Source organism: Taudactylus pleione, unplaced genomic scaffold (genome assembly GCF_031769625.1).
Source record: "Taudactylus pleione unplaced genomic scaffold, aTauple2 ptg000969l, whole genome shotgun sequence".
Taxonomy (NCBI): Eukaryota; Metazoa; Chordata; class Amphibia; order Anura; family Myobatrachidae; genus Taudactylus; species Taudactylus pleione.
The window spans coordinates 3202137-3327803 of NW_028285370.1; the positions used below are offsets into that span (position 1 = coordinate 3202137).

Here is a 125667-nt window from a genome sequence, read left to right on the forward strand (position 1 = left end):
AGCCAAATGTTTGTTATTGAGAAATTCAGAAAAAAAATGTACTGTAGTAAAGTGCAGTCAATTGTGCTGACCTGTCATCCTTAGGCGTAGTTATGTGGTGGTGGACAGGTTTGCGCTTCTGTTTGTCCACATACTGTATATACATTACATTGGTCCTGATTCCGCAAGGAACGCACGGATGCAGACGCACGCAATCGATCGATGGTTTTGCTCTACGCATGCGTATGCATCACAGTGCACGTGCGCGAACCGGTCTGCGATGGATAATGCGTACGCAGTGAGTCCGCTGCCCCAGGGACAAGTGATTGACAGGAAGTGCCGTTTGTGGGTGATGGCGGGGGTGTGGTCGGCATGCCTGTGCGTTTGGACGGCGTTTCAGGGACGTGCATAATTAAGCCCTTGCGGCGGACGCAGCCTGAGGTCTAGTTGCACACAGGAAGGCTCGCTATGTCTGCGGGAGGGTCGGGTCAACCACTATTGTGCGTTTGGGTCCGATGGTTCTCAATGTTACTGATGTTTCTGCTTTCTTGCCTGGTATAGAGGACAAACGTAAAGGGAAGTGGGTGGTATTATGTAGTGCTCGGCGTCTGCTTATTCTGCTGCGAGTACCGTGCGTACGCATTCATTAGCATATTCTCACAGCGGCCGAGTGCGTGCGTCTGTATCCGTGCATTCCTTGCTGAATCAGGCTCATTGACCATAAATAATTTGATTTGATTCTGGACCACCAGCCTGACGCACCCCTGCAAGTGTTCCGAGGTACCCCAGGCAGTTTGGAAACCACTATCTTAGGGCCTGATTCATTACGGATCACAACTAAGAATGCAATAGCCATTACGCACGCAGTTCAACTGCGATAGTATGCTAATTCATTACGATTGCAATGCCCCGCAGAACTACACAAGGACGCCCAGTTTACCTTACACACATCCGTAATGTTTAGAAAGACTGCGAAAACATAGGTATAATTGAGTAACATCGCAGCCTCATGCACACTTGCACAAGTTCAGACCTTACTCAGAAATTGATAACTTCATAGCACGCTATAAGGCCTCAGGCTGCGCAGGGCATTGCAGTGGCTAATTTCTGCATGCCCCTGTAACGGCATTGACACGCACTGGCGCCTGCGTTTCCCTAACCACCACCCCGTCACCACCTACAAACGACACATCCTGTCAATCACTCTACGATGGGTCTGCGTAGCTGCTGCAATCGCAGTCCCGATCGCAGTGGCTGCTTCACGTACACGCACTGAGATGCATCAGCCGATTGCGTGCGTATTAGCAACTGCATTACTTGTTGTATCAGGCCCTTAGTCCTTTTGCCACCTCTGTGCTGGCAGACCATACAAAGTGCCCTTTGTGCCACCAGGGTGTACCCAGTACCACCTAGTGTTCGGAATTACAAGGTCAAATACTGGGATGATGCAACTACAGTATACTATTTTAAATAAAAATTACAAAGCCTCGATATCTCATACCCCTTTTACACCGGAGCTAAAACCCGGGTTTTTGAAGGGTTAACCCGGGCAGCTCCCTGGTGTAAAAGGGGAGAGAGTTGGATCGCCGGGTCGAGTGACCCGGCAATCCAACCCAGGTTACTAGCAGGGTTTAACACGGGCGTAGCCCGTGAAACCCTGCTATGAGAACAGCGCACTCCGGGTCACGATGACCTGGAGTGCGCTGCTAGCCGGCCGATTGGTCCGGCTTCAGTGGCTCTTGGAGATGACGTCATCTCCAAGCGGCCACTTTCACTCCGCATAAGCCGGGTCTATGCAGACCCGACTGCGGTGTGAGCGGCGCTGACTCGGGAATATCCCGAGTCGGCGCCGGCAAAATTCCGGGTCTGTTCCGGATAGGAACTTTGTTCCAACTCCGGGTCAGACCCGGAATTTAGGTGGAAAAGGGGTATAAATAGGCGCCATATATAGCAGTTCAGCAGGAGTACTGACTTTATACCCCTTTCAGACAGAAAACCAAATTACTGGGTCAAACATTTCTATGGTAATTTGCTGACCCAGGAATTTACAATGGTCAGAGATCCAGGAATTTTTACCTGGGTTGACCCTTTCAGACAGAAGAAATACCTGTGTTAATCAGCAAATGACCAGGTTGAAATGTTTAACCCATTAATTTGGTCTTCTGTCTGAATGGGGGTTCAAGGCTGGGACATGCAAAACGACCCGGCACTCAAATGTCGGGTAAAAGCTGGCTTTTTGGGGGAAATTCTGTCTGAAAGTGGTATAATTCATCCTGCCTGAAGTAGAAGGTAGAACGGGGACAGGCTGCCGGGCTACGTCTTTTAAACCCAATCTGTTTCCCACCATGGTGTGACCTTGGTGGGACTGAACACACACCGATTCCTTGCTGGATTGGGTACTAGCTTAATCAAGGACATTGAACCTCACCCTATAAACACAAAGAGCAATCATTGGGCTGACCATAAAAGATAATTCACTTAAGTCAATGGGCAAAATTTACTAAGCGGCCGGTTCTAAACCCAGACGGTTTGGTGGCAGTTTGACAGCGGGTTCTATTCTGTTCTAAACCCTGGGGATTTGGTGGAGGCTTTGCAGTGGTTTCTAAATGACAGCCGTGTTCTATTCTATTCTAAAATGTGTTTTGCAGCTGTTTTGCAGCGGTTTTGGCCTTAGTAAATCTGCAGATGTCAAAACCGCCACCAAACCGCCAAGGTTTAGAACCCGCCACTTAGTACATTTTGCCCAATGTCTCATACCAGAATTAACCCATGAGTGTCTTTCGGCCAAATGTGGATCAATAGTTGAATAGCACTTCTCACTTATCATGGCTGAGTAATAGCAGAGGAAGCACAAGATTGGATTCTCTGAAGGGACTGGGTGTTCTGATAAGTGCAGGTGAAGGCCTTGAGGACTCACCTGGTGACATTTACGAATATTAAAAAAAACACCAAATTTTACAATGCATACAACCAATACAATAATACAGGTCATTTAATAATGTATGGCATGAGAGGGGGTGACAGGAGGGCTTAACTATCATTTCTCAGTAGGTCTCACAGGAGGAGCTTATAAGCTATTGGTTAGTACAGTATGTGACTATTCAAGCTGTTGGACCCAAGTTCTGTTTTTAGTTAAACATTTGCTGTAACCTTGAAACATGGACTATTTAACACAGTTTGAGCCAAAACGTTGGGTGTTTGCTTTGTGCAGAGAAGCCCTCAGTTCTGTCTATCTGAGGATGAGGGGTGAAGTTATTTTTTTCTAGTAAATTTGAACATATTTCACTCAGGAGCTGATTCATCAACATTCTTAAAATTCTCGTTAACTCTCATTACGTTTTGCAGCATATCATGAAAATAAGAATTCTATAAGAGCCTGTCCTGACGAAGAATAAAGGGTAAAGACATAGATATCACTTTACAGCTGGGTTCGGTCCAAGCTTATGCGTGGACATTGGGATGCGCATATGAGGGTAAAGGCTGCGTAGGAAGGACCGGGCGATCCTGCTGTGGGGAAAATATAGCCTATAAACTACAGTACAATAGCTAACACCATCTTAGGATCATGCCAAGGTAAACTAAGCTTTTTGGAGCTTGGTGCGGTCAGGTGGACATTAGCCTGACTGCCATTAGGGGATTAGTGGTCAGCTGACCAGGATCAACATGAAATGACGCCGGAGCTCCAGGCCCCTAAATTATAACCATGCTTGGAGCCCGTCAACCGCACACTCTCCTGAGAGCCTCCAGGCCGGGACCCCTGCCTGGACAGAGGAGCACGGCGCCGGCACTGAGGGTGAGGACGATTCCTGACAGGTGTGTGCTTTAAGTTTTGTACACACTAGGCCAACAGGCCGACCTATCTGTCGATTGGTAAGTGTATACACTTACCAATCATCCGCCCGATGTGTCGGGTCTGACATCACAACTGAGTGGGCATTTAAATTTGCCTGCTCAGTTAAGTTGTCACTCACCGCCGGGTCCCTGCAGCATGTGTATTGGCGATTGACAAGTCGTCCGTACACACTAGCAGATGAAACGATATATCTGCAAGATATATCGGCCATCTGTTGTGCTGCACAGCAGATCGCATATGTCCGTGAATGACGTCATTCACACAGACATATCCATTGTACACACCTGGTGATGTATTATAGATATATATCGCCTGTTCAATGGAATGAGCGATATATCTATCTGTGCCTACCCTACTTAAAATCCAGGGAGAGACTGAAAGTTTTTCTATGCGACCATAATAGTCAGGAACTTGGGGTTAGAACCCTGCATTCTCTTTTGTCAATCTGATAACTGACTACTATGTACAACTGTACAGTAACATACCTTCAGTGACCTCAGTGATTCTGCTGCAGTACAAAGTGTTATGTACCATGGCAAACAAACGTCTCATTGCTTCATAAGCAGATACTTGTGTAATTGCGTCCTGGTGATACACACTATTTGCAAACACTATGCCCCAGTAGTGTTTGAGGACAAGGATTAAGCTCCATATAATAAGAAGGGAAGGTGTATAGTAGTGTCGCCGGCATGTGGTGAGAACAGCTGCATGTCAAAAAGCACAGCTGTAGAGGCCACAGACCCTCATTCAGAGGCGGTCGCAAGAAGCAAGTGCTTTTCAAGTGCGGCCTCCTGGTCGCTAGCTAAGCTGTGGGTTACCACCCACAGCTTTAGCGACTGACCAGGGTGATGGTCACGATGGTCAAGACCATCGCGACTAGCGGGGCTTTCGACGAGACCCTAAGGTTGGGTCTCGGCAACCGCAAGCCCCAGGGAGCTTCCTGCTCTGATCGAGCAGGAAGCTCCCCACTGACATCACTGCTGATGTCAGTGTGGCCACCCACAAAACGGCAGGCGTTCCATTGGGAATGTCTCCGTTTGTGTAGCCACTCCCCCACCCCGCCTACAAAACGGGGCGAGCTGTCGATCACCATCGTCAGCCGCCCCTTTTGTAGTGAGCTCCGGAGCAAGAGAATTTCTCTTTCGCTCCGGGGCTTGCGCGTGCGCAGGGCCTAAACATCGACCCGGTTGCGATCGCTCAGCGCTTTCGACCGGGTCTGAATGAGGTCCTTAGTCACATGGGGAAACTGCACCTGCCGTAAGGCTGTCCAGAAGTGTCAATGGTGCACTTGATGGCACGCTGATGGCTGGGTCTAAAGAATCACCGGCAGTATTACTGTGTACAGAGACGCTGAAAGTGGACGTCTCAGTGCTTTGCGCATTCAGAGGCAGCCATCTATACCAGGGGAGGCTGATGCTACCACGACTCAGGGAACAGAAGCCAGAGCAGACGCAGCAGCTTCCACCTCTGAGTCAGGCTGTAAATGTGGAATTGTGATGTGTGTAATAGCAGCGGCCCTGGTCTCCTCCCTTGATAAAGACATAACAAAAATATAAAGTTGTAAATAGAGGAGTTGTCTGAAGTGATAACAGGGACTCAGAGGAGGCCTCGTTCATTCTGAGATAGGAGGTGTTAGGTCCTTATTTGTGAGGACACGAGTTTCACATAGTGTGAGTGAATCCGCACAGTGCATAGGATGAGAATATGGTGCAGCGTCAGCAACTTGCGGAGGACAATAATATGTCTCAGTGCAGGAGACAAGGACATCTTATTATGTGACCAGTCAGGCAGGCAGCTTGCTCATTAATTCCTCTGTGTTGTAACAAGAACCAAAGTCTTGTTGACAAAAGTCTGGCACAAAGCCTGAGCACACAGGGGCCCAGCCAGCAAACACATCTCTAACAAACATTTTCCTCTGTACTGTGTGCCTGATTCAGATGGGGACACGATGGCGATATTTACGCAGTTGATATCGCATGTGCCAAGCTACCTTAGCGATGCCAATCTCAGCGAGGATTTCTCCGCTGACAGGAAGCGTCTCCCCTCTGTTCCCTGGTGGCACTTATAAGTGCTTCTTCAAATGTTAAGCTTACTTATAAGTGCCACCGAGGAAGAGAGGGGAGACGCCTCACATTAGCAGCAGCACACAGCAGCGGGCAGAACACACAAGACGGAGCTGGAGGACAGAGGCGGAGGGGAGACCCGGAGGACGCAGCCAGAGGACGGAGCAGGAGGGGAGACCCGGAGGACGCAGCCGGAGGAGGGAGCAGGAGGGGAAACTCGAAGGACACAGCCGGAGGGGAGACCCAGAGGACGCAGCCGGAGGACATTGCTGGAGGGGAGACCCATAGGATGCAGCCAGAGGGGAGACGAGAGGACGGAGCCGGAGGGGAATATTCTCCCTTTCCTACACAAGCTGCCGTGTGTGGAAGTGTGGGAGTGTGGAAATTAACGCAGACGGACTTAACCAGGAGATATCAGTGATATCTCCAGCGTTAATAAGCGTGTTAATGAATACTAAATAAAATGGTCATTAAGGAAAATGTCCTTAAAACCGTTAGTTTGGACTGGAGTTGATGAATAGTCCCCTGAAACTACTGCTTTCACCATATATAATGCCATGGTTGCCTACTGTCCCGGAACCTCCCGTAAATCGTGTGGTGCTCTCGGCCCCCCGCAAGAGAAGGCAACTCTACCAGGTTTGCCGTTGCTTCATCGCACCTGCACCCGGTCGCACCCACTTAATGAGCGAAAGTGGGCTGATGTCACGTTTCGTGCTGAAATTCATCATCGTAGCCCCACCCCCTGCCTTGCAATGTCAGTAATATCGGCATTGAAAAACGGGGGACAGGGCCACGATCACGTGATTGCGCCACCACACCCGCTGCACCACCCACTTAAGCCCCCCTCGCTCCCTGCCGCACCAACCTGGCTGCCCCCTCCCGGAGGGTGCAGCGAGAAAGTCAGTAAGTAAGTATGTATAAGGCTTCTTCCTAGTTTTGCAGCCAACAATGGCTACTGCTGGGTTTTGCTGGGGGCTCTTGTTACCACACGGTTGTGCTTGTATGCTAATGCCACTCACGGTGATGATAGCAGACACAACACAAAGGAATATGAAGCATTTCTTCTTTTTGATAATAATGATAGTAATTGGTTCTGCGATTATGAATATTATATGAAGAGAGGATAAAACAGCTCCTGGTCTGGCATTAAATTCCACCATCAGTCTATTTATTTAATGGGAAGGTAATTAACAAACCAAACACCGTTACTGTGCTTTATTCTTCCTTTCACTAACACCTCCCTAACAGGACACCAGACATCGCACATACTGCCAAGCTCCTGTTCAGCAAACCGGCAACATGTCCAAGATTTAGGGCCTGATTCAGATTTGGGAACAGATTTGATGCTGGTTACACATGAAGCGATTCATTGCACGATATATCGTACTGACAATACTTTCCGTGCAGCACAGCAGATGGGACGATGCAATGAATGACGCCATGCAGCATGGAATGACAGATAGCGTTGTCCTCCACTGCATCGTGCAGTGTGTACGGCTGGCGCAATGTATGAGCTCCATCGCGTTGTCCCGTCGCTGGGTACACTGGGCCTGATTTAGAGCCGGACGTTAGTTGCGCTCGCTCGTTCAGAAAAAGGGGCCGGCTATTTAAATAGAGCGCTCGCTCTTTGCGGTTTGTTGACGTCTCTATGTCTGAGCGAGTGAACGAAACATGCGCTCGCTATTTTGTAAAGACGCCCCCTGGCCGCTCGCATCCTACGTCATCTCCGCTATTTATTAGATTAATCGAGTACATCGAAAGGCGTCTGAACTGCTCGCAGTGCTTGTGGTTGGATTTTCCTACCGCAATCATGCGAACAGTTCAGGCTAAAAGACAACCAAGTGACGTGGTCGATGACGCTGCTTTGTTAATTATGCACACCCTTAAAACGCCCGTTTTGACCTTTTGGCACGCCTGCGTTCGGATCTCCACTCCCCGTTTTCAAGCACCTTCCCCTGTTACCACCCACAAACGCCTCACACTGTCACTCAAATTAGCAGGCACTCGCTATTTGGCGAGCGCTCGATTTCCGATCGCACTGACTGGTTGGCGCATGCGCATTATGACCCATACACATGCGCAGTTGCGCGAGCATCGCTCGGAGTGAACGAGCGGTCGCTTACGAGCGGTTCTGATTCAGGCCCACTGTACACACATCGTGTAGTGTGTACCCAGCATAAGAAAGAGCAAGTAACTGTGCATCTTGGTAAAACTATGCTGCTGCACAATGTGCAGAGAGATTTAGGGGCCTATTTATCTTAACTAACAATTCTCTGGAGGTAATTAGGTTTAGAACTCGCATGGAGTTCTACCTAATTACCGGAGGAATTCATCATTTCTCCTCTCCATAGGTATCTATTCCGAAAAGGTAATGTCTAAATCCCCTTCACGGAGAGGACCCTGACGTCATCAGCCAGTGTCCAGTGTCATTCCCTGCCATCCAAGTGGGCATAGAGGGGAAATATAACCATGTGGAGAGCGTAGCGAGCCACCTTGCCTGAAGAGTGGCGAGCGCAGCGAGCCCGCGAGGGGACAACAAACTTGTTTAAGTGGGGACAAAGTACTTCTTTAGCTGGCTGTCATGGGCAGAAACTGCACTTCCGCCCTCACTCACGTCACTTCCAGGTCCCTAGCACGAAGGGGAAATACAGCCAACCATTCCAAAAAGCTGTCATTTTTGCGATGACAGCTTTTCAGGAAATACATACAGAAGTCTCTTCAACATATCAGTGGTCTGTATATTATACATGGATAAGCCTAATTTCTGGAGGAAATAGCAGTTTTCTCTGGAATGTCTACCGCTGCATTATGTTCAATTAATGAAAGAGCTAACTCAGGGCCTTATTCAGGTTGGATCGCAAGGCCGCGTTCACTTGCAGCCGGTCGATGTTTGTGCTCTGTGCATGTGCGAACCGGCCACTGCGATCGGGAAGCGATCGCAGCGAGTACGCACTCCCATAGCATAGTGATTGACATGATGTGACCGTTTGGGGATCAACAGTGTCATACAGCGTCATGAAGGGCCCTACTGGCGAATGCAGTGGTAGGGCCCCATGCTTAAGAGCTTTGGTCAGCCACAAGAGGGGGTGTGACCTTCCACCACACAGGCATAGCTAACTAGTAGAGAGTGCATGGTCTCTGCCCCTTTATTATATACTGCAATGGTGTAACTAGGGGGGGTGGGGGCGAGAGCCCTGGGCACCGTCGGGCCGTAGGTGCGGGAGGACGTAGCCAGCCGCAGTCCAGGTCCATTTCAGTTAGTGTAGTGCGGACTGTAGTGAGTGCAGTCAGGTGCTGGGCAGGGTTAAAAAAAGGGTGTGGCATAATCACTGAAGGCATAGCCACGTCCCCTTATGCAAAAATAGTAATACTAAAGATAGTGCCCCTCCAGCAAGCCCGGGCCCGTGTAATTAGTACCCGCTCTCCCCCCCTCTCGGCACCCCCGAGTGCGGTCCGCACTACACAGTGAAACAAACACACTGGCGCCAGTAGTACACTGGTACTACCTGGCGGTGGTGTGTTTGTTTTAGCAGCCATTGAGAGTCAGACAGACTTTCATTGGCTGCTGCACCCACAGCCGCAGCCGGGCTGGAGCTCACTCATGAGCTCCACCTTCCGGCTCCGCAGTGGGTCATGACGTCTCTTCCATAGTGCTGAGCGGGCCGGCCGGACGGTGGAGCGGACGTTGGTGGGCAGAGGAGTGGGGTTTCAGGTAAGTTTTTATTTTTTTTATTTTGTTGTTGTTGTCTGTGTCTGTGTATATGTAAATGGCACTACACAATGGGGACCACTGCTGGGGGCACTGTATAAGGAGCACTACTGGGGGCACTGCATAATGGGGACCAATACTGGGGGCACTGCATAATGGGGACCACTACAGGGGGCACTGCATAGGGGGGACCACTACTGAGGGTACTGTATAAGGGGAACTACTGGGGGCACTGCATAAGGGGACCACTACTGGGAGCACTGCATAGGGGGGGCACTACTGGGGGCACTGCATAAGGGGGACCACTACTGAGGGCACTGTATAAGGGGCACTACTGGGGGCACTGCATAAGGGGTACTACTGGTGGCACTGCTTAGGGGGGCTACTACTGGGGGCACTGCATAGGGGGACCACTACTTGAGGCACTGTATAAGGGGCATTACTGGGGGCACTGTATAAGGGGCACCACTTGGGGCACTGCATAAGGGGTACTACTGGTGGCACTGCTTAGGGGGGCCACTACTGGGAGCACTGCATAGGGGGGACCACTACTGGGAGCACTGCATAGGGGGACCACTACTGGAGGCACTGTATAAGGGGCATTACTGGGGGCACTGTATAAGGGGCACCACTGGGGGCACTGCATAATGGGGACCACTACTGGGGCACTGTATAAGGGGCACTACTGGGGGGCACTGCATAAGGGGAACCACCACTGGGGGCACTGCATAGGAAGGACCACTACTGGGGCCACTTTATAAGGGGCACTACTGGGGGCACTGTATAAGAGTAACTACTGGGCCAGTGTATAAGGGTGCACTATTGGAGGCACTGCATAAGGGGGATCACTACTGGGGGCACTGTATAAGGAGCACTACTGGGGGCACTGTATAAGTGGCACTACTGGGGGCATTGTATAAGGGGCACTACTGGTGGCACTATATAAGGGTGCACTTCTGGGGCTCTACTACATGGGGCACTGCATAAGAGGCACTGCTACAGTGGGCATTGCAAGTGGGGCACTACTACTGGGGGCATTAAGGTGCATATGGAATGGAAAGGAATATTCCCAGAGTGACCAGAAATGGTGGTGTGTCATGTTGTTTCCAGTTGCCACGCCCCTTGTGGCATGTGACCACGCCAACTTTTTCAGCGTGCACATTGGGGGAAGGGGGGGCTCCATATTTCATCTTGCCCTCGGCTCCAAATACCCTAGTTACGCCACTGATATACTGATAGGCATACTTATAGAGAGAAAGACCTGCGCAATAGGAATTAACACATAAAAGAATATCTCATATAGATGATTTAATAAGTAACAATTCTAAAAAGTATACTGTTAGAATACCCAAACATTGAGGATAAATACTGTGGCTAAAATGTATCTAGTTGTGAACAACCACAGAAGTGATACACATACAATCAGGAATAATCTATTCCGTAGGACTTTGCAGAAAAAAAAAAAACAAGAAATGTCCAGTATTAGGGGTACATTTACTTAGGTTCGATTTTGCATTTTGAGTGATTTGGCATTCGATTTGCAATCGATTTGTATTCGATTTGCATTTGGGTAAAGGCCAAATTGAATGTAAAATCGAATTTCAAATTGAATTTTAGTCAAATCGATCTCAAATCGAACCTCGGGAAAACATTGGTACTTTTACATAGACTAACACACAAATCCATTATTTACTATCATTTGATTTGAAATCGAACATGAAATTGAACTTCAAATCCCCAAATGAATAGACCTGCTTCATGCTTTCAATTTCAGCATGAGCAGGTCGAATTAACACAGATACATGCAGACATCAGTGAGATTTCTGCATGTATCTGACTGTAACAAGCAAACAAATAGTCAAATGTTAAAAAAAATTATGTGAGATACCCCCCCAAAACACAACAAGCCCCGGACTTTTGAAAGCCAGTCCTGGTTGTTTAAGTACAGGAAAAAACTTGCGTTGGGTTCCACTGTACTTAATACAACCAGCACTGGGCACTGGGTTCTGGGAACCAGTCCTGGTTCTGGACTTACAGAGAAAAAATCGTGTAGGGTTCCACTGTGTTGCAGAACCAGCCCTGGACTCTTTCTAGTAGGGGGCTGATGCCACAGCAAGGGGAGCCCTATCACCGGGCCCCCCAGTCGCAGCATCAGTCCTGACCACTAGTCAGCCCTGGCTAGGGATCCCTTGGGAGTTGGGGACCCCCCAATAAAGGGGTCCCCCTCTCTAGGGCACCCCTAGCCTAGGCTGATAGCCCGGGGCTATCCCCGCCACCCCTGGGCGGTGGGTGGCGAGTTGATAGTGTAAATGTAGTGTAAAAATAGAAGAATAAAAACATTGTCCTTACAGTATAACTGCAGGTCCCAGCAAGTCTCCCCCACATGCTGGTACTAGGAGAACCACAAGTACCACCATTCGGGGCATTAAGGACCCACTGGTACCTGTAGTTCACCTGTAATGAAATGTTGACTTAAACACACACACTGACAGACGATGCAGGGGGGAGACAATGGTATGGCTGAGATGACACAGGGGGGGAGGTGATGGTGTGCTGAGAGATGACACAGAGGGGGAGGTGATGGTGTGCTGAGAGATGACACAGGGGGGGAGGTGATGGTGTGCTGAGAGACAACTCAGGGGGGAGGTGATGGTGTGCTGAGAGATGACACAGGGAGGAGGCGATGGTGTGGCTGAGAGATGATGCAGGGAGGAGGTGATGGTGTGGCTGGGAACCGACCCAGGGGTGGAGGCAATGATGTGCTGAGAGACGATGCAGGGGGAGGTATTGGTATGGCTGAGAGACGACACAGGGGGGAGGTGATGGTGTGCAGAGTGATAACGCAGAGGAGGAGGCGATGGTGTGCTGAGAGATGACACAGGGGGAGGCAATGGTGTGCTGAGAGATGACACAGGGGGAGGCAATGGTGTGCTAAGAGACAATGCAGGGGGAGGTGATGGTGTGCTGAGAGACGACACAGGGAGGCGGCGATGGTGTGGCTGAGAGACGATGGAGGGAGGAGGTGATGTGTGCTGAGAGACGACACAGAGGGGGAGGCGATGGTGTGCTGAGAGATGATGCAGGGGGAGGTAATGGTATGGCTGAGAGACGACACAGGGGGGGAGGTGATGGTGTGCAGAGAGATGATGCAGGGGCGAGTGGTGGTGTGCTGAGTGACAAAGTAGGGGGGAGGTAATGGTGTGCTGAGTGATGACGCAGGGGAGGAGGTGATGGTGTGCTGAGAGATGACACGGGGGGAGATTGTGTGGCTGAGAGACGCAGGGGGGAAGGAAGTTACACAGGGAACGAGTCTGGTTGAACAGCTGTTGTATGATGATGACCGCCGTCTTCCCAGGGAGGATACATTGCTCACATTATGAGAAACTACTGTATAGGTAAGGTGCATATAGAATGGAAAGAAATGTTCCCAGAGTGATGAGAAATGGGTGGCATGTCATTTTGGCACCCCCCATTTTCAATGGCCATACTACTTTGTTATGTGACCATGCACGGTACTCGCAAATATATTTTACTATGTGTGTGTGTGTGTAGGGGGCGCTGTTCTTAAACGTACCCTGGGCTCCAAAGAGGCGTGTAGAATGGCTAAACCCATCTAAAATCCTTGCTAGGGCACTCAGACTGCAGGACTTTTTGCACATTTCTGCTTACCACCTGAGGAGGGTTGAGCATAAATGCCGGTGCCGACAGCTGTTCGCTCCCGAACGGACCAACAATTTAAATTCTCCAACATGCGCCCAGCACTGACAGTCACCGGCACTAACAATTGATTGCCCCCAATGATAACTACATTAGGTGAAATACATTCCATTGTAAAAATCATTTAACTATCTAAGTTCTTACCACTGGGATATCTTATTTGTAGGTTTGGGAATGAATGAAGAGCTACAATACCATTCCAATCACTGTATACAAGCAACTGTGATCATCATGTTAAAGCCTACAGCTAACAAAAGGAGGGGACAGGGTTGTGTCCTGACCACTCACTTTGATTGTCAGGTATGGCAAATCTTGGTGCTCTTATACAGGACCGGCGCTACCACTAGGCAAACTTAGGCAGCTGCCTAAGAGCGCCAGCCACTGCAGGGTGCCGCTGGATTAATGTGTATTGTGGACCGCACATAAGTGCAGTCCGCACTACACTACTAGTAACAAACACACAGCCACTGGCGCCGGCAGCTGTGTGTTTGTTTTAGCAACTGAAGAGAATCAGACAGACTCTCATCAGCTGCTGCGTTCACTCATGAGCTCTATTTTCCAGCTCCCGCAGCATATATATATGCTACATACAAAAGCAGCCAGCAGTTCCATACATGGGGAAAAAAATTGTACTTTGCCCCCTTGCAGTACATCATGGTTTGTCCACTTGCAGATTTTGGCCCTGATTCAGAGCCGGACGCTCTGACAGAGCGCTCGCTCTGAATCAGGGCCGTCCCTCTTAGTTTTTAGAATGGCCTCCTGGCCGTTCGTATAGCTGTGGGTGACCACCCACAGCTATAGCGAGCGTCCAAAAAGATGGTCGCGAGGCTCAAGACCATCGCGACCATCTGGCTTGCGACGATACCCTTGTGGTAGGGTCTCGTTGCCGCAAGCCCTGGAGTGCTTCCGGCTCTATCAGTGCCGAGAGCACTCCCACTGACATCACTTGTGAAGTCAGTGAGGCCGGCCCCAGATGGTAGGCGTTCCCATGGGAATGCCTCTGTCTGGGCAGCCACGCCCCGGCACGCCCACCAAAGGGGGCGTGCTGTCACTCACCATTGACAGCACGCCCCCTTTGTAGCGAGACCCGGAGCGACGGCTTGGCCGTCGTTATCCGGGTCTCGCACATGCGCACAACGGAGCCGGCTCCCTCGTGCGCATGCGCACTGGGCCAACATCGACCCGCTTGCGAGCGCTCAGCGGATCTGAATTAGGCCCTTTAACCTTTCATCCCAATTTTCTTCTAACATGTCATTCCTTTTTATTCTGTTTGGTAATGTGGTCTCTGACTTTCTCACTTCTAGATTAGGGTGACCAACTCGGTGGCGTATTCAATTAGCTTTAATATCGTGGGTGCGATAATATCGCCGATTTTTCAGCGATATTATCACATCGACATTAATTTATCGCCGATTTTTCATGTCAAAATGGAAAAAAGTCTTCTCCATTTTAAAAAAGGGGTAAAATGTGCAAAATCCCTATTTTTGTGTAGAAATGTAGGGATTTCTTACAGAACCCTTGGACAGCTCCCATAATGATACTTTAGCGGAAAATAAAATTCATAAATTGCGTACTTTGTCGAAAAACGACCGCTAAAATTTTGGTCAATTTTTTTTTTCCCCGTGAAAAATGCATTTACTGTATTGGGTCTGGTATTTTGGAGGGACGTAAAGATGCGCCAAGTGTTTTAAACATCGCACATGGCTGGCACAGGTGTTTCTTTAGCGGTTTTAAAAAACCACCTGCGCCAGCCACATGCGATGTTTAAAACACTTGGCGCATTCTTATGGCCCTTTGAAATACCAGACCCAATATATTAAACGCATTTTTTATGGGAGAAAAATTATTTTGACCAAAATTCACCGCCCGCTTTTCGCCAAAGTACGCAACTTATGATTTTTTTCCCCGCTAAAGTATCATTAGGGGGGCTGTCCAAAGGGCTCTGTAAGAAATCCTCACATTTTTACCCAAAAATAGGGATTTTGTACATTTTTTCACCTGCCCTAGGCTGGAGAAAAGTTTTCGTCGTTGGCGAAATCGTCCGCAGAATGGCTGATCGCGGCCGATCGGATGGATGATTCGCAACGAATGTGAGAACGGCAGATTTTGCCTCTATTTGAATATGGCCCTCTAGCTATTTCACCACTATCTAAACAGGAGAAGGCCGGCACATTGTAATTGACCCTACTCGATCCTTCCACCAGGGGTCATACACCTGTGAGATACTAGACGAGGATAATGACATAATAGCTTAGACGTTTTATTTTCTGAAAAGTAATAAAAAGAGCAAATACTTCTAAAAGTTACATAACTGTTTAGAAAGTTTGTCAATAATCCTCTTCCAAACTTGCAGATAAAATGTACAAAATGTACAGCTATTTTGATATATGGCAAAAAGTACATTACAGTGAAAGAATGAATTTGCTGCAATAAAATGAAATTACCTACAGTAGCTTCACCTTATATTTTAACAAAATTAGTATTTATCATGGATTTCAACCACGTGTTGTAAGAATCAACAGATTTTACTCAACTCGATCCAGAGGGTGCTGCTTTAATGCAATTTTAATACTTTTGATTTAGAGCAAACTGTGTGCCAGCGAGGCAGCTGGGCATCATCATTCTGTAATAATGATAGGCCTATTTTTATGTGGAGGCCTGAAACTGTAGTCCCATCCGCCCCAAAGGTAAGTTGTTTTTTCTAATTACTGTGTTTTAAGAGCAAAAAAAAAAGTGACACGTTCTTAAATTAGGTCTTTCTCACTTGCCTATTATGGAAGTAAAACAAAAATGTAATTAACATTCCAGATCTAAACCTGCTCGTTGTATAAGTGATTGCTTTTTTAAAATAGTAAAAGATCAGACATATTAAACATCTCTGGGGCGAGATGCACTAACATCTCGTCATACTTACCGCCGGACACCACCTCCCTGCTGATCACATATGCACTTCCGATAAGATCTGTCCTTTGCGATCTGCCCTGCGCCATGGACTTCCGGGTTTATAACCCGGGAGTCCATCTGCGCCTGTGCAGTGTGACGCGGCAGCCGCGGGGCATGCTGGGAGGGATCCGATTGGATCCCTCATAGCAGTGCGATGCGGTAGTAGCCCATATTCTTGTATAGGGTAATGCCAGCAAAAGCTGGCGTTACCCTCCGCATCAGAGCCCGGCAACCAGCTGATTGATACATACGGAAAATGCGGTAAACAGGGGTTTTACCGCATTTTCATTTTAGTGCATCCCGCCCCTGATCATTTCAACAAGACTAAGTCATCCAATGAGCTAGTAGTAGAAAGAAATGCCTACCGTATGTGTAATAGACTAGTTCTATGTTTCCAATACATCATTAGTATTTCAGGAGTGTTTCAGAGCCAGTGAAATAATGAACTACATTAACTAATCTTTTGAGTGAACTAGATCATAATTAACTACTCACCAGAATGAACTAGATTTCCCATCACTATTCCACTACTCATGATGACAATTTTGTCAACAATCCTAATGTTGACATTGAACACGTCACCCGTCGATATTTACAATGTCAACACTCATAATGTTGCCCATGTGTTTTTAGTCCAAGGCTGGGTAGACACCTGAGCGATTTTACAAACAATGTGACAGTCCTTCCAATTTCACTAACAATGATACAATCCCAGAATACACAATTTTGAGCTTACACACTCCACAATAATTGTTGTAATCACACAATTACAGTGTCCCAGGACCGTTAGCACTTAATCCGTTCACATGACATCTGAAAAGGATTGATTGTCCAACATATTGTGTGGTTGTGTGTACAGTACACACTACTATTGTTACACAATACTGTGCAGCACATCATCTTCCCATCTGATGTGCAGCACATCCGATGGGACGATGCAACCAGAGGAGTGTTTACACTAGAGATGAACGGTTCGGATTCTGTGGAATCCGAACCGCTCCAAACATTGGGGATCCGAGTCCACCCGAACGCTGTTCAGGGCCGAATGGCGGCCGCCTGATGTCGTATTCTTGCTAGAGAATCCGACATCAGGGCTCCTGTTGTGTAGGGCAGACCGCTATGATAGCGGTCTGCCCTACACAGAACAAACACACAGCCACCAGCGGCAGCTGTGTGTTTGTTACAGCAGCCAATGAGAGTCACACAGACTCTCATTGGCTGCTGCACGGAGGGAGCCGGCTGGAGCTCATTCATGAGCTCCGTCTTCCGGCTCCCTCCTCGGCGCGTGGATGCAGAGCAGACGGCGCGGGAGCGGGGATACAGGTAAGTTTTTGAATTTTTTTATGTGTGTAAGGGCCGGGGCGTAAGGGCCGGGGGCGCTACTGGGGGGCACAGCTACTGGGGGGCACAACTACTGGAGGGGTCTGCTACTTGGGGGGGGCATACTACTGGGGGGCCATTCTACTGGGGGGCCTGCTACCAGGGGGGCATACTACTGGGGGGCCTGCTACTGGGGGGGCATACTACTGGGGGGCATTCTACTGGGGGGGCCTGCTACTGGGGGGCATAATACTGGGGGCCATAATACTGGGGGGCCTGCTACTGGGGGAGCATACTACTGGGGGGCCTGCTACTGGGGGGGTCTGCTACTTGGGGGGGCATACTACTGGGGGGGCCTGCTAATGGGGGGCCTCTACTGGCGGCCATACTCCTGGGAGGGCCATACTACTGGGGGAGCCATACTACTGGGAGGGCCTGCTACTGGGGAGCATACTACTGGGGGGGCATACTACTGTGGGCATTGTGTAAAAGGGGCACTACTGTGTGTCGTAACATAAATAAAAGACACTACTTTATGGTGTAATGTGAATCAGGGGCACTATGGGCTCTATTTACTACAATCCGCATATTGAATGCAGATTGTAGTGTGATATTACCGAGTGAATTCGCATTGCGAATTCAGGCAATATCACAGGGATTTACTACAAATCCCTTACAGGGACAGAGCTTGCGATAAAGCTCTGTCCCTGCAAATCCCCTTCGGAGCCTTATCACAGTATTTTCGCAAAAAATACCGTGATTAAGTGCCCGCGCATGCACCAACTGGTCGCCGCTGCTACCCACCCTGGCGCGAAGCCCCGCCCCCTGGGTGATAAACCCTGCCCCCGTGATCACGGACCCCCCCCGCGACCACCCTCCCTTAATTACACTTACCTGCATGTTCCGGGCCTCCGGTGATGTTCTCCAGGTGATCCCCATACTGCACTGAGGCCCGATCACCTGATGACCGGGCAGCAGTGCACTATGGGAGACCAGCTGACGGGAGGGGAGTCATCACCGGAGGCCCGATTACCAGTCCCTGGAGTCAGGTAAGTACATTTTTTTTTTTACAATTTTTTTTCTTTTTTTTACAGTAATCAGCTTGCGGTCTGTTTAGACCACACAGCTGATTACTGGGACTGACTCCCGGCTCTGCTCTCCCCGTTAGAGCAGGGCAGGAGGCCGGTAATCTGGGGAGACCCTGGATAACGCCACCTCCAGGTTATTATCACAGGGCTTTCTCCGATATTTTTTCACATTTTATTTTTCAGTAACTCTAGTCGGATCACATTTCCCATTACAGTTATGGGAAATGCGATCTGCTTTACTAAAAATAAGTGATACTTAGGGGTTGGAGTAGAATTTCACGAATTCTACTCCAATTGCCCTGTAAAAACTATAGGTGATACGAAAATAATGTGAAAAGGGTGTGAAAACACCCTTTTTCACTTTATTTTAGTCAAAATAATGTTAATAAATAGAGCCCCATGTGTGGTGTAATGTGAATAAGATTGGGCACTGTGACTCCTTGGGCCGTAGCCTACTTTGTAAACAAGTACTCTGGGTGGGTGCACTTCTTTTCATTTCTGCCACTGCTGTGTGGCAATGTGTTATAGATGTGCTTTATACTGTGGTGTCTGTGTCGTTGTGCCGCTGCTCTGTTGCTTAGTAACCAGTCAGCTCACTGCAACCTTTGGCCAATAATGTTGAAAACAATATTATAAGCTGTGATATGGTCTAAATTGACTGGAAATTAATGTTATTGAGGTTGATAATACTCTAGGAAGAAAAAAAAGACCAATTTATGTGATTTTAGCTTTTTTTTGTCAATTTTTGTAAAAAAATCCAAATCCAAATCCAAAGCCAGTCACCGCAGTTTGGCAAATCCAAATCCAAATCCAAAGCCGGACGGCGAATTAGAACCAAATCCAAATCCGGCAAAAATGGTCCGGTGCACATCCCTAGTTTACACTATTGAGTGCATGTACTGGATTGGATGATTGTCCAATATATCGTGTAGGGTGTGCTCAGCTTAATGCTGTCACAAGCCGCCGCACTGCCAATGCTATGCAAAGAGAACACAGGGCCAGCATTCGCTGAAATTCCGCCTCCCTCCTGTCCATCATTCTGGGTTCGATCTAGATTGGCTCCTGCGTCCATGTCCTTCTGGTGTGAACGCTGCTCCGATGCCAGTGATAGCGTTTCACGTGTTTCCGGTTCTGGCATTGTCTCCTGTGTCCAGTCGAGTATTCAGTCCTCCTGCTACCTTGCGGCACGGTTTGCTTACCATCTGCCGTTTGTGCCATCCAGGCGGCACAGGTCATACTCCTGCCTCCTCAGTACACAAGCCAGTGTACTCAGGCTTGTGTCAACCTGGCGGCACAGGCCGCAATCCAGCATCCTCGGTGCACAAGCCAGCGTACTCGCGCTTGTGTCAACCCAGCGGCAGAAGCCGCAATCCAGCGTCTTCGGTACACAAGCCAGTGTACACGCACTTGTGTCAACCCGGCCGCACAGGTCGCACTACAGCACCGGCGGCTTGTGTCAACTCGGCAACACTAGTCGCAATCCAGCATACTTCCTGCAGTCATCTGCTACAACAGCCAGCCAAGGCACTTCCAGCCCCCAAGGCTGCTACCAGCCCAAAGGCCGCATCTTATCTTCAGGCCCACAGCCCACAGCCAGCCCAGGCACTTCCAGCCCTCAAGGCTGCTACTGGTCCAAAGGCCGCATCTCACCCCACTGGTCTAGGCTTCACCTATTCTAAACATCTCAGCCAGGGCCAGATTAAGGGGGGGTGACACGGGCAGTTGTCCCTGGGCCCCCACACACAGAGGGGCCCACACACAGGGTCGAGCGACACCTGTTCCCAGATAGAGGCTCTGGAGCCGCACTGATCGACAGACTGCATGCAGCAGCACAGTCAATGCTGCTGCATCAGCTGTCTAATGGAGAGAGAGCCAGCTTTACCGTGATTAATACCTCTGGTCCATGCCGATGCCTAAGATGGGCGCATTGGGGGCAGAGCCAATATGGCAAGCCCCGCCCCCATATCCCTGCGTATCGCACCATTAATCCCGGAGGTTGGAGCCTAACGAATTGAGAAGGTGCCGGCTAGGTCCTTTTGCAACCTGCTGCTTCAAGTGTAAGTGTACTGTTCTAGTGTGTATGTATGTACAGTATGTATGTATGTGATACTGTGCATATGTGTTGGTGTGCATACTGTGTATGTATGTGTTGATGTGTATATATGTGTTAGTGTGTGTATACTGTTTATGTGTATGTGTATGTGTGAGTGGTGTCTTTGTGTGGGGTTTTCGGGAGGGGGTTGGGCTCAGCTCCGTGTGGCTTGAAGGGGGCCCCCACAGCTAATTTGCCCTGGGGCCCCCACAAGCCTTAATCCAGCCCTGATCTCAGCGGTTTACACTGCTACACGGCCGCCTCAAGGGAAGATTGTACCATACTTGCTACTCTCCCGGGACTGTCGGGAGCCTCCCGAAAATCGTGTGCCACTCCCGACACCCCACAAGAGGAGGCAAGTCTCCCGCATTGTCCGCCACCCCCCGCAACCGCATGAAAAAGTGGGCGGTTTGGGTGGTGATGACGCGATTCGCGCTAAATCGTAACCCTGCCCCCTGCTTTGTAATGCCGGTGATATCGGCATTATAAAGCGGGGGCAGGGCCACGATGACACGCCCCCACTCCGCCCATTATAGCCGCCTGCACCCTCCCTGCTGGACTGACCTGGCAGCCCCCTCCCGGAAGGGGCTGCCAGAAAGTCGGCATGTATGGATTATACCAGCCCTCAAGGCGGTTGCTGGACAATACCTTACAGAGTCCTACCCCAGGCTTAACATATGCTAACCCTAATAGTAACCCTAATGGGAATTTTGACATTATGACAATGTCAACATTTTGCAGGTGTCAACATTAATAACGACATGTTAACCATGTCCATTACCAATGTTGACCCCCTGCTGTTCGACATTGTGAATGTCTATATTTTGATGGGCAACTTTATGACTGCATACCTTTAAATGTGTCTACTATCTACGTACCCACCAATCCTTTCCTCTATATTGCATTGCCCTTCCTCTCTCCACTTTTTGCATCCCTAAACCTTGAAAAAGATTCAATAATATAATGTTAATATTATAAAATATACATTTGTTTATAGTTTATTTGTAATAAAATGCAAAGTTTCAAAAGAAAAAGAAAGTCACGTGAGTGTGTGTCTATTTGTATATGTATATATATATATAATTATATATATATAAATATATATATATATATACACATGTTCCCAGTGCGGCACTCCTATCTCATACAGATCCATATAATAACCCCACTGGGACTGGGTATATCTTCATGACTGAAGATATACCCAGTCCCAGTGGGGTTATTATATGGATCTGTATGAGACAGGAGTGCCGCTCTTGGAACATGTGTATTTGTTACTTACTATGACTGGCACCCTATGAAGCTGCAGTAAGTGTGGAGTGACAGCCTTTGAGGACAGTATTTATAATATATATAATATATATATGTGTGTGTGTAGTGATACACAAGTGATCCGGGACTGACTGTGTGAAAAACCACAAATCCTTGCTCCGGAGCCCTCCTTACAGGGAACAGCATCCCCACCATATATAACTCACAGAGGCGGCACTCAGAGAACTTCCAAAAGGTGCAAAAAAATGACAGTAATTTAATGCAGATACATCAACATTTCGGGACTACACGTCCCTTCCTCAGGTTGCAAAATACAGACTTTTTTTGCACTTTTTGGAAGTTCTCTGAGTGCCGCCTCTGTGAGTTATATATGCGTATATATATTTATATATATGTGTGTGTGTGTCATATACAGTATATTAGATATATATATATTACTGTATATATATCCAATTATATATATATAAAAAGATATTATATATATATATATGTATATATATGTATAGATATGTATATATTATATACAGTATATATAATGCATATATATATTATACATTTTGCCACAGTACAGCCACGCTCCCAACATGCTGTAGCCATACTCCCTCCGAGGGGGCTCTGGGAAATGACTGTACTGGGGTCCAAGATTTCTCTTGGGAGCCCTGTATACAGTATAACACGATAGTACTAAAAAGGGGCTCATATGGATATGACTGCTGCCCCATACTGTTAATGGTAGTATCCCATGCTGCCTGGTTTGTTTACCTACCTATCACCCCATACATAACCTCACTGCACTTGTCATTCACTGCCAGTGCAAGATCCCCGCCAGGCTACCGCTTCCACGCACCCGGCCTATCAGCGCCAGTAATATGCGCTGTATACAAGCGCTGGCCAGGCTCTATTCTCCCCTATAGTATTTCCTCTATGCCACCTCCACAATTTCACCAGAGGTGCTTGGTATTGGTGGTAGTGAGGGGGGTGTGGGGGGAGGCACCGTGATGAAGATTTGCCTAGGGTGCCGATATTCCTTGCACCGGCCCTGGAGACAGGATTCAAAATCTAATAAAACAGAAATCCTATTTTCTGTATTAGAACAGGAGGAGCACTTCCAGCATATTTGGTTTTGTATATATAGTTGATTGTTTTGTTCCACAGACCTTTTTGTTTTCTTTAAAAATGGAGTCTGCTTCTGATACTGTTTGCATATTTATGCTTGCAGCCAGTGCAAATGAATCCAGAAACCAATGGCTGGAGGAGCACTGTAATTAAAGTGTATATCCAAACAGAGATCAGTATCTGAGACCTCGGATCCCCAGGCCACGTCTTTACCGCGAAAGACACGTGCTGGATGGGATTCCAGAGGATCAGGTGGTAAAGTTTTACCGCCTTTCCTCTTCGGCAATATATACATTATACCAGTTAATAAAGGATAATTTGGAACCCCTAGCGCCGACCAACAGAGCAGTTCCAGGTCTATGCAAATTGCTGGTTGTTCTTCATTTTTTGGCCTCAGGGACTTTTCAGCCAACTTTGGCCATTGTTGCTGGCTTTTCTCAGCCAACTTCAGCCATTGTTGCTGGCTTTTCTCAGCCAACTTCGGCCATTGTTGCTGGCTTTTCTCAGCCAACTTCGGCCATTGTTGCTGGCTTTTCTCAGCCAACTTGAGTTCTGGCTCAAGTCCGTAAAGCAATAATGAAGCACTCTAGGAAATGTATAAAATTTCCACAGAGTGAGGCCGAGTGGCGCTCAGTAAAAACAGACTTCTATGCTGTAGCGCAAATGCCAAATGTGCTTGGTGCAACTGATTGCACCCACATTGCGCTAACAGCACCGCATCAAATGGAAGAGTATTTTCGTAATCGTAAAATCTTCCATTCAATCAACGCTCAAATGGTCTGTGATGCAAAGCACAGAATCATGAATGTGAATGCAATTTACCCTGGCTCTACTCACGATTCCTTTATTTTGCAGTCTGCAATCAGCCGAAAGTTTGAGGAGGTGTCTTATCCAAAAGGTTGGTTGCTGGGTACGTTCTTTTTTTGTTATTTTTTGTTTGTTTTATATTTTGAAATATATTCATTTGTGTTGTAGGTGATGCTGGATATGGGAATTAGACATGGCTTTTGGCTCCTCTAGACAAACTTTCAGGTTCTGCTGAACGAAGGTGCCAAAAGCACACACGAAGAACATAATAGCTATAGAAAGAACATTTGGTCTTCTAAAGAGCCGTTTTCGGTGCCTAGACCATTCAGGCGGTGTGCTTCTCTATTCTCCAGCTAAAGTTTGCAATATGGTTATTGCATGCAATATTTTACATAATATCTGTATTGCAAACAGGCTGGAAGTAGATGTAGATCCGGAGATATCTTTGGCTCTGAATCTTTCATCTTTAGAACCTGAAATAATTGATTTGGGGAACCAAACCAGTCAGGATGTCATTCGTGGATTCTTTGCCTGCGAGTTTTAAAGAATAAGTTATCCATTATTAGTTGTTTAAAATTATGTCTAACATGATTGTAATTACAGTTTTTTGTTTTTTTTAGAACATCACAGACCCAAGTTCCTCAAAGTTTTACAAGTTAAAGTTGTCTGGAATTTCAAGAGATCTAATCAATTTACAGTTGACTTCAGTTAAAAGTTGCTTGTTTTTTTTTTTTCTAAAAGAATAATTTTTATAACCTGTCAAGACACCCAGGAGACCCTGATGCGTCTGGCATGCAGCGGGGCTATGGGCCTGAGGAAACCAAGAACCCAGGTAAGAACTGGCTGCCTGCGAACCACAATTCCCATGTCTGTCCTTTCCCAAAGTCCAGTTCCACTGTCCAGCCACGTTTCTTTGCCGTAGCTGAGTGCATTGCTAGTCAAGGCCCTGTCAGAGGGTAAGGGAAGTGGGACAGTATTGCTTACCTTTAATCAATTTCTTGTTTGCTTTTTTATTTCAGCATGGGACTGTGGGCCTGGATTTCCCTTCCTGACCAAGCAGCAGCAGCCTGTGTCTCGTGCGGAGCTGACTGGAGTGCACAGGTGAGTGTTGTTTTTTATTTTAACCCTCTGCCTGTGTTTGCTGAGGATTCAGTTTTACAGGTTGTAAAGAAATCCACTGTCGTTTGCCAACTCACAAACCCAGGTAGTGCAGTGGAGAACCCCCCCTGTCGCCTGTCAAGACCGCCCTAGAGAACCCTGTGGATGGATGCATCTTGCTTGCAGCGGGGCTATGTGTCTGAGGAAACCAAGAACCCATGTAAGAACTGGCTGCCTGTGAACCCCAATTCCCATGCCTGTCCTTTCCCAAAGTCTAGTTCCACTGTCCAACCACGTCTCTTTGTCGCTGCTGAGCGCATTGTTAGTCAAGGCCCCATTAGAGGGGAATGGAAAGTGGGACAGTAGTGCTTACCTTTAATCTATTTCTTGTTTGCTCTTTTATTTCAGCATGGGACTGGGGGCCTGGATTTCCCTTCCCGACCAAGCAGCAGCTGCCTGTGTCTCGTGCGGAGCTGACTGGAGCGAAGAGGTGAGTGTTGTTTGTTTTTTATTTTACCCCTTTGCCTGTGTTTCCTGAGGTTTCAGTTTTACAGGTTTTAAAGAAATCCATTGTCGTTTGCAAACTCACAAACCCAGATAATGCAGCGGAGAACCCCCCCCGCTGCCGGTCAAGACCGCCCCAGGGGACCCTGTGGATGGATGCGTCTGGCTTGCAGTGGGGCTATGGGCCTGAGGAAACCAAGAACCCAGGTAAGAACTGGCTGCCTATGAACCCCAATTCCCATGCCTGTCCTTTCCCAAAGTCCAATTCCACTGTCCAGCCACGTCTCTTTGTCGCAGCTGAGCACATTGTTAGCCAAGGTCCCATTAGAGGGGAGAGGAAAGTGGGATAGTAGTGCTTACCTTTCATCTATTTCTTGTTTGCTTTTCTTTTTTTTTTAATCCAATAATTTTTATTGAGCTTTTAAAATATGTAATAAATTTACATTATACAACAATATAAACAGTACATAAAGCAAAAATATATATATATTGTGTGTGGTTTCACTTCTTATCTAAATAGCATGTGTACGGTATATCATTCATCACATGCATGTCAAACAACAAATAAGGTATTTGGCTACATATATACATGGTAAAGACAGTTTGCACAGCATTATACAAATATAATTATTATTGTTATTTAAATATAGAAGCTTGGGACAAGATAGTAAACAGGCTGGGTGCCATCAACCTTGAACGACTATATGGAGAATCGAGCCATCTTTCCCAAGTATCATAATACTTCCGCAACGAGCCTCTAGCGGTATAAACATAATTTTCATGTGCAGCAACCTCCCTAACCAAAGATAACCAGGTTTCCATATTTGGCCCAGTGATTGCCATCCAATCTCTTGCTATGCAGACTGTGGCAAGCGTACAGGGCCGTCCCTAGCCAAAATATTTTGGTAAGCGAGTATATTTTTTGGTGCCCCCCTATGCAGTGCCCCTTTTACAGTGCCCCCAGTAGTAAACCCCTTATATAGTGCCCCCAGTAGTAGCCCCCCACATGCAGTGCCCCCAGTAGTGGTACCCCCTATGCAGTGCCACTTATATAGTGCTCCCAGTAGTAGTCCTCCCATGCAGTGCCCCCAAAAGCGGTACCCCTTATGCAGTGCCCTTTAAACTGTGGTCCCAGTTGAAGTTCCCTCCTATGCAGTACCCCCAGTATTACCCTGTATATAGTGCCCCTAGTAGTAGTCCCCCATCTTTTAGTGCCCCTAGTAGTAATCCCCCCTTGTAGTAGTCCCCCCATTGTTGTGCCCCCAGTGGAGGTTCCCCACCATGCAGTGCCCACAGTAATAGCCCCCATTGTAGTGCCCCCACTAGTAATCCCCTTTGTAGTAGTCCCCCCTTGTAGTGCCTCCAGTAGTAGTCCCCCTTTGTAGTGCCCCCAGTAGTAGTCCCCCCAGTAGTAGCCCCCTTGTAGTGCCCCCAGTAGTAGCCCCCTTGTAGTGCCCCCAGTAGTAGCCCCCCTTGTAGTGCCCCCAGTAGTAGTCCCCTCTTGTAGTGCCCCAAGTAGTAGCCCCCCCTTGTAGTGCCCCCAGTAGTAGTCCCCTCTTGTAGTGCCCCTAATAGTAGCCCCCACTTGTAGTGCCCCCAGTAGTAGTGCCCCTTTGTAGCACCCCCTTGTAGTGCCCCTAGTAGTAGCCCCCCTTGTATTGTCCCCACTAGTAATCCCCCTTGTAGTAGTGCCCCCTTGTAGTGCCCCCTTGTAGTGCCTCCAGTAGTAGTCCCCCTTGGTAGTGCCCCCAGTAGTAGTCCCCCTTGTAATGACCCTAGTAGTAGCCACCCTTGTAGTGCCCCCAGTAGTAGTCCCCACCAGAAGAGACACACATAATTTAAAAAAAACAAAAAAAAAAACCCCTCTCCTGCTCCTGGTCCCGCTGCCGCTATCAACTCCTCCATCCATCGGGCCGGGCCGCTTTGCATCATGGGAGAGACGTCAGACTCTCATTGGATGCTAATCACAGCAAACACACAGCTGCCGGCGCCGACGGCTGTGTGTTTGGCACTGTGTAGAGCTCCGTCCGGTCAGCACTACACACATGGTGCAGCTGTGTCACAGAGACAGAGGACCTCATTCAGAGCCGGTCGCACAGAGCGTGCGGTCGGTCTGAATGAGGGAAGGACGTCTTGAATTTTCAAGACGTCCTCCTTTGCGGTGGTAAGGCTGTGGGTTAACACCCACAGCCTTACAACCGCCTAAGGTGATGGTCGCGATGGTCAAGACCATCGCGACCATAGGGGCTTACGATGAGACCCTAGGGTAGGGTCTCCCTTGTCGTAAGCCCCGGAGAGCTTTCGGCTCTGTCTGAGCCAGGAGGTTCTCCACTGACATCACTAGTGATGTCAGTGGGGCTGCCCCCAAACGGTAGGCGTTCCCATGGGAATGCCCCCGTTTGGGCTGCCACCCCCCCGGCCCACCTTCCAAACGGAGCGAGCTGTCAATCGACATCGACAGCTCGCCCCCTTTGGATCGAGACCCGCTACGACCGGCGCTGTCGGTCGTAGCGGGTCTCAAGCATGCGCACGACGGCGCCGGCGTGCGCATGCTCTGTGGGGGGCCATCGACCCAGTCCGAGCGCATCGGCGCTAACGACCGGGTCTGAATGACCCCCAGAGTCTGCCCGCGGCCTGCATGGTACGCAGCTGAGGCGCCCTCCACTATGTGGTGCCCTACTCAGCTGCATACCATGCGTAATGGTAGAACTGGCCCTGCCTCTCACACCAATGCCACTGTGTGCCCTGTGCATAGACTGTTACGTAGCCTCTCCTATTCACCCACCACTCACACCAATGTCACTGTGTGCCCTGTGCACAGACTGCTATATAACCTCTCCTATTCACCCACCACTCACACCAATGTCACTGTGTGTCCTGTGCTCAGACTGCTATGTAACCTCTCCTATTCACCCACCACTCACACCAATGTCACTGTGTGCCCTGTGCACAGACTGCTATGTAACCTATCCTATTCACCCACCACTCACACCAATGTCACTGTGTGCCCTGTGCTCAGACTGCTATGTAACCTATCCTATTCACCCACCACTCACACCAATGTCACTGTGTGCCCTGTGCTCAGACTGCTATGTAGCCTATCCTATTCACCCACCACTCACACCAATGTCACTGTGTGCCCTGTGCACAGACTGTATATGTAGCCTATTCTATTCACCCACCACTCACACCAATGTCACTGTGTGTCCTGTGCACAGACTGCTATGTAACCTATCCTTTTCACCCACCACTCACACCAATGTCACTATGTTCCTGTGCACAGACTGCTATGTAACCTATCCTATTCACCCACCACTCACACCAATGTCACTGTGTGCCCTGTGCACAGACTGCTATGTAACCTATCCTATTCACCCACCACTCACACCAATGTCACTGTGTGCCCTGTGCACAGACTGCTATGTAACCTATCCTATTCACCCACCACTCACACCAATGTCACTGTGTGCCCTGTGCACAGACTGCTATGTAACCTATCCTATTCACCCACCACTCACATCATTGTCACTGTGTGTCCTGTGCACAGACTGCTATGTAGCCTATCCTATTCACCCACCACTCACACCAATGTCACTGTGTGCCCTGTGCACAGACTGCTATGTAGCCTATCCTATTCACCCACCACTCACACCAATGTCACTGTGTGTCCTGTGCATAGACTGCTATGTAGCCTATCCTACTCAATCACCACTCACACCTATGTCACTGTGTGCCCTGTGCACAGACTGCTATGTAGCCTATTCTATTCACCCACCACTCACACCAATGTCACTGTGTGTCCTGTGCATAGACTGCTATGTAGCCTATCCTATTCACCCACCACTCACACCAATGTCACTGTGTGCCCTGTGCACAGACTGTATATGTAGCCTATCCTATTCACCCACCACTCGCACCAATGTCACTGTGTGACCGCAGGCATAAAGCACCTCTCCCCCCACTCCTTACCAGCCGCGCGCTTGGTATCACACTTCTTTCTTACAATGAATATGTCAAATAATTTTGCTTTTTTTATTGCTCAACTTTATCTTGACGGATGAAGATAAAACAAAGTGCAGGTTATTTCTAGGAATTTACACTACAAAATGATGAACTTCAGGAAAATCAGTTCAGTAGTTTTTGTGCCAACTTGGAACATACAGACACAACATTCTTATATTAGTAAAGATACAATTTCTCCAAGTGACAGTAATCACCCACGATTAATTGCCATCAAAATTCCTTGTGGCACAGAGAAAGGCTATTCATTTAAATAGCTTTCTTCCTGCAGCGAAAAATCGTGATTCAGGCGTGGAAACCGACCGAATCTGCGTAAACTGGGGGATGAATGGGTTTTTAACCGATTTTGTGTTTTTTTACGCAGACTTTACCACGCAGCTCCATGAGCTATGAGGTTCAGTTGGACTATGTGGACTCGCTATTTGATTACCTCTGGCATGGCAATTAGCAGTGGGGTAAACTCTGCGCCAAATTGTATACCCCCTTACAGCTTTGCAACAAACATACAAACAATTAGTGTATTACTCTCAATTTTACAGATATCAGATAAACATGTAAATAATCATTTGAGCTTTAAGTTTTGTGTAGCTCATAAGTTTAGCATCTGGGAGTATAATGAAGCATTTCAGACTTTATTGTATTTAATGTTGACCTATCTAACAGTATTCCTTGTGGCTGTAGATGGACCCAATAGAGAAAATACAATTAAGTCACAGAAAAGTATCAACATTCTCAACACCAGGCTGAACAGCTGTAAAGGAGACCTGACTGCTGGGAAACATATGTGCAAGGAAGATTATTAGAGCCAATTGAACTATTTGGGCCTATAAAGGGTTAATCCCTTTATCTACCTATTAATGCCAATGGGTGCCCAGTTTTGGTGGGAAAATGGTGTAGGGTGTCGCCATGGATCTGAGGCATCTAAAGGTTGGAAATCACCTCCCTGGAGCCTAGGGTGCAGGGCAACAAATTTATGAAGAAACGTTGTACTCTGCCCACCAAACAGGCCAGCAACAGTGCAGAGCCTTAGCGGGTAAATACTCATGGGTGCTTCACAGCCCTTCACGGGCATGCACAACATTTTGGCTTGGGCCTTTTGCCCAATATGTGGATGCATTGAAGGGGAAGTTAGGCCTAGAGCAAGAGCCCTCCATTGGCCAGGACATCAGGACTTCTTCAGCTTCACCCACAGTCTCCTGGCCTCTTCAAGCCAATGGTGTTGTCTTTGATTGTTGCACTCGATGGTTCCTCTTTGCTTGATCTTGACAGCTCTTCTCTCTTCTTCCTGACATCATCTCCCTTGCCATCTGCCTTTTCTCCTGTTCAGCACTTCTTCTTTTCTTCAGGAGGTCCATGCGGCTGACAGACTGACTTTGCTCTTCTCACTATGGCTGATAAGCTTTTGTGAGGGGGGCAGGGAGTTTGACAAAGTGATCCGTGACTGGCTTTGCCAGGGCACACTAAATTTTAAAGCCGTCACCATCATCTTACCGGACCTGATTCCCTCAATGCCAGCGATCATCTCAGTGACCACTTCTTCCAGGATGGGTCCAGCGATGACTCTCTCCTGGTCTCCAGCTGTGATGAGCCTCCCTGGGTCGGCCAGATCTCCACAGAACGTCACAGTGGCCGCTATTATAGAGAAATTAAGTTCTCCCATAGTGTTCTGTATGTATCTTAGAAATTGGGCAAATGACTGCATACTTGGTGTAAAAAATGCACACATGCCCACAAAAAAAAAAATAAGTGACCGCCAATGTCCATATGTAGATTTGATATTTGCACCTCCTTACGCTTGAAGTGCAAAAGTCCAATTAAACACAATCATCCGATGTATTCAAAAATATTAAATTAGAATCTGCTCCCTGAAATTGCAAATATCTAATAGATAATACAAATAGATAGCAGCAGCCACAACATTAAATTAAGAGTATCAGTGTAAGGGATCATGGAAGACACACTTAGCCAATCGGAAGTGTCTGCTGATTGTCATCATTATCATCAAGGCATATATAGCAGCAGGGGTCGATAACTGGCAATATATACATATATATATTTTATATACAGTATATTAGAGGTGTGTGCCGACTCCCGCATTTTGGTTTTGGATCCATCTTTGTGTTTTGGTTTTGTAAAACCACCCTCGCGTGTTTTGGTTTGGATTTTGGATTTTGGATCTGTAATTTAAGAAAAAAATAATTAAAAACACAGCTAAAATGACGTAATTTTCCCCTATTAGCATGCACTCCAAAACCCAAGTTTGGTTTTAAAATCCGAGCTACAAAATGTGGGAAGATCCGAACCGGGACTTGGTACCCCTAAATTCGGTTGTTGTCGGTTCTCTGGGAACTGGACCTGCACATCTCTAATACATATATATATATTGCACGCCTCCTTCCTCCTCCTTTGCATCTCCGAAAGCATAAGGACGCGTCAGTGCAAAATCCAACCGACATATGCCCAGTACAAAAAAAATGCAACATGTTCAAAAAATAAAACACACTTACGTCAGTATCGTGGGCATTTGCTTCATTTTCTAATAAAATAATTAAGTTAATTAATATATTTATGTTTATTAGACAGATAAAAGTAAACCTTAAAGGAATTGTGTATGTAACAAATAATATATATATCTGTTTGTGTGTGTAACCTAGGACCCCACACAGGTCACGTTATGCAGGTCACCCAGCAGGTACACAGGTGTAGTCATTACTCATTGTCGCATTTTAAAAGATCCACAGGTGGATATAATTATTTCACTTGTGATTTTGAGGAGACCTGGAAAACATGCACTGTTTGGGGTCCTGAGAACCGGGGGCCTGATTCAGACCCGGACGCTATTTGCAGACGGTCATTCCAAAAAAGGGGCCGGATATTTAAATTGAGCGCTCGCTCTTTGCGGTTTGTTGACGCCTCTATGTCTAAGCGAGCGAACAAAAAATGCGCTCGCTATTTTGTAAAGACGCCCCTTTGCCGTTCGCATCACACGTCATCTCCTGTATTTATTAGATTAATCGGATACATCGAAAGGCATCTGAACTGCTCGCAGTGCTTGTGGTAGGTTTTTCTTACCGCAATCACTGCAAGCAGTTCAGGCTAAAAGACAATCAAGTGACGTGGTCGATGACGCTCCTTTACTAATTATGCACTCCCATTAAACTCCCTTTTGACCGTTAGGCACGCCTGCGTTCTGATCTCCACTCCCCCGTTTTCAAGCACCTTCCCCTGTTACCACCCACAAATGGTACATTCTGTCAATCACATTAGCAGCCCCTCACTGTTTTGCAAGCGCACGATTTCCGACCGCAATGACTGGTTTGCACATGCGCATTACAATCCATACGCATGCGCAGTTGTGCGAACATCGCTCAGAGCGAAGGAGCGGCTCTGAATCAGGCCCCGAGTTTGAGAAAGTGGGTAACAGACCAGTGGTTCTCAAACTCGGTCCTCAGGACCCCACACAGGTCACGTTTTGCAGGTCACCTAGCAGGTGCACAGGTGTAGTCATTACTCATTGACACATTTTAAAAGATCCACAGGTGGAGATAATTATTTCACTATTGATTTTGAGGAGACCTGGAAAACATGCACTGTTTGGGGTCCTGAGGACCGAGTTTGAGAAAGTGAGCAATAGACAATTGGTGGGTAAATACGGTCTTAAAATAACTCCAAACTCTTTTGTCAGGAGCGTTTATCAGTAATTAAAACGTGACTGAAGAAATCATGAACATCCTCAGAATAACAAAATACTTGATAAGAATTCCATATTTGATTGCCTTTGTTATAGGAATAAACTACCCCATTACAGTCCAGGTTTTAAGCATATCCATGCTTGCGCATAGGCGACTTAATTAGTACCTCAGTCAATTTGGACTCGTCATTTGGACTTGTAGATATCCTTAAAGCTTGGACTGTAGTGGCGGATTTTGGGAAACTCTGATATATGGTTTATTATTATTATATGTTATCTTCTTTGTAGCTGTAACCCCCACAGCTTTGCTTAGACCAGGGGTAGGTGACATGTGCTGTGGAACTACACATCCCAGCATGCCCTGCCACAGTTTTGCTGTTAAGCCCAGGGCATACTAAAACTTTGGCAAGGCATGCTGGGATGTCTGGTTCCACTGCAGCTGGAGTGCCACACGTCGCCTACCCCTGCAAACACATTCCATCGTTTCATAGGTACTGAGGCTGAATTGCGCATACTCTCCAACCTTGTATACATTGTGTAGGTCAGAGGTTCCCAAACTCTGCCATTACATTGCAGGTTTTAAGGATATCCATGCTTGAGCCCAGATGGTTAAATCAAATTGACTGAGGTACAAATTAAGTTACCTGTGCTCCAGCATGGTTATCCTTAACACATACTTGCCTACCCTCCCGATTTGGTTGGGAGCCTCCCAAAAATCAGGTACCGTTCCTGGCCTCCCAGGAAGGCAGGCAAGCCTCCTGCAAGCTGCTGAACCCTCCTGCCACCCCCCTGCGATTACATGAAAATCTCCGGGGGGGCCTGTGATGCGATTCACTCCAAATCATGTCATTTTGGCCCCTCCCCCTGCTTCACAATGCTGGGATTATCGGCATTGTGTAGCGGGGGCAAAATGACGTGAGCACATGGCCACGCCCATGCCAACAGCCCGCGACTCCCCCCGATTTTGCTGATCTGGCTGCCCCCTCCCGGAAGGGGCAGCCAGAATGTCGGCATCTCTGCCTTAAAACCTGGACTGTAATGGCGGATATTGGGAACCTTTAGTGTAAAGGTGCGTACACACTGGGCGATTAAAGTGGACGACAGAATGATAACGATATCATTATCGTTCAGTCGTCCACTTTATCGTCCATTTTTAACACCAAAACGATGAACGATAACGACGATGCGCATTCCTGCGGGTCGTTCGTCATTATCGTTCATTGAGTAAACATGCAGGCCAACCTAACAATGTCGTCAGGTTGCTGCATGTTGGGGAATGGGGGAAAAAGCCCGGCGCTGAACGATATCGTTAATGATAAAAAAACAAACAATGCATAAATTTAGTGTGGCCATTTAGGAATCTAAATTGGGTACAATACTAAACATAAAAGGGGATAAACACACATTTCGGCAAAGAGCAAAACGACAGTGCGCAGACTACCACAATTTGGGCCCCAAATTAAAAAAAAAAATCTAACGGTAAATCACCACCAATTTAATAACAGAAAATAACCAGCCAAAAATGCGCTAATTAGTACGCAATTACAAGATAGAAAATAAGCAGATAAAAATGCGCTAATTAGTTCGCAATTACAATACAGAAAATAACCAGATAAAAATGCGCTAATTAGTACGCAATTACAAGACAGAAAATAACCAGATAAAAATGCGCTAATTAGTACGCAATTACAAGACAGAAAATAACCAGATAAAAATGCGCTAATTAGTACGCAATTACAAGACAGAAAATAACCAGATAAAAATGCGCTAATTAGTTCGCAATTACAATACAGAAAATAACCAGATAAAAATGCGCTAATTAGTTCATTCATTTAGGAATCACAAAACCAAAGGTTAAAACTGTAAGGTGAAACAAAGTTGCGTTAAACTAAACAGGAACATTTAATAAACAAGTGAAAAAACAAACTTACCAATAGAGGATATATAAGTCACCGTATAAAAAGGTCGTTGGGGCAGAGCCAAAAGAAACCTACCAAAGGAGAATTGGAAAAATTAGCGAACAAAATTTATCAAAAAGAAGGATACACAAAATGAACAAAAGGAAGACGGCCAAAAACTTACCAAAAAATTACACGACAAATAAAACAAACACACCAAAAAAAGCGAACGGAAAGAAAATCTCCAAAAATACACACAGAAACAAACGCTAATCACCGCCAAATACAATTCCCGCCAACAATCCACTCCGACCAACGTAACCTCCTACAACCAACACCCGCCACCTCGACTCGAGACGCCCAAAGCCATAGTGTTTATTTTCCCGCGCAAATTAAGGAGGGATCATAGGAACGCACAATCAATGATGCTGACGAAAAATAAGGACGCATGTATAAATACGTCACGACCCAAAAAAAACGTTCTGGTGTATTTCTTGTTTGGATGTAAGAAATGGCTACAGACCAGGGAAACAATGGCCAAGAGTCGGCCGGTAAGTTTTTCAGGCATTTCCAAACAAGGATTATTTGGGAACATAATATAGTGAAAGTTTGCAAGCTTAAATTTCTCAACGTTTAAACAAATAGGTGAGGAGGATGACATGGAAGAGGCTGCTGGGCCCAGTATTCCGGGCAAAGCAGGGAAAAAGAAAAGGCAGCCACAATTCACAAGAAAGGAGATGGAGGTTTTGGTTCAGAAGTGTGTGGACATCCTGCCACGGGCAGACAGGAATATGGGTGCAAGCCAGAAGTGGAGAATGTGGGAGGAGATAGCCAGTGCTGTCAATAGGGTGGGTGATTATGTCCGTCTAGCCCGGGATGTCAAACGGCGGTAAGTAAAAACTTGACCCCCCTAAAACCCAAAACAAAAGAAAATGCAGGAATAATGGTTACTTTTTCACCCACAGATGGCAAGACTTCAAATATCGCCTGAAACAAAAAATGGCGGACAGGGCTAGGCATGCAAGGGGGACAGGTGGGGGTCCCACCCCTGTGTCATTGGAGTTGAATAATTTGGAAGAGCTGGCACAGGGGTGTATGCAGGCTGTGGAGGTGTTTGGCGTGTCCAACATGGATACGGACATACCAGACTTTGCGGCTCCTCATGTTGTCCCAAGTAAATATTGTGATGTAACCAACTCTGAAATGCTATTGTGCCAATATGTAGATTCTAATGTGACTCTTTTCTCATTTTTATCACAGAGACACAGGCGGATGAGTCTGCTCCAGAGGGGAGCCTTGGCCGCAGAATTTCTGCTGGCTCTGCAGGGGAGGAACCAGTACATCCGGCTGAGGACCCTGCAGAAGCCAGTCCAGGGCAATCCCCCTCGCAGGCAGTGGCACTCCTCACAGAACTCAATTTTAAATCGGATTTCCATACGGAAATTCTGCAGAGGATGGATGCCAGTCTGCTACGGATAGCTGAGGCCCTGGAGCAAAATGCTGCGGCCAACGTGACCATTGGTCAGGCCCTGGTGGAAAATACCAGGGCCAACATCCGCATCGCCAATGCCCTGGAGCAGCTCGTTCGCCAGCACATGGTGGAGCCGACCTCCCTTCCTGCCGGAACATCAGGATCCTCCACCTCTGGCACAACATCAGCCAATCCTCCAAATGTGCCTAGCCCTGTGCCTAGTCCAAAGCCCACCACAACTGCCTCTGGACAGGCCAGCCCGATGACATCCCGGACCCGGTCTGGCGCCCACCCTCCCCCAGCCAAACGGGGGAAAAAACGTTGACAGCACTGGCTACTTTTCCCACACTCCTTCTGTGCTTGCCCCATATTCCTTTCTGGCCAAAACTTCCCTCTCCTTTCTTGTGAATTGTTTTTAATTTTTTGTTTTAAGTTTCCATACCTTTTATGTTTGGCCCAATTATAATTTTTATTGGAATAACACTGGCCAAAAAGTTTGGGCCAAAAATGGTCCAGAAAATGTTTTTATTTTCAAATAAATTTTTGAAAAATGTTCTACATTGTATTCTGACATTATTTTATAAATGGTTTAGAGTTAATCCTGGCCCACAAGGCAAAAAACGACCTCCCAAAAAAAAAAAAAAATGTAATAAAAAGGGCTCTTTAAGGAACACTTTAAAAATTACATAACGATGCAAATTCTCCTGACCAAAGCAAAATGGTAAAATACACACAAACATGATGACATTATTGTTACAATCGGACAAAAACAAAATTTAAACCAAAAAAAACATAACTACAAATGTACGCTAATTGGTTGTGTAATCCAGAAATTAGCAGCTATGATTTCCACCTGCGTACGGTTTTGTGCTAACCAAAAAATCTCTTTTCAAAACACATTACAAGCTGGTTTTCAATTCAAAGTTGATTGTTTTTCTGACAAGCCGTGATTAATCGAAGAAACATCGTGGAGGCCTGGGACGGAGGACAAGGACATTGCCAATGTGGTCGAGTAATCCAGACCCCAAGCTGTGCAAGCAGTTTGAACGGAAAGAAGATCATCCAGCGACGTATGACTTTTTACGAACACATTTGACGTTCGCACCAGATAATGTATGTACGCCCCAAAAACGCCTCGCCACGCCTGCGTTTTTCCATCTCCACCCCCGTCAACGCCCCAAAACGGTCTGTTCTGTCAATCACATTGGACATTTCACTTCCTGTTGGCAATTTGACGAACGAGACAAAAAAAGCTTGCAATATGCCGTACGCACATGCGCAGTGTTACACCAACGCATGCGCGGTTTCTCAACATTGGAACGCAACGAGCGTAATTCTTCTCTATTGCTGCTACACTCACAGCAACAGATTTTATTTTTCTTTACATTTATTTATATTCTTTTCCCCTATTCCATTGAGATGATTTTATACAATTTCCAATCTCTTTATAAGGCTGTAACCTATATGTGTGTGTTATAGTTCATGTGACTTCTCATAGTTGTCACTACAGGTATTGCTGGGAAATGAATTATGCAAATGACACATATCTCTATTCCCACTTGTTTGGCTTCATTCACAGGTTTTTATATGCTCAAGTGCATGTCTGAGGGAATTTCCTTCATAAAACAGCACTGCACCTCGTGATTTCATTAGCAACAGTCAGTGTGATTAGTAATGTCACCACACATTGTATATAATCATCTCAATGGAATAGGGGAAAAGAATATAAATAAATGTAAATAAAAATAAAATCTGTTGCTATGAGTGTAGCAGCAATAGAGAAGAATTACACTGCACATATGCTGTAACATTTATTGGACAAAAATAGTAGTAATAAACCTCAATATTTATACCAACAGGTACAATATGTGAGGTAATAACAAATAATTATAGGACCATATTTTGAAGAATTGTTATTTCCACTTCTCTATTGAATAACATCCCTGATACGCCATGGTATATAACATACTATACATATATTAACTGAAGCACTTAGTGCATCACCTGTATGGCATTTAGTGGATCAGGAGCGTATGCCCCCTTTTTAAATACACTCATTTACATTACACACACCAAATTCTTTTTAAACATACTGTATTTTCGCTTTTTAGTGCCACGCTATTATGTATACAAATTAATAAAACTTATGTTTTATGTATTGTTTAGTGCACCTCTATGGATATTTACCCCCTTTTTTTCTTCCCCTACTTGATGTGATAGAAATGCTAGCGGGCAGCGGCTGGCATGTGAGAACCTCTGTTTTGCAGGTGGTGACATGTGAAGGCCATGTGTAGGGCATAGGGCTCGCTGGAAGGGCGAGGGTTACATTGGAGTGTTGTGTGTAGGGCACAGGGCACACTGGAAAGCTGTGGGTGTGGTGTGGGGCACTCTGAAGACCATGGGGAACACTGGCGTTCTGTTCATGGAGCAGATAGAAACAAACTTCAGCTTCCCATCAGAAGCACATTTCCCTTCTAGCCCTAATGGAGCAGCAGCAGCAGCACTGAGGAGAGGTCAGGGGGCGCGGCGTATATCAGCATAGCTAACCTGTGTCACCTAACTCTACAGTGCGGATTCTGTACTACTACAGAGCAAACAAGCGTCTGCTCCAGGCCCAGGGTGCAGCCTTTTAGGGCGTACAAGAGATGCAGCCACGTCATTGCTGCACCTTGCCAATTTAATAAAAAAAAGATTGGACCACTGATCTGGCTCCAGTTTTCCCATGGGACCCTCTCCCCTCTTACTAATTTCCTGCGACACCCCTCTCCCTGCTGAGCCAACCTGTCTGCCACCTCGGAAGTCAGCAAATTTGGTACACAGGCTTATTGCAGAGTATGATGTGAATGTGCATTAATAGAGTACATGGGGCTACACTAACAGGGGTATTCAATATGGGTGCGATAACATCGTTTTTGCGTTAATATCGCAATTATGACGTCATTATCGCAGGTTTTACTTTTACACTGTATTCAATATCAAAGACTTATCGCAGTTTTGAGAAGTCTTTGATAAAAAACGGTGATAACTTTTCACCATTGAATAGGTGTGGAAAAAAGGGCAGAATTGGGGTTTAGGGGCGCAGGCTTAAAAAAAATAGCCTGCACCCCTGAGATTGACATTTAAAAAAGAACTGTGTCAAAAAAAGTAAAAAAAAACAAATAGGGACACCCCAAAAAATTAATTTCAAAATTGGGGTGCAAAAAAAAAAAATGGGAAAAAATAGTTAAACAATAGGGAAATAGGTTCAGGGCTATTCTGCAAGTATGCGGCAGGTGTTTTGAAGAATAGATTTATAGCGGCAGGTGCACAAATGCAGAATTTTTAAAAACTTACTTTAGGGACATCAAAATATGCTAGTACCCATTTTCATGTACCCCAAATTTGAAATAACCTAAGTGCTCTTCTGCATCACTTCTTCAATGTCGGGAAAAAACACCTGCTGCAGCTATTTAAATCCCCGACTTTCAATTAAAGGCTAAAACGGGGGTACCCATAGTGTTCCTCCATGTTTTTACAACTTTAGGGGGGTCTTACAATTATTTTAACGAAAAATTTGTAACTTTACGCAAATTCAACTTCGGAGTTTCCTGTTTTCGTTAATTTTATATTGAATACGGGGATAAGCGGGAGCGCGCACCAGACTTAACGCAGAAAAAAACTCCGATATGAAACGTTAACTTCGGCAGTGAAGTTAACATTTCATATTGAATACCCCTCTAAGTGGTAATAACTTCAGAAAGAAAACTAAGTTCATGAACTTGCCCTGATTTATCTTTGCTTATTATTACAAGGAGCTCACTATTGCCCCAGAATGACTCTCTTTGGTGTGAGAGAACTAGTGATCCGGGCAGCAGGTACAGTACATGTGCGCAGAGAAATATGGGGCCCAGTACAGAGGAATTAGGCTGTGTTTCTGGCCACAGCAGGCTCCCAGGCAGTCTGGCCCCCTTAGTGTTGTACCCCCCATAACTCTCTGATGGAGCCCCTGCATGTGCATGATGGAGACCCTGTGTCAGATATCTGACCTGCCATGGTTATGCAAATCAGTGATGTCACAGTGGCCAGTGATGTCATAACACAGGACAGCCAGTGAGGCTCACCCTCAGCAGACTTGCATTATAGTTACAGAATCCTAGCAAGGTGTATTGTTTTTATTATAAAGCACATTTTCTCTAATTCTACTACTGGAGAAGCATCTGAGAGGCTGTAACTCTAAATGTGAGGCTTCATGGCCTCGTCTAGGTAAGTGACTGTCTGTGTTGTGTTTTTAAAAATAGGGATTTCCTTGTTACAAATGTAATATTTATGATCAGATTTACAATTATGTGGAGCACCAATTATAGCTAATTTATATCACTAAGTACATCAATACTGTCACTAATTACACAAACATTGATAGCATCCAAAATTGATTAACTTATAATTGTGCTTCAAATTCTTTGAAACAGAAGCTGAGATACTTTAATGTTTCACTGTTTGTTTTTGTTGGGATTGTTATTATTATTATTATTATTATTATTATTTTTTTAATAGTTTGTTTTTTTATTGAACCACCATAGAAAATTACAATTACTAAATTTGCTTAAAAAAATAGAATATCACATCAATCCATTACACAACAGCATATAATAATATTGTTTTTATTTTTATTTTCATATGAAACCACTTGAATTCTTTTAATAGTACTAAACAAGCGTTCTCATCCTCTACACCAGGCCTGGACAACCTGTGGCTCCCCAGCTGTTGTGAAACTACAAGTCCCAGCATGCCCTGCCACAGTTTCGCTATTAGGGAATGCTAAAACTGTAGCAGGGCATGCTGGGACTTGTAGTTTCATAACAGCCGGAGAGCCGCAGGTTGGCTCTACACAAACTTCTTTAATGTAGTTGTCTCTAAGATAAGTCTGGAAACACAACCAGCCCTCATCCTCCTCATTATAAACCGTCCAATCCGCTTATAAAGCTAAATTCAAAATGATCCAAGGAAACAATTGTTATGTTTTGTTATTGTCATGTTGGAATATTAGGATTAGGAACAATTTTATGCTGTATCAAAATTCTGTTCTTAGGGGCCAATGTAATAGTCTTCATTCTAGCACTCTGCACCTGTCACAGCCCGTGTCGTTCCTCTTTCCTGCCTGGGGTGTCGCTCTCTGCTCTGGTGCTTCTAGCACCGTCAGCTGATGCAACACACTGCTGATACACAGACCAGAGTGTGCTAGAATGAAGACTAATGTAATCTGAGCTGCAGAAGTATATATGCCTTATTACTACAAACCCATTACCAATATCACTGTAATAATGTAAATAGATAATAACTACCATTACTGTATATATTAGCATTAACATGCTCAAGACGCATTCAGCTGATTGGACTCTGCTGCCGCCCGTTATGGGGCATATTTTTAAAGTGAAGGAGCTCATACTGTACTTTGGTCACATTACACCGCCCCCTTACCATAAGGGGAAGTAATCCTAACATGTGTCTCTGACGACACGGCTGTGCGCTGACAGCAGACGGAATGGGGTGACGCTGTGCGCTGACTGCAGGTGGCATGGGGTGATGCTGTGCGCTGACTGCAGGCGGCATGGGGTGACGCTGTGCGCTGACTGCAGGTGGCATGGGGTGAAGCTGTGCCCTGACTGCAGGTGGCATGGGGTGATGCTGTGTGCTGACTGCAGGTGGCATGGGGTGATGTTGTGCGCTGACTGCAAGCGGCATGGGGTGACGCTGTGCGCTGACTGCAGGCGGCATGGGGTTATGCTTGTCACTTAGTGACTCCTCTCAGAGGCAGAGTCACTCGGTTGGCATTGGGTGCAGCTACAGGGCCGCGGGCAGGGGAGGGACTTGTTTCCCCTTCATATTTAACTAACTGAACTCAGTACCGCCGCATTCCAGCTCACTTTAACCCCTGCTTATCTGGTCCCATAAAAATAGCTACACTGTCCACAAAGGTAAGTTTATACAGCAGCAGCACCTTGAGATCCACAGAACATATTATATATGACATATACATAAAGGAGGATTATTATTTGCACTTATAATTTACAATTTTGTTTTTGCATCTCTATCTTTAGTAAGAGAAAGCGGAAGACTAATAAAGATTCGGCATCAAGCTCATCGCTAGAAGCCGATCCAGGTAAGACAGGAGCCAGAAGTCTTTATTAACCTTCAGTAATATACCTGTAATTATGACATAGAGTAAAGCTGGGTACACACCTGGTCGAGCATCGCTCTCTCTACCCTCTGTCTCACAACTACATTCCCTCACCTATCTTGCATGTACTTGTTCTGGTTTAATGTGTGATTTGTGTTTTGTATGAAGAACACACCATACATAACGTCTTGCCTTGCTTCCACAGCATGCATTTTCTGTGGTCGTGCAGAAAATGACGTGCCCAAGTATGGAGAGCTGCTGCATAACGCCAAGGAGAAGCTGACTGTCCACCACTACTGCCTGGTAAGTATGGAAAGTAATGATGGATGAGCATCAGTTATAGCAGCTGAAAGCAGCCTGTTACACAGTAAGGTGCACATTTATCACTATATGCTATATTTATGCAAATGTGATAATCATTTTGTCCTATGGGCCTGATTCAGCTTGGAACGCGTCTGCGGATGCACACGCACCCTGCCGATGTTTGCGTTCTGCGCATGCGTATGCATCACAGTGTGCGAACCGGCCGCTGCGATCGCGAGGGGCAGTGGTCGAAGGAACGCAGACATGCCAGTGCGTTTGAATGCCATTACAGCGGCATGCATAATTAAGCCCCTGCGACGGCACACGCAGCCTGAGCTCTAGGTACTGACAGGAAGTTTAGCAATTTCTGAGTCAGGTCATCTCTACCACAACTGTGCGTCTGGGTCCGATGTTACTCTATGTTACCGATGCTTTCGCAGACTACCAAGGTATTGCGGAAGTGGGCAGCTTACTGAAGTGGTGGGTGTGTGAGTATACTGCTGCGATCGCAATGCATTCATAGCATATTTTCCCAGCGGCCGGGTGCGTGCGATTACAGACTTGCGATCCGTCCTGAATCAGGCCCTATATTCACAAGGTGATAATGTAAATGTTTACTCAAATGTCTCAATCTCCTCTACACGGGAGGCCAATGCCGATAAGAGCCCAGTCACGGTAAGCCTTTGAAGCAGAGAGATGGCTTGTGAGTGTTTTGGGCAGGGATGTAAAGAGATGGGCCCCGGGAGAGGGGTGTGTCCTAATTGTGGGAGGCATGGCTATGCCCCCTTAGGTTAAAAATACCCCTTTTTGTGAGCCCCTCAGCCTAGCATAAAGCCACGGGGTTGGGGGGCGCGATAAGTGTGATAGCTCCCCCCCACATAAAGGCAACAAATTATTCTACCAAATGAAACCATACATTTTCTGTTAATTAAAATGGTGTAAAAATTTAAAAAAACATATTTTGTTTCATTTTTAACTTTAGGCATTAAATATTATTGGAGCCCTCCCCTAAGGATATGTAGTTATCAGCACAGTTTCATTAACATGCTAAGTGCATAAAACATGATAAAACTATATTGGAGCATATGTTAGAGATACAAGTCTTCCTAATTGTTATAGATAATGCAGCAGTGGTGACAGCCATAAGTACATCTCCCCTCTCTCCTATCCAGTTACTATCCAGCGGTGTGCTGCAGAGGGGCAGTGACAGGCAAGGCTTCTATGGCTTCCTGTACCCAGATGTGCGGAAGGCAGCCAGCCGGGCGGCAGAGCAGGTGAGGAGCCGATCATGCTGATACTTTCTCATGTCATGTGAAGTCACCGGAGAACTGAATGACACATATTGGGCCTAATTGGGAGTTTATTCTATTCCCTGATAATCCACAAAGAATAAAATAAACAGCTTTGTGATGCCGCAGTGAGAACGGCTCCGCCTGGAGCTGCGGTGCAGAATGACTGTGGTACTGACGTGACCAGAAAGGTCAAAAGCCACTCAGCCAATCAGAGGTGTTTTCCCAAGGTGGCCGACAGATTCTGGGGAGTTGTATTTATATAAAATGTTTTGGTGTATGGACCTAATTCAGAGGTGAATGCATTGCAGGTGTTGGCGCAGTTGGCCACTGTGCTTTTTTTACTGTTCATGTGTCCTGATGGTTTACCGACTGTGGTTGTAGTGAGTATTTGGATGCAGAGCATGCAATGGGTGCTTGTGGAAAGAAACAGAGTGATGCCGCCTGTCAGCGGTAATGCAGATCTTTTTGCTTCCTCGAGCCAGTGTGCTGCTAAATGCACATGTGTGATCCAGCTTGCCGGTTCCTGCATGCACAGAGGACTGGAAGCTCAGACATATGCACTTGCACTTCACTAAAATAAAAAAAAGAAAGAAAAAAAGATTAACGTGCCATAGGTCTCTCTGTTGGACGGCCGATCAGCCGCAGCAGCTATGATTGGAAGCCTTAGAGGAGCTATTTTCTATCTCTCCCAGAAAAGTGGTTAGCAGAGGACCTGGCTATACTTGAGTGTTATATACAGTGACTGTTCTATTATTAGGAAGTAAAGGAGTCTAGAACAAAGGTTATTTATAGTGGGGGACCTATTTACACTCATTGTTCGTGTTTTTCTCAGTATTGTCATTTGTTAATCATGTTTTGCAGCCCTGCACAGTGTGCAAGAGGACGGGCGCCTCCATACGCTGCAGCGGGAAGGGCTGCACTGAGACAGTGCACTTCCCCTGTGGCCAGGAAAAGGAATTTATATTCCAGTACTTCAAGGAGTTTCCGTGAGTAATCCATTTGCTTCTAGGTATATAGAACCCGATTCAGACCCGCTTGCTAGATGCGTTTGCACGCAGCTGGCATATGCAAATCCGGGAAGGCAGGCGATCGTACGGCAAGGCATTAGCACACCCACTATGTCTTGGCATGCGATCGCGCTGTGTATGTATGTTCCGTTACAGTGGGGGTTTTTGTTTGAACTTCTCACTATTTATTCTGTAATATTTATTTCCCTGCAGATCATTTTGCCCAAGGCATCGGCCAGTTCAGAAGGCTGCGGCACAGGACGGAGTAAGTGCATGTACCATCTGCCTGGAGGAGCTGACCCCTGCCCCTGCATATGATGTGATTAAGAGCCCCTGCTGCAAAAACACCTGGTTCCACAGGACTTGTCTACAGGTGAGCTATGGCTTTACTATTTACTCCTCACTATCGGAGTCACCGGGAGGAGGCCAACCAGGAGAGAGCCGAGGAATGACGGCCAATGGAGTGGAGGGTTTGAAGCTGATTCCGGTGTCCGCTCTCTGTATATGAAGGATTATGGTGAATGCGGCCTGACAGTAGGCTGGTCGGCTTGTCCTCGCTCGTCAGCTCTTGTGCAGGACGTTTGCTTTATGACTGTACATATATATATATATTTGGTATTTCATCTGAACTTCTTACATTACAGATGCAGGCATTAAATGCAGGGAAGTATTTCTTGAAGTGCCCCATATGCCAGAACATGGAGAGTTTCCAGCAGGAGATGCTGCAAATGGGAATTTACATTCCCCACAGGTATATGTAACAATTGTCTTTATCTAGAACATAGAATCCAGCTCCATCACAGAGGCATTTTAAGACTGGAGGGGGCCCATGTGAGGATTTCTGTGAGCCCCCTCCCCCTGAAAAAAAAATGACACTGGCGCATGCACAGAACATCACCAACAATCTGGAATTTACCCATAATCCCCTGTGCCTACGCAGTAATCTGGTGTTATATCGTACATATGATGCAGCTGCCATGTTTCTGGGGATCACTTCTGGAACATGGTGCTGGCTGCATTTTTTGAAAGCTATCAACGGAATAATGACGTGAACAGCATCAGTGGCGGTGTGCATTCCCCCACACCAATTACAGAGACGAAACTCGTGCCGACATTAACTGTGCATTTGTGTAGCTTAAACAAGGAAACGAAAGCTTGCATCCCGCTATTTTACCTTGTGTTTCGTACTTATGAAAAGCTATAAGCAAAATGTGTCCTATGATAATTTACAGAGATTTATCAGTTCTTTAGTAAGCAAATTGCCAAATCCAGCCATAAGACTATGGGCACTTGGCTATGGGTCTATGGCCCTGATTCAGAGCCGGACACTCTGACAAAGCACTCGCTCTGAATCAGGGCCGTCCTTCTGAATTTTTAGAGCGGCCTCCCGGCCGCTCGTATTGCTGTGGGTGACCACCCACAGCTATAGCGAGTGGCCAGGAAGATGGTCACGATGCTCAAGACCATCGCGACCATCGGCCTTGCGACGAGACCCTTGTGGTAGGGTCTCATTGCCGCAAGCCCTGGAGTGCTTTTAGCTCTATCAGAGCTGAAAGCACTCCCACTGACATCACTTGTGATGTCAGTGGGGCCGGCCCCAGATGGTAGGCGTTCCGATGGGAATGCCTCCGTCTGGCCAGTCACGCCCCCGGCACGCCCACCAAACGGGGCGTGCTGTCACTCACCATCAACAGCATGCCCCCTTTGTAGCGAGACCCATAGTGACGGCTTGCCGGACTGGACTGCTGGACTAGATGAAACAGACAGAAGAAAGCGTTGTAATGTCACATTGATTAATTACATCAGCGATATTACCTCACATTAACCTTTCAGAGATGCATCCTGGGAACTGGAGAACAACGCCTTTGGAGAACTACTGCAGGTCCACCAACAGTGCGACGCGGATCCCTGCCGCTGCAACCATGGAAGAACTCACAGTGAGAGCGGCAGGTAAAACTTTTCGCATTTTATTTCTTAAAGGCTGCCAGTGTGCTATGGCCCAGCAGCAGCCCCTGGGAAGGTTCCCCTGCTCATTCCGCATGATTAATGCGGCCTAGACTCTGATAAATAGGACCCTACGTTTATTAGCTAAGGATCTACTGGGTGTATGCGTAATATATGTGACGATGTATTTAATAAGAGGTTGATATCTTTCACATTTACTGTGTGCTTACTAAGAGGCCGACACCAAGAACCTGGCTACTATAATCATTTTCTGTTATTATATATGTTATGGGATGGGTACAGGATGCGCCGGGATACTGAACGTATCCCATATCTTATATGTGTTGTGAATCTAATATGTATTCAATAAATTGTAATATTGGAATCTTTATCAGAGAGTTCCCAGTACCTTAGGTTTTCTTGACAGTGCTGCCCACTTTGTTATTGGTTTCACCCCACACTTACCTGCTCCTCCGTCTCTTTCTTCTTCCTCTGCCCTATAATTCTGTTCTTCTCTTTATCGTGCTTCACTGTGCTGGTTGGGCGGCTCGGAGGCTTCTCTTCCTGGCTGCTCTTCTATTCGGCACCAAAGACACATTATGATATCCAATGCCCATAATATAAAAGAATGAGGGGAGCAGGGAGGCGTTATATCCATTGTGCCGGGTGGCGTATGAACCATTGTGCTGGGTGGCGTATCAACCATTGTGTGGGTGACATATCAGCTGTTACAGTGTCGTAGCCACTGGCACTGTAACATAGCATTTCGCATACAGATACACCCGCTGTCACACACAGAATATAGGCATGCCGCATATCATTTTAATCAGCAGAAGTTGCTTGTGCGTCCTACTCCCATCACCGTTTGATTAAGATGCATTTGAAGGTAAAAAATTTGCTGAAATGTATACATTCTTATAAGCTGCCAAATTGTTTAATCCTCTCTAGAATACAATAAAACATTTAGTATCTTAGGGCCTATTTCTTCCTGTAGCGAAATGCTCCATCGCTGAGATTTATATCTCCAGCTGTAGATTTATCCTCTGTGTCTCTTCTTTCAGTGAATGGTGTATAATTCGGTGTCACTGCTGTGGGTCAGCAGGAACCCACCTCGCCTGCTCAGCCCTAAGATCTGCTGAGAGCGCATGGACCTGTGCAGAGTGTGCCTCCATTCTGGAGAAGCCGGAGGATGTTGTTGGTAAGTACTTTCCCCTGTCATTTGTCACCTATTACTAGGTAGTACAGTATCTAACATCATAACTTATATTTCACTTACGTGGTAGAATGAGACATTAGTGAAAACTATCATTAAGTTACCAATCTTGGGTTATTGCCACTGTAGTGTAATCGATGTGTGGCCCTTTTCATGTTACAGTAGCCTTTGCCAACCTGCGACTTGTAGGACACAGAGTATGTCCATCCACATAAACATATCGCTAACAATGTTGGATCTCTTTCTGATTGCAGAGTCATTGGCAGAGGAATCTGTGGTAATACCATCAACGAGCAGAGCAAATCCTCCACCTGCAGTAACACCAGGAGAGACCTGCGCCCGGACGAGGGGGCATCTTTCAGTAACATCAAGAGAGACTTGCGCCCGGGTGAGGGGTTACAAAATAATAACATCCAGGAGGACCAGAAAATCACCATTGTAGGGTGCTAAACCCAGAACCTGGGGGCCCAGGTGGAGACAAGATGCCTCATGATCTGCTCCCTACCTGTCGTACACATCCTGCAGGAACAGAGAACTGTGTGGATCCATGCAGTGTCTCTCACTCTTGTCCCCATATTCACATCAGTGGAATTAGAGCAATTAAATATCTTTTGCTTTCCAAACCAAGTAAAGAGAAAATTCTTCTTTTATATCATATTTTAGCAGGGGATTACAAATCAGTAATATTGATATTAGGCATGCCTAAGGCTTCAATCCAAAGGCACCATTCACATGGCTTCAGTGCATAACGGTGTGTTTCGTTCTGATCGAAGTGAATGGTTATACCACGTAACCAACTGAGTGAGTACAAATGAACACACTTTAGTTATAAGCAACAAACATACAAAGTATACAGTATACTTGTGTCTATGTGTTCAGATGACACCGGTGATTCATTATCTTCAACATAAGATGTAGTTCATGTTAATCTGGGGAGCCCTCATTTCACAATGCTCAGGTCTTTCAATTTACATTGCAGACACTCTACTGCAGTCTCAGGTCCATGCACGAGCCAAAGAGCCTTTGTCTAGGTCTTGTTTTATATACCATAGTCTGGGTGTTTGGCTTTCCAGATATTAAGCCCATATTAGTTACATACTGGGTATCAAGCACTGATTGGTACAACATAGCATGTACCATTCTTATCTCTTGCACATGCTCAGTAAGCACTAAGATATACTCAGGACAAAGAAATACAGTTATGGCGTGTCCTAGAATGTCTGGAGTTACACTATCTCAAAGCCCCTCTTTGTCTAAAGAATATGGACATCACTTTCAGTAACCCATAATGCTTAGCATCTCTACACATCTTAAAATGGTTATTCTATTGCAATGTGGCTAACTTTCTACAACTAACACCATATAAGGTCTTAAGGGCTTATTATACATTTCTGCTAATGACAGGTACAAGTATAGGCCCCCCAATATATGTCTTGTCTGACCCCAAAGGTGAATCTGACCAGTCTAGGCATAGACTAGAACTACATGAATACAAACTGTTTTCAAACCTCAATGGGGCCTAGCACAGTTGTGTATTACAACTTATATACCTATGTAGAAATTAATTATTTAACCCACTGGTTACACTTCAATCCTGCTATTTATCCTGTACTTTTGTGCCTATCAATTACATATTCAAATGAGTTCTAATTAAAGACTGTTGCTTTTAATCAGACATTATAAATATAAGTGGTTGGCACGGTTCCTGGCATCCTCCCATCAGCTATGGGTTGGTTGATGGATCCCTGCAGTGTTCTGGAAATCAATACATCAGTGAACGTTATTAAAGGGGGATGGTGTTAATCTGTGCTGCTGCCACCTTTATGTGGACTTTCTCCAAGTTATCTGAGAGCGCAATCACTGGTGACAGATGGACCTTAATATCTCTAGCCTGCGATCTTCATATAGCAAGGTGGACAGTATATTTTAGCACAGTCCTCTATGATCCGCCATCTCAGGAAGCATCTGTGAGCCTATAGATTACACTCGGCACAAAATAAGAAACAACATGTTATATAACGCGACCTCTTGGTATTCTGACATCTTCGATAAGTTAGACACATATATATTCCTATAATCGTGCATTTTCTATATGCAAGCTTTTATTAATTTTACACTTGTTACTTATTATTTCTAGTTCAGATATATTTATAATATATATAATTATTGCTGATCAATATGTTATCACTTATAAACATTGCAAGGTTAATAGCTCAATTAACTTCACACTAATATCTTTATTCTTAATATAAGGGAAGATTATAGTCCTTCTGTAACAGTGGAAAACTGCTATTTTCATTGGAGTTTGACAAGGAGAGACATGCAGTGAGGTATTGATAGATTATCCTCCCCTCTGACAATCAGAAACTGCCTTAAGCATGGGGGGGCTCTGCCACAGACAATAATACTGCACTGAAAAAAAACAGGGTCACGCCCTTCTCAGTGAGATATGTGATAGCTCTGATGATCAGGCGACCTATCCAGAGGGTTCTGCCAGTGCCATAATGCTCCTGTGCCATCTATACCCAGCATCTACTTCACCTACCACTTGCTAATGAGAGTTGAGCTGCTATTTTCATTGGAGTATGACAGGGAGAGGTGAGGCAGCAACAAAGTCAGCCTCCCCTCTGACTATCAGAAACTGCCTGGAGCACAGGGCAGGCCATACCACAGGCTAAAATACTGCACCGAAAAAGGTGGGTGGCAGCTTAGTTCTGCAGTAAACCGTTGGTGAGTCAGCAGAATTTGTAGAATCAAATGGAGACAGAACAAGCACCTGATAGTGTAGCGGAAAAGCTAATTTCACATTAGAATGGGCATAATTCCAAATGATATTGTATTGGTAATAACATGTATATTTCCCTCTTGTACAGTTGTATGTAACAATCCTTTGTATAGTGTTATTCTAGAGTCTGTGTACTCTAATCAGCATGAGGTCTGGTGTGTGGAAAGGTGACAAAACCCCTCTTGACTAGTCCCCTTTGAAGCTGGGCAAGCGAGGATGTAAGAAGGACTGTCTTCCTAATACAGTCATTAAGAGCCCTGTGTTCTGTTTGGGGACAGTGATCAAAAGAATGGATGGACCAGGGAGACATTCGGTCTCCAGAGGTGTGAATCTCCTCACCTAGCCACTGGGTATGTTTGTTCCCCAAACTTCAAATATAGCTGAGTGTGTAATTAAAGAACCCCTACTCAGGTGGCCAGGAAACCCTGAGCTTCAGAGAGCTAAACAATCCACTCTGAGCTGAAAAGGGTAAAATCATCCCCACGGAGGGGGTGAGGGGGTGCCTGGAAAAAGCAGGCCTAAATATGTGTCAACCCTGACCCATTGGCTCATCCTACATGAGGCTATAGAAGGATACAGATGATCCCGAGTTTGTCACTGGGAAGGCCTCGTCCCAGAACCACTTAATCGGCCGTGACCTGAATGGTTTGTTTCCCCATTTATTATTTTATTTTCTGGAAAGTGTGAGTAACTGTGTGATTTTTTTAAACAATATTATATTCTTTGTAAACTTTTGTACATAAGCTTTGAAGACATTCTTCAATTAAACATTAATTCTAGTTCTGGATCTTTGTTTTTATGACCCAAGTCCTCATATGACTCATGTTACCTATTTTTCTAAGTATTGATAAATGTGTGTGCAGGTAAGAGCATAAGCTTACTTTATGCTTTAACATTATATTCTTCTGCTGGTGGCAGTTACCAGGTTTAGTTAACCACACATGCTGAGGGTAACCTGTAAAAGTCACGGGCGTCGATTCTCAGATTGGTGTATCTGGAGGGTCGGCCCGCAGGACCGTGACAGATAATGTAATATTATGGTTGAAAGTAATTTGATAATATGCGTACCAAATGTACACTTGTTCAAAAGCGTAACTGCAGGAGTTTAAATTTGCAGGTTTGGTACTCCTCCCAGAAGAGAATACTTCACTTTTGAGAAGCTTCATATATCAATAAAAGATATCTCCACAGCATATATGTACGTTTCAAAAGTGAGAACAATACATACAGCATACAAGCTATATCATACAGAATAAAATAGCTTATCTGTGAATGAAGATGTGAGGGCATGGATGCCATCCAATAGGATATCTCTTTTTGAGAAGCAAAAATTCAGAAGATGAGGCAAACAAGGGGGTAGATCCTAAAAACAAAGATATATTCAGTTTGTCATCCCACTATTTATCACAATCTGAAGTATCAATATTCAGTAAATGATTGATGTTTGCCCTCACACAGAAACACAATACATTTAAAATGTTTATCGATTTGAACACATTTGATGGGAAATTGACACTTACAAGGCATTTTGCAAAGAAGGAAATGGCCATAATAACTAATTATAACAACTTCTCTAAATTAGGATACTCAGGCACTGGCCTCGTCACTCCGAGAAAAGGGGGCTGATGCCCTAACGTGTGAACCATGGCAATCGTGCAGCAGCTTAGGGGGCACTTGATCTGAACATTCATAGTTTGTAACATGGACGTGTGAAGATCTCGCTTCATAGGAGTTGTATATAAACCCAATGAATTGGGTCCATAGTATCCTATACAAGTTTGACAAAAATATTAAATTTTTCTAGCAGTTTCTTTTGTTTACATAAAAAATAACATGTATAGGATGTTTGTCTCCAGCTGTTCAGTTCTACATCACATTGTTCAGTATGGTAATAAATGTAATTCATTAAAGTAAGATAATCTTGCTCTACTCAGTTCTTCCAAAAAAAAAACCATACATCCTTGCTCTAATTATTTCTTAAAAAAGAGCACTGTAATATGTTCTGTCCTGGCCTTGCTATTGATCTCCCAGATAACAAGGTCAGTGATAGATGTATTAGCATGCTTCCTGCTGGACATTTGCACAGTGGTCTGTGTTTACCTACTAAAGTATGGCAGTAATATAAAAATGTATAGAATACATGTGTATTTGTTTTTAAATATAAGGTGTGGCTTTGTGGAATTGCATTATCCACAAAAAGGAGATTTATGTTCTTACCTGTTAAATCCTTTTCTTTGACTCCATAGGGGGTACAGGGATCACTCTAGCTATAGCCTAGATAGAGGAGAACCTGGTCACCAAATAGTTAACATTTATTTCCCAGCAGCCCAGGCTCCCTTTCCTTTGTACCCCGACCCCAGCCACCAGCAGCCAGTTAAGTTAGCAAGCCATGGCAAGGAGCGAGGAGAAGGAAGACAGGCAGACACTCTGATTCACACACATAGGCAAGGTAAACAGAACCGATACTCAGGCAAGAAGATCCACGTATCACTCCTGCTGTGGCCACACTGGAGCCATAAGGATCACTGTGTCTCCCTCCAGCGTTAACCTGCGAAAGACCTGCGGGATCTTTGAGATTGGAGGAAAGATGTATATTAGCAGAAACATCCATGGTACCTATAGAGTGTAGTCCACCAGGAGAGCTGCTGGCTTCCTGGTGTGGGAACTGCATCACTGCAACTGATGATTGTGTTGTGATGCCATCATATCTATGTCTGGTAGGTCCCAACGGTGGACTAGTAGAGTCTTGATGTAGAGCCTACTCACCCAAGTGATAATCCTGGAGGTTTAGGGAGTCCGCATCCCAATTCTGGACTCCGGGGAGGAAGGCTGCTGACAGTGCAGATGGATACCGCTCTGCTCAGCGGAGAATGCAGTTGACTCCATCATGGCTTTGCAACTGCGAGTGCCACCCTGGTGGTTTATATAGGTGACATTGGTTGACCGGATAACCCAGGAGGAGTGACTGCATCTGGCAAAACGCACTGTATACTGTGTGGAGCTCCAGGACATTGATGGACAGTGCTTTCCTGAGTCGTCCATAGACCCTGGAAGGTCTGAAAACACATCATCATCCCCCACCCCCCTGAAGACCTGCGTCGGAGTAGAGTAGGACCCAGTCTGGGATCTGAAAAAGATGGTCCCTGTCCATGTGTGGGACTGGTGGAGCCACTATAGGAGAGAGTGACAACTGTCCCAAGGGAGAATGAGCGTCTGCACCCTGAGGTGCAAAAGGGACTTGTTCCACCATGCTAGAATTTCCAACTAAAGAGGACAGGAGAGGAACTAGACATATGCCACTATGTTGAAGATGGAGACCAAAGAACCCAAGATCTGCATGCAGCTGTGGAGCCACACCTGATGGTGGCTCAGGAATTCGCAAATCCTGGACTGCAGAGCTAAAATGTTATCTGCAGGATGGAAGACCTGTTGAACCCTGGAATTGAGAAAAGAGCCTAAGTGTAGCATCTACTGAGAAGGTGTCAGAATGGATTTCCTCCAATTGACTATCCACCTGAGTGACTGCAGTTCTTCCACTATTTACAAAGTCTCACTGTCCCAAAAATGACAGAGAAATTACACTCCTCAGTTTTGAGTGGCAGCTCCAAAAGTCTCCAGAAAAGGACTATTGCTCCATAGGTCCAAATAGAAAGACTGTTCAGCAATTGTGACACATCAGCGCTATCTAGTGTATAGAGTCCAAAAGACCTCCTGTGTTTTGTTCCAATTTTAAGTTTCTTTCATTTAAGGCTCCAGAATTGTTTTTTTCACATCCATAAAAGTAAACAAAGAATTAAAGTGCATTAGTTATGTACCAAAAAAATCTCTCTTTTTACATACATTAACTGCCACCTCTGTAGGGGTAAATTTAATATTAGTTTGTATTAGAATTTTTTGTGCCCCTCATACACAATATAGATTATACCAATGTAAAAAAAACACAGCAAAGTAAACAAAGTGCCAGTGTTATGTCACACCCCCTACAAATATCTGAAAAACCACTATGCATGGTACGGTCAGATCCAGGGGAGTGGGAGCGATCAGTACGATTCCTTCCCCACACACCTTGCAGGCAGAGAGAGCCTCCAAAGCCCAGCACACAGCAGCTGGGCTGGGGAGAGAGGCTACTGCCGAAAACAGTTAAGCAGTGTTATGGGGGAACCAGACCTCCAATAAGCCCAGGCCTGGGTAATTAATAACCCCCTCTCTCTGCGCCCCTGGAAACATTCTCTTCTGACTAAACAGCTGCTGTAATGTCTATACACAGATTGCAGGTCTACATAGTGCAGCAGAATATTTTAGTCGGAAAGGGAAAACAGGAAAATGTGTCTCCCTTTCTACGTTGGAGTTATTTCTGCACATTTGCTCCAATTTATTTGGTTTAAAGTAGGGGTGTGCATCGGCACACAGCACTACACAGCACTACACAGCAATACAGCCAACCAGCCCCTATGAACAGGACAACAGCCAGCCCCTATATAGACAACAGTAGCCAGCCAACCCCTATGTATATGGACAACAGTAGCCAGCCAGCCAGTGTCAGCAACAGCTCCCAGCTCCCTCCTCTTCACAGTAGCCAGCCAGCCCAGTATTGTAATGTATATATAAGTACTACTAAGTTTATTTTTTATTATCACAACAGTACAGTAACCAACAGCTCCCAGCTCCATCCCTCACCATTCTTTACATTAGGTCTGGATATTGATAAAACTAGAAACAAAACTATAACAAGAACAAATCATAGTATACAGTACATCCTCACAAGCCTTTGTCTGGCTTAAGGCCTAGCAACATATATCAATTCATAACTTCAAATTACTCCAACTCCCCCTATATAACGATCTTGCAGTGTGAGGCGAATCCAAATTTTCTTTTCTGCCGCCTTTACTGCCATTGGAGTAGTTAGGAGAACTTGATAAGGACCTTGTATCTGGGTCCTAGGACTTTTCCTTAGATGCTTCTTTATCATGACCCAATCACCTGGTTGCAGTTTCTAGGTGCTGCAATTGAATTGGGATCTAGAACATAAGAGAACACCTGGTGGTGGACTTTCGTTAGTTTTTATTATATATGCATCACATATTGAATCAAGTTACTATGCTCATATTGTAACACTTGTAGGAAGTCACATCTTGTTCTAACAGTTTTACCAAATAGTATTCCATAAGTTCTCATCCTACGTTTCACACTGGGAAAGTTCTTGACTAACAATCATATTAAAAATAAACATTCTAACAAACTTATCATAGTTCAATTTGACTGTATAATTCAGTCTTTTACACTCTCATTGCTTTGGGTCCTATTTATTCTCAGATTCTCTAAGATACATTCTAAAAATGTCTTTAATAAAATGTGTACCTTTGTCACTCTCTATTACCTCAAGTACTTCACATGTATGAATTACTTCTGTCATTTATTTTCCTTTTACCTATTGTTCATATTGTTTCTATTGTGTTTCTATTGTATTTGCTACCATTCAAAACCATAGTCAATTTGACAACAGGTCTGAGCACAGAACATACCCAACACTTAACCAACTATATAAAATCAATCTTTAGTTTCTGGAAGGAATAACATTTGTGAGGTACTCCTTTCTTTCTTCTTCTGGGCTGTGCAACGATTAGGGGTAGGCTTATGCAGCCCAACTGAAGTCTGGGGCTATCCAGTGCTTCTTGGCTATTTTTACCATAGCATCTCTTATGAGTGCTTCCATGAAGTATTTGGGCTCAGACTGAGAATAGTGCACGTGGCAGACAGAGGTGGTGCTCAACCATCCATCCATCACCCGAAGTCGTGCAAGTCTTTCCAAGTCATACTTCTGAGGAACCTGTAACTGCAACTTTTAACAAATCAGATTCAATGTTTCTGCTGTTTCTGGTCGCCAATATCAAAATATCAGGTAGGAATATTACTGTAGCCTGTTTGGCCTACTTGGTTTGCTGGAGCAGTTCCTCTTCTGGTGTATGTTCTCTGATATGTGCTTTTGACCTTACTTAAAACTAAATTTGTCGGCATTTGAAAAGTAGCAAACAAAAAATCTAATACAAACTATGTATAATCTATCTATAATTACAATAACATAACTTATCAAAAAAGATTTCATTAATTCAAAACAATCATTATCATTAAAGAAAGATAAAAAATAAAAAAAGTAATCATAATTTTCATCTTCCTGTGTCTCACTAGTCCCCTGTGGTTGCTAGCTGAACTACATATAGTATTTGCATTAGGGATGTGCAGACTGAGAACAGCTCAGATCCTCCCAATTTGCATATGCTGTGCTGCTGGATCTTCTCTCATATGCCAGCATCATCCCCCACAGTACATCTCCCTCCTCTTGAATACATGAGAAACAAAGTGATATCTGGATTCAATCTTAACTAACTGCTGTAATGTAGCAGAGTTAACACAAGAACTAAGTTACAGTACTTTTAAATTCCTGCTGTCTATCACCTTTTAAGTTTAATACAATATACAATAAGACCTAAAAATCCTCTCAATTGTTTAAATATCTTTAGTACAGGCACTTTTTGTACGACTTTTTCCCTCCCCCGACCTTGGGGTCCAGACATAACCTTTTGGTTAGGTTGGGTTGGAGCTTTGAACCCAAAAAATTGTTTCTGTTTATCTTACTTAATCCTAATCTTTAATATTGATCTGAGTATCTTAACCAAATCAGTTAGAAGCATACAAAAAAAAACATCCTGGCATGTTTTAAGTAGTGTCAGTGTAATTCTAGTTACATTCCTGTAAACAAAATAAAGTTTCAACATCCTGACTTTTCCAAGGGTGAAAGTACCTATTAATCCATCAATCCCTTGATCTGTGTCTATTTTAACAGTTTCACATGATATTATACAACTGAGGATAATTTCTCTTCTATAACGGGTATATTACCACATTCCCTTACACTCCAGAACTTGGAACATCTGGAGTGGATTATTGGATTTTTTTTCTTTTCATTTAAAGCTTACTTGACCTGCGCAACTGTATTGGCAATATGCATTCCTATGGCTGCCTCTGATTAATTAAGTCCAGTCATATCTAAACAACAGCCCCTATTCTACCTATATTCTTAGATTTGTAAAATTATGTTCTTGTTGGTCGTCTAAAACCATTAACATTTTAATTTGTAAGCATGCATCATTCAACAGTTTAAAGAAATCATGAACTGATAAAACATTTTGTTAGGGAAATTTTACATCACTTTTACTATTATTAATCCCTTCTGCAGCAATCAAATATAATTACTGTTTATTTTAGAATTATAATATGTCTCTGCATTCTTTTGATCTCACAAGTTACAGAAACAATATCCATTTTCCTAGAAAATAACAAATAAAGTATTTTGTTAATAATGCATTCAACATCAATCCTTTTTCCAATCTTGCAATGCACATTTTTTTATTTATGGGCGTCCCCATGAAAAAATGGCAACTCACTCGCACTATCACATTAACCCTTTCAATTCCTGCACAACTTCTCCACAATTCCCTTAGTACACCTTCACTACGCACAATCATTCACACACGTCACATCTGATCAACACAATTGTTCCAACCAACTCTACTTTCTCAAGTTCACTCAACTCTCTTTTATCACATACACATGCATATGGGCCCATCTCATTCACAAGCAAACATTCAGTTACAGCACGGCAGCCATTTTCTGTGACATCCTGCATTCCATTGTCATCAGCAAAGCACCTCTATCACAGCACACCTTCACAATACAAATTAAATATACATTTTGAGAAGAAAAGAAAAACAAAACAAACAAAACACTAGTTATATAAAACGCAACATTCCTCTTCAGTGATAATTAAGTAAGTGGGCATCTGGGGGTCATTTCTATATTCTTATTCATGTTTATTACATTTCTCAATCAGACCTTTCAGTGTGTCATCTAGGTTATATTTAATAAACCTCTGCTTCTGCTTCTCATTTTGTGAGGTTTAAACCAGTCAGTATCTGGGGTGTCAGCCTTTTTAAACATTCATCAAATATCCTGCTTTATGATTCCCATAAAGCTTTGCTAGAACATTCCTTTGTCTAGCTTAGTCAAAGTCCCTTATGACTAAAATCAGACCTAATGGTCCCCCCTCTTATTAGAGGTTACTATTCTCGTGCACAAGAATAATATCATCAAATGTTTATCTATAGGCACATCCACACACTGACTTTTCCTGCTTCAGTTATTAACACTATTGACTGGATGTAACTTTCCTCCTATTTCTGAACACACTGTCTGACAGGGTCTCTCTCCCTTTCTGTTCCTTCAGACACTAATAATTGAAAACTAATTTCTGTAAATGTATCCGATCCTTGTACCCATCTGGTGTACCTTTCTAAATCTAATGGAATTTCATGGCATTATTCTATTTCATAAACAAATTACTGTGTAGGGCTCTCTTCTAAAGTTAAATCAGTGGCTAAATCAAAGTTACTCTAAAAACACAATTAGGACAGGTTTGGTACATAACAGACAGACAAACAAGACTTTAAACATTTACCTATCATTCACTGAACATATAACAGATTATAACATGTTTAAACTTTAAATAACAACACCTTTAGGGTGACCAATAATTACCCAAGGATTGATTCCAGCAGGACAGACCATCAACTGCAATGGGGACAGATACCAGGAGGGCACAACTTTTCTGTTTACTCACCCGGAAAATTGTCCTGGCAACTCTGTCCCCAGAGCACGATCTCACATCTGCCCTGTGGTCAACACTGCTGGGCATCTCGGTGGAAATCTCCATGTTGTCAATTCTCCTCACTAGCTATGGCCAGCGAATTAGTTCTTTATTGGTCACCCTCAGAGTCTTGTTTGCTAAAGGCTACATATGTTCATGTGTGTAAGGAAGGAGACACGGACACGAACGTGTATATGTAACCACAAGCATCTCCATCTCTCCTCTGCTTTATTCAACAGACAGTCTCCTTTATAGATTCCGTCTAACACATGGTATTCATTATCTGCAGTGAGACTATAGCTCTGTTTAAACATTGGAATCGCACACCTTACCATATATGTACATATGCTTTTCTGTGCACTTATAACAGGGTCTGTACAATGAATTAACTCCATCCTGTCCTGTGCACCCACCCTTCATGCATGCATGGCATACAAAATGGATTCTTATTCCAAAATGGCTTCTACAATAAATATATATATATATATATACAGACTGGGACAGTTCCCGCTGGGCCGGCACATGATCATGTCCGGCAATCCCCTCAGTGGCTTACACTGTCAGCCCAACCCTCTCCCCCTTCCGGGCTGGGCTGCGCAGTGCACTACAGAGACAGCTCCCCCACCCCGATCAGGCTGTGCACTCCCTCAGTGGCTTATTACAGTACACAAACAGTCCACCTCCCAGGCCGAGCCACGCCGCGCACTACACATACAACCTCCCCCCTGGCCGGGCCATGCACTCCCTCAGTGGCTTATTACAGTACACAAACAGTCCACCTCCCGGGCCGAGCCACGCCGCGCTGCCCACTACACATACAACCTTCCCCCTGGCCAGGCCGTGCACTCACCTCAGTGGCTTATTACAGTACACAAACAGTCCACCTCCCGGGCCGAGCCACGCCGCGCTGCCCACTACACATACAACCTTCCCCCTGGCCAGGCCGTGCACTCCCTCAGTGGCTTATTACAGTACACAAACAGTCCACCTCCCGGGCCGAGCCACGGCACGCTGCGCACTACACATACAACCTTCCCCCTGGCCGGGCCGTGCACTCACCTCAGTGGCTTGCCCAGCTTTACACAGACAGCCTCTGCCGGGCCGGGAAATAACATCCGCGATCAGAGCTCTGCTCAGCTCCGATCAGGCTGCATTGGGAGCATCTACGCATGCAGAGAATCTCTTTGTGTAGTCTGTGTAGGGGCAAACAGAGGACTGGGAGAGAGACTGTCTGGAGCCTGCATGAGATCTGGAGCCTGCATGAGAAGAGAATGACGTGGGCTGCACGGAGAGAAACAGCTACAGTAATGTGCAGAGGTAAGGAGCTCAGACGGAATCGGAATGTAATAACGCCGGCCGCATGGCCGGCAGTTCGATTCCTGGCAGCGTCAGGCCGACAGTGGAACAGATCCCGGCAGTGGCAGCCCGACAGCGCTCGAATTCCCGATCGTCCCCAGGTAAGTATGAACTAACCTAACCACCCCCCTAACCCTAACCCTCCCTTAGGGGTGCCTAACCCTAACCTCCCCCCAAGTGCCTAACCCTAATGCCTCCCAGGGCCTGATTAACCATGGGGCGGATGGAGCTGCAGCTCCAGGCCCCACATTAAAATAGGCCAACAGACAGCCACTGCTATACTACTTTAGACAGGAGTTTTTTCCCCTGCTACAGCATGACAGCAGGCCACGGCAGCCTGAGGCCCCGCCCACTCTACCACAGCAGGCAGTCAATCCCCCTCCCCAGCGTCCCGCCACTGAAACATTGGGCACTCATGATGCTTCTATAACCTTCCTTGGCTGGCTGGCTGTACTGCGGAGCTGCTGCATAGTGAGTGACTCAGTGGCCAGCGCAGCTCCAACTGACCAGACGTCATATAGATGTCGCCCCATCCGGACTCCGCGCAAAAATAGCTAAGTGGCCCAAGCTCTGTATGCACTGTGAAAGCAGCTCAGCCAGGTGACTTATTGTGCTGCTGAGTGAGTTGTCTGTAACTCTTTAAGTGCTGGGTTCAGTGTGCCATGCTGGCTGCTGCTGATGGGGTGCTGTGTGCCATGCTGGCTGCTGCTGATGGCATGCTAGCTGCTGCTGATGGGGTGCTGTATGCCATGCTGGCTGCTGCTGATGGCATGCTGTGTGCCATGCTGACTGCTGCTAATGGCATGCTGTGTGCCATGCTGGCAGCTGCTGCTGATGGCATGCTGTGTGCCATGCTGGCTGCTGCTGGGGTGATGTGTGCCATGCTGGCTGCTGCTGATGGGGTGCTGTGTGCCATGCTGACTGCTGCTGATGGGTGCTGTGTGCCATGCTGGCAGCTGCTGCTGATGGCATGCTGTGTGCCATGCTGGCTGCTGCTGCTGATGGCATGCTGTGTGCCATGCTGGCTGCTGCTGATGGGGTGCTGTGTGCCATACTGACTGCTGCTGCTGATGGCATGCTGTGTGCCATGCTGGCTGCTGCTGATGGGGTTCAGTGTGCCATGCTGGCTGCTGCTGATGGGCTGCTGTGTGCCATGCTGGCTGCTGGTGATGGGGTGCTGTTTGCCATGCTGGCTGCTGATGATGGGGTGCTGTGTGCCATGCTGGTTGCTGCTGATGGGGTGCTGTGTGCCATGCTGGCTGCTGCTGATGGGCTGCTGTGTGCCATGCTGGCTGCTGCTGATGGCATGCTGTGTGCCATGCTGGCTGCTGCTGATGGGGTGCTGTGTGCCATACTGGCTGCAGGCTTCAGTCTGAGCATAAAACTGCCTATGTGAAAGGTACTGCAATAACAGAGATCATACACTGTATATACTGTAGTTATTGTATGGGGCATGGGATATTTTCATCTGGTGATCTGCAAAGCTAGTGCAATCTCATGTGTAGTCAGGGATATCTGATGAACCTTCATTATTGCCAAACTGATACATGAAGAAAGATCATATCCTGGCACAGCAGCTGAATGCCATGTTATTTCAGAGGCTAGGTTGAAATTGGATTTCTAGTGCTTTAACAACCCCCCACCCAATGTAACCTGGAAATATTGTATACAACTTAAGCTATTTCCACTTTTGTCCAAATCCCCTTTATGCAGTTGTCATATGTGTACTTGTTTGAGACCATACCATGGATCATGCAATGCTGATATTTAATTGAGCGGTAATCTGCGTGTGCGTCTTGAGTTCCACTGCGCATGTATTAAGTTTAAGTTTTGCTGGCAGTGAGCATATATTCGCAAAGTTATTGACAAGCAGGGACTGTTTGAGTGGTGGCTTAAATGCAGGCATGACAGGACCACTTTCAGGGTGTTTCTTAGCCTGCGACTGTGATCCCATATGTACTAAAAATGGCTCCGGCATTTCAGCCATTCTGTCCGACCATAGGGTTAGTCAGAATGCTGATTTATCCACTGCTCTGTGATCAATGCTGCATCTTTGTACACAGTTACTTGGATTTACGCTGGTGAGAGACTCAATACAAATCCAGGAGGCTGCGAAATTAGCATATTTTCACACAGACTCTGCATAAGAATTTGCAGCTGTGGTGAGATTAGCGAGTGTACATCTTTGAATAAGATCCTATGGGCCTGATTCAGACCTGCTCGCGAGCGCTCGCAAGCAGGTCAATGTTGCCCAAGTGCGCATGCGCACGTCAGAGGCGGCTCCATTGTGTGCAAGCGCGAGAGCCGAATAACGATGGGTCTTGCCCAAAGGGGGCATGCTGTCAATGGTGATTGACAGCATGCCCCCTTGGTGGGCGTGGCTGCCCAGACGGAGGCGTTCCCATGGGAACACCTACCGTCTGGAGCCAGCCCCACTGACATCACTAGTGATGTCAGTGGGAGTGCTTTTGGCTCTGATAGAGCCAAAAGCACTCCAGAGGCTTGCAGCAGTGAGACCCTACCGCAGGGGTCTCATCACAAGCCTGATGGTCGCGATGGTCTTGATCATCGCGACCATCATTTTGGCCGCTCGCCAAAAGGGCCTATGGCCAGTAGGCCGCTCTTAAAAAGATAAGGATGGCCCTGATTCAGAGCGAGCGCTCTGTCAGAGCGTCCGGCTCTGAATCAGGGCCTATGTGTGTAATATGTCAAAAAAAGAAGAAATCCTGTCTTTGTAATTTGGTTTAACCCCAGCTGTAGTTTCCAATTCAGGGCCGGCTCCAGGGGTCTGAGCACCCTGTGCTGGCCCGGTACGCTGCGCTCATGGCACACCTCCAAATAACATCAGGCTGGGGGTAAAGCCCAGCCTTCCGTCACTGGCTGGGCTTCCCCCAGCCCTCTCACGTAAGTGAATGGATGCCGTGTGCATGCGAGCTATATTCATTCACACTCCGGGTGTCCAGCACCACCGCACAGCTGCGGCGGTGGGGGTCCCCAACCCCCCGATTTGACCACCCGCGGGCCACTTCGGCCATGGGTGGAACAGTGGGACAGTACTGTCCTGCTGAAATCGGGATGTTGGGGAGGAGTGCGCACTGGTTGAACACCCCTAGAGCCGGCCCTGTTCCAAATACCATATAAATAACAATAATATGTGGATTCATGAATCAATCCGGAAAACCTGAACTTGCTCCTAACTCTACTTTCTCTCCAACACGGTTCAAATGCAGTAAAACAATGTGAAACCACTGTTAGGCTGTTGATTTTACTGCCTTGACACGCTGGACATAATGAAGTATACCATTATTTGAACTTTTTTTCAAATATCATGACTTAAGCACCTTTTTTGATATTTACTAATTGGTGCTGTGTCACTCCGGCATTTGAGTCCGTGTTTATCTGGATTTTTATATTTTTGAGTAAGTTCCCTCTATGAATTAAAGCTGTTTGTATGGGTGAATCTCCTTATGTTACTATGTATATTAGCTATGCCTTCCATGGTGCTAGCCACTCTCACTGGGCAGACAACACCCTCACAGCTCTGGTCATCCAACCCACATCACTAGTCACGCCCCGCAACACTGGTCACACCCCCTGCGGCAGCACACAGTAGGCCCCTTATAAATTTCAGCTCCAGGCCCATGTGGACCTTAATCTGGCACTGCTTGCTCTTGTCTGTCTGGTTATAGAGGTCCACCAAGCACAGCCGGCACTGATTCAGGTAACCTTCCAGGATAGCCAGGGCTTCTGGGTTAACCTGATGGATGGTGGGTGTGATCACACGGGACTGCGAGCTCCTCATCATGTGGCAACCGCCTGCCTCAGTTTTATATGGCTGGAAGCAGAATACTATAGTTATCTGGTAACAGGGATCATCTAGTTGAGGTATATCAGATATCACAAGTAACTGGGAATAGTAAAAAGATGTTTCAAACCAGAGCAGATGCATTCTCAGTGCAGCCAACGCAAGTTCCCTGAAAACCCTTCATTATTTAATCAGAGATTTAATCAGTAAACTGAAATGCTGCCTCTACTTGGGGTGTATGTCAGTATGAGGGGGTGCCAAAATAATTTCTGGAGGGAACGCTGATCCTTGTATTGTCATACTGGAGGATCCTGGGGTGCCACCAGGTGAGTTAGCATTCAATATATGACCCAAAGTGGTGCTAATATTATGTAGTGTAGGAGCTGATTGGTCGGTACTTTATCTCCATCCATTTTCTCTCTCTCCAAGGCTTAGTATTTAGGGCTCAATTCAGACTTGCTTGCTAGATGCGTTCGCACGCACACAGCCTATGCAAATTCGGCACACAACCAGCAAGGCAGATGATCACACGGCAAGGCATAAGCACGCCCACTATGTCTTGGCGTGCGATTGTTTTGTGCATGCAGACGCCCACCAGCCTGTCTTAAGACACCCACTAGCGCACGACATCTCCAGGAAGCGTATGCAACCATCGGTACATCGGGTACCATCAGAAGCGAACGCAGCGCTTGAGGTTGACTATATCCTACCGCAAGCGCTGCGAGCACTTCAGTGTAAAAAACAACCAGGTGACGAGTACAATGACACTGCCTGTTAATTATGCACGCCTCTGATATGGCGTTAAGACACTCGGGCATGACTGCATTCGCACCTCCACTCCCCCATTTCTAGTGGCCAGCCCCTGTTACCACCCACAAACAGCTGCTCCTGTCACTCACTCTGCTGGGCTGTCTGCGAGTGTACGTTTCCCGATCGATTGGACTAGTTTGCGCACTGCGATGCATACACATGCGCACATTGCGAACCATCGCCAGCAACAAGCGAATGCTTCTTAGAGAGCAGGTCTGAATCAGCTCCTTAGACCCCAATTTAACTGCAATGATGCCAAGAGAAGATGAAGCAGTGTAGGTGGAACTCCAGTGCACAGAAATGGATATAGTGCTAAAGCGTGTGTGGTTGAATTGTAGTGTATTGCTATTCAGAAGATGCTTACTGCCCTTTACCATATTTAAAGTATGCCCCATTTTTAATGACTGATTTGGGTCAATAAATAAACATTATGTTTTACCATCCTCTACCTGTTTACACCTCCTATTAATAAATAAGAATATTGTCCTTCTGTAATAATAACATGGTCTTAGCTCTCAGTATGTAAAACACGCTTAGCAAAACCAACATGGTAGCTCCCACTGAGTGGTGGAGAAGATTCATATAAGTCAGTATAAAATACCCATGTAACACTATAAAGATTTGAATGGGCAGTTGCTGAGAGTATAAGGATAAGTGTTTCACATTTCTGGTTAAGTCCCACCTTAAGCTGCACCGGTGATGAAGGATAAGTTTGCCTTTTGGCTGTCGATTGGACTAAAGTTGCTGAAAACTGTGATTTCTAAGTGCTGAACCCACCGTTTCTTCAGTGGTTTCTAGGGACATTTGGCTTTTGAGACTTCTCTCATCCATCCTATCCTGTACCCGGGTTTCTAGGTCTGTCAGGTCCAGTTTTCCATGCAGCCATTTGTCTATGTCCCCCATACTGCCCAACTGGGTCCTGAACTTCTGTCTTTCCAGTAACCAGTCAGAAATATTCTGACCGATGTTACTAGTCTCTCCGATCTCAGCCATCCTTTCAGATTCTGACTTAATGATGCTGCCAGAAGCCACAAGCGATGGTTCCATAACCTCTACTGACCCAGATTGCAGTTTTTCCATGGGGGGAGCAATAATGCGTTGTGTCCTTGACTTTGGAGGTCCAAACATCCTGCAGGCCACCTTGAAGAAACGAGTCTGGGACAGATCTCTCTGCTTGTACCCCGTCAAGTGATTATCCATTGGTGGATGAAAGTCCTGGAACGAGACTTCTGTAGCCATTGTCACATTCAGCATAGTTTTATCCCGGATAATGTCATTGGAGCAGCTCTCGTGCATTACATGCAATGCAGCATAAAGGCAGCGGTGCCACAAATTCTCCTATTTATTCTGCTATTTCCATGGGCGACAGATCTCTGGAGCTTACACTAGGACTGGTCCTGGAATGGAGAAATATGTAAGTGGCTGAACATGTCCAGGATCATTGTTTTAGCAGTTCTGCTTCACAAAACAATATTAGACTCTAATTTGATCACAAACGCAAATTAGGTTCACTAAAAAAAATCACAAATTGCGACACACATACAAAGCAACGCCGATGACTATTTTAAGTGTGGGTATTGGACAGGAGCCTATGCACCTGATTTATGCCAGACACATATCACAGACACGTCTCACCTGCACCCATGTTGGAATCCATTTTTATAAATGTATCAACCACATTCACTATTACGCATCAAATACATTTTAAATCCTGGCGGTGACCGTTGCTACGGCATAGCCGCACGTGCAAAATCGCCTACTGCGTCCAACATCGACATTGCGTGCAATTTTGGATTAAGCCCAAGGAACAGAGGAATTGTGTAGCTGGAAGGTTATGCTGGAACTTGCAGTGCCACTACCGGCTGAACCTGGACTAGATGGCAGACATAGGCCCTGATTCAGAGCCGGACGCTCTTACCAGAGCGCTCGCTCTGAATCAGGGCCCTCCTCCATTAAAATGGAGCGTCCTCCTGGACGCTCGTATGGCTGTGGGTCACCACCCACAGCATATACGAGTGTCCAAAAAGATGGTCGCGATGGTCTTGACCATCGCGACCATCGGACTTGCGACGGAAACCCTGCGGTAGGGTTTCCCAGCCACAAGCCCTGGAGTGATTTTGGCTCTATCAGAGCCAAAATCACTCCCACTGACATCACTAGTGATGTCAGTGGGGCCGGCTTCAGACGGTAGGCATTCCCATGGGAACGCCTCCATCTGGCAGGCACGCCCCCGGCACGCCCACCAAAGGGGGCGTGCTGTCAGTCACCATCAACAGCACGCCCCCTTTGGTGCGAGACCCCGAGCGACTGATTCCCCATCGCTCGCCGGGTCTCGCGCATGCGCACGACGGAGCTCCCTCCGTCGTGCGCATGCGCAGTGGGGAACATCGACCCACTTGCGAGCGTACTGCCGCTTGCGAGTGAGTCTGAATGACCCCATAGACCACTCCTGAAAATGACCAAATAATAATAGATAATGAGAATAGCCTCCGGCTGAACAGCATGGTACCTTGCAGTAAAAAAACAGGGACAAATATATAACATTGTACCCACTGTAAAAAAATCTGATATCAGGGTTGTCACACCCCATGCATTAGTGATTATATCAATCAAGCTTCTAGGCTATAATAAGTTAACACAGGGCTAGGCAATGTCATGCACTCCAGCTCATCTGGTAGTACAAGTCCCAGTGTGCCCTGCCACAGGGTTATAATGCTCTAACAGCAAAGCTGTGGCAGGGCATGCTTGGAGGTATAGTTCCACAGCAGCTGGAGTGTCACACTTTGCCTAACCCTGCTAAAAAAAAATCTAGTGTATAAAATAAAGTACCCCTGACATGAAGGAGCAGCTCCCCAGCTATGCTCTGTAGGTGCAGGAGCCTTCCAGTCCCTCTCACATCCAAGGCTTGTTGCTTTCAAGGTACCATGGCAATGGCCTGACCCCACTCTCTGATTGGCCTGGTTAAAACATGTCCCCAAATGTCTGACAGTGGGTCTGGCGTCATCTCCATTTTCTTGAAGACCGAAGCTGTTTGATGATAAGGATGTGGGCTCAAGGAAAATGTCTCCTGTACTGGAGACAAGTTGTTTAATTAATAAAAAATAAAATAATAATAAAACAAATGTCAGAAATCAGAATTCTGTTTTGCTGCCAGTGAGTGTTTGGCTCTCTGCTGCCGGTAATATGCCTCACAAGCTAACATCTGACTTCCTGTGGAAGCAGCAGAGCAAGTTTGTGTCAAAACCGTGGTGTGTACCCCAAATGGATGAGTACTGTAAGTTGTGTTTTGTCCACTTTCTGAGGCAAAAGATCTTCTAATTGACATGATGTTAGTCCTGGTGGGATGATACTACGTGAGTTTGCATGGAATGATTTTTTTGTTATTATTGTACTGTAGGTGTAGAGGGGTGTGTATAAAAAAAGTAGGATATAAGGAGATTTTGGGGTGCTTTGAGGGTACTTAAAATAAAAATTACAAATGTATTATTTTTCAATGAAAAAACTTCTGTTATTACATTTGGGGTGAATAAACTAACAAGTTGATTTTGGGGTAATTTGAGGCACATGGGGTTCTGCAGGTTGTTCCAACATTGTATCCTTAAAACAAAGATTTTCCCTACCATGGTCAGTATTCAATTAGTTTAACGTCCACGATAAAGTTTCGCCTGCCCGACTTTCCGTCTACATCACATGTTTTGGACACGGAAACTTATTGTGTGCGCCCCCGATATTCACCCTATTCAATTCCAAACCACGCAAAAATGGCAAGCCGCGAAGTCGGAACAGGCGGCAAGTGCTGTTAGAAATGGGAAAATCAGCCTGAACCCCCCAAAAAGATGCACTAACATTGGGGATCAGTGTAGATGTGCCTGAATAGCCCTTATAAATCTATTTGGGGTACTTAAGTTGTGTTAATTGCTTCTTATTAGCGTCTTTGCACAAGTGGTGAAGAATGGCATAAAGCAGTATTTTTGGGGAAAATAAATAGTCCTGTATAAATTTGGGGTACATGAAAATGGGTGCTAGCAGGGTTTAAAGTCTCTAAAGTGAAGTTTTAAATATCGTGAAAAGCGCACCTGCTGCATGCACCTGCAATCCTAAAAAGACCTGACCCATCCTTACAGACCCCCAAAAAGTCTATTTCGCTAGTTTTTATGCTTGTCCCCCTACTTTTTACTTCGCCCCCAAAATGAAAGTACTTTTTTAGGGTGTTCTTTTTTTTCTGAATTTTTTGACACAGTTGTCCTTTGGGGGCTGTCCCAAGGGTTCTGAGTGGTTTCCCCACCTTTGCACCCCAAAATAAAAAAATTGCACTTCTTTTCTCCTGCTATACAGAGGCGCATCTTTTTCGCCTATTACATTGCATTGACTTTCCATGTACGCGAAAAGCGGCTGGAATTGAATATGGAGATAAGTTTCCGCCACGCAATAAGCCGAGATCGGCGATACTTTTCCGCGGATCTCGGCTTTTTGCGTCTAATTGAATATGGCCCCATGTCTCACCCCCAGGGAGGTGCGGATGGAAAAATTTTGAGTTTACTCTGGTGGGTTCAGTGCGATTTGCTAATTGGATTGCAACATGAATTTGCTATGTGAATTTGCAGAGAAAACATCAACTCGCACCTCACAATTCACACCGAATTGAATTCGTTCCTGTCAGTAAGTAGTGTGTATTGCAGTGTCTGTGTCAGTAAGCAGTGTGAGGCATTGTCCTTGTCAGTAAGAGGTGTGTGGCTGTGTCAGTAAGCAGTGTGTATTGCAGTGTCTGTGTCAGTAAGCAGTGTGTATTGCAGTGTCTGTGTCAGTAAGCAGTGTGAGGCATTGTCCTTGTCAGTAAGAGGTGTGTGGCTGTGTCAGTAAGCAGTGTGTATTGCAGTGTCTGTGTCAGTAAGCAGTGTGAGGCATTGTCCTATTGCAGGCGGCACCTCCCCCAATGCTCACAGCGACGCTTTTTCCTCAGTGATTCAGCGGGCTGTTCCAGCGTTCCTCACCCGGGCCCGCCCACACTGTGCGGTCATCTTTTTTGAGCTACAATGCTGGTCTCACACTGCGGTGCCTGGTTCCCCCCTGCATACCTCTCCTCCAGTAGTAAGGTCAGAGTATGCAGCACTATTCCTATTAGACATTAGGTCTTGTAGTCGATTATAGTGCTATTAGGCAGGTTATTTTTTCTGCATAGTTGGTGACTTATGCTAGCGCTGTGTCTGATTTCTTCTGTCAGCCTTTTTTTGCTATCCCTTTATCTTTCCTCCCTTCAGTCCTCTCGTTACTGTACTGTCAGGGTGGGAATTGACTCACAATCAGAAGTTCTCACTGTGTGGTGGGTCACATTATTTATCCTGTCTGGGAGCGAAGATTCAATGCTAAATAGTGCTCATCACCAAGTTGCCTGCTCCAGATGTAAAGTAGGTAGAGGAGAAGGGGATGTATGTCTGGAGGGTTTATGTACAGCTATATTATGCCCTTTCCTGTACCCCTACTGTGCCTGAAATGTCACAGGAGCCTCCATGGGCTTGCCTACACATGCTCTAAATGTCTTAGTGGATCAGTTGACTGCCCCTCCTGCGTTTCCCCCACTGGCATAATGGTGGCATAATGTCCCCCTCCACAGGCGCTTCCCCCCCGCAAAACCTGTCTGGGTTAACACTTTGTCCACTACGGTTCAGAACCTAACGGATGGGTTGCAGGAACCTCCGTTTAGGCCTGCTAAGAGACCGTTGTTACCCCCCCATCACTCAAGTATAATGATGACATGTAGTCTGATGAGGGTGAACTCCTGCATTTATCTGATTCTGAGCCCCCTCCCAAGGGAGTTGAGTCTGAATGGTAATGCTCATCATGGACAATGGCCTTCCCATGGCTATGCCTACGTACGCTTATTTTAAGGAAATGATTTAACCACTAAGGCGCCTGGCTTATGCATACCCCTTTGCAAACAACTATTTCACTAAATGGGAGTCTCCCTCTTAGGTGGATTCTCATGTGACACGCTTGAATTCAGCTGTGTACATTATTGAGGAAGCTTTGGATTCTTACTTCAAGGATTTCTGCGGCGGCAGTGTCAGCTCGCCGCTCCTTGTTCTATGTTCTTGGAGAGCAGATGCGGAATCCAAGAAGGGATTGGAATGCTTACCTTATAATGCTCAGGTTCTGTTTGGCCCTGATTTAGTCAAAATTGTGGATACACTGGTGACAGCTAATTTTGCATGCCTGCCTTGAGCTCCTACTCCATCCTGATCTGGGAGCTCGTCTTCTTGATTCTATCGTCCCCAGGGTAAGCCTAAGGTGCAGTGCTTTCCGAGACCCTCTGGGGCCAAGAAACAGACTTGGAGCGGTAGATGTCCGGCCGCCATACCGGATGACAAACCCTCAGCCTGGTGGGTCAGGCCTCCCCTTGGGGAGCCCCAAGGTGGGGACCGACTTCTACTATTTGCCCAGGGCTGGTGTCAAACCACCGTAGACGGACTGGGTCCTTCTCACTTGGGTAAAGGAAGTGGTCTCCCACGGATATGCCCTGTCCTCCCGAGAAGACCTCCCCATCAATTTTTCACCGCAGGCCTTCCTTCAGTTTAAGAAAGGGCCCTGAAAATCCAGTAGGTGGTGCATTCTATGCTCCTGGCAGGGGTCATAGTGCCTGTCCCGTCACCCCAAAGAGGGATGGGTTATTATTCCCACCTCTTTCTGGTACAGAAAAACGTGCGGTGCATACCATCCTAGCCTCAACCTCAAGTTCCTAAACAGATTACAAAAGGGTACCTCAGTTCAGGATGGAAACTCTGCATTCCATTGTATTAGCTATGGAAGTTGGAGACATTGTGGTGTCTCTGGGCAACTAGGATGCCTACCTGCATGTACCTATTGCAAAATCTCATCAATGTTTCCTCAGATTTGCTGCACTGGATTACCATTGCAAGTTTCAGGTCTACCCTGTGGTCTCTCTATGGCACCACGGGTATTTACTAAGGTAAGGGTGGTCATGGCGGCCCTCCTGAAGTTTCAAGGTGTTCGCCTGCTTCCCTATCTGGACGACCTCCTACTGTTAGCAGGATCTCCAGAATTACTTTGCAGCCATCTGCAACTGACAATATCGGTGTTGCAGACCCTCAGCTGGCGGATGGATTGGAAGGAGTCTTCACTTATTCCATCCCAGAGGAAGTTCCATCTTGGTGCACTGTTGGACTCTCAAGAGCAGATAATCTTCTTAACAGAGGTGAAGCTCTCGGCGTTGCAGACAAGGGTACGCATTTGTCTTCAAGGTCGCCGAGTATCCATTACTGGGGTCCATGGTGTCAACATTTGACATGGTAGATTATTCCCAGTTTCACTCCAGACCTCTGCAGAGGTTGACTCTCTCCAGGTGGGATGGATTGTCCCGTCGGATAAAGTCACAAATGATGCTGCTTTCTCCGGTGGGGCGTCTGTCTCTAACTTGGTGATTACAGACGTCTCATCTCATCAAGGGATCCCGGACTGGGTCCTTCTCACGACGGGTGCCAGTCTTCAAGGCTGGGGGGCTGTGACGGGTCCACATGTTTTTTTAGGGATGGTGGGCGTCAGCGGAATTGGCCCTTCTGATGAATATCTTGGAACTTTGGGCAGTGTTCAAAGCACTACAACATGCAAGACTTATTCTGCACAGACAACCAGTGCAAATTCAGTCAAATAACGCCATTATAGTGGCTTACTTAAACTGTCAAGGGAGGAACAGGAAGTCAGACAGCCCTTAAAGAGGTATCCTACATTCTGACTTGGACGGAAGGCAATCTCCCGGCAATCTCGGCTGTGTTCATCCCAGGAGTCCTCAACTGGGAATGGTCTCCTCCCCGGGAGGTATTTCAGCTCCTAGGGGACAAATGGAGCCTTTCAGATATAGACCACATGGCCTCCAGACACAGCCGCCAGCTGCTTGTGTACAGGTCCAGAAAAAGAGATGCAGAGTTTCTCCTGGTAGACACACCGTCGGTTCTGTGGACCTTCCAGTTTGTGTACCAGTTTCCTCCGTTATCCCTTCTTCCTTGTGTGCTTCAAAAGTTCAAGCAAGAAGGGGGTACGATCCTGCTGGTGGCTCCAGCATGGCCCAGCCATCACTGGTACTCTGCGGAGTCTCTCCATCGACACTTCGTTGCTGTTGCCTCAATGTTCAGACCTGTTGTCTCAGGGTCCTTGCTTTTACTCAGATCTGGGTCGTCTGTCTTCGATGGCGTGGCTTTTGAGACATCCCTCCTATGGGCTAAGGGGTTCTCCAACTATGTGGTTAACACCATGCGCAGAACTCGGATACTCGCTTCTGCCAGGATTTACCACAGGGTGTAGTTTACCTAGTTGATGGGTGTCACCCAAGGGGTACAATTCCCAGGTATTTTGGATATCCAGGGCTCTGGCTTTCCTACAGGTGAGTTTACAAGCTGCCTTGCATCCTTGAAGGTGCATGTTTCCGCACTGTCAGTGTGGTTTCAGCATAGGATTGCTCCACTTCCTGATATCTGCACTTTTATGCAGGGTGTCCTTCGCATTCAGCCTCCTTTTGTCCCTCCAGTGGCATCTTGGGATTTGGCTGTGGTCCTTAGGGCTCTCCAAGGACCTCCATTTGTACTCCTGGGCTCAGTAGACTTCAAATGGCTTACAGCTAAGACTGTATTTCTTCTAGCTATTACTTCAGCTAGAAGGGTGTCAGATTTGGGGGCTCTTTCTTGTCGCCCTGCCTTTATAATTGTTCACAGGAACAGGGCGGTTCTTAGGACTCGCCCTGGTTTTCTTCCTAAGGTGGTGTCTGGTTTCCACATAAATGAGGAAATTATAGTATCGGCCTTTAACTCACCAGACCTTTCAGCAGGTGAGGCCTCATTGGATGTGGTACGTGCTCTCCGTAATTTACGTGGCTCATACCAGTTCCATTCAGAAGTCGGATTCCTTGTTTGTCGTCTATGGTTTCCATAAGAAGGGATGGCCTGCCAACAAACAGTCGTTGGCAGGGTGGATTCGCGTGGCAATCTTTGAGGCTTACACTTATGAGGGTATTCCAATGCTGCCCTCTTACTGCTCATTCTACTCAGTCTGTGGGTCCCTCATGGGCAGTTCACCTTGGCACCTTGGCTGTTCAGCTTTGTAAGGCGGCCAGGTGGTTTTCTGTCCATACCTTTGTATGGTATTATGCTTTTGATACCTTTTGCCTCTCAGGATGCTTTTTATTAAACTTACCTGTCCGTGTCCCGCATTGGGTGTCAGCGCTGCTCAGAACACCTTGAAAATGGCCACTGCGACCATTTACCAACGCTCTGCACATGCGCAGTAAACTCTGGGCACACTCTAGTGCCCGGAGTGTATTACGGCTCTGGTGGCTGGCCAGCCGTGTCAGTCAGCTGCCAGCCACCAGAAAGAGAGGAGGGGGCCCCGCACGGTGAGTGCACATGGGCCCCCTCCTCTCTTAAGATGCCCCTGCCTATACCCCAAGGTATCCTGTGGAACCCTATGGACTTGGTAGAAATAGAGATAACAAAGGTAAGTTCTTACCATAACTCTTATTTTCCAGTTGCACCAGACCCCATGTATGCCCTAATATTTAGTTAGAATAAACCCCACAGATATCATTCTCTCTCAACTCGGGAAAATGGGGGTGCTACCACGGACATATTGTTAAATCAAGTAGGGGAATAAAAAAAGGGGGGAAATATCCATAGTGGTGCACTAAACAATACATAAAACATAAGTTTGAATAATTTGTATACATAATAGCAAGGCACTAAAAAGTGAAAATACAGTATATTTAAAAAGAATTTGGTGTGTGTAATGTAAATGAGTGTATTTAAAAAGGGGGCGTACGCTCCTGATCCACTAAATGTCCTATTATAGATGTTGAGTATAGGTCGACGTATGTGTGTGTCTATCAGTATAGACAATTCCATTTCCATATTGATCTCACATACAGGTGATGCACTAAGTGCTTCGGTTAATATATGTATAGTATGTTATATACCATAGCATATCAGGGATGTTATTCAATGGAAAAGAGGGGATAACAATTCTCCAAAATATGGTCCTATAATTATTCTTTTTAAATATACTGTATTTTCACTTTTTAGTGCCGCGCTATTATGTATACAAATTAATAAAACTTATGTTTTATGTATTGTTTAGTGCACCACTATGGATAATTCCCCCATTTTTTCTTCCCCTACTTGATGTGATAGAAATGCTAGCGGGCAGCGGCTGGCATGTGAGAACCTCTGGTTTGCAGGTGGTGACATGTGAAGGCCATGTGTAGGGCATAGGGCTCGCTGGAAGGGCGAGGGTTACATTGGAGTGTTGTGTGTAGGGTGCAGGGCACACTGGAAAGCTGGTATGGGGCACTCTGAAGACCATGGGGCACACTGGCGTTCTGTTCATGGAGCAGATAGAAACAAACTTCAGCTTCCCATCAGAAGCACATTTCCCTTCTAGCCCTAATGGAGCAGCAGCAGCAGCACTGAGGAGAGGTCAGGGGGCGCGGCGTATATCAGCATAGCTAACCTGCGTCACCTAACTCTACAGTGCGGATTCTGTACTACTACAGAGCAAACAAGCGTCTGCTCCAGGCCCAGGGTGCAGCCTTTTAGGGCGCACAAGAGATGCAGCCACGTCATTGCTGCACCTTGCCAATTTAATTAAAAAAAAGATTGGACCGCTGACCTGGCTCCAGTTTTCCCGTGGGACCCTTCCCCCTCTTACTAATTTCCTGCGACACCCCTCTCCCTGCTGAGCCAACCTGTCTGCCACCTTGGAAGTCAGCAAATTTGGTACACAGGCTTATTGCAGAGTATGATGTGAATGTGCATTAATAGAGTACATGGGGCTACACTAAGTGGTAATAACTTCAGAAAGAAAACTAAGTTCATGGACTTGCCCTGATTTATCTTTGCTTATTATTACAAGGAGCTCACTATTGCCCCAGAATGACTCTCTTTGGTGTGAGAGAACTAGTGATCCGGGCAGCAGGTACAGTTCATGTGCGCAGAGAAATATGGGGCCCAGTACAGAGGAATTAGGCTGTGTTTCTGGCCACAGCGGGCCCCCAGGCAGTCTGGCCCCCTTAGTGTTGTACCCCCCATAACTCTCTGATGGAGCCCCTGCATGTGCATGATGGAGACCCTGTGTCAGATATCTGACCTGCCATGGTTATGCAAATCAGTGATGTCACAGTGGCCAGTGATGTCATAACACAGGACAGCTAGTGAGGCTCACCCTCAGCAGAGACTTGCATTATAGTTACAGAATCCTAGCAAGGTGTATTGTTTTTATTATAAAGCACATTTTCTCTAATTCTACTACTGGAGAAGCATCTGAGAGGCTGTAACTCTAAATGTGAGGCTTCATGGCCTCGTCTAGGTAAGTGACTGTCTGTGTTGTGTTTTTAAAAATAGGGATTTCCTTGTTACAAATGTAATATTTATGATCAGATTTACAATTATGTGGAACACCAATTATAGCTAATTTATATCACTAAGTACATCAATACTGTCACTAATTACACAAACATTGATAGCATCCAAAATTGATTAACTTATAATTGTGCTTCAAATTCTTTGAAACAGAAGCTGAGATACTTTAATGTTTCACTGTTTGTTTTTGTGGGGATTGTTATTATTATTATTATTATTATTATTATTATTATTATTATTAGCTTTTTATTAGTTTTTTTTATTGAACCACCAAAGAAAATTACAGTTACAAAATTTGTTTAAAAAAAATAGAATATCACATCAATCCATTACATAATAGCATATAATAGTATTGTTTTTATTTTTATTTTCATATGAAACCACTTGAATTCTTTTAATAGTACTAAACAAGCGTTCTCATCCTCTACACTCGGCCTAGACAACCTGTGGCTCCCCAGCTGTTGTGAAACTACAAGTCCCAGCATACCCTGCCACAGTTTCGCTATTAGGGAATTCTAAAACTGTAGCAGGGCATGCTGGGACTTGTAGTTTCACAACAGCTGGAGAGCCGCAGGTTGGCTCTACACAAACTTCTTTAATGTAGTTGTCTCTAAGATAAGTCTGGAAACACAACCAGCCCTCATCCTCCTCATTATAAACCGTCCAATCCGCTTATAAAGCTAAATTCAAAATGATCCAAGGAAACAATTGTTATGTTTTGTTATTGTCATGTTGGAATATTAGGAACAATTTTATGTTGTATCAAAATTCTGTTCTCAGGGGCCAATGTAATAGTCTTCATTCTAGCACCTTGCACCTGTCACAGCCCGTGCCGTTCCTCTTTCCTGCCTGGGGTGTCACTCTCTGCTCTGGTGCTTCTAGCACCATCAGCTGATGCAACACACTGCTGATACACAGACCAGAGTGTGCTAGAATGAAGACTAATGTAATCTGAGCTGCAGAAGTATATATGCCTTATTACTGCAAACCCATTACTAATATCACTGTAATAATGTAAATAGATAATAACAGTAACATTACTGTATATATTAGCATAAACATGCTCAAGACACATTCAGCTGATTGGACTCTGCTGCCGCCCGTTATGGGGTGTATTTTTAAAGTGAAGGCGCTCATACTGTACTTTGGTCACATTACACCGCCCCCTTACCATAAGGGGAAGTAATCCTAAAATGTGTCTCTGCCAACACAGCTGTAGATACATAAGATATTTGGTGTGCATGCAAAGCTTACAATAGTGCCTGGATTGGGGGGAAAAGGCGAGACCATCTCTACATGAGCAGACTGCAGACGGCATGGGGTGACGGTGTGCACTGACTGCAGGCGGCATTGGGGTGATGCTGTGCACTGACTGCAGATGGCATGGGATGACGCTGTGCATTGACTGCAGGCAGCATTGGGGTGACGCTGTGCGCTGACTGCAGACGGCATGGGGTGACGGTGTGCACTGACTGCAGGCGGCATTGGGGTGACGCTGTGCACTGACTGCAGACGGCATCGGGTGATGCTGTGCAAAGACTGCAGGCGGCATTGGGGTGATGCTGTGCACTGACTGCAGATGGCATGGGGTGATGCTGTGCATTGACTGCAGGCGGCATTGGGGTGACGCTGTGCGCTGACTGCAGACGGCATGGGGTGACGCTGTGCATTGACTGCAGGCGGAATTGGGGTGATGCTGTGCACTGACTGCAGACGGCATGGGGTGACGCTGTGCACTGACTGCAGGCGGCATTGGGGTGATGCTGTGCTCTGACTGCAGATGGCATTGGGGTGATGCTGTACACTGACTGCAGACGGAATGGGGTGACGCTGTGCACTGACTGCAGGCGGCATTTGGGTGATGCTGTGCGCTGACTGCAGATGGCATGGGGTGATGCTGTGCCCTGTCTGCAGGCGGCATGGGGTGATGCTGTGCGCTGACTGCAGACGGCATGGGGTAACGCTGTGCGCTGACTGCAGGCAGCATGGGGTGATGCTGTGCACTGACTGCTAACGGCATGGTGTGATGCTTGTCACTTAGTGACTCCTCTCAGAGGCAGAGTCATTCGGTTGGCATTGGGCTCAGCTGCAGGGCCGCGGGGAGGGGAGGGACTTGTTTCCCCTTCATATATAACTGACAAAACTCAATACCGCCGCATTCCAGCTCACTTTAACCCCTGCTTATCTGGTCCCATAAAACTAGCCACACTGTCCACAAAGGTAATTTTATACAGCAGCAGCACCTTGAGATCCACAGAATATATTATATATCACATATACATAAAGGAGGATTATTATTTGCACTTATAATTTACAATTTTGTTTTTGCATCTCTATCTTTAGTAAGAGAAAGCGGAAGACTAATAGAGATTCGGCATCAAGCTCATTGCTAGAAGCCGATCCAGGTAAGACAGGAGCCAGAAGTCTTTATTAACCTTCAGTAATATACCTGTAATTATGAAATAGAGTAAAGCTGGGTACACACCTGCTCGAGCATCGCTCTCTCTACCCTCTGTCTCACAACTACATTCCCTCACCTATCTTGCATGTACTTGTTCTGGTTTAATGTGTGATTTGTGTTTTGTATGAAGAACACACCATACATAACGTCTTGCCTTGCTTCCACAGCATGCATTTTCTGTGGTCGTGCAGAAAATGACGTGCCCAAGTATGGAGAGCTGCTGCATAATGCCAAGGAGAAGCTGACCGTCCACCACTACTGCCTGGTAAGTATGGAAAGTAATGATGGATGAGCATCAGTTATAGCAGCTGAAAGCAGCCTGTTACACAGTAAGGTGCACATTTATCACAATCTGCAATATTTATGCAAATGTGATAATCATTTTGTCCTATGGGCCTGATTCAGCTTGGAACGCAAGTCTGCGGATGCACACGCACCCTGCCGATGTTTGTGTTCTGCGCATGCATATGCATCACAGTGTGCGAACTGGCCGCTGCGATCGCGAGGGGCAGTGGTCGAAGGAACGCAGACATGCCAGTGCGTTTGAATGCCATTACAGCGGCGTGCATAATTAAGCCCCTGCGACGGCACATGCAGCCTGAGCTCTAGGTACTGTCAGGAAGTTTAGCAATTTCTGAGTCAGGTCATCTCTACCACAACTGTGCGGCTGGGTCCGATGTTACTCTATGTTACCGATGCTTTCACAGACTACCAAAGGCAGGGCTGCCATCAGAAATGGTGGGGCCCGGTACTGACAAATTAAGCAGAACCCCCCTCACCCCGGGGTATGGGGCAGAAGTGGGTGGAGCTGTGGATGTGGGTGGAGCTACTTTGGGGAGTGAGAGAGAGGGAGGGCTGGACCTATTGGGGGCACAGATTAATCGTTCGTAAGTGATGTTATATTACTTGCTGTGCTGACATTTTCATTTGCATGTTTTTAATTTAATATATCTAAGCACAAGATGTTTTGTGTGTGTATATATATATATATATATATATATATATATATATATAAATAAATCATACATACACAAACAAAAGCCTCTGGTGCTTAACTATATTAAATTAAAAGCATGCAAATGTAAGTGTTAGCACAGCAAGTAATATAGCAGCACTTACACACATGTATGTGTATGATTATTTATTTATATATATATATATATATATATATACACTGTATATGTACTATATATATATATATATATATATTTGATATATATATACGTGCGGCTAAAGCGCACACAAACACAGAAAATATTTTTTTATTTTTGCTGGAGAGTAGTGCACTTTGTGGGTTACACCACCCTTTAAGAAATGAGCCAGCCGGCTCTTTACTTATGGGACACAGGCGCACGCTTGGCGCTGCTCCTTTGTTGATGCACGTGCAGCCACAGTGCACACAAGTCACAAACACAGAAAATATATATTTTTTTGGTTTGGAGTGTACTTTGGGGGTTACAGAACCCTTTAACGGTCAAGCCAGCCGGCCCTTTACTTATGACACAGGCGCACGCTTGGCACTACTTTGTTGATGCACGTGCGGCTACTGCGCACACAATTCACAAACACAGAAAATAATTTTTTTTTGGTTTGGACTGGAGTGTACTTTCGGGGGTTACAGCACCCTTTAATGGTCAAGCCAGCCGGCCCTTTACTTATGACACAGGCGCACGCTTGGCACTACTTTGTTGATGCACGTGCGGCTACTGCGCACACAATTCACAAACACAGAAAATAAATTTTTTTTTGGTTTGGACTGGAGTGTACTTTGGGGGTTACAGCACCCTTTAACGGTCAAGCCAGCCGGCCCTTTACTTATGACACAGGCGCACGCTTGGCACTACTTTGTTGATGCACGTGCGGCTACTGCGCACACAATTCACAAACACAGAAAATAATTTTTTTTTGGTTTGGACTGGAGTGTACTTTCGGGGGTTACAGCACCCTTTAACGGTCAAGCCAGCCGGCCCTTTACTTATGACACAGGCGCACGCTTGGCACTACTTTGTTGATGCACGTGCGGCTACTGCACACACAATTCACAAACACAGAAAATATATTATTTTTTTAGCACTTGGGGGGAGCACCCCTGATGGACAGAGCACCCCCTGGACAACACTACAGCACCTCTTTAGGACTGGGACACTGCACAGGACTTTGGAGTGGACACAGCCCCTATGGAGAACTGACTGCACAACACAGTCCAGCCAGCCCCTATGGACTTTGAAGTAGTGGACACAGCCCCTATTAACAACAGCAGCACAGCACAACACAGCCAGCCCCTATGGACTTTGAAGTAGTGGACAACAGCAGCACTACACTACACTACACTACACAGCCCTAACTCCCACCCTCCCTCTTCACTGTCCACAGCCGAGTGAGAAAATGGCGCCAACGTGGGTACCTTATATAGGATCCAAAACCCGCGAGACTCGGAAGGCGGGATGATGACGTTTTGCCTCGATTTCAGATCCGAGTCAGGTGGGAAAAGTCGAGCCTGATTCGGATCGGACTCGGATCGGGGGGGCTCGGGGGGGTTCGGATTTCAGAAATCCGAACCCGCTCACCCCTAATATACACACACTATATATACTGTATATATACTATATATATATATATATATATGCATATTCACACTGTATATATACTATTTATATATATGTAATACATAAATTAGGCACTCCCACCCTACAACAGAGCCCAAACTTACCTGGACACTCGGCCATCTCCGTGACTCTGGGAGCTCCCACAGCGCAGAGTGATGTGAGGTACCACATGTCACTGGTGGAATGCACCGGCAGCTGCCAGAGAAGAGTCTCGGTGGCATTTAATACATGGAGCCGGTTGCAAGCCAATCACAGCTCATGGAACGGCAGCCAGCCAATCAGCAGCGGCCGCTACCCGGGCCCCCTCTCTCTCTGGGAGTCTCTCTTTGGAGTCCCGGCAGTCCCCCCCTGATGGCAGCCCTAACCAAAGGTATTGCGGAAGTGGGCAGCTTACTGAAGTGGTGGGTGTGTGAGTATACTGCTGCGATCGCAATGCATTCATAGCATATTTTCGCAGCGGCCTGGTGTGTGCGATTACAGACTTGCGATCCATCGTGAATCAGGCCCTATATTCACAAGGTAATAATGTAAATGTTTACTCAAATGTCTCAATCTCCTCTTCCCCGGAGGCCAATGCCGATAAGAGCCCAGTCACGGTAAGCCTTTGAAGCAGAGAGATGGCTTGTGAGTGTTTTGGGCAGGGATGTAAAGAGATGGGCCCAGGGAGAGGGGTGTGTCCTAATTGTGGGAGGCATGGCTATGCCCCCTTAGGTTAAAAATACCCCTTTTTGTGAGCCCCTCAGCCTAGCATAAAGCCACGGGGTTGGGGGGGCGCGATAAGTGTGATAGCTCCCCCCCACATAAAGGCAACAAATTATTCTACCAAATGAAACCATACATTTTCTGTTAATTAAAATGGTGGAAAAATGCAAAAAAACATATTTTGTTTCATTTTTAACTTTAGGCATTAAATATTATTGGAGCCCTCCCCTAAGGATATGTAGTTATCTGCACAGTTTCATTAACATGCTAAGTGCATAAAACATGATAAAACTATATTGGAGCATATGTTAGAGATATAAGTCTTCCTAATTGTTATAGATAATGCAGCAGTGGTGACAGCCATAAGTACATCTCCCCTCTCTCCTATCCAGTTACTATCCAGCGGTGTGCTGCAGAGGGGTAGTGACAGGCAAGGCTTCTATGGCTTCCTGTACCCAGATGTGCGGAAGGCAGCCAGCCGGGCGGCAGAGCAGGTGAGGAGCCGATCATGCTGATACTTTCTCATGTCATGTGAAGTCACCGGAGAACTGAATGACACATATTGGGCCTAATTGGGAGTTTATTCTATTCCCTGATAATCCACAAAGAATAAAATAAACAGCTTTGTGATGCCGCAGTGAGAACGGCTCCGCCTAGAGCCGCGGTGCAGAATGACTGTGGTACTGATGTGACCAGGAAGGTCAAAAGCCACTCAGCCAATCAGAAGTGTTTTCCCAAGGTGGTCAACAGATTCTGGGGAGTTGTATTTATATAAAATGTTTTGGTGTATGGACCTAACTCAGAGGTGAATGCATTGCAGGTGTTGGCGCAGTTGGCCACTGTGCTTTTTTTACTGTTCATGAGTCCTGATGGTTTACCGACTGTGGTTGTAGTGAGTATTTGGATGCAGAGCAGACAATGGGTGCTTGTGGAAAGAAACAGAGTGATGCCGCCTGTCAGCGGTAATGCAGATCTTTTTGCTTCCTCGAGCCAGTGTGCTGCTAAATGCACATGTGTGATCCAGCTTGCCGGTTCCTGCATGCACAGAGGACTGGAAGCTCAGACATATGCACTTGCACTTCACTAAAATAAAAAAAAGAAAGAAAAAAAGATTAACGTGCCATAGGTCTCTCTGTAGGACGGCCGATCAGCCGCAGCAGCTATGATTGGAAGCCTTAGAGGAGCTATTTTCTATCTCTCCCACTAAGGTGGTTAGCAGAGGACCTGGTTATACTTGAGTGTTATATACAGTGACTGTTCTATTATTAGGAAGTAAAGGAGTCTAGAACAAAGGTTATTTATAGTGGGGGACCTATTTACACTCATTGTTCGTGTTTTTCTCAGTATTGTCATTTGTTAATCATGTTTTGCAGCCCTGCACAGTGTGCAAGAGGATGGGCGCCTCCATACGCTGCAGCGGGAAGGCCTGCACTGAGACCGTGCACTTCCCCTGTGGCCAGGAAAAGGAATTTATATTCCAGTACTTCAAGGAGTTTCCGTGAGTAATCCATTTGCTTCTAGGTATATAGAACCCGATTCAGACCCGCTTGCTAGATGCGTTCGCACGCAGCTGGCGTATGCAAATCCGGCAAGGCAGGCGATCGTACGGCAAGGCATTAGCACGCCCACTATGTCTTGGCGTGTGATCGCGCTGTGTATGTATGTTCCGTTACAGTGGGGTTTTTGTTTGAACTTCTCACTATTTATTCTGTAATATTTGTTTCCCTGCAGATCATTTTGCCCAAGGCATCGGCCAGTTCAGAAGGCTGCGGCACAGGACGGAGTAAGTGCATGTACCATCTGCCTGGAGGAGCTGACCCCTGCCCCTGCATATGATGTGATTAAGAGCCCCTGCTGCAAAAACACTTGGTTCCACAGGACTTGCCTGCAGGTGAGCTATGGCTTTACTATTTACTCCTCACTATCGGAGTCACCGGGAGGAGGCCAACCAAGAGAGAGCTGAGGAATGACGGCCAATGGAGTGGAGGGTTTGAAGCTGATCCCGGTGCCCGCTCTCTGTATATGAAGGATTATGGCGAATGCAGCCTGACGTTAGGCTGGTCGGCTTGTCCTCGCTCGTCAGCTCTTGTGCAGGATGTTTGCTTTATGACTGTACATATATATATATTTGGTATTTCATCTGAACTTCTTACATTACAGATGCATGCATTAAACGCAGGGAAGTATTTCTTGAAGTGCCCCATATGCCAGAACATGGAGAGTTTCCAGCAGGAGATGCTGCAAATGGGAATTTACATTCCCCACAGGTATATGTAACAATTGTCTTTATCTAGAACATAGAATCCAGCTCCATCACAGAGGCATTTTAAGACTGGAGGGGGCCCATGTGAGGATTCCTGTGAGCCCCCTCCCCCTGAAAAAAAAATGACACTGGCGCATGCACAGAACATCACCAACAATCTGGAATTTACCCATAATCCCCTGTGCATATGCAGTAATCTGGTGTTATATCATACATATGATGCAGCTTATGAAATGCTATAAGCAAAATGTGTCCTATTATAATTTACAGAGATTTATCAGTTCTTTAGTAAGCAAATTGCCAAATCCAGCCATAAGACTATGGGCACTTGGCTATGGGTCTATGACCCTGATTCAGAGCCGGACACGCTGACAAAGCGCTCGCTCTGAATCAGGGCCGTCCTTCTGAATTTTTAGAGCGGCCTCCCGGCCGCTCGTATAGCTGTGGGTGACCACCCACAGCTATAGCGAGCGGCCAGGAAGATGGTCGCGATGCTCAAGACCATCGTGACCATCGGCCTTGTGACGAGACCCTTGTGGTAGGGTCTCGTTGCCGCAAGCCCTGGAGTGCTTTTAGCTCTATCAGAGCTGAAAGCACTCCCACTGACATCACTTGTGATGTCAGTGGGGCCGGCCCCAGATGGTAGGCGTTCCGATGGGAATACCTCCGTCTGGCCAGTCACGCCCCTGGCACGCCCACCAAACGGGGCGTGCTGTCACTCACCATCAACAGCACGCCCCCTTTGTAGCGAGACCCATAGTGACGGCTTGCCGGACTGGACTGCTGGACTAGATGAAACAGACAGAAGAAAGCGTTGTAATGTAACATTGATTAATTACATCAGCGATATTACCTCACATTAACCTTTCAGAGATGCATCCTGGGAACTGGAGAACAACGCCTTTGGAGAACTACTGCAGGTCCACCAACAGTGCGACGCGGATCCCTGCCGCTGCGACCATGGAAGAACTCACAGCGAGAGCGGCAGGTAAAACTTTTCGCATTTTATTTCTTAAAGGCTGCCAGTGTGCTATGGCCCAGCAGCAGCCCCTGGGAAGGTTCCCCTGCTCATTCCGCATGATTAATGCGGCCTAGACTCTGATAAATAGGACCCTACGTTTATTAGCTAAGGATCTACTGGGTGTATGCGTAATATATGTGACGGTGTATTTACTAAGAGGCTGATATCTTTCACATTTACTGTGTGCTTACTAAGAGGCCGACACCAAGAACCTGGCTACTATAATCGTTTTCTGTTATAATATATGTTATGGGATGGGTACAGGATGCGCCGGGATACTGAACGTATCCCATATCTTATATGTGTTGTGAATCTAATATGTATTCAATAAATTGTAATATTGGAATCTTTATCAGAGAGTTCCCAGTACCTTAGGTTTTCTTGATAGCGCTGCCCACTTTGTTATTGGTTTCACCCCACACTTACCTGCTCCTCCGTCTCTCTCTGCCCTATAATTCTGTTCTTCTCTTTATCATGCTTCACTGTGCTGGTTGGGTGGCTCGGAGGCTTCTCTTCCCGGCTGCTCTTCTATTCGGCACCAGAGACACATTATGATAGCCAATGCCCACAATATAAAAGAATGAGGGGAGCAGGGGGGCGTATAAACCATTGTGACGGGTGGCGTATGAACCATTGTGCCGGGTGGCGTATCAACCATTGTGTGGGTGACGTATCAGCTGTTACAGTGTTGTAGCCACTGGCACTGTAACATAGCATTTCGCATACAGATACACCCGCTGTCACACACAGAATATAGGCATGCCGCATATCATTTTAATCAGCAGAAGTTGCTTGTGCGTCCTACTCCTATCACTGTTTGATTAAGATGCATTTGAAGGTAAAAAATTTGCTGAAATGTATACATTCTTATAAGCTGCCAAATTGTTTAATCCTCTCTAGAATACAATAAAACATTTAGTATCTTAGGGCCTATTTCTTCCTGTAGCGAAATGCTCCATTGCTGAGATTTATAGCTCCAGCTGTAGATTTATCCTCTGTGTCTCCTCTTTCAGTGAATGGTGTATAATTCGGTGTCACTGCTGTGGGTCAGCAGGAACCCACCTTGCCTGCTCAGCCCTGAGATCTGCTGAGAGCACATGGACCTGTGCAGAGTGTGCCTCCATTCTGGAGAAGCCGGAGGATGTTGTTGGTAAGTACTTTCCCCTGTCATTTGTCACCTATTACTAGGTAGTACAGTATCTAACATCATAACTTATATTTCACTTACGTGGTAGAATGAGACATTAGTGAAAACTATCATTAAGTTACCAATCTTGGGTTAATGCCACTGTAGTGTAATCGATGTGTGGCCCTTTTCATGTTACAGTAGCCTTAGCCAACCTGCAACTTGTAGGACACAGAGTACGTCCATCCACATAAACATATCGCTAACAATGTTGGATCTCTTTCTGATTGCAGAGTCATTGGCAGAGGCATCTGTGGTAATACCATCAACGAGCAGAGCAAATCCTCCGCCTGCTGTAACACCAGGAGAGACCTGCGCCCGGACGAGGGGGCATCTTTCAGTAACACCAGGAGAGACCTGCGCCCGGGTGAGGGGTTACAAAATAATAACATCCAGGAGGACCAGAAAATCACCATTGTAGGGTGCTAAACCCAGAACCTGGGGGCCCAGGTGGAGACAAGATGCCTCATGATCTGCTACCTACCTGTCGTACACATCCTGCAGGAACAGAGAACTGTGTGGATCCGTGCAGTGTCTCTCACTCTCGTCCCCATATTCACATCAGTGGAATTAGAGCAATTAAATATCTTTTGCTTTCCAAACCAAGTAAAGAGAAAATTCTTCTTTTATAAAATATTTTAGCAGGGGATTACAAATCAGTAATATTGATATTAGGCATGCCTAAGGCTTCAATCCAAAGGCTCCATTCATATGGCTTCAGTGCATAACGGTGTGTTTCGTTCTGATCGAAGTGAATGGTTATACCACATAACCAACTGAGTGAGTACAAATTAACACACTTTATTTATAAGTAACAAACATACAAAGTATACAGTATACTTTTGTCTATGTGTTCAGATGACACCAGTCATTCATTATCTTCAACATAAGATGTAGTTCATGTTAATCTGGGGAGCCCTCATTTCACAATGCCCAGGTCTTTCAATTCACATTGCAGACACTCTACTGCAGTCTCAGGTCCATGCACGAGCCAAAGAGCCTTTGTCTAGGTCTTGATTTATATACCATAGTCTGGGTGTTTGGCTTTCCAGATATTAAGCCTATATTAGTTACATACTGGGTATCAAGCACTGATTGGTACAACATAACATGGACCATTCTTATCTCTTGCACATGCTCAGTAAGCACTAAGATATACTCAGGACAAAGAAATACTGTTATGGCGTGTCCTAGAATGTCTGGAGTTACACTATCTCAAAGCCCCTCTTTGTCTAAAGAATATAGGGCCTCATTCAGACCCACTCGCGAGTGGCTGTCCGCTCGCAAGTGGGTCAATGGTGTGCACTGCACATGCGCACGACGGAGGGAGCTCCGTCGTGCACATGCGTGAGACGCGACGAGCGAAGGACTTTCCTTCGCTCGTTGTGTCTGATCAAAGGGGGCGTGCTGTCGATGTTGATTGACAGCACGCCCCCTTTGGTGGGTGTGCTGGGGGCGTGCCAGCCAGATGGAGGCATTCCCAATGGAACACCTACCGTCAGAAGCCGGCCCCACTGACATCACTAGTGATGTCAGTGGGAGTGATTTTGGCTCTGATAGAGCCAAAATCACTCCTGGCCTTGCAGTTGAGAAACTCAACCGCAGGCTTCTGGTCGCACTGGCGATGGTTGCGATGGTCAAAACCATCGTGACCATCATCCTGCACGCTCGTATAGGCTGTGGGTGGTGACCCACAGCTATACGAGCGTCCAGGAGGACGCTCCATATTTATGGAGGTGGGCCCTGATTCAGAGCGAGCGCTCTGGTCAGAGCGTCCAGCTCTGAATCAGGGCCATGGACATCACTTTCAGTAACCCATAATGCTTAGCATCTCTATACATCTTACAATGGTTATTCTATTGCAATGTGGCTAACTTTCTACAACTAACACCATATAAGGTCTTAAAGGCTTATTATACATTTCTGTTAATGACAGGTACAAGTATAGGCCCCCCAATATATGTCTTGTCTGACCCCAAAGGTGAATCTGACCAGTCTAGGCATAGACTAGAACTACATGAATACAAACTCTTTTCAAACCTCAATGCGGCCTAGCACAGTTGTGTATTACAACTTATATACCTATGTAGAAATTATTTAACCCACTGGTTACACTTCAGTCCTGCTATTTATCCTGTGCTTTTGTGCCTATCAATTACATATTCAAATGAGTTCTAATTAAAGACTGTTGCTTTTAATCAGATATTATAAATATAAGTGGTTGGCACGGTTCCTGGCATCCTCCCATCAGTTATGGGTTGGTTGATGGATCCCTGCAGTGTTCTGGAAATCAATTCATCAGTGAATGTTATTAAAGGGGGATGGTGTTAATCTGTGCTGCTGCCACCTTTATGTGGACTTTCTCCAAGTTATCTGAGAGCACAATCACTGGTGACAGATGGACCTTAATATCTCTAGCCTGCGATCTTCATATAGCAAGGTGGACAGTATATTTTAGCATAGTCCTCTATGATCCGCCATCTCAGGAAGCATCTGTGAGCCTATAGATTACACTCGGCCCAAAATAAGAAACAACATGTTATATAACGCGACCTCTTGGCATTCTGACATCTTCGATAAGTTAGACACATATATATTCCTATAATCGTGCATTTTCTATATGCAAGCTTATATTAATTTTACACTTGTTACTTCTTATTTCTAGTTCAGATATATTTATAATATATATAATTATTGCTGATCAATATGTTATCACTTATAAACATTCCAAGGTTAATAGCTCAATTAACTTCACACTAATATCTTTATTCTTAATATAAGGGAAGATTATAGTCCTTCTGTAACACTCTGCTATTTTCATTGGAGTTTGACAGGGAGAGACATGCGGTGAGGTATTGATAGGTTATCCTCCCCTCTGACAATCAGAAACTGCCTAAAGCATAGGGGGGGCTGTTCCGCAGACAATAATACTGCACAGAAAAAAAACAGGGTCACCCCCTTCTCAGTGAGAGATGTGATAGCTCTGATGGACAACTCTGATGATCAGGCGACCTATCCAGAGGGTTCTGACAGCACACTGCCACTGCCATAATGCTCCTGTGCCATCTATAGCCAGCATCTACTTCACCTACCACTTGCTAATGAGAGTTGAGCTGCTATTTTCATTGGAGTATGACAGGGAGTGGTGAGGCAGCAACAAGGTCAGCCTCCCCTCTGACTATCAGAAACTGCCTGGAGCACAGGGCAGGCCATACCACAGGCAAAAATACTGCACTGAAAAAGGTGGGTGGCAGCTCAGTTCTGCAGTAAACCGTTGGTGAGTCAGCAGAATTTGTAGAATCAAATGGAGACAGAACAAGGGCCTGATAGTATAACGGAAAAGCTAATTTCACATCAGAATGAGCATAATTCCAAATGATATTATATTGGTAATAACATGTATTTTTCCCTCTTCTACAGTTGTATGTAACAATCCTTTGTATAGCGTTATTCTAGAGTCTGTGTACTCTAATCAGCATGAGGTCTGGTGTGTGGAAAGGTGACAAAACCCCTCTTGACTAGTCCCCTGTGAAGCTGGGCAAGTGAGGATGTAAGAAGGTCTGTCTTCCTAAAACAATCATTACGAGCCCTGTGTTCTGTTTGGGGACAGTGATCAAAAGAATGGATGGACCAGGGAGACATTCGGTCTCCAGAGGTGTGTATCTCCTCACCTAGTCACTGGGTATGTTTATTGACCCAGGCCTGTTCCCCAAACTTGAAATATAGCTGAGTGTGTAATTAAAGAACCCCTGCTCAGGTGGCCAGGAAAACTTGAGCTTCAGCCAGCTAAACAATCCACTCTGAGCTGAAAAGGGTAAAATCATCCCCATGGAGGGGGTGAGGGGAGTGCCTGGAAAAAGCAGGCCTAAATATGTGAGTCAACCCTGACCCATTGGTTCATCCTACATGAGGCTATCGAAGGATACAGATGATCCCGAGTTCATCACTGGGAAGGCCTCGTCCCAGAACCATTTAATCCGCCTTCACTCAAATGGTTTGTTTCCCCATTTATTATTTTATTTTCTGGAAAGTGTGAGTAACTGTGTGATTTTTTTATTATATTCTTTGTAAACTTTTGTACATAAGCTTTGAAGACATTCTTCAATTAAACATTAATTCTAGTTCTGGATCTTTGTTTTTATGACCCAAGTCCTCATATGACTCGTTACCTATTTTTCTAAGTATTGATAAATGTGTGTGCAGGTAAGAGCATAAGCTTACTTTATGCTTTAACATTATATTCTTCTGCTGGTGGCAGTTACCAGGTTTAGTTAACCACACATGCTGAGGGTTACCTGTAAAAGTCACGGGCGGCGATTCTCAGATTGGTGTATCTGGAGGGTCGGCCCGCAGGACCGTGACAGATAATGTAATATTATGGTTGAAAATCCTTTGATAATATGCTTACCAAATGTACACTTGTTCAAAAGCGTAACTGCAGGAGTTTAAATTTGCAGGTTTGGTACTCCTCCCAGAAGAGAATACTTCACTTATGAGAAGCCTCATGTATCAATAAAAGATATCTCCATAGCATATATGTACATTTCAAAAGTGAGAACAATACATACAGCATACAAGCTATATCATACAGAATAAAATAGCTTATCTGTGAATGAAGATGTGAGGGCATGGATGCCATCCAATAGGTGATGTCTTTTTGAGAAGCAAAAGTTCAGAAGATGAGGCAAACAAGGGGGTAGATCCTAAAAACAAAGATATATTCAGCTTGTCATCCCACTACTTATCACAATCTGAAGTATCAATACTCAGTAAAGGATTGATGTTTGCCCTCACACAGAAACACAATACATTTAAAATGTTTATCGATTTGAACACATATGCCGGGAAACTAACACTTACAAGGCATTTTGCAAAGAAGTAAACGGCCATAATAACTAATTATAACAACGTCTCTAAATTAGGATACTCAGGCACTGGCCTCGTCACTCCGAGAAAACGGGGCTGATGCCCTAACGTGCGAACCATGGCAATCGTGCAGCAGCTTAGGGGGCACTTGATCTGCACATGCATAGTTTGTAACATGGACGTGTGAAGATCTCGCTTCATAGGAGTTGTACATAAACCCAATGAATTGGGTCCATAGTATCCTATACAAGTTTGACAGAAATATAAAATTTTTCTAGCAGTTTCTTTTTTTACATAAAAAAAGACATTTATAGGATGTTTGTCTCCAGCTGTTCAGTTCTACATCACATTGTTCAGTATGGTAATAAATGTAATTCATTAAAGTAAGATAATCTTGCTCTACTCAGTTCGTCCCAAAAAAAAATATACATCCTTGCTCTACTTATTTCTTAAAAAAGAGCACTGTAATATGTTCTGTCCTGGACTTGCTATCGATCTCCCAGATAACAAGGTCAGTGATAGATGTATTAGCATGCTTCCTGCTGGACATTTTCACAGTGGTCTGTGTTTACCTACTAAAGCATGGCAGTAATATAAAAATGTATAGAATACATGTGTAGTTGTTTTTAAATATAAGGTGCGGCTTTGTGGAATTGCATTTTCCAGAAAAAGGAGATTTATGTTCTTACCTGTTAAATCCTTTTCTTTGACTCCATAGGGGGTACAGGGATCACTCTAGCTATAGCCTGGAGAGAGGAGAGCCTGGGCACCAAATAGTTAACATTTATTTCCCAGCAGCCCTGGCTCCCTTTCCTTTGTACCCCGACCCCAACCACCGGCAGCCAGTTAAGTTAGCAAGCCATGGCAAGGAGCGAGGAGAAGGAAGACAGGCAGACACTCTGAATCACACACATAGGCAAGGTGAACAGAACCGATACTCAGGCAAGAAGATCCACGTATCACTCCTGCTGTGGCCACACTGGAGCCATAAGGATCACTGTGCCTCCCTCCAGCGTTAACCTGCGAAAGACCTGCGGGATCTTTGAGATTGGAGGAAAGATGTATATTAGCAGAAACATCCATGGTACCTATAGAGTGTCCACCAGGAGAGCTGCGGGCTTTCTGGTGTGGGAACTGCATCACTGCAACTGATGATTGTGTTGAGATGCCATCATATCTATGTCTGGTAGGTCCCAATGGTGGACTAGTAGAGTCTTGATGTAGAGCCTACTCGCCCAAGTGATAATCCTGGAGGTTTAGGGAGTCCGCATCCCAATTCTGGACTCCAGGGAGGAAGGCTGCTGACAGTGCAGATGGATACCACTCTGCTCAGTGGAGAATGCAGTTGACTCCATCATGGCTTTGCAACTGTGAGTGCCACCCTGGTAGTTTATATAGGTGACATCGGTTGACCGGATAACCCAGGAGGAGTGACTGTGCCCTGCAAAATGCGCTGTGTACTGCGTGGAGCTCCAGGACATTGATGGACAGTCTGCTTTCCTGAGTCGTCCATAGACCCTGGAAGGTCTGAAAACACATCATCATCCCCCACCCCCCCCGAAGACCTGCGTCGGAGTTGAGTAGGACCCAGTCTGGGATCTGAAGAAGATGGTCCCTGTCCATGTGTGGGGCTGGTGGAGCCACCATAACTGTCCCAAGGGAGAATGAGCGTCTGCACCCTGAGGTGCAAAAGGGACTTGTTCCACCATGCTAGAATTTCCAACTGAGGAGGACAGGAGAGGAACTAGACTTACACCACTATGTTGAAGATGGAGACCAAAGAACCCAAGATCTGCATGTAGCTGTGGAGCCAAACCTGATGGTTGCTCAGGAATTCACAAATCCTGGACTGCAGAGCTAAAATGTTATCTGCAGGATGGAAGACCTGTCGAACCCTGGAATTGAGTAAAGAGCCTAAGTGTAGCATCTACTGAGAAGGTGTCAGAATGGATTTCCTCCAATTGACTATCCACCCGAGTGACTGCAGTTCTTCCACTATTTACAAAGTCTCACTGTCCCAAAAATGACAGAGAAATTACACTCCTCAATTTTGAGTGGCAGCTCCAAAAGTCTCCAGAAAAGGACTATTGGTCCATAGGTCCAAATAGGTCCAAATAGAAAGACTGTTCAGCAATTGTGACACATCAGCGCTATCTAGTGTATAGAGTCCAAAAGACCTCCTGTGTTTTCTTCCAATTTTAAGTTTCTTTCATTTAAGGCTCCAGAATTGTTTTTTTCACATCCATAAAGGAAACAAAGAATTAAAGTGCATTAGTTATGTACCAAAAAAATCTCTCTTTTTACATACATTAACTGCCACCTCTGTAGGGGTAAATTTAATATTCTTTTGTATTAGAATTTTTTCTGCCCCTCATACACAATATAGATTATACCAATGCAAAAAAACACAGCAAAGTAAACAAAGTGCCAGTGTTATGTCACACCCCCTACAAATATCTGAAAAACCACTATGCATGGTACGGTCAGATCCAGGGGAGTGGGAGCGATCAGTACGATTCCTTCCCCACACACCTTGCAGGCAGAGAGAGCCTCCAAAGCCCAGCACACAGCAGCTGGGCTGGGGAGAGAGGCTACTGCCAAAAACAGTTAAGCAGTGTTATGGGGGAACCAGACCTCCAATAAGCCCAGGCCTGGGTAATTAATAACCCCCTCTCTCTGCACCCCTGGAAACATTCTCTTCTGACTAAACAGCTGCTGTAATGTCTATACACAGATTGCAGGTCTACATAGTGTATCAGAATATTTTAGTCGGAAAGGGAAAACAGGAAAATGTGTCTCCCTTTCTAAGTCTGAGCTATTTCTGCACATTTGCTCCAATTTATTTGGTTTAAAGTAGGGGTGTGCCCCGGCACACAGCACTACACAGCACTACAGCCAGCCAGCCAGCCAGCCCCTATGGACAGGACAACAGCCAGCCCCTATATAGACAACAGTAGCCAGCCAGCCCCTATGTATATGGACAACAGTAGCCAGCCAGCCAGCATCAGTAACAGCTCCCAGCTTCCTCCTCTTCACAGTAGCCAGCCAGCCCAGTATTGTAATGTATATATAAGTACTACTAAGTTTATTTTTTATTATCACAACAGTACAGTAGCCAACAGCTCCCAGCTCCCTCCCTCTGCCAGCCCCTATGGACAGGACAACAGCCAGCCCCTATATGGACAAAAGTAGCCACCCAGCCCCTATGTATGGACAACAGTAGCCAGCCAGTGTCAGCAACAGCTCCCAGCTCCCCCCCTCCACACTAGCCAACAGTTCCCAACTGCCTCCCTCTGCACGCACGCTCCACAGCCAGAATGAAACATGGCAACGATCGTGGGACCTTTATAGAATCAAAACCTGCGAGAATTCGACAGCGGGATAATGACGTTTTGCCTTGATTTCAGTTCCGAGCCAGGCAGGAAAACCAGAGCCTGACTCGGTTCCCAGCTCAGATCAGGGGGGGGCTAGAGGTGGTTCGGATTTCAGAAATCCGAACCCAGTCATCCCTTGTATACACTAGTAGCAACCCACCCAGGTTTCGTACCAGAGCAATTTTGAATTTACATTTTTTAACCAAGGTCTTATAAGATTGCCTTGTAAGATGACATTAGTAATTTTTCCTTTATGACGTCAACACAAAAAGATTTCGTTTTGATGTGATACGCAAAAGAGCCACGTAAAGTTGTCCCTTAGAAAAACAGTCTCCACTAAGGTCAGCTCCAGCCACGTTACGTGTCTGTCCCTGAGCTTTATTTATTGTCATACCAAAGCAGACTCTTACCGGGAATTGGACTCGTTTGACATTAAAGAATCGTTTTTTACATAAATTAAACAGGAACGGTAAAAAAAAAAAAGGGAGAACTTAATTTTTGTATCAGTAAATATACATTTTTCTGGAGAAATCGGATAATATGTATCAGTCTCCACATGGTATAAAATAAAGTCCATCGTTGTGCTATACTGTATCTTTAATGATTTAGGCAGTGTAAGCCAAGAAAACGCACGGACATAAGTATTTTCATTGACTTTCTTCACTAAAATCGTCACTGCCCGGCTCCCTTCTGTCACACATTAATATTTCCTACACCTAAACCTTCCTCTGCAAATGCTCCATAGAATGGTGCAAATTGCATCAAATTCCATTAAGTGGTTCTCGAGATTAGCCTGAACTAACAGAAAGACTTTATTTTATATATATATATGATAATAAATCAGACTTATGATGCTTGTTCAATAAATTAGAGTATATCGTAGATATTAAGTGACTAGAACTAGCAGACTGCAATAAGGTTTTAATGGGAAACTCCTGTATCGACAGAGGAACTTTAGAGAACTGAGCATTAACAGCATGTCTAAGCTGAAGATACCTATAGAAGAAGTGGTTGGGGACGTCAAACTCTAGCCGCAGTTGATGGAAGGTCTTTAGAGTGTCTGCCTGAATTATCTGACCAATAGACACTACACCCCACTGACCCCAGGCTTCTCTGACCTGAAGAGCTTAGAGCTCCCTAAAGCAATTAGCATGAGCAAAAGGTGGATCTGGATCAATGCCCTCCGCTTGTAATAGAAGTGAGACAAGTCTCCAAATCGTGAGGGCCTGCCTAATTACGGGCATCCTAAATATAGGTATATTATCACTCAATATTAGTCGTAATGGTGACAAGCCTGTCTTAGAATAAGCCATGACCTGGGCATGCAAGGAATTATCAGTTTGATCATTAATCCATTCCCATATATGTGTTAATTGTGCAGCAAAATAATAAAATTAAAACAGGGGTAATGCCAAGCCTCCAACATCACGAGGTCTAGTTAAAGTATACAATTTGATCCTGACCCTTTTGCTGGCCCAGATCAGTGAAGATAAGAGGCCATCAATCTGTTTAACAAATTTCTGTGGGATATAGACCGGAGAATGATAGAAAGTATACAGGAGTTTAGGTTGGAGAACCATTTTAACAAGATTTACTCTTCCCGTTACCGTTAGTGGCAGTTTACTCCAAATTGGGACACGGGACTTAAGATATTCAATTTGTGGCAACATATTCAGTGGCAGATAATGTTGAGGGATATTGGAGATCCATATTCCTAAATATTTAAATGAGTTCACCCATTTTAGAGGAAGATTAATAATAGGAATAGTGGGACAAGTCCCCCTGAAGGGTAAAATACATGATTTATCCCAGTTAATCAATAAACCGGAGTATTTCCCAAATAAATCAATAACCTCAAGAGCCTTAGGCATAGAAGTAACATATTGCATGATAAATAATAGTATGTTATCCACATACAGCACAATCTTATCTACCCTTGATCCTAGCTGAAACCAATGAATGTTAGAATGAGCTAATCATGCAAGCTACGGGCTCGATGGCCATAGCAAAGAGAATGGGTGACAGGGGACATCTCTGCCTCGTTTCCCTATGGTGTGAAAATTATGTGGAAATAAATCCATTCACTGACACTCTCGCCACAGGGTCCGTATATAACAGCTTTACCCACTTAATATATCCCGGGCCACTACCAAATCGTTCCATGGTCTCCCAAAGAAATATCCACTCGATTGAATTGAACGCCTTAGTGGCATCTAATGACACAATAATAAAGATTTGTGGATCCCCACGTTGTATCTGTAAGTGTGTGAATAACCGCCGTAGATTTACTGCCATGGATTTACCGGGCATAAAGCCTGTCTAATCAGGATGAATCAGTTGGGTTATGACCCGGTTAATCCTGGAGGCCAATATTTTAGCCAGGACTTTTATATCTGTAGGGGGAAGTGATATAGGTCTATATGAGTCAGTCATAGTGGTATCTTTGCCTGATTTAGGTAAGACAATTATCAGTGCCTCAGACATAGAATTTGGCAGCGTATTGTTTATGTAAATTTGATTAAAGAGCTCTAGTAATTGAGGAGCAAATATGTTTTTTGTAAACCTCAAGGGGGATCCCATCTAAGCCAGGGGCTTTACCATTTGGAAATGAGTTTAGGGCCACCTCTATTTCCTCCATTGACAGTGGAGAGTCAAGTGAGTCCCTTGCCTCCAAGGAGAGTGTCGGGAGTGATACAGTAGACAAAAATTCACACACCTCCGGTTGGGTATAAACCAACCTAGATTAGTATAGGTCATGGTAATATTTAACGAATTGGCCCACAATATCTGGGTTATGCACATATACAACGCTGCCTGACCCAACTAATTTTACCACTGTATTGGATGACTTTTGCTTGATGCGAGCCAAGTTAGCAAGATAAGAACCAGGTCTATCACCTGATGCATATTGCAAATATGAGTTAAACAGAATCTTGTATTATGCCTTGTCCATCAGAAATCATTCCATAATTTTTGGGCACCCCACCATGCTTTTTTATTTAAATCTGACTCGTTAGCGAAATATAGGCTAACTCAAAAGACTTACAAGAAGCCTCCAGATCCATTTCAGCTTTTCTATATGAAGATTTCAACCCAGCCACCCTACGAATTAAAGAACCTCTTAAAAATGACTTAAAGGCATCTCATATAAGTGCAACAGAAGCAGTACCACTGTTCAATTCAAAAAATTCTTTCCACTCCACTTCCAACTCTGCTCCTGAACCCATGTGTGATAACCAGAACTGGTTGAATTTCCAAAAGTATTGACCCCTCTCCCTCTAAATCTACACTAATTGACATTGGGGAGTGGTCAGAGATTCCCCTAGTCTCATATGTTATCTTGTGTTTTCTAGGTATAAAATCCGGTATAGCTAAGGCCATATCTATCCTGGAAAAAGAGGAATGTGTGTAAGAGAAAAAGGAATATTGTCTCACAGAGGGATACCTCAACCTCCAGGCATCAACCAGGCCCATTACCCTAATCATACTCGAAAATCCAGTTTCCCTACCCTGTGTTACTGATGCAGTCATTCTATGTCTATCTAGTATAGGGTCTAATATGTTATTAAAATCCCCCATGCATAGAGTGGGTATACCCGGAAAAAGGGCCAAAAATTCAGCGACCTTCTTAAGAACATTGTGGGAGTACGGTGGTGGAATATAGACTGCCAATAGTAATAAGGAAATAGAATTAATTTTACATTTTAAGAATACATATCTACCCCAAGCATCACACGGCACCCTTTCCAATGAGAACTGGACAGATTTACGCACTAAAATAGATACACCCCTTGATGCTGAGATATGTGAAGAGTGATATGTCCATCCTATCCATGGCTTCCTCAGCGACAATAATTTCCCACCAGTCAAGTGAGCCTCCATTAGACAAATTATATCTGAAGTAGGGATGTGCAGGCTCGGATAGGTTCGAGTTTGCACGTTGAGTTCGAATTTTTCCCTCCAAAAAAACGGAACTCAGAAAGAGGCAAAACGTCATCTTACATGGACGAACATCATCATTCCTGGACTTTTTTCTTTAGATATGTAACATTAGCAACAACACGCCCCTATTTGTATATACTGATGCATCTACACAAGAACAATACCGATCTAGCAGAGAACGAAACGCCATAACGGAAATACATTATACAGTATTCTTGCAACTACATATGATTGATATATCTCAAGCAAAAAGAAGAAAAAAAAAAAAACAGGATATCAATCATTAACCAGTGGTTCCCTTGCTGGTCTGCGGCAGTCCAGCCACAGTGCCGCTTCCATCGGAGTCGTGAAGAATTCGTTCTCCCCATCAGCAATAACACGAAGCTTGGATGGGTGTAACATGGCGTATGAAATATTTAGATCACGCAGACGTCTTTTAATTGGGAGAAATTGAGCCCTATCTTTTTGTTTTTCCATTGCGAAATACGGAAATACGGAGACAATAGTCCCGTTCCATTGTAATGGACCGTTCGTACAGGCCAGTCTGAGGATAGAGGGCCTGATTCACAACCGGGTCGATGCCGGCTCCGTCGTGCACATGATCGAAACCCCAGATAGCGATGGGCGCTCCATCGCTCTGGGTTTCGTACCAAAGGGGGCATGCTGTCGATGATGAGTGACAGCACGCCCCATTTGGTGGGCGAGCCGGGGGCATGGCTGCCCAGATGGAGGTGTTCCCATGGGAACGCTTACCATCTGGGGCCAGCCCCACTGACATCACAAGGGTCTCGTCGCAAGCCCGATGGTCGCGATGGTCTTGACCAACACGACCATCTTCCTGGCCGCACTAAAAAACAAGAAGGCCGGCCCTGATTCAGAGCGAGCGCTCTGTCAGAGCGTCCGGCTCTGGATCAGGCCCAGAGTCCCGATCACGGAAATGTAAGAACTTCACTATGAGAGTACGTGGTGGTGCCCCAGGTGGTAGGGGTCTAGAAGGCACCCGATGAGCTCTCTCAATTGTAAAATAAGATGAGAAAGAGGTAGAATCGAACGTGTTGCACAACCATTTTTCCAGGAATTTTTCAGGATTGGTTCCCTCCTCCTTCTCTGGGAACCCCACGAATTGAACATTATTGCGCCTTAGGCGTCCCTCCATGTCAGACATTTTCCTCGTATGGAGATAATCTGGGAATCCATAGAGTTAACACGGACACTTAAAGGAGTAATCTTATCCTCCAAAGTGGAAGTCCGCATCTTCACCTCACCAACTATCTCATGCACACACTGTAGGTCATGGTGTATAATTGAAAGATCGGACTGTACTTTCCCAATCTTCTCTGACAACCTAGCCTCACAAGTTGTCACTGCCTCAAGGACACATTGAAGCGCAGTGTCAGAGGACTGAGCCAAGGTTAGTGACTCCACAGGGGATGTAGGAGGGGAATCGCCCCCTGTGCCGCAGAAGTGGACTGGGCCAGAGGTATTCTGCAGAACTTCTCCAGTTTAGCTGTTGCAGCTGAATTCTTCCCCATCATGAGGGTGAAATGGGAGGTTCTGTCTGGTTATCGCTGACTATAGCAGAATATATAATTATATAGGAATAAATATAAGTGAAAGTGACACCTCTTTCTTCATGGTAGTATTGCACAAATGAGACATAGAGAGGCACTTTAATAGTAAAAGCTGCTGCAGGTGATTACATGCAGAGGAGGCTGTAGCTGCAAATATAGCACCATGAGAGTCACAGCCCTGTAGTGCAGAATGGAGAATGGAGCCCACTCACATGCCCAGGGTGTACACTCTCGCCGTCAGCCACTCTGGAAGGCCACAGGGTATGCCTCAGCTCCGCTTCAGCCACCAGGGAGTATCACCTCCTGTCTCTCAGGAGCCGCTGCAGGACTCTGCCCAGTTAGGAAGATGGCACCAATGGCACACGTGATCTGGTCGCATCTCTCTCAAACAGCCTGCTGCTGGGTGAGTCAGCCCTCGTTTTCACACCAACGCTGTACAGTGCAGTCACCGCACATTCCGCCAGACATACACCGGTTTTGGGTCCCGGGGGAGAGGTCAGGATGGGTAAGCAGGATAGTAGGGTCCGGAGAGCGCACCAATACGTGAGCTACAGCATGCTCTCCGTGGCCACGCCCCCTTATTGTTTGCTTTTTTATTTGAGCATGGGACTGCGGGTCTCGATTTCCCTTCCCTACCAAGCAGCGGCAGCCTGTGTCTCGTGCGGAGCTGACTGCAGCGCACAGCTGAGTGTCGTCTGTTTTTTATTTTACCCCTTTGCCTTTTGTTTGCTGAGGTTTCAGTTTTACAGGTTGTAAAGAAATCCACTGTCGTGTTCCAACTCACAAACCCAGGTAGTGCAGTGGAGAACCCCCCCATCACCTGTCAAGACCGCCCCAGGGGACCCTGTGGATGGATGCGTCTGGCTTGCAGCGGGGCTATGGCATACATGCCTACCCTCCCGGTTTTCGCGGGAGGCTCCCGATTTTTCGGGTAACCCCCCGCACCCCCGGAAGGGTAGGCATTTTCCCCGCATTCTGCCCACTTCCTAGTGAAGTGGGCAGAATTAGGAGAATACCCGCGGCAATCGCGGGTCTCCGTGAAGGGGGCGGGGCTTAAGCTGTGATTCTGCATGAATCACACCATTTGGCCCCGCCCCCTATGTAAATTGTGCCCAATCGCAGCAATTTTACCGTGAGGGGGTGGGGCTTAATGACGCAAATCGTCAAGCCCTGCCCCCGTCGGCCCCCTGCTGCTTCTCTTACCCGGGCTTCTCCCGGGAAGAGAATATTAAAGGTAGGCAACCCTGGGCTATGGGCCTGAGGAAACCAAGAATCCAGGTAAGAACTGGCTGTCTGCGAACCCCAATTCCCATGCCTGTCCTTTCCCAAAGTCCAGTTCCATTGTCCAGCAACGTTTCTTTGCCGCAGCTGAGCGCATTGTTAGTCAAGGCCCCATCAGAGGGAAAGGAAAGAGGGACAGTAGTGCTTACCTTTCATCTATTTCTTGTTTGCTTTTTTTTTTCTGAATCCAATAATTTTTTATTGAGTTTTTAAAATATGCAATAAATTTACATTATACAATAATATAAACATTACAATAATAAAAACAAAAAATAGTACATAAAGCAAAAAATAAATAAAAAAATCTTGTGTGTGGTTTCACTTTTTATTATCCAAATAGCATGTGTACGGTATATCATTCATCACATGCATGTCAAACAACAAATAAGGTATTTGGGTACATATATACATGGTAAAGACAGTTTGCACAGCATTATACAAATATTATTATTATTGTTATTTAAATATAGAAGCTTGGGACAAGATAGTAAACAGGCTGGGTGCCATCAACCTTGAACGACTATATGGAGAATCGAGCCATCTTTCCCAAGTATCATAATACTTCCACACCGAGCCTCTAGCGGTATGAACATACTTTTCATGTGCAGCAACCACACGATCCAAAGATAACCAGGTTTCCATATTTGGCACAGTGATTGCCATCCAATCCCTTGCTATGCAGACTTTGGCCAGCGTACAGGGCTGGCCCTAGCCAAAATTTTTTGGTAAGCAAGTATATTTTTTGACGCCCCCTTATGCAGTGCCCCTTTTACAGTGCCCCCAGTAGTAAACCCCTTATATAGTGCCCCCAGTAGTAGCCCCCCCATGCAGTACCCCAAATAGTGGTACCCCCTATGCAGTGCCCCTTATATAGTGCCCCCAGTTGTAATCCCCCCATGCAGTGCCCCCAAAAGTGGTACCCCTTATGCAGTGCCCTTTAAACAGTGGCCCCAGTTGTATTTCCCCCCTATGCAGTACCCCAAGTATTACCCTTTAAATAGTGCCCCTAGTAGTAGTCCCCCATCTTGTAGTGCCCCTAGTAGTAATCCCCCCTTGTAGTAGTCACCCCATTGTTGTGCCCCCAGTGGAGGTTCCCCCCTTGTGCAGTGGCCACAGTAGTAGCCCCCCCTTGTAGTGCCCCCAGTAGTAATCCCCCCTTGTAGTAGTCCCCCCTTGTAGTGCCTCTAGTAGTAGTCCCCCCTTGTAGTGCCCCCAGTAGTAGTCCCCCCAGTAGTAGCCCCCCCTTTTAGTGCCCCCAGTAGTAGTCCCCCTTGCAGTGCCCCAGGAGTAGCCCCCCTTGTAGTGCCCCTAGTAGTAGCCCCCCCTTGTAGTTCCCCCAGTAGTAGACCCCCTTTGAAGTGCCCCCAGTAGTAGCCCCCCTTGTAGTGCTCCCAGTAGTAGCCCCCCCTTGTAGTGCCCCCAGTAGTAGTCCCCCCTTGTAGCCCCCTTGTAGTGCCCCCAGTAGTAGTCCTGCCTTTTAGTGCCCCCAGTAGTAGCCCCCCTTTTAGTGCCCCCAGCTCCTCCATCCATCCTCCCGGGCTGGGCCGCTTTGCATCATGGGAGAGACGTCATGACGTCTCTTCCATTACCCACTGCAGAAGATAGCTCTGGCAGTGGGTGCACTGGATGCTAATCACAACAAACACACAGCTGCCGGTGCCGGCTGTGTGTTTGACACTGTGTAGAGCTCCGTCGGGTCAGCGCTCCGTCCGATCAGCGCTACACACGAAGTGCAGCTGTGTCACAAAGACACAGTCGGCCTGCATGGTACGCAGCTGAGGCTCCCTCCACTATGTGGCACCCTACTCAGCTGCGTACCATGCATAATGGTAGAACTGGCCCTGCCTCTCACACCAATGCCAATGTGTGTCCTGTGCACAGACTGATATGTAGCCTATCCTATTCACCCACCACTCACACCAATGTCACTGTGTGCCCTGTGCACAGACTGCTATGTAACCTATCCTATTCACCCACCTCTCACACCTATGTCACTGTGTGTCCTGTGCACAGACTGCTATGTAGCCTATCCTATTCACCCACCACTCACACCAATGTCACTATGTGCCCTGTGCACAGACTGCTATGTAACCTATCCTATTCACCCACCACTCACACCAATGTCACTGTGTGCCCTGTGCACAGACTGCTATGTAGCCTATCCTATTCAAGTGACCGCAGGCATAAAGCAGCTCTCCCCCCACCCCTTACCAGCCGCACGCTTGGTAACACACTTCTTTCTTACATTGAATATGTCAAATAATTTTGTTTATGTTATTGCTCAACTTTAACTTGACGGATGAAGATGAAACAAAGTGCAGGTTATTTCTAGGAATTTCCTCTAACAATTCATGCAGTTCATGAAAATCAGTTCAGTAGTTTTTGCGCCAACTTGGAACATATAGACAGACACAACATTCTTATATTAGTAAAGATACAATTTCTCCAAGTGACAGTAATCACCCAAAATGAATTGCCATCAGCTTGTGGCTGTAGATGGACCCAATCGAGAAAGTACAATTAAGTCACAGAAAAGTATCAACATAATCAATACCAGGCTGAACAGCTGTAAAGGAAACCTGACTGCTGGGAAACATATTTGCAAAGAAGATTATTAGAGCCAATTGAACTATTTTGGCCTATAAAGGGTTACTCCTTTTATCTACCTATTAATGTCAATGGGTGCCCTGTTTTGGTGGGGAGACAGATGTTTTGGTGGGAAAATGGTGTCGGGTGTCGCCATGGGTCTGAGGCATCTAAAGGTTGGAAATCACCTCCCTGGAGCATAGGGTGCAGGGCAAAAATGTATTAAGAATCCTAGTACTCTGCCCACCAAACAGGCCAGCACTAGTGCAGAGCCCTAGTGGGTAAATACTCATGGGTGCTTCACAGCCCTTCACGGGCATGTACAACATTTTGGCTTGGGACTTTTGCCCAATATGTGGATGCATTGAAGGGGGAGTTAGGCCTAGAGCAAGAGCCGTCCACTGGCCAGGACTTCAGGACTTCTTCAGCTTCACCCACAGTCTCCTGGCCTCTTCCAGCCAATGGTGTTGTCTTTGATTGTTGCTTTGGATGGCTCCTCTTTGCTTGATCTTGACAGCTCTTCTCTCTTCTTCCTGACATCTTCTCCCTTGCCGTCTGCCTCTACTCCTTTTCAGAACTTCTTCTTTTCTTCAAGAACACTCTCCAGGAGGTAGTTGTATATGTGTCAAAGTCAACAATCAAGAGAAGACTTCACAAGAGTGAATATAGAGGGTTCACCACAAGATGTAAACCATTGGTGAGCCTCAAAAACAGGAAGACCAGATTAGAGTTTGCCAAACAACATCTAAAAAAGCCATTACAGTTCTGGAACAACATCCTATGGACAGATGAGACAAAGATCAACTTGTACCAGAGTGATGGGAAGAGAAGAGTATGGAGATGGAAAGGAATTGCTCATGATCCAAAACATACCACCTCATCAGTGAAGCATGGTGGTGGTAGTGTCATGGCGTGGGCATGTATGGCTGCCAATGGAACTGGTTCCCTTGTATTTATTGATGATGTGACTGCTGACAAAGGCAGCAGAATGAATTCTGAAGTGTTTTGGGCAATATTATATGCTCATATTCAGTCAAATGCTTCAGAACTCATTGGACGGCGCTTCACAGTGCAGATGGACAGTGACCCGAAGCATACTGCAAAAGCAACCAAAGAGTTTTTTAAGGCTAAAAAGTGGAATGTTATGCAATGGCCAAGTCAATCCCCTGACCTGAATCCGATTGAGCATGCATTTCACTTGATGAAGACAAAACTGAAGGAAAAATGTCCCAAGAACAAGCAGGAACTGAAGACATTTGCAGTAGAGGCCTGGCAGAGCATCACCAGGGATGAAACCCAGCATCTGGTGATGTCTATGCATTCCAGACTTCAGGCTGTAATTGCCTGCAAAGAATTTGCAACAATGTATTAAAAAGTGAAAGTTAGATTTAGGATTGTTTAGTTTGTCCCATTACTTTTGGCCCCTTAAAAAGTGGGAGGCACATATAGAAACCGTTGTAATTCCTACACCGTTCACCTGATTTGGATGTAATTACTCTCAAATTAAATCTGAAGTCTGCAGTTAAAGCACATCTTGTTTGTTTAATTTCAAAGCCATTGTGGTGGTGAATAGAGGACAAAATATGAAAACTCTGTCAATGTCCCAATATTTATGCACCTGACTCTATATTATAAATTGGGCAAATGACTGCATACTTGGTGTGAAAAATGCACACATGCAAACAAAAAAAATAAGTGAATGCTAATGTCCTTATGTAGATTTGATATTTGCACCTCCTTACGCTTGGAGAGATGGATTGTTGAAGGGAATGAAAGTGCAAAAAGTCCAATTAACACAATCATCCGATGTATTCAAAAATATTAAATTAGAATCTGCTCCCTGAAATTGCAAATATCTAATAGATAATACAAATAGATAGCAACAGCCACAACATTAAATTAAGAGTATCAGTGTAAGGGATCATGGAAGACACACTTAGCCAATCGGAAGTGTCTGCTGATTGTCATCATTATCATCAAGGCAATATATATATATATATATATATATATTTTATATACAGTATATTAGAGATGTGTGCATGCTCCCGCATTTTGGTTTTCGATCCGGATTCATCTTTGTGTTTTGGTTTTGATTTTGGATGTGTATTTTAAGGAAAAAATAATTAAAAACACAGCTAAAATGACGTAATTTTCCCCTATTAGCATGCACTCCAAAACCCAAGTTTGGTTTTAAAATCCGAGCTACAAAATGTGGGAAGATCCAAACCGGGACTCAGTACCCCTAAATTCGGTTGTTGTCGGTTCTCTGGGAACTGGACCTGCACATCTCTAATACATATATATATATTGCACGCCTCCTCCCTCCTCCTTTGCACCTCTGAAAGCATATGTTGGGGAATGGGGGAGAGAGCCCGGCGCTGAATGATATTGTTAAAGATATCGTTCAGCGGGTGTGCTCAATGTCATGAACGACATAGAGCACACCCTGCTGGGGATACACTAGACATCACTCAGGGAGCATATCGTCTAGTGTGTACGCTCCATAAAAGTGTTGATCCAGAAAAAAGAAGGGATTTCCAGTGTGGCAGCTACTTATTTCCCATCAAAGCAGAAAGACTCTCCTCCCTGACCGCACACAGCAATACGATGCTTTCCCTGGGTCACACTGTGCCATGTTCTCATTAGCACTATAGATACCTTTTCCCGAATGAGCCAAGTCACTTGTGAGAACCTATTCCCATCTGTCCTGTATGTTTTCCATTTATAATAACTGGGACTGCATTTAATTCAGGCCAGGTTAGTGCATTTGTAAAAATATTGTCTAATGCTGAGATGGTCAATGTTGTCTTCCAATTTTTATACAGTTCATAGTTACCCAGGAAACCTAATTACAAATGTTTTATGGGCATTTATAAGCTAGAGACTGAGGTCCTCATTCAGAGGCGGTCGGAGGATGCAAGCGGTCGCTCAGAAAATGGGCGGCCGCTTGCATCCTGACCGCCCACCTCTGTTTCGGTCGTTAGCCTGTGGGTTTACACCCACAGCTCTAATGACCACTAGGGTGATGGTCACGATGGTCATAGACCATCGCGACCATCAGGGCTTACAACGAGACCCTAGGGTAGGGTCTCACTTGTCGTAAGCCCCGGAGAGCTTCTGGCTCTGTCAGAGCCGGAAGCTCTGGGGCCTCCCCCAAATGGTAGGCGTTCCCATGGGAATGCCTCCATTTGGGCTGCCACCCCCCCGGCCCGCCTTCCAAACGTGGTGAGCTGTCAATCAACATCGACAGCTCACCCTCTTTGGAAAGAGACCCGCTACGACCGGCGCTGTCGGTCGTAGCGGGTCTCACGCATGCGCACGAAGGAGCCGGCTCCCTCGTGTGAATGCGCACTAGACAAACATCGAGGCAGCCGTGCGGTCGTAGACCGTACGGCCGCCTCTGAATGAAACCCTGAAACCCTGCATAAAAAGCTCCCCTAGTTCTAAGGAGATAACTCGCAAAATGCGTAGCTCACAGGCTCAGCGTATTAGAGTTCATCTTTACCATGTGCAAGGACGCGTTGGGGAATAATAAGCCCTGTCTTTTCATTTTCTTTGTCACGTCACTAGAGAGGTGGAATCGGATGTGTATGAAGATGATGGGCTTCTATAAATCACACCATAACTGTATAACTGTAATCGCCTCAAACTACACATAAAGCTGAGGTAGTGCCACATATAATAGCTTCATAATCATAACCGGTACATGTGATTGGATATTCCTTGCGGCAGTTGCTATTACACATACTGAGGGGCGTTTATGAAATCTGACGCATAGATAATTGGGTAGAAAATGTGCTATAACCTATAGCAACCATTCAAAGCCAGAGGGCGCCCTGGGTTATGTGCCGTCTCCGTCATTCAATTAACTCATTACATTCCTTATTTAATAACTAATACCCAACATCGCCTTAGATTTCGTAGGCCCTCCACCTCCCGCACCATAAACAGTGACGAAAATAACAAATGTAACTTCTGATTTTATTACATTTAGACAACACAGACGTTTCAGAGAGGTCTTATAGGGGGGATCCACTAAGCGATTTAAGCAAGCGATTGCACGATAATGATGTCGTTATCGTGCAATCGCTTGTAAATCGCGCATGCATCGGGGATGTTTTGGACGGAAGTGACCCGCGATGCGCGTGCCCGCGGGTCGCTTCCAACATCCGACATCGCCCGTACATGCAGGTCAACCTGACGATCACGTCAGGTTCTGCATGTGTGGGGATGAGGGATGTGCCAGGACTGAACGAGTGAACGTTCAGTCTAGGCACATCACTAGCTATACAAACGACAGCACGATTGCAATGTCGCAATCGTGCTGTCATTTGTATGTTGCTAAGTGGATACCCCCATTAGCCTCTGTGATTGATTTGGTTCCTAGTCAGTGATGGGTTTGAGCCTCTCTCAGCAGCTTTCAGCAGATAGATGTCCTGTCAAGGTGTCCTGGCCAAAACGCATTGTCATCCGATGTAAGAACCGCCGCTTCAGGTTTCTAAACATAATAAAGAATAAAGGGGGATAATAGTATTATATATTCCACATATTGAGATGTTTTGAGAACGTTTGTTAGTAAAGATACCGCCAAGGTCATGTTGGAGATGGGCGGGGCCTCTTCCGCACATACATAGCTCGGGGTTATAGGGAAGGATTGCATTTAGTAGAACATAACTAGAAGCTGTCGGTGATGTAACCAATAGGCTCACTTCATGCTATTTATAGTCGATAAATTATTTTCAAATTTGTATTCAGTTTCTTATTCTAATCCAATCAAAACTGAACAATCTGAAAAAAATATATATATTTTTTTAATATGTTATAGAAGATGGTGAACTGCACCATCACCCCCATGCATGGGGTCTATATGAAAAGTAAAAAAGTACTGTCACGATTTGAGGGGAAAGTCCCTATGTCAGACTTGCCTACCCTCCCGATTCGGCCAGAAGCTTCCTGAAAATCCAGTGCCGCGTCCGGCCCCCCAGAAAGGCAGGAAAGTCTCCCGGCGGTCGCCTACCCCTCCCCCCCGTGGGCCCTGATGACGTGATTTGAGCTGAATCGAGTCATTGTGGCCCCACCACCGTCAATTTCAGCACTGTGAAGAGGGGGCGGGCGCCATGTTGATGCGATTGCGGTCACGTCCCTATGCTCCACCCCCAATAGAGTATCATCCACGCATCACGCCCTCTTTCAGATGTGATACCCCTCCCCGCTGTGGAAGCCTGACAACTCCCTCCCGGAAGGAGGGAGCTGAAAGTAGGCAAGTACGCCCTCTGCAGGCAGTTGGGAGGTATAACACCACCATGGTACCTCTGTTACCAGCAGCAACTGAAGGGACGCCGAGGGGTGTTTGGTTCCCTTTTTGAATGTGCTTGGGAATCGTGCGCTAGATTTGTCTTGGTAAAAGTGTCGCTATATATGGAGGGCAGGTGTATTCTGGCCAGTGGCCGTGCTGAATGACATGTACGGATCAGTCTTTGTACCAGGACTCTGAACCCCTTTGTCCTCCCACAACTCACCCAATCATTTCCTGAAACTGCTCATACGTCATCCAACATCTCAGAGTTTCTAACCTCACTCTTTTCTTGCCCCTCACTTTAGTCCTGACCCATTTGACATAGGTTTCCCAAGGATACGGGCCATCACTAGGATATACAAAACAGAATGGAGGAAGTATTGAATAAGAAGAATACAAGTAACATAAAACCCTGAAACAAAACTTCCATTCAAGAAATGACAAACAATCTCCCCCAATCTTATTTGGGTCAAGTCAATTTGATAAAGATGATTGTGTTCTCTAACTTATAACAGCCACTCCAGGTCTCGGCAATTTTATTACATCTGGGGCTATGGGTTTGCTCACCCGGGAATTCCCATGTTTTATTTGGCAGAACTAACAGTAACGCATAGCCCTGTTGAAGCTTAAGCAAAGTATGTCTGAGAGTGGTATAACTTTCTTAAACGTAAAGCTACAACTAATATCCCTCTCACACCGAGGCAAGGACCCGGGGAAAAAAAACAGGTCATGTGTCAGTGTGAATAGTTCAACCTGGGTTATGTGACCCAGGTCCGTGGCCATGGTCATGACCAGGGATTTTCCCGGGTCTAAGCCAGGTACGCTGTGGTCAGAAAGGGTTTTCCTGGGTTACCCTACTAAGCTCATTGGCGGATCGGAAGAGGTCAGTGATGATATTGTCTACAAGCTGCAGAAGAACAGCAATGGTGACTTGGCAGGTGAAAGAGGGAAGAAGAGATAAAAAGTTTGTTATACCCATTTCAGACATAAGCCCGGGCTCCAACATGGCTCCAACCCGTGATTTTGAACACGGCTTCAACCTGTGCCCCAGCTAGGGTTCCCTTTCCACAATAATGACTTGGATCAAGTATTGGTTCATCCCTTATGGGACAACAGAGCTATCTCCACTAACTGTAGACTTCTTAGGTGGTTTTCTGATTTCTGGAAAGTCAGGGTGGGACTCTCGCATTGGCTGGACATGTTCCCCAAATGTCATACTGTTGTTGAAACTTTAATTGAAACATTGCCATACTCCTGTGCTATGTTTAAGGCATGTACATATACAGAATGTTTCTGAATATATTTCACCGAGGGTATTTGTCTCCATATAATAGCAGGGGGTGAAGGTGCTTTGTGGCCAACATATGGATGGGGGTCACCTGGTCATGTTAAATTTTAGCATGACGTATATTTGTGGGGGGCATTTCACCCTTCCCTAGTGGGAAGAGGTATAGATTGTTTGCGCCATTTATACATTATGTCTATGTGTCCCCTTTGCCAAAGAGCATAGTGCCAGCATCCTGAGTATCACATGACCTGACACAGTACGGCAACTCACCTGCTCCCAGGAGATCTAACCGTGTGCACCTTCTCTGTCCCCTGGGGATCATTCGCTGATGCACTGCTCTTTCTCATGGACCTATCCTTGGGCCTCATTGCTGTTCCTGGCTGTCAATGTGGCACTGTCCCGCTCTCCTGGGCATCACTCCCTGATGCTCCGCTCTTTCCCTTGAATTTATCCTTGGACATGGTTACTGTTCCGGGCTGGCGAAGCGGCAGCTGGTGCCCTGGTCCGCAGGTGATCAGTTTGTCCCCGGGATATAATAATGCTGTTTATAGAGGCACAGACAATATGGAGAGATTTATAGGCTGTGTTACAGTATTACCTACATCTTACCATGCAGACACAATTGTATGGTCCCACGCTAACCTCCAGTAAGGTCTGATTAGTATGATTCCACACTCACCTCCAGTGAGGTCTGATTAGTATGGTTCCACGCTCACCTCCAGTGAGGTCTGGTTAGTATGGTTCCACGCTCACCTCCAGTGAGGTCTGATTAGTATGGTTCCACTCTCACCATTAATGAGGTCTGATTAGTATGGTTCCACGCTCACCACCAGTGAGGTCTGATTAGAATGGTTCCACGCTCACCTCCAGTGAGGTCTGATTAGTTTGGTTCCATGGTCACCTCCAGTGAGGTCTGATTAGTATGATTCCACACTCACCTCCAATGAGGTCTGATTAGTTTGGTTCCATGGTCACCTCCAGTAAGGACTGATTAATATGGTTCCATGCTCACCTCCAGTGAGGTCTGATTAGTATGGTTCCACATTCACCTCCAGTGAGGTCTGATTAGAATGGTTCCACGCTCACCACCAGTGAGATCTGATTAGTAGAAACAGAAGAGTTTCTAATTTTGAATTTTGAAAATTTGATCTAGAAACATTCCTATGTCCACTGAGTGGTTTGTACTTGTGTTCCAGTGACTGCAATGATGGGGTAATGAAATAACCAGCCCAGAGCCTGCGCAGCATACAGGGGCCCCTAGGGCTGCTGGGACCTATTGCAGTTTGTAAAAGTAATTTATTTGCTCATGATAGCACACGCTGTTATGTAATGGGTGGTGCCTGGATTACCGTGTTACCCTATAACACAGGGGTTCCCTACCACGGTCCTCAAGGCACACTAACAGTCCAGGTTTTAAGGATAACCATACTTGAGCACAAAGAACTTAGGGCTTGATTCAGAGCCGGATGCTATTTGCGAACGGTCATTCAGAAAAAGGGGTGGGCTATTTAAATTGAGCGCTCGCTCTTTGCGGTCTGTTGACGCCTCAATGTCTGAGCGGGTGAATGAAACATGTGCTCGTTATTTTGTAAAGACGCCCCCTGGCCGTTTGCATCATACGTCATCTCCGCTATTTATTAGATTAATCGAGTACATCGAAAGGCATCTGAACTGCTCGCAGTGCTTGTGGTAGGTTTTACTTCCCGCAATCACTGCAAGCAGTTCAGGCTAAAAGACAACCAAGTGACGTGGTCGATGACGCTGCTTTGTTAATTATGCACACCCATTAAACGCCCATTTTGACATTTTGGCACGCCTGCGTTCGGATCTCCACTCCCCGTTTTCAAGCACCTTCCCCTGTTACCACCCACAAACGCCTCATTCTGTCACTCAAATTAGCAGGCCTTCGCTGTTTTGAGAGCGCATGATTTCCAACCGCAATGACAGGGTGGCGCATGCGCATTACGACCCATACGCATGCGCAGATGTGCGAACATTGCTCGGAGCGAACGTGCGGCCGCTTACGAGCGGCTCTGAATCAGGCCCTTAATTAGTACCTTATTTTGATTAAACCATTTGTGCTTTAGCATAGATATCACCAAAACCAGGACTGTTAGTGTGCCTTGAGGACCAAGGTTGGGAATCACTGCTATATCATACAGATGACCATGTATACTGGTGCACTTTCAAATTAATTTGCAAATATGAAAAGTCTGTCTTTCATTCATAGTTAAATGGACTGTTAAAGTTATATTTGTCTCAATTTAATTATTTCAGTACATTGAGTGATAGATATGTTTGCATGGATACTATAATATTTTAGTATTTGATTGACTAAAATAAAAAAAGTGATTCCCCTATTTACGTAGTACATTATATAGCTTTCCCAGTTATGTTACAGAATATAGTGTCCCTACTATATACATTTCATCCTCCCCTCAGCTACAATCAGATGCTGCTTCCCCTATTTAGGCACCTCTCAGCCTTCTCTGTCTAAAGCTGAATCGGACCCTGGCACCAGGAATATCCCCAATTCAAGATGAAAGTCTCTAGAGCACACATTATAAAACTGGTTCCTCACCTCGTTCCAGCAGCTTCTCAGTGAGAGGAACCTCATAGGCCTGGCACAGTCTCAGGATCTTGTAATACTGCTGCAGCCCCTGTCTCCGGTACTGTTCCACCAGCTCTACTGTTTCCCCTTCCCGTGTAGAAGGCAGGGAATGAGCATCCACGGCAGCATTGCCAGTGCACACCAAATGGCACTGCTCTAACTGTGCTGTCGCCAGGTTCCCTAAGCCTGACACTAAGGGCCTGATCCTGAACCATGCACAGGTTCGTAGGCGGCCGCATCTAGTGATTTTTTGCAGACCGCGCAGGCGTTGCGGGTTGCACATGCATCTATGCGAATATATGCACTATTCATAGTGGTACGCCATTTTGAGTAAGGATACTAATTGGATGGCAACAATATGGATGCGCATTTTGTGGATGTTTCATGGGTTTGCTGTGTTGCGTTCTATTATGAGTTGTGTGAATGCACAGTAGATGCCAATTTCAGACGCATCCCCTGCACCCAATATAGGGTAAGGGTAAGTGCCGCTGACAGTGATGACTGCTATTCCTGTACGAAGTATAACTCTCTGGCAAAGGATGCTGAGACTTGTAGTTCAGTAACAACGGGAGTGGTGGCAATGCCTTCGTCTCTCCATCTTTGGTATCCTCACCTTTACTCTGCACTTCCTCTCTCTGTAGTTCTTCCCAATGTCCTCCATGTCCTCATAGCTGAGGAGTCTTCTTTCCTCCAAACTCACCGGGGGCACCTGCAGAAACTGTGACCCGCTCCCCCCGCTTTGCACACTGTGGACAGGCCAAGATTCTGTTCTTATGCTTCCTAGGCCATCCAGCATCCCAGAGAGGGTCACCACAGGCTGAGAATTGCCTCCCTCAGTGTTGTGGTCGCTGGGAGGCTGGAAATACATCACTGCATCTGCAAGGACAGAGGAAACTTATGTTTAACATGATCGTGGCCAACGGAGACACAAAATACGCAGCATCGCAGCTCACGTCACACCCAAACAAAAACAGTACTTATGCTTTTTTGTAGTGAAGGAGCAATCTGTTCTCTGTACCCACAAAGGATGACGTTACCACAGGCATAATGGTCCATGCCATGGGCAGTGTAAGTATGGTCACACCATGTTTTCTGCCATGTTATCACTATCCACTCATTTCATTGAAAATTTCCCATTAACACCACCTAAAAACTAACAGCCGTGATGTATAGATGTATGACGTAGCCACCACACTTATCATGCTCTCAGCTTTGTCTCTCATTCATTAGATAGAAAACCAAGCTTACAATCTATAGGGAAATAGGCATTGATACACAAGAATAGGTGCTATATATTGCATTTTGGTCCAGCCAGAAGGCACAGTTGCATGACCCATTTACACCGGAATGTTGGCCAAATGTCATGAGGATGTGAGAGAAAGACGATGTGTGAGGTTGTGTGTGGACTGTGAATGGGGATGTAATTACATATGGAGGCTATGAAGGTTATGTGGGTGGTTCTGGGTTCTGATAAGCTTGCCTGAAGAGGTGAGTTTTAAGGGATCGCTTGCAGGATTGGAGACTAGAGGAAAGTCGTATTGTGTGAGTTAAGGCATTCCATAGAGTGGGTGCAGCCCGAAGAAAGTCCTGTAACCGTGAATGGGAGCAAGTAATGCATGGGGATGAGAGATGCAGATCTTGTACTGAGCGGAGAGGTCGGGTAGGGAGATATTTAGAAATGAGTGAAGAGATGTATGTTGGTGTGGTTTGGTTAATAGCCTTATGTGTAAGTAAGAGTATTTTGTATTGAATACGGTAGAAAACCGGCAACCAGTGGAGGGACTGACAGAGCGGGGTAGCAGACGATGAACGTTTGGCAAGGAAGATAAGCCTTGCAGTTGCATTCATAATTGATTGTAATGGAGATAGCCTGTTTTTGGGAAGACCAGTAAGGAGGCTATTGCAATAGTCAATACGGGAAATAATAAGTGCATGGATTAGAGTTTTTGCAGTGTCTTGTGTGAGATATGGTCGAATTTTGGATATGTTTTTTAGATGTATGTAACATGATTTTGAGACAGATTGAATGTGGGGAACAAAGGACAGTTCAGAGTCAAGGATGACACCCAAGGCAGTGAGCTTGTGGGGCAGGGTGGATTGTCGAGTTGTCAACAGTGATAGAGAGATCAGTTTGGTAACCATTATTGGCTGGTGGAAATATAATTAATTCTGTTTTAGAAATATTAAGTTTCAGGTGGCGAAATGACATCCAAGATGAAATTGCAGAAAGACATTCAGTGACACGGACCAGTACAGATGGTGATAAATCTGGGGAAGATACATAGATTTGAGTATCATATGCATACAGATGGTGCTGAAATCCAAAAGAGCTGATTAGTTTGCCAAGAGAGGAGGTATAGATTGAGAATAACAGAGGCCCTAATACAGAGCCTTGCGGTACTCCAACTGATAGAGGTAGTGAAGAGGAGGCAGAGTCAGAAAAACGAACAGTAAAAGAGCGATCAGATAGGTGGGAAGAGAACCAAGAAGGAGCTGTGTCCTTAAGACCTAGGGATTGTAGTGTGTATATGAGAAGAGAGTGGTCAACAGTGTCAAAAGCAGCAGAGAGATCTAGAAGAATTAGGAGTGAGTAATGGCCTTTAGCCTTGGCAGTGACCAGATCATTTACTACCTTAGTCAGTGCTGTCTCTGTGGAGTGTTGGGAATGGAAGCCGGACTGAAGTGGGTCCAATAAGTTATGTGAGTTAAGAAAGTGTGTGAGGTGGGTGTAGACAAATCTCTCAATTAGCTTGGAGGGGCATGGGAACTGGGAGATAGGACGGTAATTTGAGAGAGTGTTGGGGTCAGAGTTTTGTTTTTTCAGAATAGGAGTAATCACTGCATGCTTGAACAGTGAAGGAAAGTTGCCAGTAGAGAGAGAGATTACAGATTTTAGTTAGGGTTGGGATAAGCACAGGAGACAGAGCTTTACTGATTTGTGAGGGTAAGGATCTAGAGTAGAGGTAATACAGTAGGAGGAAGAGAAGAGGGAAGATACTTCATCTTCATTTGTGAGATCAAATGAAGAGAATGTGCCAGAGGATTCAGGTAGGCAATCTAACTTCCATGTTCTTCTTCCTCTAGGAATAATGTCCCACTGACAGCTCCTTGTAGTTGATTTGATTTTTGCTGCTTATTGCTGAGTGAGATCACCAGGTCATCAAACTGCAAGTCACTGATGGGAAAATTAGCCTAGGAAAGAGCAGGGCTTGCGTTACAGTCCAGCGATCAGTTCAATAAACCTCTCAACTATCCAAGGTTGAATGCAGGAACTGAGGAGCCTATTACATGAGGGCCAGCACCACTGGATACACTTTTTCTATACGATAGCTATATTAGAAAGGTTTTTTAAATATAGTATGTATTTATATATACAAGTAATAAATAAGAGAAAATAAGAACTTAGGAGAGAGTTATCCTTTGACCAAACAACCCAACCACCATTCTTAAATCTTCACCTCTTTTCTCACAGTCTTCAGGTCATGGCTGGAGATTTGCTTCCTCTTGCTCTTGTCTGTCTGGTTATAGAGGTCCACCAAGCGCAGCCGGCACTGATTCAGGTAACCTTCCAGGATAGCCAGGGCTTCTGGGTTAGCCTGCTGGATGGTGGGTGTGATCACACGGGACTGCGAGCTCCTCATCATGCGGCGACCGCCTGCCTCAGTTTTATATGGCTGGAAGCAAAATACTATAGTTATCTGGTAACAGGGATCATCTAGTTGAGGTATATCAGATATCACAAGTATCTGGGAAAAGTGAAAAGATGTTTCAAACCAGAGCAGATGCATTCTCAGTGCAGCCAATGCAAGTTCCCTGAAAACCCATAATTATTTAATCAGAGATTTAATCAGTAAACTGAAATGCTGCCTCTACTTGGGGTGTATGTCAGTATGAGGGGGTGCCAAAATAATTTCTGGAGGGAATGCTGATCCTTGTATTGTCATACTGGAGGATCCTGGGGTGCCACCAGGTGAGTTAGCGTTCAATATATGACCCAAAGTGGTGCTAATATTATGTAGTGAAGGAGCTGATTGGTCGGTACTTTATCTCCATCCATTTTCTCTCCCTCCAAGGCTTAGTACTTAGGGCTCAATTCAGACTCGCTCGCTAGATGCGTTCGCACGCACACAGCCTATGTAAATTCGGCACACAACCAGCAAGGCAGACGATTGCACGGCAAGGCATAAGCACGCCCACTATGTCTTGGCGTGCAATCGTTTTGTGTATGCAGACGCCCACCAGCCTGTCTTAAGACACCCAGTAGCGCACAACATCTCCAGGAAGCGTATGCAACCATCGGTACATCGGGTACCATCGGAAGGGAAAGCAACACTTGAGGTTGACTATACCCTACTGCAAGCGCTGCGAGCACTTCAGTGTAAAAAACAACCAGGTGACGAGTACAATGACACTGCCTGTTAATTATGCACGCCTCTGATACGGCGTTAAGACACTCGGGCATGACTGCATTCGCACCTCCACTCCCCCATTTCTAGTGGCCAGCCCCTGTTACCACCCACAAACAGCTGCTCCTGTCACTCACTCTGCTGGGCTGTCTGCGAGTGTATGCTTCCCGATCGATCGGACTAGTTTGCGCACTGTGATGCATACGCATGCGCACATTGCGAACCATCGCCATCAACGAGCGAATGCTTCTTAGAGAGCGGGTCTGAATCAGCTCCTTAGACCCCAATTTAACTGCAATGATGCCAGGAGAAGATGAAGCAGTGTAGGTGGAACTCCAGTGCACAGAAATGGATATAGTGCTAAAGCGTGTGTGGTTAAATTATAGTGTAATGCTTACTGCCCTTTACCATATTTAAAGTATACCCCACATTTTTAATGACTGATTTGGGTCAATAAATAAACATTATGTTTTACCATCCTCTACCTGTTTACACCTCCTATTAATAAATAAGAATATTGTCCTTCTGTAATAATAACATGGTCTTAGCTATCAGTATGTAAAACACGCTTAGCAAAACCAACATGGCAGCTCCCACTGAGTGGTGGAGAAGATTCATGTCAGTTTAAAATACCCATGTAACACTATAAAGATTTGAATGGGCAGTTACATAGAGTATAAGGATAAGTGTTTCACATTTCTGGTTAAGTCCCACCTTAAGCTGCACCGGTGATGAAGGATAAGTTTGCCTTTTGGCTGTCGATTGGACTAAAGTTGCTGAAAACTGTGATTTCTAAGTGCTGAACCCACCGTTTCTTCAGTGGTTTCTAGGGACATTTGGCTTTTGAGACTTCTCTCATCCATCCTATCCTGTACCCTGGTTTCTAGGTCTGTCAGGTCCAGTTTTCCAGGCAGCCATTTGTCTATGCCCCCCATACTGTCCAACTGGGTCCTGAACTTCTGTCTTTCCAGTAACCAGTCAGAAATGTTCTGACCGATGTTACTAGTCTCTCCAATCTCAGCCATCCTTTCAGATTCTGACTTAATGATGCTGCCAGAAGCCACAAGCGATGGTTCCGTAACCTTTACTGACCCAGATTGCAGTTTTTCCATGGGGGGAGCAATGATGCGTCATGTCCTTGACTTTGGAGGTCCAAACGTCCTGCAGGCCACCTTGAAGAAACGAGTCTGGGACAGATCTCTCTGCTTATACCCCGTCAAGTGATTATCCATTGGTGGATGAAAGTCCTGGAATGAGACTTCTGTAGCCATTGTCACATTCAGCATAGTTTCATCCCGGATAATGTCATTGGAGCAGCTAACATGCGTTACGTGCGCTGCAGCATAAAGGCAGCGGTGCCACAAATTCTCCTACTTATTCTGCTATTTCCATGGGCGACTGATCTCTGGAGCTTACACTAGGGCTGGTCCTGGAATGGAGAAATATGTAAGCGGCTGAACATGTCCAGGATCATTGTTTTAGCGGTTCTGCTTCACAAAACAACATTAGACTCTAATTTGTTCACAAACGCAAATTAGGTTCACTAAAAAAAATCACAAATTGCAACACACATACAAAGCAACACCGATGACTATTTTAAGTGTGGGTATTGGACAAGAGCCTATGCGCCTGATTTATGCCAGACACATATCACAGACACGTCTCACCTGCACCCATGTTGGAAACCATTTTTATAAATGTAACAACCACATTCACTATTACGCATCAATTACATTTTGAATCCTGGCGGTGACCATCGCTACGGCATAGCCGCACGTGCAAAATCGCCTACTGCGTCCAACATCAACATTGCGTGCAATTTTGGATTAAGCCCAAGGAACAGAGGAATTGTGTAGCTGGAAGGTTATGCTGGAACTTGCAGTGCCACTACCGGCTGAACCTGGACTTGATGGCATACATAAACCACTCCTGAAAATGACCAAATAATAATAGATAATGAGAATAGCCTCCGGCTGGACAGCATGGTACCTTGCAGTAAAAAAACAGGGACAAATATATAACATTGTACCCACTGTAGAAAAATCTGATATCAGGGTTGTCACACGCATTAGTGATTATATCAATCAGGCTTCTAGGCTATAATAAGTTAACACAGGGCTAGGCAACGTCACGCACTCCAGCTCATCTGGTACTACAAGTCCCAGCGTGCCCTGCCACAGGGTTATAATGCTCTAACAGCAAAGCTGTGGCAGGGCATGCTGGGAGGTATAGTTCCACAGCAGCTGGAGTGTCACACTTTGCCTAACCCTGCTAAAAAAAAAAACTAGTGTATAAAATAAAGTACCCCTGACATGAAGGAGCAGCTCCCCAGCTATGCTCTGTAGGTGCAGGAGCCTTCCAGTCCCTCTCACATCCAAGGCTTGTTGCTTTCAAGGTACCATGGTGATGGCCCGACCCCACTCTCTGATTGACCTGGTTAAAACATGTCCCCAAATGTCTGACAGTGGGTCTGGCGTCGTCTCCATTTTCTTGAAGACCGAAGCTGGTTGATGATAAGGATGTGGGCTCAAGGAAAATGTCTCCTGTACTGGAGACAAGTTGTTTAATAAAAAATAAAATAATAATAAAACAAATGTCAGAAATCAGAATTCTGTTTTGCTGCCAGTGAGTGTTTGGCTCTCTGCTGCCGGTAATATGCCTCACAAGCTAACATCTGATTTCCTGTGGAAGCAGCAGAGCAAGTTTGTGTCAGAACCGTGGTGTGTACCCCAAATGGACAAGTAAGTTGTGTTTTGTTCACTTTCTGAGGCAAAAGATCTTCTAATTGACATGATGTTAGTCCTGGTGGGATGATACTACGTGAGTTTGCATGGAATGATTTTTTTGTTATTATTGTACTGTAGGTGTAGAGAGGTGTGTATAAAAAAAAGTAGGATATAAGGAGATTTTGGGGTGCTTTGAGGGTACTTAAAAAAAATTACAAATGTATTATTTTTCAATGAGAAAACTACTGTAATTACATTTGGGGTGATTAAACTAACAAGTTGATTTTGGGGTAATTTGAGGCACATGGGGTTCTGCAGGTTGTTCCAACATTGTATCCTTAAAACAAAGATTTTCCCTACCATGGTCGGTATTCAATTAGTTTAACGTCCGAGATAAAGTTCGCCTGCCCGACTTTCCGTCTACATCACGTGTTTTGGACACGGAAACTTATTGTGTGCGCCCCCGATATTCACCCTATTCAATTCCAAACCACCAAAAACGGCAAGCTGCGAATTTGGAACAGGCGGAAAGTGCTGTCAGAAATGGGAAAGATCAGCCTGAACCCCCCAAAAAGATGCACTAACATTGGGGATCAGTGTAGATGTGCCTGAATAGCCCTTATAAATCTATTTGGGGTACTTAAGTTGTGTTAATTGCTTCTTATTAGCGTCTTTGCACAAGTGGTGAAGAATGGCATAAAGCAGTATTTTGGGGGAATATAAATAGTCCTGTATAAATTTGGGGTACATGAAAATGGGTGCTAGCAGGGTTTAAAGTCTCTAAAGTGAAGTTTTAAAAATCATGAAAAGCGCACCTGCTGCATGCACCTGCAATCTTAAAAATACCTGACCCATCTTTACAGACCCCCAAAAAGTCTATTTCACTAGTTTTTATGCTTGTCCCCCTACTTTTTACTTCGCCCCCCAAAATGAAAGTACTTTTTTGGGGTGTTCTTTTTTTCTGAATTTTTTGACACAGTTGTCCTTTGGGGGGCTCTCCCAAGGGTTCTGAGTGGTTTCCCCACCTTTGCACCCCAAAATAAAAAAATTGCACTTCTTTTCTCCTGCTATACAGAGGCGCATCTTTTTTGCCTATTACATTGCATTGACTTTCCATGTACGCAAAAAGCGGCTGGAATTGAATATGGAGATAAGTTTCCGCCACGCAATAAGCCAAGATCGGCGATACTTTTCCGCGGATCTCGGCTTTTTGCGTCTAATTGAATATGGCCCCATGTCTCACCCCCAGGGAGGTGCGGATGGAAACATTTTGTGTTTACTCTGGAGGGTTCAGTGCATACTTGCCTACTTTTGAAAAAGCATTTCAGGGAGATTGTGAAAGCAGCACCTATGAGCGCGGCAGTAAAGTGGGCGTGTACTGCTACATCTGAGAGGCGTGTCATAAAATTGATTTATAGCCACTTGTAAATGAGCCCCAAAGCAGCTAGTAACATCTACTTGTTGATGAAAACACACTGATACTTCTCAGAAAATACATGTAACCATAGGGATCATTGTGCTTTATAACCAATGCAGGTAAATTATACTAACGATCCCATTATAATGTATATATCTCTTTTTTTTCTTTTATATAACAGTGTCATAATGGGGGTAAGATGAAATGAGGGAGATTGGTAGACTCTTCAGGGAGACAGGGAGATCGCTGCTATTTCAGGGAGTCTCCTGCACAATGAGGGAGGGTTGGCAAGTATGGTTCAGTGCGATTTCCTATTGGATTGCAACATGAATTTGCTATGTGAATTTGCAGAGAAAACATCAACTCGCACCTCACAATTCGCACCGAATTGGATTCGTTCCTGTCAGTAAGCAGTGTGTATTGCAGTGTCTGTGTCAGTAAGCAGTGTGTATTGCAATGTCTGTGTCAGTAAGCAGTGTGAGGCATTGTCCTTGTCAGTAAGAGGTGTGTGGCTGTGTCAGTAAGCAATGTATTGCAGTGTCTGTGTCAGTAAGCAGTGTGAGGCATTGTCCATGCCAGTAAGAGGTGTGTGGCTGTGTCAGTAAGCAGTGTGTATTGCAGTGTGAATCATTGTCCGTGTCAGTAAGCTGTGTGTGGCTGTGTCAGTAAGCAGTGTGTATTGCAGTATCTGTGTCAGTAAGCAGTGTGAGTCATTGTCCTTGTCAATAAGTGGTGTGTGGCTGTGTCAGTAAGCAGTGTGTATTGCAGTGTCTGTGTCAGTAAGCTGTGTGTGGCTGTGTCAGTAAGCAGTGTGTATTGCAGTATCTGTGTCAGTAAGCAGTGTGAGTCATTGTCCTTGTCAATAAGTGGTGTGTGGCTGTGTCAGTAAGCAGTGTGTATTGCAGTGTCTGTGTCAGTAAGCAGTGAGTCATTGTCCTTGTCAGTAAGCAGTGTGTGGCTGTGTCAGTAAGCAGTGTGTATTGCAGTGTCCGTGTCAGTAAGCAGTATGAGTCATTGTCCATGTCAGTAAGTGGTGTGTGGCTGTGTCCATGTCAATAAGAAGTGACAGCATCAGTAAGGAGGGACGCAGGAGGGGTGTGGGCATTTAATAGGTTAGACAAGAATATATATGAAGTCACTGCTTTTGCTTTAGATAACTTGTTTTGTTTTCTTACATTACAGCCTCCAGCCTCAGAGAGTCCGTCTGGACCACAGCCGTATAGCGGTGAGGTTACACAGCAGATGTAGCAGCAGCATCCTGACCACCTGAAATCCATCTTCTTTGGACGAGTAAGTCAGAACCAGAAACTGCTCTGGTCACACAGGTGGCATGTGATAGAAATGCAATAGAATTTCAAAGCAAGTTTCTACTGCAGGGTCCATAGGGTATCCACAGGATACCTTGGGGTATAGGCGATGGCTCTGCCGTCGGGCACCACACAGTTAATCTTTTAGTCCCTGGATGCACTGGGTCCTCCTCTCCTATACCCTGCCCCCAGGCCAAGGCACCTTCAGTTTCGTAGGTGCCCGGCCGGAGTCGGGTCACTGCACAGAAGGGATGCTGATACAGCCCCTGAAGATCTTGAAGAATGGTCAGCATGGACAGTCCAGTGGACATCCATGCTGCCACTCCGACACCCCGCCGTCGCCGACCACCGGTACTGATCCGGGGAACTCGGCGGGCTCCTAGGGGTTCCAGCTAGTGGGAACCCCTGGGGGTCTTGGACTGTGGCCAGATCTTCACGGGGGACATTGAGGTAAGCAGCGGACGTCTGCAGTAGGCCCCCGCTGAAGCACAGTCCACCTTTTTGTCCCCAGGGCTAGGGGCTCCCTGGGGACGGCTGCATGTGGAGCCAGGTAAGAGCCTGCGCTACCACTGAACCGCTGAGATATGGGGCTGGAGCACCACAGAGTTGCGCTCCAGCATCCTGGGAGTTAAAGGCATGCCAGGGGAGCGCGCTTCCCTGTATAGAACAGGCGGCGCCTCCCCCGATGCACACAGCGACGCTTTTTCCTCAGTGATTCAGCGGGCTGTTCCAGCGTTCCTCACCCGGGCCCGCCCACACTGTGCTCTCCGGCGGCCATCTTTTTTGAGCTACAACGCTGGTCTCACACAGCGGTGCCTGGTTCCCCCCTGCATACCTCTCCTCCAGTAGTAAGGTCAGAGTATGCAGCACTATTCCTACTAGACATTAGGTCTTGTAGTCAATTATAGTGCTATTGTGCAGGTTATTTTTTTCTGCATAGTTGGTGACTTATGCTAGCGCTGTGTCTGATTTCTTCTGTCAGCCTTATTTTGCTATCCCTTTATCTTTCCTCCCTTCAGCCCTCTCGTTACAGTACTGTCAGGGTGGGAATTGACTCACAGTCAGAAGTTCTCACTGTGTGGTGGGTCACATTATTTATCCTGTCTGGGAGCGAAGATTCAATGCTAAATAGTGCTCCTCGCCAACTTGCCTGCTCCAGATGTAAAGTAGGTAGAGGAGAAGGGGATGTATGTCAGGAGGGTTTATGTACAGCTATATTATGCCCTTTCCTGTACCCCTACTGTGCCTAAAATGTCACAGGAGCCTCCATGGTCTTGCCTACACATGCTCTAAATGCCTTAGTGGATCAGTTGTCTGCCCCTCCTGCAT

General features: G+C 45.7%; 2 protein-coding genes and 1 pseudogene across 2 annotated transcripts; 2 read left to right on the top strand and 1 right to left on the bottom strand.

The window, feature by feature from the left end:
* Nucleotides 1–40869: 40869 nt before the first annotated feature.
* On the top strand, nucleotides 40870–49007 carry LOC148454882 (G2/M phase-specific E3 ubiquitin-protein ligase-like). The gene is made up of 7 exons (XM_088460638.1): nucleotides 40870–40883; nucleotides 42719–42780; nucleotides 45226–45379; nucleotides 45614–45773; nucleotides 46045–46151; nucleotides 47234–47350; nucleotides 48812–49007. The coding sequence occupies exons 1-7, from the start codon at nucleotides 40870–40872 to the stop codon at nucleotides 49005–49007; spliced, it is 810 nt and encodes a 269-aa protein (XP_088316764.1).
* Nucleotides 49008–72851: 23844 nt separating this feature from the next.
* LOC148454883 (E3 ubiquitin-protein ligase PHF7-like) lies at nucleotides 72852–99319 on the top strand. The gene is made up of 11 exons (XM_088460639.1): nucleotides 72852–72966; nucleotides 73114–73318; nucleotides 79772–79833; nucleotides 80057–80154; nucleotides 83590–83691; nucleotides 84571–84695; nucleotides 84929–85088; nucleotides 85358–85464; nucleotides 86332–86448; nucleotides 87495–87631; nucleotides 99261–99319. The coding sequence occupies exons 1-11, from the start codon at nucleotides 72852–72854 to the stop codon at nucleotides 99317–99319; spliced, it is 1287 nt and encodes a 428-aa protein (XP_088316765.1).
* A 10182-nt stretch (nucleotides 99320–109501) lies between these two features.
* Nucleotides 109502–120174, bottom strand: LOC148454884 (EF-hand calcium-binding domain-containing protein 12-like; annotated as a pseudogene).
* Between the last annotated feature and the right edge of the window lie 5493 nt (nucleotides 120175–125667).

Excerpts from the sequence above, each read along its gene's own strand:
- LOC148454882 (XM_088460638.1), top strand. Across the intron at positions 42,781-45,225 it reads ATCGCTAGAAGCCGATCCAG|TATTGTCATTTGTTAATCAT; the intron begins GTAAGACAGGAG and ends TGTTTTTCTCAG. Across the intron at positions 46,152-47,233 it reads GGAATTTACATTCCCCACAG|AGATGCATCCTGGGAACTGG; the intron begins GTATATGTAACA and ends TTAACCTTTCAG.
- LOC148454883 (XM_088460639.1), top strand. The coding sequence starts at position 72,852 with ATGCCTACCTGCATGTACCTATTGCAAAATCTCATCAATGTTTCCTCA. Across the intron at positions 79,834-80,056 it reads ATTGCTAGAAGCCGATCCAG|CATGCATTTTCTGTGGTCGT; the intron begins GTAAGACAGGAG and ends TTGCTTCCACAG. Across the intron at positions 85,089-85,357 it reads TCCACAGGACTTGCCTGCAG|ATGCATGCATTAAACGCAGG; the intron begins GTGAGCTATGGC and ends CTTACATTACAG.